The 121,896-nt window shown below is 42.3% G+C and overlaps 1 protein-coding gene across 2 annotated transcripts; it reads left to right on the forward strand.

The window, feature by feature from the left end:
- Positions 1–25,474: 25,474 nt before the first annotated feature.
- Positions 25,475–121,330, forward strand: TLL2 (tolloid like 2). Of its 2 annotated transcripts, XM_072129458.1 has the most exons (21): positions 25,475–25,793; positions 59,800–59,910; positions 79,936–80,010; positions 82,890–83,036; positions 83,819–83,936; positions 85,968–86,146; positions 88,400–88,505; positions 95,748–95,869; positions 96,705–96,820; positions 97,340–97,442; positions 103,373–103,489; positions 104,811–104,956; positions 106,629–106,824; positions 107,439–107,564; positions 108,092–108,252; positions 108,957–109,137; positions 109,238–109,363; positions 111,085–111,212; positions 111,550–111,763; positions 117,084–117,334; positions 118,176–121,330. In XM_072129458.1, the coding sequence occupies exons 1-21, from the start codon at positions 25,625–25,627 to the stop codon at positions 118,308–118,310; spliced, it is 3,027 nt and encodes a 1,008-aa protein (XP_071985559.1). In that variant the 5' UTR covers positions 25,475–25,624; the 3' UTR covers positions 118,311–121,330. The 2 variants fall into 2 exon arrangements, with proteins under 2 accessions (XP_071985559.1, XP_071985560.1); XM_072129459.1 differs by lacking the exons at positions 25,475–25,793; positions 59,800–59,910; positions 79,936–80,010 and adding an exon at positions 82,595–82,725 and having other exon boundaries at positions 85,985–86,146.
- Positions 121,331–121,896: the final 566 nt, after the last annotated feature.

Here is a 121,896-nt window from a genome sequence, read left to right on the forward strand (position 1 = left end):
TCGGCATAGGGTTTTATTAGGAGGTTCAGAATTTTGGGTGCAATTTTTCTCATTTTTATGAAAATCGCCAAAACCCTTATTGAGAGCCACCTCCTCAGCTTTAACTAACTTTGAGAGGCCTAAACAGCAGTAAAACCCCATAAATCATGCCATTTTAGAAACAACACGCCTCAATGTGTAAAAAATCAACTTTAAGAAGTGTGTTAACCCTTTAAACAAAATGGAGGTGTAATTTACAAGCTTAGACAATATATTAATTTTGGCCAAAAATTAAACCGTTACAAGGTATTAAATGACAAAAAACTTGATACCCAATTTCTCCCGAGTATAAGGATGCCCCATATGTGGTGGTGACTGCTGTATGGGCGCACTGCCGGGCATAGAAGGAAAGCTGCACCATTCAGAGCAGATCTGCAATGTCACATTTTACAGGCTATAAAATGTTTATTTTTTGTAATTTGGACATATGGGAGATTATTTTTTGTGGATGAGATCCACTTTTCAGGTACATCATTTACGGGGGGGCTCAATAGCCAATAATCAGATTTTATTAACTCTTTCTTGGTGGTGGTTAAAAAAAATCATTAATTCTTGTTTATGGTTTTTAGCATTTTTTTGCACTGGACATTCACTGTACCATAAAAATAATGTGTTATCTTTATTCTATGGGTCATCACGATTACGGCCATACCTCATTTATATGGCTTTTTTTATGGTTAACTTGTTTTGCAGAGAAATTTGCTTGTTTTTGTATTGCCATGTAACAATGGGCAGAACATTTTTATATTTTTTGTTTACAGAGCTGTTTTAGAGCTTATTTTTTGCTGGACAAGCTGTACTTTTTCTTGGTATCATGTCGGGGTAAATGTTACTTTTTGATTACTTTATGGGGGTAATTTACTAAGGGCCCGATTTGCGTTTTCCCGACGTGTTACCCGAATATTTCCAATTTTTCCTAAATTGCCCCGGGTTTTTGGCACACGCGATTGGATTGCGGGTGTGTATCTGTATGAATGATGCAGTACTGTGTGTGTAACTGTATGGATGATGCAGAGCTGTGTGTATAACTGTATGGATGATGCAGAGCTGTGTGTATAACTGTATGGATGATGCAGAGCTGTGTGTATAACTTTATGGATGATGCAGAGCTGTGTGTGTAACTGTATGGATGATGCAGAGCTGTGTGTGTAACTGTATGGATGATGCAGAGCTGTGTGTGTAACTGTATGGATGATGCAGAGCTGTGTGTGTAACTGTATGGATGATGCAGAGCTGTGTGTGTAAATGTATAGATGAAGCAGAGCTGTGTGTGTAACTGTATGGATGATGCAGAGCTGTGTGTGTTAATGTATTGATGATGCAGAGCTGTGTGTGTAAATGTATGGATGATGCAGAGCTGTGTGTGTAACTGTATGGATGATGAAGAGCTTTACCCGATCTCGGCACTGCTCTCTGCCTCTGTCTACAGGTACAGGACCTGCGGTGATGTCAAAATCATGTGACTGATCACATGCTTCTTACATCACCACAGGATCTGATACTGGGAGGATGGGAACAGGCTGGGCTGGGACAGGGTTAGAAGGGGAAGTGTGTGTGTGTGTGTGTGTGTGTGTGGGGGGGGGTTCTGTGTGTATAGCTGAGCTGTGTGTGTAACTGTATGAATGAAGAAGAGCTGTGTGTGTAACTGTATGGATGATGCAGAGCTGTGTGTGTAACTGTATGGATGATGCAGAGCTGTTTGTGTAACTGTATGGATGACGCAGAGCTGTTTGTGTAACTGTATGGATGATGCAGAGCTGTTTGTGTAACTGTATGGATGATGCAGAGCTGTTTGTGTAACTGTATGGATGATGCAGAGCTGTTTGTGTGTAACTGTATGGATGATGCAGAGCTGTGTGTGTAAATGTATGGATGATGCAGAGCTGTGTGTGTAAATGTATGGATGAAGCAGAGCTGTGTGTGCTGTGCTTTAGTGCGACCATAAAGGATATTTTAATTGGTGTAAAATATATTTTTCCTTTTTTGGAAGCCTAAATCTGGGGTGCTTTCTATAGTAAGAAGCGTCTTAAAGTCCGAAAAATATGGTGCCTTAGCAGGAGACAGTCTCGTGGTCAGGTCGGGGCACAAGGTCAGGGCAGGCGGCAGAGATGCAACAAACGTCAAGTCCAATCTGGGATCAGCAAAAGGAGGTCCAGGCAGATGGAAACGGGAATAGAGGCACATGGGATACAGGACATGAGAACACAGGAGCAGGAACGCAGGATACACAGGAACACACAGAAATGCAGGAGACAAGAGACAGGGAGTTTTTTCAAAGGTTGTGAGGCACATAGATCAGGTAGGGAACATAGGAAAGGGCTGGGAATTTATAAAGAAGGGCATCTGGCCAATGCCAATTATTGGGGCGCTGGCCCTTTAAATCGGACAGAGTGGGTGTGTGCGCCCTATGAGGCGAGGACATGCACAGGGAGCCGTGGGAGACGCTGCTGGATCCTGGCAAGGTAATTCGTGCGGTGAGCGCAGCAGCCCGCACGGAGGTACACAGGTGCGCCTGCGACCAAAGACAAGGGTTGCAGGGGCACCCGTGACACACTCAGCCTTCACCTTTTGAGAGAAGCTTTTGTATCTGGCAGAGGGATATTCTTGAGCTAGAGGACGTCACCTTATGGGGAAATGGGGCGCACGATCTATGTGAATGCACTTTCGGGAACTCCGAGGGAGCAGGTAAGTAAATAAATAGTAAGTAAATATATACAGGCAGTCCCCGCGCAGTCCACTTCCTGGTTTCGTAGCGCTGCTTGACATGCTGCACGTCCTCATTGGGCAGGCGGGTCCACCTCATGGTTTCGTAGCGCTGCTTGACGTGCTGCGCGTCCTCATTGGGCGGGCGGGTGATGACGGGGTTCCTTGAGCGGAGCTAAAGACTGGCGCCGCCATGGAGGTGACGGGGAGCACAATGGAGGTGACGGGGATCCGCTGCCGATGTATACAGTAAGTAATTGCCGGCAGTATCGCGGGGTACAGGTAACTAAGGAACCGTTCGCTGGTGTTCCGACTTACATACAAATTCAACTTAAGTACAACCCTCCAGTCCCTATCTTGTACATAACCCGGGGACTGCCTGTATTGTGATTATTCTTTCTATTTAATTGCTTCATTGAAGATGTAATTATCCTAGGATGTTCTTAATATATTACTGCCCGATGCTTGTGGTTGTACTGTGTAGATACATTTTAAGAAGGTAGGAGGCCATGGATGACAAAATAGTTCACCTGATTAACTATTTACTATATACAGGACATACTAAGAGAACAGACCAAACACATGTTCTGCATGTGGTGTTTGCAGCATTTACTATAGCCATTAAAGAATAGCTATTGAAAACATTCTTAGAAACCCTGAACTATTGGAACGTGCACATACACATTTCTCTCCGCTGAAGTCAATAGGGACATAACACCACAAAATGACTCACTTAGAACATCCGATGGTTTAAAAATAATCCGGAATGTTTTAAAATTGGCTTGAAAATCCCAATTTAATTCTTGCCAAACTAATTCTGATTTACAAAACGATTTTCTCAGAAAACATGTTGATGAGGATCTTTAACAATGATAACAATTGAAACATAATTGTAATGACCTAAGATCCTTGCAAGAAATGTGTTGCATTATTAATGCTATGTATCTGTCTCTATTACATAATAATCCCACTGGAATTCAAAATTATTGGAAAGCATTTGACAGATTTGTATATGAAGCCTTAGACAATCAATTTTCATGACTGCACGAACAGGTTGCATTGGGACCGGACGTCATCCTGCGGTCTTCTGGCGATAATTCTACATTTGGAGAAGAGTATAGTATTAGTTTCATAAGTAGTAGTACAGGCGGTCCCCTACTTAAGAACACTCGACTTACATACGACCCCTAGTTACAAACGGACCTCTGCATATTGGTAATTTATTGTACTTTAGACCTAGGCTATAATGATCAGTTGTAACAGTTATCAAATGTATCTGTAATGAAGCTTTAGTGTTAATATTGATTCTTATGACAACCCAACATTTTTAAAATGCAATTGTCACAGAGACCAAAAAAGTTCTGGCTGGGATTACAATGATAAAATATACAGTTCCGACTTACATACAAACTCAACTTAAGAACAAACCTACAGACCCTATCTTGTATGTAACCCGGGGACTGCCTGTAGTTATTACTATTATTTGTTTCAGCCATGTAACCAAAAAAATTAGTTAAAGGAAACCTACCACTTGTAGTGGCAGGTTTCTGATGGAAATACCAGGCACCAGCTCAGGGTGAGCTGGTGCCGGAGCTTATTTTCGTTAGTGTTTTAAACCGCGGTATCGCGGTTTAAAACACTTTTTAAACTTTATAGCCGGCGCAGGGAGGTACCACTCGGCGCTTACCGTGCGCGCGGCTACATAGGAAGTGAATGAGAGCCGCGCGCATGGTAAGCGCCGAGCGCGTACCTGCCTGCGCCGGCTATAAAGTTTAAAAAGTGTTTTAAACCGCGATACCGCGGTTTAAAACACTAACGAAAATAAGCTCCGGCACCAGCTCAGCCTGAGCTGGTGCCCGGTATTTCCATCTGAAACCTGCCACTACAAGTGGTAGGTTTCCTTTTAAACCAAGAGGATAATTCAATACAGAATCAAAAGGATGGTCAAAAGACTAGCAACGGTGAGAAGATGAATGAATGCTAGCAAGCTCCAAAGAAGACTTATAGCAAGCATTGGGAAGTGGGCCGACCATCATAAGGCATCAGTCCATTCCAGCTAGCATAACCATCTGCAGACCAAAGCAAACATGTAACCATGCAGTGTTAGACTAGGATACATAGGAGCCACCAGTAAAATTTGTTTATCAGGATTTTACTTTAGAAGAGAAAGTTACTGATCTGGAACTGTGGGATCTGAAAGAAATGGTATTGCCACGTGGGTTACTTTAAAGGGGTTTGTCCGAAAGTTAGGAAAAAACAAAAGGTGGCGGGAGGGGGTTGCTTAAAAAAATAAAGATATACTTACCTTATATATATATTTGTATAGAAGTCAAAACTGTATATTTTATAATTGTAGATCCAGACAAGAATTCTTTTTGCCCCAGTGACAATTGGAGTTTCAAAATGATTTGCTGTAATGGGACCAGGGATTAATAAAGCTTCATTACAGACACCTTACAGCTGATCAATGCAGTCTGGGACTATAGTAAAGCATCCAGAAAGCTTTACCCCAGATAACAGTGGGCAGATGGGTCTGTCCTTAAGTCGGGTGCCCTTAAGTAGGGGACCACATGTATATATGAATTTTGATTTATTATGGACATCCCCTGTCATTTGTTTGTATGAAAATGTTTGTGTCAGCACCTGTCCAGCAACCGTGCAACCACAACCAGGCTTGGCTGTCAGACTAGGTAGGTGGTGGCGAACTCACACTGCAACTTCCCTGCGGGCTAGGGCCCTGCCTAAAGCAGATAAACCGCCCTCGTAAGGGCGAACCCACTATCAGAAACATAACTGACGGTACCTGAGCGACCCTACAAGATGACAGGAAAGACTTACCTCGTCTGGCAGCTGCTGGGTGGTGGAGCGGACAGGTAACCGGAATACAGGTATAGACCAGTGTTCACACTTGTACAGAATCGTATAGCAATTGAATGGTCAGTAGGCAAAGCAAAAGTCAATACACAGAATATCAAGAAGCGCAAGAGCACTAGAGAACACTGGAGACTGAATAACCAGCGCCCGATGAAGGGCTGGGCAGAAAAGCAGAAATGGACACTACCTCCAGCACTGACTGGCTCAGCCGTCCATCACTCAAAATGCAGCTGCAGATAAAACAAATTCAAAGACACATCCAGCTTTCCCAAGATCAGAAATGGAGTTGTCAATCACAGGCAGCTCTGGGTGTGGCTTTCTGGCAAGAATCCTGAAACCACATCCCATTAGAACAATTTGCAAGTTCTGACAGTAACCCCCTTTTATGAGGGGCCACTGGACTCTCAACTAAAGATGCTCTATCTGTTCCCATGCAAATAAGATCTCGAGCCTTTAGCAGACTTTTGCGGGCTTGTGCCCAAACAGAACATAGGCTGGACACAACGGCATCTGCATGCGGGTTACTGGATGAATCCATAGACACACAAGAGAAATGGGGAACAAAGCCATAACTGCAGAGAAATGGGGACTTGGCAGTAGATGGGGAGTCCTGGTGATTGTACACAAACTCAGCGATAACTATCTGTGTACCCCAATCTTCCTGGCAGTCAGAAACAAAATTCCTGAGGTACTGCTCAACCCATAAACTGTCTTGACCAGATTGTCCAGCAGTCTCAGGATGACAGGATGGTGTTCCAGACTCAGGTACCCCATGCAGTTTAAGAACATTGTCAATAAACAGAGTGGCAAATTCCTTGGCATTAGGCAATTTCTCTAGCGAAAAGAAATTACACATTTTAGATACGAGGTCAACAACCACCTAAATTTCATTCCCTGAGAAGGAGGCAAATTCGTGACAGAACTTATAGATGCATGTGTCAATGGCTTAGACTGAATGGATCGAGGAGCAGGGGATTCCATTGGGCATTCTCTGGAAACCTTGGTCTTAGTACAATTACTACACATTGCAACATATTCCTCCACCATTCAGGCCACCAATAAGATTCAGAAACCAAATTTTTAGTAGCAGTGACTCCAGAATGTTCAGCAAGTGCAGTACCATGACATTCCTCCATAACCTTTACCCGGTATTGGGCAGGTACAAATAGCTTATCTGCAGGGGTGTTATCAGGAGCCAGATGTTGATTATCACAGATGACAGTAAATAAATCTGGCTCACTAGCAGACACATCAACATTAGAAGGTAAAACAGACACAGGTTCAGGGTTTTGTATACCACATAACTCAAGGTCAATGGACTTGTAGTGTTCGGAACCAGAGTCAACAACGGCCTTGTCAGACATCTTATCCTTAGTTAAGGAACCAACAACAGTTGACCTCATCTGAGGTTTCTGAAATACCTGGGCACTAGAGATGAGCGAGCACTAAAATGCTCGGGTGCTCGTTATTCGAGACAAACTTTTCCCGATGCTCGAGTGCTCGTCTCGAATAACGAGCCCCATTGAAGTCAATGGGAGACTCGAGCATTTTTCTAGGGGACCAAGGCTCTGCACAGGGAAGCTTGGCCAAACACCTGGGAACCTCAGAAAAGGATGGAAACACCACGGAAATGGACAAGGAAACAGCAGGGGCAGCATGCATGGATGCCTCTGAGGCTGCTTAATCATACCATTATGCCAAAATTATGGGCAACAGCATGACCATGACAGAGTGACAGAATGAAGCTAGATAGCATCTAAAACATCAAATAATTGACCCTGACACTATAGGGGACAGCATGCAGAGGCAGCGGCAGGCTAGAGAGTGTCATGGCGACATACCCTAAATGGACTCAGGCGTCAAGGTGAGCAAGAAGCGCTGAAATGATTTCCTATGCAAACAAAAGGTTGACGGTATATTTAGTCGATAACACAGCATGGTGGCGACATAGTGACCAAGTTCCATAACGTATCTGGTGAAACACCCGAAAAATGAGCCTGACACAGCTCTTTTGATCAGGGGACGACATGTGGAGGCAGCCATGGAGACAACTTCTATGATTAAGAGCGACAGTATGGGGCATCCATATTGCGCTGCTATGATTGCAACTTCAGGTCTCCAGCATGGCGGCGACAGATGGGCCGAGTTCCACTATGTATCTGGTGAAACACCTGAAAATTCTGCCTGACACAGCTCGTTTGATAAGGGGATGATGTGCTGCATATCCTCTCGTGCTCCAGCGTCTGGGGTATAGAGAGTTGAAAGTTGTGCATGGAGACATTGGTGGACGCTGTGGAGGATCGTGGAGGCAAAATGGACAGGAAACCGCAAGGGCAGCATGCATGGATGCCTCTGAGGCTGCCTAATCTTGGGATGGAGCTGGCGGTCCGCTGCCAGGCGAGCTTTTGCCTGTCCAAGCCCTTGTCTATCGGCTCCTCCCCACCCAAAATGGGCCTGGGGGCCAGAAGCGTTTACTTTGAAAAAGTTATAATTTTTAAAGCAGGCCGGGTCGTTTGAATATTTCACCTAGGAATAATGGAATAGCATAGTGGTTCTATTTTTAATAGTTTTTTTGGAAATGGTTCCATGATTAAGAGCGACAGTATGGGGCATCCATATTGCGCTGTTATGATTGCAACTTCAGGTCTCCAGCATGGCGGCGACAGATGGGCCGAGTTCCACTATGTATCTGGTGAAACACCTGAAAATTCTGCCTGACACAGCTCATTTGATAAGGGAACGATGTATGGAGGCAGTGAAGTAGTAGTAGATTAAAGGTGCTGCAGTTAAAACTATGTTAGTTGGATCTTGGGATGGAGCTGGCGCTCCGCTGCCAGGCGAGCTTTCGCCAATCCAAGCCCCTGTCTCTCGGCTACTCCCCAAACAGCACTTCTAAGAACCTTTTGTATAAGATCAAGTGTAGTAGTGTTCTTATAAGTTTGGGTTATGGCGGGTGAGGGGAATGTAAACAGAAATAATATCCGTAAATGATAAAAGTTTGCCAGTATATTTTGTGGATAACACAGCAGGGTGGCGACAAAGTTAACAAGTTTGATGTGGAAGCCCTGAAAACAACCCAAAATTCTGCCTGACACAGCTCGTTTGCTAAGGGGACGATGTATGGAGGCAGCTATATGGACAACTTTTGGAAGCAGCTATGGCGATTACGTGTGGAGGTAGCAATGGAGACAAGCAATGGTAGCAAGTGGAGGCAGCTAAAAAGACGATGTGTGGAGGCTGCTATGGAGACAATTTAATTTGGATAGTGCCTGTATGTGGCAGTCCAACAAAGTTTTCAAACCAGAGGAGCAGGAAGGTGGTCCGCCAGAAAAATTAAATAGATTGAGTGCCTGTATGTGGCACTCCCAAAAATTGTTTAAAACAGAGGACCGGGTAGGTGGCCCTCCAGAAAAATTAAATACATAAGAGTACTATAGCTAGATCCAGTTGGCACTGGCAAAAAATAGCCAGTTTCCTCTGCTTTAGTGTACAAAGAGGAGGAGAAGGAGGAAAATGAGGAGGAGGAGTGCATAAATTATTCAGGTTAAGCTTCCTTCACCTGGTGGAGATTGGAAATCCTGAGAAATTCAGGCTTTATTCATCTTGATAAGCGTCAGCCTGTCAGCGCTGTCAGTCGACAGGCGTGTACCCTTATCGGTGATGATGCCACCAGCTGCACTGAAAACCTGCACGGACAACACGCTAGTGGTAGGGCAGGCAAGAACCTCCAAGGCGTACAGCACCAGTTCGTGCCACATGTCCAGCTTTGAAACCCAGTAGTTGTAGGGAGTTGTGTGATCATTTAGGACGATGGTATGGTCAGCTACGTACTCCCTCACCATCTTTCTGTAAAGATCAGCCCTACTCTGCCGAGACTGGGGACAGGTGACAGTGTCTTGCAGGGGTGACATAAAACTGGCAAATGCCTTGTAAAGCGTACCCCTGCCAGTGCTGGACAAGCTGCCTGCTCGCCTACTCTCCCACGCTACTTGTCCCGCAGAAGTACGCCCTCTGCCGCTAGCGCTGTCAGACGGGAAATACTGTTTCAGCTTGTGCACCAGGGCCTGCTGGTATTCATGCATTCTCACACTCCTTTCCTCTCTAGGGATGAGAGTGGAAAGATTTTGCTTGTACCGCGGGTCCAGGAGAGTGAGTACCCAGTAATCGGTGCTGGAATAAATTCTTTGAACGCGAGGGTCACGGGATAGGCAGCCTAGCATGAAATCTGCCATATGCGCCAGAGTCCCAACTCGCAAGAATTCACTCCCCTCACTGGCCTGACTGTCCATTTCCTCCAACTCCTCTTCTTCTGCCCATACACGCTGAACAGTGAAGGACTGAACAATGCTCCCCTCTTCTGTCTCGCCAACATTCTCCACCTCTTCCTCCTCATCCTCCTCCACCTCTGAGAAACAGACCTGAGGGTGCTTTGGCTATCAACAAGGGAATCTTCTTCCCCCGTCTCTTGTGACGAGAGCAAAGCTTCCGACTTCACGGTGACCAGAGAGTTTTTCAACAGGCAAAGCAGCGGGATGTTGAGGCTGATGATGGTGGCATCGCCACTGACCATCTGTGTTGACTCCTCAAAGTTACTCAGCACCTGACAGATATCAGACATCCATGTCCACTCCTCATTGTAGACTTGAGGAAACTGACTGACCTGACTACCAGTTCTGGTTGAAGTTGACATCTGGCAGTCTACAATCGCTCTGCGCTGCTGGCAAACTCTGGATAACATGGTTAATGTTTAATTCCACCTTGTGGGCACGTCACGCAACAGTCGGTGAGCAGATCAGTCTGCGCCGTGATGCCCTGTAATAGCTCTTGGGCGATGTGTGCCTTTTATCGCCTAGGCTCAGCAGTTTGAGCACCGCCTGCTGTCGCTTAGCGATGGCACTGCTGCTGTGCCTAGAGCTACCGACTGATGGTAATTCGGAGGAGGAGGTGGAGGAGGGGTGGGAGGAGGAGGAGGCATAGTAGGCCTGAGAGACCTGGACCGAGGTAGGCCCCGCAATCCTCGGCGTCGGCAGTATATGACCAGCCCCAGGGTCAGACTCGGTCCCAGCCTCCACCAAGTTAACCCAATGTGCTGTCAGCGATATATAGTGGCCCTGCCCGGCAGCACTCGTCCACGTGTCCGTGGTCAGGTGGACCTTGTCAGAAACGGCGTTGGTCAGGGCACGGATGATGTTGTCTGACACGTGCTTGTGCAGGGCTGGGACGGCACATCGGGAAAAGTAGTGGCGGCTGGGGACCGAATACCGAGGGGCGGCCGCCACCATGAGGTTTCGAAAGGCCTCGGTCTCTACCAGCCTATAGGGCAGCATCTCCAGGCTAAGCAGTTTGGAGATGTGGACATTGAGGGCTTGGGCGTGTGGGCGGGTTGCACTATACTTCCTTTTGCGCTCCAGCGTCTGGGGTATGGAGAGCTGAACACTGGTGGATGCTGTGGAGGATCGTGGAGGCAAAGATGGGGTTTTCGCACGGGAGGTGTTTGGGCCGGGGTCCTGGGCAGGGGGCTGACTAGAAGATGACACAGGGGAAGGAGGAGTGGTGTGCTCGGCCGGAGGTGAACGGGCTTGGTGCCATTGAGTGGGGTGTTTAGCATTCATATGCCTGCGCATACTGGTGGTAGTTAAGCTAGTAGTGGTGGAACCCCTGCTGATCCTGGTTTGGCACAGGTTGCACACCACAGTCCGTCGGTCATCCGGTGTTTCTTTAAAGAACCAGACTTCTGAAAATCTAGCCCTCGCCATGGGAGCTTGACTACGTGAAACATTTGGCGCTGATGCACCAGCTCTGGCCCTGCCTCTCCGTCTGGCCCCACCACTGCCTCTTCCAACCTGTTCTGGTATAGGACTCGCCTCCGTCTCAGAAGCACTATGTTCACCCGTCCGATCAACCCAGGTTGGGTCTGTCACCTCATCATCCTCCGATCCCTCAGTCTGCTCCCCCCTCGGACTTCCTGCCCTGACAACAACTTCACCACTGTCTGACAACCGTGTCTCCTCATCGTCTGACACCTCTTTACACACTTCTTGCACTACGTCAATAAGGTCATCATCACCCACAGACTGCGACCGGTGGAAAACCTGGGCATCGGAAAATAGCTCAGCAGCAACCGGACAAGTGGTTTGTGACTCTGGGAAGGGTCCAGAAAACAGTTCCTCAGAGTATGCCGGTTCAAATGCCAAATTTTCCTGGGAGGGGGCAGACTGGGGGGAAGGAGGCTGAGGTGGAGGAGCTGGAGGAGTGCTGATTTCGGTGACATGGGTGGACTGCGTGGAAGACTGACTGGTGGACAAATGGCTAGAAGCATTGTCCACAATTCACGACATCACCTCTTCGCATTGTTCTGGCCTCAACAGTGCTCTACCACGAGTCCCAGTAACTTGAGACATGATGAACCTAGGGAGTGTAGCTCTGCGGCGTTCCCCTGCTCCCTCATCAGCAGGTGGTGTCTCACCCCGCCCAGGACCACGGCCTCTGACCCCTGCAGTAGTTGGACGCCCACGTCCACGCCCTCGTCCTCTACCCCTAGCCTTCGGGTTAAACATTTTCAAAATTAAAGTGTAAACTGTAAATTTTTTTTTATTTTTTTTTTAAACAAAACGATGCTATCCTATTGCTATGGCTAGTTTCTAACCTACACTGACAGCACACAACTGGATTTTGTGCTGTGCCTGATGACTTTGAGTTATAAAAGTAAATAAACGTAAAAAAAAATAAATCAGAAGACTGTGCCTAATTCAAATCAAACCCCTAATAAATTGTCACACTTCGGTGTTTGAGGTGGATATGTGTGTCACTAAGAGCTAAACACAACGGTCGCAAGTCTCCCTGCAAATTCCTCACAATATGGTACTAGCTGCACTACTAGTGCCAGCAAGCCCAGCCACAAGCTAACTAAAAAATATATATATAACGTTATTGTAGCCCTAAGAAGGGCTGTTGGGTTCTTGTAGAATCACTCCTGCCTAACACTATTCTAATAGAACACCCTAATGCTTTCCCTGACCAGCAGCAGCTCTCTCCCTAACGGCATCCAGACAGAGAATGATGCGAGCAGCGCGGGCAGGGGCTAGTCTATTCCAGGGTCACCTGATCAGGCCAGCCAACCACTGCTATCGACGTGTAAGGGTACCACGTCATGCTGGGTGAAGTGCAGAGTCTCCTGGCTTGTGATTGGCTCTGTTTCTGGCTGCCAAAAATCACAACGGCGGGAGATTTTCTCGAGCTGGCAAAATACTCGTCCGAGCAACGAGCAGTTTCGAGTACGCTAATGCTCGAACGAGCATCAAGCTTGGACGAGTGTTTTCGCTCATCTCTACTGGGCACCTAAGTGACCTCCTCGATTATCACTTAGATGCTGATGCTTCTTCACCGGACGTGGACAGGACTTGATGAAATGACCGGAGTTCCCACAGTAGAAGCACAGGACATTCCTCTTACTTAGATCTCTGCGTTGCAGAGGTGGCATAACTCCCACTTCTATCTGCATGGGTTCTACAGTATTTTCTAGGGGCTCTTTAGATAGAGCAGGTAGGACAGTGGAAGAAGATAGAGAAGAAGGATCAGGAAAAACAGACTCACGTTCATGCTTACGTTCTCTATGATGTCTGTCTACTCTGACTGCTAGAGTCATGGCCTGTTCTAAGGTTTTAGGCTCAGGATGTCCCACTAACAGATTTTTAATAGCATCAGACTGGCCCAATCTAAATTGATATCTCAAAGTTCTATTGTTCCATCCGCTTGGAATGAACCACCTCCTGAACTCAGAGCAATAATCCTCCACAGTGCGTTTATCCTGACGTAAGGCAGTCAACTGAGCCTCAGCAAAACTGGTTTTATCTGGTTCCTCATATAATGACCTAAAGCAAAAAAAAATAGATCTACTGAGGACACCTCTGGGGCATCAGGGGCTAGAGAAAATGTCCAGACTCTGTACCTGCCTAACAACAGTTTCATGGCCTCCATAGTGTAAGTAAGACTGGTTATTATGTCAGTACCTGTTCTGCAACTCTGCAACCACAACCAGGCTTGGCGCTAGCTGTCAGACTAGGTAGGTGGTGGTGAATTCACCCTGTGATGTCCCTGCGGGCTTAGGCCCTGCCTAAAGCAGATAAACCGCCCTGACAAGGGCGAACCCACTATCAGGAACCTAACTGAGCTACCCTACAAGATGACAGGGAAGACTTACCTCGTCTGGCAGAGGCTGAATGGTGGAGGGGACAGGTAACCGGAATACAGGTATAGACGCGTGTTCACACTGGTACACATAACCTGAAACAAGACTGAGACAGGAAAGTAAGGGTCACAGTAGGAGATAAACGATACTGAGGGACAAACAACGGATACAGACAGACAAGCGGAGTCAAACCGGGTCAAAACCAAGATGGCGGCAAAGGTACAGATTCGTATAGCAATTAGAATGGTCAGTAGGCAAAGCAGAAGTCAATACACAGAATAGCAAGAAATGCAAGAGCACTAGAGAACATAGGAGACTGAATAACCAGCGCCCGATGAAGGGCTGGGCAGAAAAGTAGTAATGGACACTACCTCCAGCACTGACTGGCTCAGCCGTCCATCACTCAAACCGCAGCTGCAGGCAAAACAAGTTCAAAGACACACCCAGCTTTCCCAGGATCAGAAATGGAGCTGTCAATCACAGGCAGCTCTGGGTGGGGTTTTCTGGCAAGAGACCTAAAACCAGATCCCATCAGAACAATTTGCAAGTTCTGACAGTTTGTCTCAATGATTTTGATGGGATTAATTTAAAAGCAAACTTGGACAAGTAGTGGTACATGAGAGGGCACATGACATACTGCAAGTGCAACTCTATCTCTATATTCATGGTACCTTAGTTTATAGCATATAGACAGTGTGAACTAGTTGTACACATTAGATATTCTTATACAGTCTAAATAACATAAATTATGGCCACCTGAATGAGCCCTTAATGGGCTTAGCACAAATTTAGATATCATTCCTATCCTTTGAATTGGTGTTTGATTAATGATAGAATTGGTCTGATTATTGGACATTCAATCACTTCCTCCGAGAATGAACCAACACCAACCAGATAGTAATTTCTTTGCTCTGTATAGCATATAAAATGTTTCTCATTGCAATTGTTCATGAAGGATTCTTCTCTCTGTAATGAATATCTAGTTTTGCATCTAAGCAATGACCCACGCATGTTTGGTTTTGAGGATATTTTAGGCTTCTGCTTTCTGCAGTGATCTGGAGCTAGGATATTTAGGCACATTTAAAATATATATATAATTTTTCTTTTTTTTAGAGGCTGCTGGAGGATTCCATGGGATTTCATCTACCTAGCAGAGTTTCTCTCGCTGTATCATCTATGACACTGACTTTTATCTCTTCCCAATGTCACCAACTGATATTAATCCACACCTATTCCTTGTTCTGTCATCTTTCCCTACCTCACACAGAGCATGAGAAAAAGGTTAAGGGGAATGAAAGAAACAGATAATTGGATGTTTTCCTTACATCTGCTGTTATACCCTTGAATGCAGTAGCCCGATACAAGACAAGTAATGTGTAATACAAAGTTTTGTAAATCTAGAATCTGTCTGTAGGTGATGGGATACAGCTGCTAATTTTGGGATACAGTATTACTTTTCCTAAAAATTACAAAATAAGTGCATAAAGATGCAAACATTTTGAGCCTGTGGGGCACATTTATTTATCCGTCCCGTCCCAATCCCTGAGGTGTGTTGTCCGTCGAGGAGTTGGAGCATGAAAGTCGGCGCCAAAATCCGATTGTGTGCGCCAATATCCCCAGTTAAATGTGGCGCTGAACGAAAATGCGGTCTGCAGACCCTTAGTGAATGTGCCCCTGTGTCTCTTCTGGGTGCCGATCTGAGTTGTTTTTTTTCCAGCCACTGACATTCATGTGCAGTCCATTTTTTTTACCCTGGAAAATGTATTTGCATATTTCCTTCTCAGAATCTTGGCCTTTAAGTCTCCATAAAAAAATGGCAAATTCATCTAAAGGTTTCATGCACACAGCTGCAGGAGGGTTGAACACCCCATATCTCTCCTCTTTCCATAGAAGGACTAGAGAGACTCTGTGTGGTCAACGCACCGTGACCAGATGGCATATAACTCTTTGGCGGCCATGATATAACCAAAAGTTGCGCGGTCATATCAGGGGCCCCCATACGGTCATTTGCATGTGGCCTCAGGAGTTTAGTTTCTTTAGATAGAGCTCGGCTGTCTACTCAAGAGCGTTCCCTACGAAGGCAGGGGAATCTATGTCTCTATTGTGCCAGTCGGAGCACTTTCTTCAGACGTATCCTGTCCATCCTCAGCGTCCGGGAAACACCCCTAGGTGAGAACAAAGGTTCTCCTCGTCTGAATGTTCCAGTCCTACGAAGCTATGGAACAAGCACTATGGTTTAAGCGTCATCCTTCCTGGACTCCAGCTCTGCAGGGAACTTCGCCGATCATGCTGTTTTATGGTACCTTGTCCTGTGTCCACTGTATCTTCTCCATTGTCCTCCAAACCTCTGGTGGGCCTCCCCACTCCATTTATGGACTTTGCTGATGTCTTCTTGGAGAAGCAATTGGAGACTCTGCCACCACGCGGTCCCTATGACTGCCCCCTAGACCTGTTGCCGGGCATGTTTATTCCACGGTGTTGCGTGTATCCACTATCAGTGCTTGAAACCGTGCCTATGTCAGCCTATGTAAAGGAGAACCTGCAGAGGGGGTTCATATGCAAATCCTCTTCTCTTGCCGGTGCAGGGTTCTACTTTGTGGCCCTAAAGGATGAGTCACTTCGTCCATGCATAGACTATCGCAGTCTTAACAAAATTACCATGAAGAACCGCTACCCATTGCCGTTTTTCACAGAACTTTTCGACCGCCTACGTGGAGCCAAGGTCTTTACCAAAATAGACCTACGTGGGGCATATAACCTTATCCGCAAAGACCACCTTCAATACTCGTGATGGACACTTTGAGTATCTCGTCATGCTGTTTGGACGCTCCAACTGTATTTCTAGAGTTTGTCAACAACATTTTCAGAGAATTGCTATATACCTGGTCAAAGATGTATTCGATTTTGTGGGCTCTTGCACTTTTTGTGTCCAAAATAAGCCATCTCGTCTCTGACCTGCTGGTCTTCTTCTGCCGTTGACAATACCAAGCTGCCGTTGGACTCACGTGGATGTGGATTTTACCATGGACCTTTGGTAATACAGTCATCTACTGCATCTACTTCACGCCTCTGCTCTTCCTCCACATATTCTGGCTTCACGGACTTCCTCAGCACATCGTTTCAGACCAAGGTGTTCAGTTTGTTTCCAAGTTCTGGGTATCCCTGTGTAGACAATTTCAACTGAAGCTGGATTTCTCCTTTGTGCACCATCCGCCGTCTAACCGACAAGTGGAAAGAGTTAGGTTGCATTAATTAAGAGCGTGCTAAATAATGTGGCACAAAGTGCACATTATTGAGCTACACTGCACAAAGGCAGATTGCGCCAATTTTTATATATCTGTGCCAATGACCTTTAGGGTTGTCCTTGGCTGTAAGCCATATTTATCAACATTAACATAAATAAACACTTGAAAAAGTTTACTCTGTTTGTAATGACAGACCACAAGAACCTCCTTTATTGTTTTCACAATAAATATATTTTCAACACCTTACTTTGCAATTTTACACAGTTTTATTGTTGTTTTAGCTCCTATAACTCAGTGATGCTCAGTGTAAGATTCCAGAGTGTGAATGGGGACTCTCTAAGCAGACACTTCATGATTCCTCTGTGTTGATGAAAAGAAAAATGTTAAATTGCGGAATGTCCACTAATTATCATCACATGTGTCTACAAACAATTAGTCAGTGGCCTGTATATAGGGCTACAGCTCCTCACTGTGCTGTATATAGGGCTACAGATACTCACTGTGCTGTATGTAGGGCTACAGCTCCTCACTGTGCAGTATATAGGGCTACAGCTCCTCACTGTGCAGTATATAGGGCTACAGCTCCCCACTATGCTGCATTTAGGGCCACAGCTCCTCACTGTGCTGCATAGAGGGATCCAGCTCCTCGCTGTGCTGCATAGAGGGCCCCAGCTCCTCGCTGTGCTGCACAGAGGGCCCCAGCTCCTCGCTGTGCTGCACGGAGGGCCCCAGCTCCTCGCTGTGCTGCACGGAGGGCCCCAGCTCCTCGCTGCGCTGCACGGAGGGCCCCAGCTCCTCGCTGCGCTGCACAGAGGGCCCCAGCTCCTCGCTGCGCTGCACGGAGGGCCCCAGCTCCTCGCTGCGCTGCACGGAGGGCCCCAGCTCCTCGCTGCGCTGCACGGAGGGCCCCAGCTCCTCGCTGCGCTGCACGGAGGGCCCCAGCTCCTCGCTGCGCTGCACGGAGGGCCCCAGCTCCTCGCTGCGCTGCACGGAGGGCCCCAGCTCCTCGCTGCGCTGCACGGAGGGCCCCAGCTCCTCGCTGCGCTGCACAGAGGGCCCCAGCTCCTCGCTGCGCTGCACAGAGGGCCCCAGCTCCTCGCTGCGCTGCACAGAGGGCCCCAGCTCCTCGCTGCGCTGCACAGAGGGCCCCAGCTCCTCGCTGCGCTGCACAGAGGGCCCCAGCTCCTCGCTGCGCTGCACAGAGGGCCCCAGCTCCTCGCTGCGCTGCACAGAGGGCCCCAGCTCCTCGCTGCGCTGCACGGAGGGCCCCAGCTCCTCGCTGCGCTGCACAGAGGGCCCCAGCTCCTCGCTGCGCTGCACAGAGGGCCCCAGCTCCTCGCTGCGCTGCACGGAGGGCCCCAGCTCCTCGCTGCGCTGCACGGAGGGCCCCAGCTCCTCGCTGCGCTGCACGGAGGGCCCCAGCTCCTCGCTGCGCTGCACGGAGGGCCCCAGCTCCTCGCTGCGCTGCACGGAGGGCCCCAGCTCCTCGCTGCGCTGCACGGAGGGCCCCAGCTCCTCGCTGCGCTGCACGGAGGGCCCCAGCTCCTCGCTGTGCTGCACGGAGGGCCCCAGCTCCTCGCTGTGCTGCACGGAGGGCCCCAGCTCCTCGCTGTGCTGCACGGAGGGCCCCAGCTCCTCGCTGTGCTGCACGGAGGGCCCCAGCTCCTCGCTGTGCTGCACGGAGGGCCCCAGCTCCTCGCTGTGCTGCACGGAGGGCCCCAGCTCCTCGCTGTGCTGCACGGAGAGCCCCAGCTCCTCGCTGTGCTGCACGGAGGGCCCCAGCTCCTCGCTTTGCTGCACAGAGGGCCCCAGCTCCTCGCTTTGCTGCATAGAGGGCCCCAGCTCCTCGCTTTGCTGCATAGAGGGCTCCAGCTCCTCGCTGTGCTGCATAGAGGGCTCCAGCTCCTCGCTGTGCTGCATAGAGGGCTCCAGCTCCTCGCTGTGCTGCATAGAGGGCTCCAGCTTCTCACTGAGCTGCCATGTATAGTGACATGGTGTGTACCACACTCAACATGGACCAGTGGAAGCAAAGGAAAGAGTTGTCTCTGGAGCAAAGAAAAGAAATTCTAAACAAGCATGTTAAAGGTAAAGGTTATAAGACCATCCCCAAGCAGCTTGATGTTCCTGTGACTACAGTTACACATATTATTCAGAAATGTAAGATATATGGAACTGTAGTCAACCTCCCTGGACATGGCCACAAAAGAAAAATTGAGGACAAATAAAAGAGGCAAATAATATGAATGGTAACAAAAAAGCCCAGAAAAACTTCTAAAGAGATTAAAGGTGAACTTCAAGCTCAAGTAGCATTAGTGTCAGATGGCACCATCCGTCGTTGTTTAAGCCAAAGTGGACTTGGAATGGGAGATGATCAGTGAGGACACCTTTGCTGAAAACAAAACATAAAAAAGCAAGACTGAAATTTGGAAAACTACATGTTGACAATCCACAACGCTCCTGGGAAAATGTCCTATGAACAGATAAGTCTTAAACTTTTGGCAAGGCACTTTAGCTCTATCCTCACAGACCAAAAAATGAGGCAAATCTTAAAATGAACATGGTCCCTACTGTGAAACATGGTGGAGGCTCTGTTATGTTCTGGGGCTGCTTTGCTGCATCTGGCACAGGGTGTCTTTGCAACATCACCCACCAGGGCCTAGCCTTTTCTTGGGGCCTGGAGGCAGTCTGGGCCTAGAATACTGAAGTAGCTGGCGGTTGCGGCCTAGGGCACGCTGATGTCACAGGGCTTGGTATGGGGGCCGGAGGGCTGACCTACAGCCTGGCAGGTCTCCAGCAGGTGGTGTGTGCAAGAATTATGGAGGGAGAGGCTAATGTACTGGTTCTTCCTGGGGTAAGCCCGTGGTGGTAGACAGCCGTATCCAGGAATCAGACGGAGGCAAGGTTGTGCAAATCAACTCACGGTTCTTTATTGAACAACAGGTAGCAGGCAACGTCTTTTACGTCTAATTTTAGTAAAACTAGTATTCCATTTTTGGACTTGGAATTGATTAAGGGAGATAATAAGATATACACTAAAACGTTTTTCAAGGAAACTGACTGTAAAAACTATACAGATTTTGAGAATTGCCACTTTGGCCCTTGGTTAAAGAATATTCCAAAGGGCCAGTTTAAAAGAATAAAGAGAAGTTGTACTAGAAAAGAGGATTATGATGCACAAGCAGCGATTTTGGAAGGAAGGTTCATAGAAAGAAACTACAATATAGAGGATATTAATAAAGCAAAAGAAGAAATAGAAAATGACACCATTACACCAGTGAATAGAGAAAAAATAATTGGAAATAAAGGTACTAAAATTAAAGATACTAAGAAAGGTGAAGGTGGAGAAGAAAAAAATCCCAATTCCGTTTATTACAAATCACACAAAGGATTCTTATTGGGTGAGGAAGATTATTAAAAAGAATTGGCACATTTTACAGCACGATCCGGTATTAGGGCATAGAATGGCAGAACCAAAGATTGTCCATAGAAGATTAAAGAACATTAAGGACCACATTGTTCACAGTAGTATTAGAACAAATTCACAAAGCATTAGAACTGCACACACGAGTTATTTTAATTGTTCCCGTTGTAAAGCATGCAAAAGCACGAAGAAAATTTGCACTGGGGGTGTCCATAATTTCACATCATCTGATAGTCAACAATTTTTGAATATAGAGCACTTTGCCACATGCGATTCGACGGGTGTTATCAACATGATCGTCTGCCCGTGTGGTTTAAAATATATAGGACAAACTATTAGGAAGTTAAAAACCCGGGTGAATGAGCATGTTAGAAACATTAAAAATTGAAAATTAGATCATTCTCTGTCTGCACATTATGTGAAGTACCATAATAAAAATCCTGTAGGTACTTCCTTCTTTAGTATAGAAAAGGTGTCTCCCCATTGGAGAGGGGAAGATCTTATAAAAAAGATGAGCCAGAGAGAATCCTTCTGGATCTTTCAATTAAAAACGCTGCTTCCACTTGGTCTGAATGCAGACCTAGAAATAAAATGTTTCTTATAGTTGAAAACATTTGAAATAACATTACAGTTGAATCAATATTACAGAAAAGATGGGTGGTAATCCCCCCCCTCTAATTGTTTCCTTGTATATTTTTGTATATTTTTTTTATATTTTTTAATTTTTAATTTTCTATTGTTATTTGTGGATTTTTACCTATGTATACAAATAATCATTTTCATGAAGCCCTCTTATCAATTTATTTCTTGGGAATTTTTATTGTTAGATATAATACCTCTAGTATTTTGGGTTAGTTAGATCAGAAACTGGCAGTCGGGGTTACGTTTTTTGTACTTGCGATTCATTATCTATAAATGAGCCACAACCTGTGCACGTCGACAAGCCCCGGATGAAGGACTTTTGCATTTTTTGAAATTCGGTTTCTGGTACTGGAGTGGTCGTGGAGAATGGTCCGCACGATAAGGCACCAGCAATTATCCTAGTATATGCTGGCTGGGATAATTGAGATGGAGCTGTGTCCAAACTGTGGAAGCTCTGGGTTAGAGTCTCATGACTCAGTTCCTGTGATTGGTTTCTGTGGCAGCACTAAAGGTGTGCTCCACACTCTACCTCTCTTCACTCAGACCATGTGCTAAGAGACCTTGTGCTCCCACTGCACAGGGGTTTTATACTCCCCATGGTCAGGTGGTAGCACCTCTCCAATCACACTCCAGTGTACAATACAGCCACATAATTGGATAACATCTTACACCCATTTAACTATTGCCTTTCCAGGCAGAGGCTACAGCTGCAGATTACCTGAGATCTCTCTGCATTATCCCTTGGGTGAGTTGTGCAGGCTCACCAGATGGAACCTGACAGGTAGAGGGCCCTATTCACAACTACCCCCTTGCCTATATGTTGGCAGGGGTGGTGCATCTTGAATCTGTGCTGGGTACAATAAAATCTTCAGACTATCAAGGGATTCTAGAGAGAAATGTGCTGTGCAGGGTCAGAAACCTTGGTCTCAGTCGCAGGTCATGGGTCCTGCAACAGGATAATGACTCAAAACACACAGCCGAAAACACCCAAGAATGGGTGAGAGGAAAACATTGGACTATTCTGAAGTGGCTTCTATGAGCCCCGACCTAATTCCTATTGAGCGTCCTTGGAAGGAGCTGAAACCTGTAGTCTGGAAAAGACACCCTTTAAACCCCGACTGGACCGGGTAAGTAAATCTGCCCCAATGACACAGTCAGCTCTGCTACCTCACCTATAGAACACACAGTGAGCTCTGCTATGTCCCCTTCCCCTCAGATCACGACCTCCTCTGCAGCTGAACAGAAAGTGCCTGTGTCTGTAGTGCTCTCTGACTCCTGCCCCAGTCCCTGAAGTACAAGAGAAGCTATTCCTAAGAGGAATCTGCCCGACCATAATCAGAATTTTATGGTCATATCCAGGGACAACCAAACCATGACTGACAGGTTGGAATTATATATGTAAAATGCTGTATTTTTAAAAATAACATTGAATTAGAGAATGTGCTATTTCATCTTTGACTTTTGACGAGGCCACTTCAAATTCTCAATCAAGTTTTCCATAAGGCTTTGCTCTGTCAGGTTCTGGTATTATACAGGGCATGAGTGCCGGATCATAAGGGGGTCTTCTGGGTTGAGAGCCCCGGAACCCCCACCACTTTGCCCTTAAAGGGGCCCCCACCAAATGCGACCGAATCGCCAACAGTCTAACTGGCTTCGGGCTCCCTGGGCGGCGGGCCGAATCCGCCGATGTGCCTGACTTTAGTCTATGGCAGAGCGAGAGAACAATAAGTTCCCTGCTCTGCCATAGACGATCGGGTTTAAACAAAGATGATGGAAGGTGAGTACAATTTTATTATTTTACCTAGGACTGTATATAGTTATTATAGGGGGTGTATAAAGTTATTATAGGGGGACAGAATATAGTTATTATAGGGGGACTGTATATAGATATTATAAGGGGTGTATATGGTTATTATAGGAGGACTACAGTTATTATAGGGAGTCTGGGCTGTATGTATTTATTACTGCGGTCTGTATATAGTGATTGCTGGGGGTGCTGTACTCTGTCAGGTGCTGGTATTATACAGGGTGCTGTACTCTGTCAGGTGCTGGTATTATACAGGGTGCTGTACTGTGTCAGGTACTGGTATTATACAGGGTGCTGTACTCTGTCAGGTGCTGGTATTATACAGGGTGCTGTGCTCTGTCAGGTACTGGTATTATACACGGTGCTATACTCTGTCAGGTACTGGTATTATACAGGGTGCTGTGCTCTGTCAGGTACTGGTATTATACAGGGTGCTGTACTCTGTCAGGTGCTGGTATTATACAGGGTGCTGTACTCTGTCATGTGCTTGCATTATACAGGGTGCTGTGCTCTGTCAGGTGCTGGTATTATACAGGGTGCTGTACTCTGTCAGGTGCTTGCATTATACAGGGTGCTGTGCTCTGTCAGGTGCTGGTATTATACAGGGTGCTGTACTCTGTCAGGTACTGGTATTATACAGGGTGCTGTACTGTGTCAGGTACTGGTATTATACAGGGCGCTGTACTGTGTCAGGTACTGGTATTATACAGGGTGCTGTACTCTGTCAGGTGCTGGTATTATACAGGGTGCTGTACTGTGTCAGGTACTGGTATTATACAGGGTGCTGTACTCTGTCAGGTGCTGGTATTATACAGGGTGCTGTACTCTGTCAGGTGCTGGTATTATACAGGGTGCTGTACTCTGTCAGGTGCTGGTATTATACAGGGTGCTGTACTCTGTCAGGTGCTGGTATTATACAGGGTGCTGTACTGTGTCAGGTACTGGTATTATACAGGGTGCTGTACTCTGTCAGGTGCTGGTATTATACAGGGTGCTGTGCTCTGTCAGGTACTGGTATTATACAGGGTGCTGTACTCTGTCAGGTGCTGGTATTATACAGGGTGCTGTACTCTGTCATGTGCTTGCATTATACAGGGTGCTGTGCTCTGTCAGGTGCTGGTATTATACAGGGTGCTGTACTCTGTCAGGTGCTTGCATTATACAGGGTGCTGTGCTCTGTCAGGTGCTGGTATTATACAGGGTGCTGTACTCTGTCAGGTACTGGTATTATACAGGGTGCTGTACTGTGTCAGGTACTGGTATTATACAGGGTGCTGTACTCTGTCAGGTACTGGTATTATACAGGGTGCTGTACTGTGTCAGGTACTGGTATTATACAGGGTGCTGTACTCTGTCAGGTGCTTGTATTATACAGGGTGCTGTACTCTGTCAGGTGCTGGTATTATACAGGGTGCTGTACTGTGTCAGGTACTGATATTATACAGGGTGCTGTACTCTGTCAGGTGCTGGTATTATACAGGGTGCTGTACTCTGTCAGGTGCTGGTATTATACAGGGTGCTGTGCTCTGTCAGGTAGTGGTATTATACAGGGTGCTGTGCTCTGTCAGGTACTGGTATTATACAGGGTGCTGTACTCTGTCAGGTGCTGGTATTATACAGGGCGCTGTACTCTGTCAGGTACTGGTATTATACAGGGTGCTGTACTCTGTCAGGTACTGGTATTATACAGGGTGCTGTACTCTGCCAGGTGCTTGTATTATACAGGGTGCTGTACTCTGTCAGGTGCTGGTATTATACAGGGTGCTGTGCTCTGTCAGGTACTGGTATTATACAGGGCGCTGTGCTCTGTCAGGTACTGGTATTATACAGGGTGCTGTACTCTGTCAGGTGCTGGTATTATACAGGGTGCTGTACTCTGTCAGGTGCTGGTATTATACAGGGTGCTGTGCTCTGTTAGGTGCTGGTATTATACAGGGTGCTGTACTCTGTCAGGTGCTGGTATTATACAGGGTGCTGTGCTCTGTCAGGTGCTGGTATTATACAGGGTGCTGTACTCTGTCAGGTGCTGGCATTATACAGGGCGCTGTACTCTGTCAGGTACTGGTATTATACAGGGTGCTGTGCTCTGTTAGGTGCTGGTATTATACAGGGTGCTGTGCTCTGTCAGGTGCTGGTATTATACAGGGTGCTGTACTGTGTCAGGTACTGGTATTATACAGGGTGCTGTACTCTGTCAGGTACTGGTATTATACAGGGTGCTGTACTGTGTCAGGTACTGGTATTATACAGGGTGCTGTGCTCTGTCAGGTGCTTGTACTGTACAGGGTGCTGTACTATATAGGGTGCTGCTGTGTTGTTACACTGAGTACTGTGCCCTACAATGCTCTCCTCAGAGTGCAGCGCGGTCTGGCAGAGCAGTAGTGGGCAGCTCCTAGCCCCCGCCCTCTTTATAATGAGCAGCGTGCGCCGGGAGCCGCTGATTGGATGAAGCGGCCAATGAGGGACACCCTGGCCGGGATCTAAGTACATAGCGCAGCGGTGAGACCACGCCCCGGCCGCCCCGCCCCCTGCACCCCTTATACTCCGCCTGCAGCGCCGATCCCCCCACATCGATCATCCTGAGCTCTGCGCTGTACCGCTGCTGCACCCCAACATATCAGCCCACCTGCACCCCCAGCCTCACTCCCATCACAAAGAGCAGTCCCGTGTCCTCCCTCCAAACTTGTAGTCGTGTGTCTCCAGCAATGACTGGCCGTGGATCCCATGTGAGGAGGCTGTGCACACTGACATCTCTAGCCCTGACCCTAGTGTGGGGCATCCGCCTGGCCATGGGGCAGGATTATCAATTTGGCTTTGAATACTTGATGGAAGATAACACAGAGGAACCTGACTACAAGGACCCGTGCAAGGCTGGTAGGTACATGCACTTCTCTCCATCAGTACTCCTCCTAAATCCCATTGGACCATTTCTTTATCAAAGCTGCTGAAAACTTTACAGAATTATATTTTTTTGCATTGGATATTGTTTTATAATGTAGTTCCTATTAAAACTTAGAAATGTGGTCCATTCTGTACTGAATACCCCAAATTTACTAAACCAAAAATAGTTATTCTGATATAATATTGTATATAATTAATAATTGATGGTATCCGAATATTCCGCTTCCATTGATATGATCATTGATTTGACCTGCATCATTGATTTGCATTGTGTGCTCAGTGGCTGCTTAGGGTGAAGACACATATGGCGTTTTTGGGCCGTTTTTACTAAGTGCGTTTTCAGATCGTTAAAAACGCATGCGAAATTACGCAATGAAAAACGGACAAAAACGCATGTGTTTTCAAAAAACGCACGCGTTTTTAAAAAACGGATGCGTTTTTTAACGCATGCGTTTTTAACGATCTGAAAACGCACTTAGTAAAAATGGCCCAAAAACGCCATGTGTGTCTTCACCCTTAGAAAGGACAGGAAGTTTTGTCCAACACAAAATTGCTATTGAGATGCAAATGGATCACACACAGGAGTTTGCATCTTTATTAATCTTTGTCCTCGGTTGTCTCGCTGCATCTTGGCAGCACATTATTAAGCAGCTATGTGATTTGTTATTAGTGGGGTCAGATTTCAGATTATAGTGACACATTGACCAATCTATTCACTTTTTGCAGCCAATCCACTGTAAGTATGCGGAATATCTATACAACTAATTGTCATGGTTCTCAATATTATTTTTTCTTTTTTACGTCTTCACTTAGACCTTCCATTATTTGGGCAGATAGATGGAAAACAAAAAAAGATGACTATAAAATATTGAAAACCAGTAACTAACTTATATTTTGCTATTAATGTAACCGTCCAGATACAATTAAATCACAATCCCATTAAAAAAAAAAAAAAAAAATGGAAATTGCAAAATGGAAGCCAAAAAGCAGATGGCACCTGGTACTTGCTTGCTAAAATACTTGCAAAGTATTGATTTAAAGGGAGTTTCCATAGACACATTCACCTTTACATTTGTACTTTACTTGTGACCTGAGATTCAAGTTTCTGCAGATACTTCAATTGCTACCCCCTATCCGGCACCGTGTGTACTGGCTGTAAAACATGGCCATTTACCGTCCGTTTTTTTCTAATGGCTCTACATGGCTACTCTGAATGCAATACTTTTTAATGGATGGATTGTTAATTTGGACAATGCTACTGATCCGTTTAAAAGTAGAGCATGTTAAAGTGAGAACCATGTTTTTTTTTCCCTCATAGATTATAGTTTGAGGATCTGTGAAAACGGATGCCATACAGAGGCAAATTGTCTGTGAGAAACTGAAGAAAACATCAGTTTGTCATGGATGAGAATCGGCTCGTTCATGTCCATCTAGCCTTGGGCTTGGTATTATAGCTTGGTATTGTTAATTAAAATGAATGGGCAGCACGGTGGCTGAGTGAGTAGCACTTCTGCCTTGCAGCGCTGGAGTTCTGGGTTCAAGTCTCACCCTGGTCAACATCTGCAAAGAGTTTGTATGTTCTCTCTGTGTTTGTGTGGGTTTCCTCTGGGTGCTCAGGTTTCCTCCCACACTCCAAAACATACTGTTAAGTTGTTTACATCGTGAGCCCCATAAGGACACGGACCAATTTGTCATGCTTTGTGCAGCACTGCGTAATCTGTGTGCACTATATAATTAAAGAATTATTATTATTATCTGTAAAATTGAATTGAAGGAAAATTGAACCATAGACATGATATAACTGATGTAAAAGTGCCATTGAATGTACAAGTCTCCCTGGTCCTGCCAGTCACCTGTTCTATATACTGTGGACTTGTATCGTTATGGGGGAGTGAATAAATTATAATACATGGTGTTTTGAGGCTCTTCAGTGGCATAGCCGGTGTGCCGCAGACTGATTACCTTAATTTGTATAACTCTAGATTGTCGGAATCGTGGTGTATGCAGTAATAATAAAAGAAGTTCCTCAGGAACTTCTTGGTCGGACTATTCTACCATCAGTAAAACTCATGGTAGATGTCCATTAATGATTCTGACGCTAAATGGGACCCGATCAAATGAATAAGTGATGTCCTGTAAGTCATGTAATATTTGGTCCTTCTGTAATGGGTCTCAGTTTTAGAGGTTGTCCCTGAACAAACCTTGGGGTGGGTTACCCATAAATTATGCAATTTTCTAGGAGGGTGGTAAGATCTGCATTCTATGTTTCCAGCTTGACCCTACTGGATGATGTCTACTGTCACATTTCTGATAATGCCAGGAATCCACATAACAATTATAGCCTGAAGCGGCTCCTCAGTCTTCTCCCTACACTTTAAGGACATCTACCACCAGGTAATGGAGGCTGGAGCCCCTCAGACTCATTTGCATACAAACTTTCATCCTGCTGGTAGATGTCCTTGTTGCTCAATATTGCAGCGCAATCACCTTTAGAAAAACCTATACTCTGCATTTGAAGGACAAGGAATTTTGGTAGCAATAAATCCTGTGTATGGAATATTGGCTCTGCATGGTGGGGATGTAAACCGATATCCATTAGGTCTCCTTTGTGTATTCAAGTTTATAATAGAAGGTAAACACAGCCCAGCTACTAATTGGGGTAAACTACTGACAAATAGCCGTAATCTGTGAATAATTAACCATCTTGTCCTTACGAGAGGTGTCTGCTCATATTTTGTAGGCATAGATCCTAAGCAATGATCTTCTCCTTAGCTGAGAGTGTTGTTATTTTAAACTGCTGGTGTTGGTGGAATTAACCAAATATTGTTTGGGGTTTGATTTGCAAAAACCACTAACTTTCTTCTGGCAGGTGATACTGTAAGTCACTGTGCCTGTAGGTGACCCTTTCTTCTCTTTTCATTTTGAACATGTGTATAAGCAATCAAACCATGTATGTCTGTAACGAGTTAGAGGAGTGGACTTTTTTATGTGCATCAGTAATGTGTCTACATCACCAAAAAATCAAGAGAGTTTAATGTAAAGAAATGTCTTCAACACATCTTCTGGATTTAAAGTTAAGTTAAAGTTGGGCAAATGTATAGAGTTAAGAGTTTTGCTATAATTTGTACTTTCCCTGCTCTGGCTCCCTGTTTCCATTTTGCAGTGATACTTGGTCTTGGTCAAAGGTCTTCATAACACCTTGACAGAAACAATGGTGGTCACAGAACTCGCTTCGAGACAATTATTGGCCTCTTTGGATCATGGAACATTACTTCCCGTTAAAGGACATCTACCACTAGGATCAAGGATTGTAAACCAAGCACTCTGACATACTGGTGTGTGTTCCCTCTAGCAGGAAGCTTTAAGCTTCAGACTCCATTTACATCTATGGAGCCTGGAGCCCCTCAGGCTCCTTTGGATAATTTGTAAAAACAAAAAAACAGGTCATAGGAAGCTAAAAGAATATCTGAACCTTCCAGAGGGGGCACACACCAGTATGTCAGTGTGCTTGGTTTACAACCCTTGATCCTGGTGGTAGATTTCCTTTAAATCACAATTGACATCCCATGGCGCGGGCAGGCCACGGATTAGGTGGAGCAAAACCACAGCAGTTCTGATCTACCACATGAAGCCACCAACAGGGGCGTAACTTTAGGGGGTGCAGAGGTTGCAATCACACCTGGGCCCAAGAGGCTTAGGGGCCCTTATGGTGTCACTTTCCCATATGAGAAGACTGTTACTATAAACCATACATTATAGTCGGGGCCTGGCACAGACTTTGCACTGGGGCCCATCAGCTTCTAGTTGCGCCACTGGCCACCAATATCATAAATGCCACTTAGCAGGAAAGAAGCCCTGTTACAGATTTTGCAGTGGGGTCCCACAAGCATAATGGTATACCACTGGTTCTGAGGGGAGATGCGCCATAGGGAGTGGTATCTTCAAGTGACTTGTGGTCTTAAAATATCGGCAAATAGGGCGCCTTTATTGGAACGGTCATTCCGATAATTTGGTGACCAGTGATCAGAATTTGTTGAATAATTGCAACATTGTGTAACCAGGATAATGGGCTTCTGGCAAATGCACCTTATGATGATGACCTATTCATTCATCCCCATACAGCAGTGATGATCACTGGTCTGTGTACATGCTCTGCCCAGCCAAGTGTGTATCGATGGGAAGAATAGCAGTCGGCCAGATAAGCAATATTTTTTGACATTCTTCTATCAAAACATCTGTAACAAACTATTGCACACATTGCAAGCCAACCTGTAATCAGGAATGTGATTTTTAGCTGGTGACTGGTTCCAGTAGCCTATCCTATGCTGATTTTAATGCCTTTATCAGCATTCTGAATAATTTCATTACTGTATAAAACTTTATTTCACATTACCTGGCTCTTTGACAGCAGTGTGTAGTGAAGTTTGAGGCATGGGAAATGGTTTCAGCAGCCTATGTGCCTGTGTCTCAGTCTTGTCATGCATTCCTCCTCTACTCCACGCCATCTCCCACCCTCCCCTGCCTGCTCAATGCACAAGACCGGAAGTGGGGAGTAGATGAGTCTGAGACAGAGGCACACAAGCTGCTGCAGCTTAACCCCCTCCACACCCTGGTACTTGGCACACACTGCTGGCAGCGAGCCAGATAATATGAAAAAAAGCTTTATAAAGTAGTGGCAGTATTCAGAATGCTGACAAAGTCATGTATAAAATGAGTTCAGCATAGGCTATTGGATCCGGCATCAGCTAAAAATTACAAGCTAAAAGAAGTGTATTTTTAATGTAATTTTATGTTAAATAGTGTTGTGTATGTCTTAATTTTGTACTGAAGGGTTTTGTGTGAGTTCTAGAATGATTCTGCACCTAACTGAGGCTTTCTAGCGCATACAGAGCAAGTAGTTGTAGCATTCACAGCACATGTTGAGTTATCCCGGGAAGTCATGGGAAGACTCCTATTTTATTAACTTGTCCCGGTTAAGCTCCGGAATTATATAGAGGAAGGTAAATTTCCTTCATTTGGCTTTCATTGAAGCCTCTGTCAAAGTACTCCCTGCAGAGAAAACCTTGCTTTATACCCTGAATCAATGAGATTTGTGAGCCTCTGAGGATAATTTGTAATGGAAATCTTTCTGTTCATAGGCTTTTCAGAGGATGGACTGTATGTGGGTCATCTGAGGGGTTCACTGACTAATTCTTCTGTATAATGCATTATTCAGAACGTGATTCACCTCGTATTAAGACTATAGCCATTTATATCAAATGTAATATATATCATTTTGCACAGGACTGCCGCCGTACCCATTAGGCGTTTTACAGTTCCTTTGGCAACTGAACTTCTGTGCTGATGCCACAGCTTCCTCTGTTGGCTTCATCAAATTTTGGCAGGGCTTGCAGCTAAACATATGATGGTGTTTCATTAAGGTCATATTCACACCAAGCAATTTAATGTGGCTAAAAATAGATGTAGATAAATATAAGTTGTTTCCCTTTAAAAACTGCAATTGTAGTAACACCTATAAAATCCACAGTTGCAAGGATACATTTTATATTTTTTAGAATGCTGCACTACCTGAAGATTTGTTGTGCGGTAAATCCGCAACATACCGTAATATAGTGGCAAATACAACTTAAAGGGGTGGGTGTGGGATGAAACCCGGAACTGGAGCAATAAACCTTCATTCTCTAATAAGTTAAATCAAAATTTGTTCTATTTGCTTGTGCTATAAATGTATTTTTTAATCAGAAATTTTCTCTCCAGCCCCCCACTTTCCCCAAGTACTCAATGGGGGTCATTTACTAAGGGCCCGAATCGCGTTTTTCCGTCGCATTACCCGAATATTTCCGATTTGCGCCGATTTTTCCCTGAATTGCCCCGGGATTTTGGCGCACATGATCGGATTGTGGCGCATCGGCGCTGGCATGCACGCGACGGAAACCAAGGGCCGTGGCCATAAGAAAACCCGACGGATTCGGAAAAACCACCGTATTTAAAAATCGGCCCTAATATCGGAAGTTATGAATTATGGGGTCATTATAGAATATAATAATGGAGGGTCAGCATAGGGAAAAATTATGAGGGGCAACATAGGAAATAATTAATGGTGGGGGGCAGCATAGGAAATAATTAATGGTGGGGGGCAGCATAGGAAATAATTAATTATGAGGGGCAGTCTAGTAATTAATGGAGGTTAAGGGCAGCATATTTAATACTTAATTGACCCAATTAATTCGTTAATTGGGCCAATAAATAAAATAGTGCAGTATATTAAATAATTAATTGAGGGGGGCCCAGTGTATTACGGATGCAGTCACATGTACCGCTAGTGTTGTGTTTTCAAGGAATTTCTTATATGTTTTTTTATTTTTAAACTTCAGTCCGGCCCTCCAACGATCTGAGCGGATAGTGAACAGCCCCCTATGTAAAAAGTTTGGGGACCACTGGTGTAGAGTCTAATTAGCATTCTGGCTACCGCAACTCTATAAATTAGGCTCTCTACTGTTAGAAGGGTGGCCCTAGGTTGGAGTAGACAGCCTAGCCCCTCCCAAACGACTGTATAAATCTTAAAATAAGGGCATTGATTATTCAGGAACGGCTGCGTGCCAGAATTGGTGGGAAACATTGCCTAGGATGCAAAGAGTTGGATTTGGTAAAAGGTCCTCTTTAACAGATGTATTGGACCTTAACTGTACCTCCTTACAAATATATACAGGCGGTCCCCTACTTAAGGACACCCGACTTACAGACAACCCATAGTTACAGACGGACCCCTCTGCCCACTGTGACCTTTGGTGAAGCTCTCTGGATGCTTTACTATAGTCCCAGACTGTAATAATCAGCTGTAAGGTGTCTGTAATGAAGCTTTATTGATAATCCTTGGTTCCATTAGAGCAAAAAATTTTGAAACTCCAATTGTCACCGGGGCAAAAAAAAAATTGTCTATCACTACAATTATAAAATATACATTTTCGACTTGCATACAAATTTAACTGCCTATATATTAGTTTCTGTAGCTTTAGATGCACATGTATTTTAATGATTTTATGTGTCCATACTTGCAGCACCCAAAATATTCTATATCCTATATTAATTTAAATTCTTCTAGAACAGTGGTTCTCAACCTGTGGGTCGCGACCCCGGCTTGGGTCGAACGATCAAAACACAGGGGTCGCCTAAAGCCATCGGAGCCACGATTTTAATAGCATTTTTTGGCACGAATACAATATTCTTGTATATGGTTTGGGGTCACCGCAACATGAGGAACTGTATTGCGGGGTCACAGCATTAGAAAGGTTGAGAACCACTGTTCTAGAAAATGCTGCCCCCTTTCTTTTAAGCAAATAGAATTGAATCATTTAGGGCACTTTGGAGCAGGAAGGGGACGGCAGGTTGGAATATCAAATCTTTTGTCCTGGAGATGTCGCTAATGATGGTATTTAATCACCTGTCCGGCTGTGAAAAGACTTGAGAAAGGCAGGCTGTCCTGTACTGTTTACAGACCACTTCTCAAATGCTTGTTACCTTTATGACCCACAATGCAAGAATGATAAATTCACCGTGACGTCATGTGCCGAGTAGAAGGAAGCCACAGAGATTGTGCATTGATGCTGATGGAAGTTGTTAATCAATTACTCTGAAATTGTGCTTTTATGAACTTTGGAGTTTTCCTCTTGTAATCTTCGCTTTGTAATCTTACTGCCTTACAGATTTAAGCGGAGGCAGTGTAGTTTTGTGAAACATATGTTCTTCTTTTAACTACAGTTAAAGGAATTTTAACAAAATAAAAAGTTAAAGGAAATCTTCCATCAAAATCCATAATGATAAATCAGAAGCACTTACTCATGGATCCAGGCACCGTGACTTTGGTAATCTTCTTATATTTGTTATCCATGGCCTCCTTTTCTTCTCATATGTAATAAACATGCTAAAATTATGCTAATGAGTAAGACTCCGGCTTCACAGGTTGTTACACTGCCTCCCATCCCCCCTTGTTCCCTCTCTACTTTACCCCTCCCTATTCCTGATGTAATCAAACGGCAGAAGTGGAAGTTACATCAAACTGCACATGGTTACAGCTGGTGAAGCTGCAGCATGGAGGGGCTCTGGTAACTTCCCTTTTTGGCTCATTAGAATACTATTAAAAGTTGATTTTAGAAGGAAGGAAAACATGGATAAGTATAAGAGACCACAGTTAAGGTGACTGGATTAATCAGTTAGTGTCCCTGTCTCTGAAGCTACGTGGTTCTTAGTTTTGTCCCAATCTGCATTCACATTCTGTAGGCTTCCGAGCTGAAACCTCTCAGGGTTCTCTGCCTCCAGGAGAAGATTATAGTTACATGTCTGTTTTCTGGTCTCTTACAATGTGCTAGTGTCACTTTTTTCTGCACTAAATTAATGCTGTCTTATGTATGTATTCCTGCATGGTCTTACCAGCTTCCTCTTGCTATGGATATGACAGATAACCTACAACAACCTTGAATTAGATCTAGGGGTCTGTTCAAAATGCCTATCTAGGCAAATTATCAACCCAGCTACAAAAAATGGGGAAAGAATAAGAACAGGCCAAGCTGGGGAAAAAATGGCTAGGAGTTGGGAAACCCTGAGCACGTGCTCAGTTAATGGATAAATGGCTTCCAATTTAAAGGAAATCTGTCACCGAGCCGCATTGCTTCTAAACCACCAAATATACCGTATTTAGAAATCAAAGGTGCGCCTTTATAGTCCAGTGAGCCTTATATATGAACCGTACTTACAGACAACAGCTGCCTTGAACTGTGCACAGGTCTGCCACCTGCTGGTCATTCATCCTCATAATCAGGTGCGTTTTATAATCCAGTGCACCTTATATATGAACTTAGACGTTTTAGCAGGCATTTATTGATGGTGCGCCTTATAATCCGGTGCACGTTATAGTCAGAAAACATAAGGTACAGTATTTTTCGATCCATGGCTTTTTAAACCACAGGGTATGGTCTGTGGAACAATTCACTGAAGAGATCTTGCATAGCAATGCAGCAAGTCCTGCTACAATTCTTAACTCCAGAGCTTCTTCCTTGATGTAAAAGTGGATGTCACATAGTTGACATGAGGCTAAAAAATACTTTTACCCCTCCATGGAATTAAAGTTTTTGCACACACACAGATTAAAACTGGAAACTCTGTGCTTATAAGTATTAAAGGACACCTGTCATCAGGTCTGTGTCACTAGTTCTGTCACCTCTACCTGTTGGAGCAGCTCACAAGGATCCATCCCAGCCTTTATCTAGTAATTTTACACATTAATCATTGTAAAATCATAATTTCTTTATTATGTAAATGAGGCTGGTCACATGTCAGAGGCAGTGATGTCACTCCTGTTACCCCTCCCCTCTCCTCCCCCTGCTCATGTCTGTGTGTAATGTATAGTAAAGCATTGCTAATGTGTGTGCTGCATCTGCTGACATGCTGCATCCTCCTAATACACAGAGACGGACATCAGCTACACAAGTACCTGACATGTTCTGCTATAACATGGCTGCCTGGAGCTGCTGTATCTGTCCTACACACACCCAGGCTGCAGGGGGCGTGGCCTCCAGCAAGCACATAGAGCAGCCATCACATCATTATACAGCCACTTATCATTATACAGGCTGTCAGTCATGCACTGGGGGTGTGGCTGTGCCTCCCACTCATGAATAAGGTGGACAGCTTGAATATGCTAATGACTCATTGGACATTTCACAGGTCATTTGCATACAGCTTTAGGACCTCATTGCTTAGGTTTACAGGCATGTAGAGGGACAATGAAGGGATAGAGGCAATGCTTTCTAATGGCCGTTTATGAAAATATACTTAGTTTAGGGGGTTATTTTGAATGACGGGTTCTCTTTAAGGTTCATAAATGTTCTTGCAAAAAGGGCTAGTGACACAGGGCTGTGGCTTAAAATACTTCAGATGCATAGAATTTATCATCCAGACTCAGCCATTGTGAATATCCAGCAAACTTTTTGACTATCTGGTCTTACTTTTGCTCCATCCAAATTTTTTTGTTTAGTAAAACTTTACTTTTGTGTTTAACTGGGATAACAATAGCATGGTGTGTAAATATTTGGCTCTCATAGGGTCACAAACTCATTGAGCAAATGCTATTAAAGTAAAGAGGCTCCAATCCTACAACTAGCCAAGGGGCTATATAATGGTCACATACACTGTAGTACTATGGCTAAGAGTGCGATGTTCTGAATGAAATATTCTCATTGAATACTTTGTTCGGACAACAAAAGCACAGAAGATCATCAATGAAAATCAAATTTATTAACCAATGGAGGCCTGGATTTGGAGTCACCCACAAAATTAAAGTGGAAAAAGACACTTCAGGCTGATCCAACTTTGATGTAATGTCCATAAAATAAGACAAAATGAGGCTCCGTATTGTTTGTGGCCTCCACGTGCCTGTATGAAGTCCCTACAATGCTCAGCATGCTACTGATGATGTTGTGAATGGTCTCCTGAGGGATCTTCTGTGGGTTGTAGAGTCCATCTCCTGCTACCATGAGTATGAAAGCACCACCAACATTCAAAATTGATCAAAACATCAGCCAGAAATCATAAATACTGAGAAGTGGTCTGTGGTCCCCACCTGCAGAACCCCTCCTTTGAGTGTGTCTTGATAATTGCCTGTAAAATTGATTGTCAATCAGTGTTGCCTTCTAAGTGGATAGTTTGATTTCACAGACGTGTGTTTGTCTAATAATTTCTTCTAACATCACATTTAAGTTCTGTTTCCATGGCCATTTTCTATGCAATGCTACAGCAGTGAGTTGCCAACTGGGGAACTCTGTCTTTTATTGATTGTTTCATGTTTATGGAGCTTGGAAAAAATCCTTCTTTCCACCCCTGGCATTTTGTTGATTGTAAATTGGCCTCTGGTAAAGGGATTACCTGCTGGTACATCTATGAGTGGATATTTTAAGTGTACCCAACCTTTCAAGAAACTTTACAGAAATCAGTAGGCCAGTGTGCACAAATGAGTACTACTGTATTTCTAGTTTGATTTCTTCTTTGTGGTGGTGTTCGAACACTTATCTGCTTCAACATGCTACTCCCCCTCCCATCCTTTTAAAACTGCTATGTTTTTAACACTTAAGTAAGTTTCTGTTTGCTTGTTAGCAAGATGGAATTTAAAGGAAACCTACCCTGAGAAATCTATCAAAAGTAGATCTAATGGTAGATTCCTCCTGGCTGCCTCTGCTCTAATCTGTAATTTTAATAATCCTGGAACCTAATCTAACTTAATAGTTAAAATAAAGTAAAAAAACTTTATTTTAGTAAAATGTAAATTGACTGCAGAGGCTACTGGGGCGTGTACTAGCCTGGTCGAGCACTGGGAGCTAAGGCTACTCCACACCCCAGCCTCTGCAGTTAATTTACATATTACTAAAATGTTTTTAACAAGTGGGGTTGTCACAGGTGCACCCGTGTGCCTCAGTGTGTCTCTGGAGCCCGGCTGCAGCCTTGCACACTTTCCCTTGCTCCAGCGGCGGTTCCCGTGCTTTGTAAGATTTAAAGGGCCAGCGCACCAATGATTGGCGCTGGCCGGACGCCTGTCCTGACAGACAGCCTCTTCCTGTGTCCTTTTCCGGATCTTTGTGCCTCATGCCCCAGAGAAAGCTTTCCAGTTGTTCCTGTGTTTTATAGTGATTTCCCGTTGTGACTTTGATTCCTGTTTCTGACTTCAATTCTCTGCCACCTGTTCTGACCTTCTGCTTTCTCCCTGACTCTGATCCTGTGCCGCCTGTCCTGACCTTCTGCCTGACCACGACTCCGCCTCTGTCTGACGATTTTGTACCTTACCTTGGCCACCACTGCGAGCAAAGTCGAGCCTGTGGTGCGACCTGGTGGTACCACGCCTCAGCAAGACCAACCCACTTTGCGGCGGGCTCTGGTAAAAACTGGTGCCACTTAGACTCCACTCTCAGGCTTATGTCACCGCTTGCGGTGGTCCAGTGGGTCCACTACCACTGACCATGATGGAGGTTAGGTTCCAGGATTATTAAATTACAGATTGGGGCAGAGACAGCAGGAGGAATCTACCATCAGATCTACTTCCGATAGTAGATTCTTCATTGCAAAGTTTCTGGTGTTCACTATTTCATACAAAGTTTCTTAAAAGGTTAGACCATTTAAGAATGAAGGGCTTAGACTCCAGAATAGTAGTAGTCTTAAAGCGGTATTCTCATCTGGGCGCTCACATTCAGTTTCATTAATCTGCCATATGTAAACATTTCTTCAATTGGATGTTATTAAAAAAAATGTACCTGTGTGAAGATAATTTATCATAAATGTAGTCATGTAGTCCCTTAGAAACGAGAAAGCTTCCTCGGATACGACCACCTCACACTCTGGCAGCGGTGGCCAGACATGCGCTAATGAGCTCTGCCTGGCCACCTGGATTCAGCGATCATTACCACAGGGCGGCTGTAGGACATGCAATAACTCCCAGACATTTAATATTCAGAAACCTTTTGTTTCTTTGTGCAATCTCTCCAGCAGACGTGGCCGTAACCAAGGACTCAGTCTTGTTTCTAAGGGATCATATGACTACATTTATGATAAATTATCTTCACACAGGAACATTTTTTTTAATAACATCTAATTGAAGAAATGTTTATATATGGCAGATTAATGAAACTGAAAGTGAATGCCCAGATGAGAATACCCCTTTAAGCAGGGCCGATTCTAGCATATTTGCTGCCTGAGGCGAATATTAAAATGCTGCCCCCCCCCCCCCCCCGCTCCCTGTTAAGTAAATGCTGAAAACTTTACTAACAATTAACAACCCTACAGACAGCTCCCTGACACTGTGTGACTGACTACAGGTTCTGGGAGTTATTAGTGACATCTAGTACCTTATAGATGACAATCTCTTCCATCAGGGGGACTTTATTCCGGGTTCTCCAATCCATGACGTATCACTGCTGAGTTCATGGCCAGATATCTTCAGCTCCGTGCAGCATCAGATTTTCATCTCGCCTCATGGCAGATGCGGCCCTGCCTTTAAGGATTCAAGTCCAAGTCAAACTTTAGGTTACAAAAAGACACTGGGTAAAATAACATATAACCCTTCAAAACTGCTTTTGTAATGTATGGAAAACCCACAGATAATAGAGGTGACACCGAGAACTTCAAAGATCAAATAATTCTCTTGATTGTCACAGGGACTAAAAGAAATACCATATATACTCGAGTATAAGCCGACCCGAGTATAAGCTGAGACCCCTATCTGTATCAGTTCTATATTTATATTTCCATTTTATGTGAACTGATGTCCATAGATTTACTGGAGGGAGCAAATTTGTTTTATCTTCTCTTGTTACATCATGACAACATATATTACCAAAAATACATATGTATATACTTCAAATATCACCTTTCTTCTGATAACATTAATTACATTGTAAACTCTAAACATTTTGGACATTATTCTTACTTCTGTGTGTGAAACTCATGTCAATCACAATGTTATCTCTGTATCTTAACTTTCAGATTAATGACAATGTCACTACAGGCGGTCCCCTACTTAAGGACACCCGACTTACAGACAACCCATAGTTACAGACGGACCCCTCTGCCCACTGTGACCTCTGGTGAAGCTCTCTGGATGCTTTACTATAGTCTCAGACTGCAATGATCAGCTGTAAGATGTCTGTAATGAAGCTTTATTGATAATTCTTGGTCCAATTACACCAAAAATTTTGAAACTCCAATTGTCACTGGGGCAAAAGAAAAAAAATTGTCTAGAACTTCCATTATAAAATATACAGTTTCGACTTACATACAAATTCAACTTAAGAACAAACCTCCAGACCCTATCTTGTATGTAACCCGGGGACTGCCTGTACATGTTTTACCAGCCTGTAAATTGCTAAATTTTTGTCGTTAATCTCCACAGCAGGAGGAGTAGTTGCTGACTCCGACTCTAGGCGATATTTGCTTGTGTTGGGTGCTTAAAATTCTATCCAGTGTAGGACTCGGATTACAATATATAGATTTAGTTTATACCCCTTTTGTACAGAACCAGCAGCTGTGAACAATCTAGTAGCAGCTGCTAACATTCTACTGGCTCACTTATAAAGCCTGGAGACCAGGAAACCCTGATTTTCAACCGTGCTGAGTACATTCCAGGGGTTTCAGCAGTTAACTCTCGAAATCACTGTGGAAAAATTGTTATAGCCTCCCAGGGATAGAGGGACATTTTTTAAAAAAAATTTTTTTGCTGCACTTACTGCTATTTTGGCAGCAATTCAATAGAAAAATGCTCTAAAAATAATATATAAAAAAGCATAAGTAAATCAATTAAAAAGCAAAGACTGTTATCAACCTGCTAATAATGGTTCTTTTCTGCTTCACCACCTTGCCCACATGATATTTTATACTTTATATAAAGTCAAGGATTCTTAAATAATATTTGTTAGTGGCAGCATTGGGAAAATCAAATTGTTAATGGTAATTGTAACATAAATAAAATGTAACAAAGAGATTGTGGATTTTTGCTGATATACGGTAAGCGTTATATGCCTTCATGTTTTGTAAATGCATATTTGGACCCAATAAAAAGTTTCTAAAAAAAAAAAAAAAAATTAGATTGTGGATGTGTTACAAAACGCTCAAAAAATATTAAAATGTATTTTATGAATGAATCATGAACAGACAAGACATACCAGTGTTAAAATTAATTACAATAGTACTAGAAAAAAGCACAACAATTTGGTCGATAATAAATCTTAAACGCTGAAGGCGTGACCCAGAATATGTAATACGTAAGCCAGATTTCTGACATGTTCCTACAAAGGAGATCTAGGACATATCCCTATGTATGCTCATGCAGTAGTATACACCTTCTGCCTATCGCTGCATTTTTCCATCCATTTTTCCATATATATGCTTAGCCAGGGCCATAATAGTTTATGGAGTGGAGGAGCGGATGCAACTTTATTGCATCTATCCACTGCCTGAGTTTTAAGCTCTGGGGGGTCCCCAGTTATGTTTCTGTCCATATAAGGACAATTACATCACTATGAAGAAACCCAGATGACTCCTCCTCCAGCTTTGGCGCAGTAGCACATGTCCCACTGCATGAGCATACATGGGGATACTTCCTAGTCCTCCTTTGTAGGGACATGTCAGGAATCCGGCTACTGTATCCTTACAATAGAGGGCTAAAACAAAGCTTTAGTCCTTAGAAAATTACCAACAAAGGACTTGTGGATAAACACAATGTAGCTGAAAATGATTGGATTGTGCCACAGCTTTCATTGGTGATTTCAGTATCACAAGATTGCAATTTTCAATTTTTCAGCGTCGGACTGGGATGCCTAGGGCCCACCAGTGACATTTTATCTTGGAGCTCACCTCTGTACAGCTACTTGTAGCTATCAATATAATGTTAGTACTGATTATTCTGTAGCCATTTGAATTAATCTTTATTAGTTGTGTTTAAATTTAACATATATAGGAAGGAATTTATCAAGACTTGCATCAAGTCACAATTTCTGATGCAAGGCAACTTTCTTGCCCCTTATGCCACTTCCACCTGATACACTTGCTCTTGGCACAGACAAGCGTGCTATTAAATGACAACTGGGGCTATAGGTCTCAACTTCTTAATATATCTGGTGGGACCATGGGAACAGCAAGCGGAACATTATGCCCGAAGATATTTCTATTGACCAGGAAAATGTATATATTTCTTTTATTTTAATTGCAATAATTTTGCACCACAGTATACACTTTATGCATTGGTTTATGTATATTGTGACCAGTACTCAAAGCGTTGTTTTTGCTTCTTATTGAAAACCTTTAATCACAGCTTTTACTGTGTGTAGTACCTTAAAGTTCTTTTGGGCTCACTGTAGTCCTGTACTCTATGTAATGCTGGTTGGAATCTAAGGGTTACGGCACACTGAGCCAAGTCAAGATACAGGCTGAGGTTGTTACCAAAAACAAAGTACATGTAGCAAAATTGGAGTGGGCACTAATTGGGAGGGAACACAAGAGATCCTGGCTCAATCCCATTGAATCTGGGTACTCTATGTGCAGGGACAGTGGCATCAATACCCGTTAAAGATGGTAACTTGGTGGCGCTGTGTATCAACTGTAGAAAAGACTATTGTAAACCCCAAAAACATGTAATTTCAGGTGGCTTCTGCTGTAAATAAATCTTTTTCTGATTCAATTCTGTGTTGTGGACAAAGCACTTTGGAGGTATTGAAACAGAATGTATCATACCTTACACATGTGTCCTTCCGCTCAACTCTTAGGCTACATTCACACTAACGTATGGAGGAAGTATATACGGCCGACGTATATACGGCCGATATACGTCCTCCATAGAAGTCAATGGGCGCACGGCACCCTACGGGAGCGGTACGGTGCCGCGCACGTGCGTCACCGTACCGCTCCGTACCCGGGAAAAAGATAGGACCTGTCCTATCTTTACCCGTAGTACGGCGTCGTGCGCCATTAATTCCTATGGAGAGGGGTGGGGGTGAGCTGCGCTCACCTCCTCTCCCCGTACACTGCCGTTGCCCACTACGGTACGGGCGGGCAACGGCAGTGTGAATGTAGCCTTAGTCTTTTAGGGATGATTGAAGTTGCTGAGGACAGTGCTGACTTTGATCTTCCTCCTATGGACCCCGCCTTATGTGCCTTATGGTTAAATGAAAGCTACCATGAGGAATCTGTCAGAAGAAGATCTGAAGGTAGATTCCTCCAGTCTGCTTCTACCCTAATCTGTAATGTAATAATCCTGGAACCTAACCTAACTTGTTAAAAAAGCTTTATTTTAGTAATGTGTAAATTACCTGCAGAGGCTACTGGGGCGTGTACTATCCTGGTCGGGCACTGGGAGCTAATGCTACTCCACGCCCCAGTAGCCTCTGCAGTTAATTTACATGTTACTAAAAAAACATTTTTTTAAATCAGGTTAGGTTCCAATATTATTACATTACAGATTAGCGTAGAAACAGACTGGAGGGATCTACCATCAGGTCTCCTTCTGATAGTAGATTCCTCAAGGTAGGTTTCCTTTAAGAAGCAGGCAGAGGTTTCCCAATGCAATAACAGTTGGTCGCGTGGGGTTACTGTAGATAAGTCGGCTTTTCTTAAAAATACTGTTTAATGAGCTGTGTTGCAAAATGTATATTTGTCAGCATTTAAAATATTTGTGGTTGTGATCCCTCTGAATGTTCACACTTGTCCGCTCATCCTCCTAATCACCTGTCTTGGCTGAAGAAATCGCTTGGTGCAGGGAATTATTTCATCATATGGCCTTGGATTTACTATTGCACAAACCTGGCCTCTTTTCATTCTGTTTCTATAACACCCATGTGTATGTGATTTTTCTCTTCTTTTCAGAGCACTGAGCTTTTCTTGACAAACTGCGTGATATGGATTTGCATAGGACTTTGGAAAGGGCTGGCCCTGGGGGTGAATGAGCTTGGCAATGAACTCAATGGATTAGTGTGGAGACAGAAAAATAAAAGAATCCCGAGGATGGTTGCTGAAGTAATCAAAACAAAGCGGCGTAAAGAGGAAAATTAGTAAAACTAGAACATGTTCTAGTCTTGTGTAGAGCTGATATGTATTCTAATTCTTAATATCCAGCGACCCTTCTAAACTGTTCTTGTTCAGTTGTGTTATCAGGATCAAAGAAAAGTCTGGAATCGTAACACTTTTTTTTTCTTTTAAAGTGTTCAAATTTTGGCTCTGAAAAAATGATTGGGAAAATTTGTAAAAGTGACCAATGTTAAACCAAAAAAAAAACAAAAAAAAAATATATATATATATACAGGCAGTCCCCGGGTTACGTACAAGATAGGGACTGTAGGTTTGTTCTTAAGTTGAATTTGTATGTAAGTCAGAACTGTATATTTTATCATTGTAATCCCAGCCAGAACTTTTTTGGTCTCTTTGACAATTGGAGTTTAAAAATGTTGGGTTGTCATAAGAATCAATATTAACACTAAAGCTTCATTACAGACACCTGTGATAACTGTTACAGTTGTTTATTGTAGCCTAGGACTAAAGTACAATAAATTACCCATATCCAGAGGTCCGTTTGTAACTAGGGGTCGTATGTAAGTCGAGTGTTCTTAAGTAGGGGACCGCCTAGCTGCATGTAAAGGGTTAAAAGTCCTCTACATATAACCAAAAATTATCTTTGAAAGAGAAGAGTCATCTTTTCCTCTGGGTTGCCAGTGAACCCCACCTCCTTCTTTTTGATTGACAGCTCAGTGGGGCACATGTATCAAACTTTTGGCTTGCCTTTTTCTTAAGACTTTTCCTAGTGCACGTGCAACTATTTTTTTGTGCCCAAGACAGTTTAAAGTTTGCCATTGTCTTGTTTCCTGCAGTGTGCCTTGAGTTATCACCTGTATCCAGATGTGGAGGTTGCGACTTTTTCAAAAAGTTGCATATTTTGCTGCGAATCTAAAGTTGCCCCTAACCAGGCGTAGAATTTAACTTAGAACTGGTTGCAACTTTTTAAGACTTTTTTGGTACTTTTTGTTTTCAAAAGTCACAAATTCAATAAAGACCAAACGCCAAATTTTTTTCAATAAGGAAAAAAGATGGACAAAGCTAGACTTATTTTTCATGTGCCTTAATGTCTATTCAAATCTCAGCCTGAGCAGTCTGGAAGCCCTCTCCCTGTCCTGACCAGAATGCTCTCCCTCTCACCGCATGGTGTATTTAGCAGTGAGCACTGAGTGGGAAACTGCAGATCTTGTCACCATTTAATGCACCCTGCGTTGGGCGGAGCCAAGAGTGTTGGGTGGAGTTAACCTACATAAAGACAGAAAAAGTTTGGGGAATGATGTTACTGGTCGGAGGAGGCAGAATTAAGCCGGGACTCCTAGACTGATCTTCTCCACAAAGGCACAGTGGGGAAGGGGGGGGGGGAATAGTAAATTTTTATTTGTGCCTGTTCTTGATGAAAGGTTCCCTTCAATACTAAAATGTGTTTGAAAGTCTTTAACTTCCTTGATCATACATCTCTGCTTGGGTTTAAAGTTGAAGAACACATCTTTTGAAAATGTATAATTTATAGATACATTTATATTCATCACAAATGGAACTATTCGAAAAGCTTCTTTAGAGAACCTAGATACATGAACAATAATTGGCAAGGTCCTGGTAGGTATTTTTGAAGGTGTTCATATGATTGCATTACAGTCTCGCCACCAGCGTGAACTATTATCAAAAGGTTGGATTAATCTGCCTGCCTCAGAATTCAACCATTATAGTTCTTTACTGAACTTTTATCTATGGACAAAGGACCAGCAGCTTCTTAGACCCTTAAAGGCTAAGAATATCTTTTGGCTTCCCTTGAGTTAAAATTGCTTTGAAGAAGAACTCTCGTACCACACAGACTCTCGGCAGGGGAACTCACAATCTCCAGTAAGTTACTGCTGATGATTAAATAAGCTCCGGTCACGCAGTTGTAGGAGATGATGGCTTGGCATCCTTAGTCTATACTTTATAGCATTATATACATTTTCTCCAGGGACCGGTAGGTGGGGAGATGAGGTCTGGTGTCTAGACAAAAAATGTATGTTTGCACAACCCCCTATAACTGCTTGTACACCTAACTTAAATTGTTCCACTTCCTGAAGAAGCGCACCCCCCATTGATATTGTCCCCTTTCTGGTTTGAAGCCTTCACTTCTTCCATTGTCCCTTTTCCTGTAGCATGCCCCCTTTCAATGTCCCCTTTCCTGTAGCTGTCCCTCACCCTGGTTCCAATGTCTTCTTTCCTGTAGTGTCCCCTTTCTTCTAGCATGCCCTCTTCCTTTTGCGGTTGATCTCTGTAAAAAAAAAAAAAAAAATCCAATACTCACCTTCCACGTTTACCCTGCAGCTGTCTGCTCTTTCTTCTATTCCGCATTAATGCACGACTCTATTGTTAGCAGATATGTTCGGCCGTGGCTCTGGACCAGGTGCTCAGTGACCCACTCCGTGGCTGTGGCCCAGTGGTTGGGAAACACTGGTATAGCAAAATCTAACAGTCAAGATGATGTCCAATTAGAACAGACAGAATAATATAGTACACATCTCTTGTGTCCAGTGCAGTCAGATACGGTGTGTAGGGATGGAAATAATTGTTGCTGGAGTCCTTCTATAGATGCAGTTTTCACCTCATGGCTATGAAAAAATGGACTCTCAATCCAAGTCTTCACCTCTGCTACATCATGGAGAGCTATCTTCACTGAGCTACGTTTTAGCCTCTGTAGCAGGATCCTTGTTCTTACAGCTCTTCCTTGATCCTACAGCTTTCACTCAGAGCAGAGGGGATGTGCTATGAACATCTGCTGAAACCTGTTCCTACTTTTTACTCATAGGGCTTGTAGTAATTCAGGCAGATGGAAGGGTTGTTTTAGGATGCTGCTGCCCACACCAACTCAGTACAGTACTAGCACAAGTTCACCCCTGTAGTGATCGCTCCCTCCATAGTCAATCAAGAATCTCTACTCCCTCAAGCGGACACTTCTGCTGATGAATGTGATTCCCTGTAGATGATCACTTTTCTTTCAACATTTCTACATCTCCTGGGTTGTCATCCACCTCTTGTGTTCTTGTGTGAGCTGAGATAGTAGACAGGGATATCTACTTTATCCCATTTCTTTGATTCAGCAGAATAGGCGGCTAGGTGAAAGGGTTGTACAAGCTCTGCAGCAGCCAAATGGTAGGCAATTTTTATGACCTCCATTAAGAGCTTAATCTATTTCGATGAAAAGGTATCTATATCATTTAACTGCTTAATGGCCACCTGTCACCAGCTTTTACTGCACCATACGACCAGATATAAATCCAATTTTTGCCTTTTTCTTTAACTGCATATATCTGTGGTTCTGTAGCTTAACCCCTTTGCTCCCCAAGGCCCAGGCCCTATGAGTGGTTCTAACTTTGGAATGCTTTAACATATCCAGGAGATATGCAATTTTATTTTGGCCACTCACTGTACCTTAAGAATAATGGGGCAAATTTACTTACCTGGTCCTGTCGCGATCCCCGATCCGGACGGTCCAACGAAGATGAAGGCCGGCGCGATTCACGTAGTTTCCTGCATCTGTCGCTTCCCCCCTGAAGTCCGCTTGAGTTCACCTTCTTCTTCCTGATGCATGCAAGTGCATTGTCTTGCGACACATTTTGATTTTTAAATCCCACGCGTAGTCCGAATCCGTTGGGTTGTCCGACGGCCATGTCCCCGATTTGCGCCGCATGAAAGTCAGAATCCGATCGCGTGTACCAAAAAACCCTGTTAAATGCGCCAAAAATTTCCGATTTCGGAAATGGGGTCCGCTGGCCCTTAGTAAATGAGCCCCAATATGTTATCTTTGTCACTACGATAACTGGTGTTAACTAATTTATGCAGTGGTGTTTTTTTTTTTTGTTTTTTTTTATCTAGAACTTTTTTTTTCTCTGAGGGGATTTGATGATCATTTTTCATATTTTATAGATTATTTTTGTTTTCATTGCGTTCTGTGTGATAACAAAACATGTAGGTGGTTTTTTGTTTGTTTTTCATAATTTTTTTTCTATGGGAGGTTGGTGTTTTTATGGGCTTTTTATTTCTTTTACATTATAACAAATTGTTAAAAAATTTTTTCTTTTTCTGTTTTTCATACCTGAACTTGAACAAGCATTTTTCTGATTACCGTACTTACTCAAGCTTCCTAATGCATTGCAACAAATATTTTATGGTGGCACATGGAAGAAAATATTTGTCCTGCGGCAAATAAGCAGTCCTCTATCTCTGTAAAGGGGGGGCGGGAGAAGTTTTGGGTTTTGGATTGCACAAAAATGCAAATGGCTCAGGAGTTACATTTATTCACTTATTTATTCCAGTTTCATGTTGTTTATCTATTATTTCTATATTAAGTAGTTACTCGTAGGCTACCTTTTATAGTATCTATAAATGTGCGTACAGATTTAAAAAGTTTTGACTTGGTGCAAGCCGTACAATACTGTATTTATGCCGTAACACAATGCAATGATCAATAAAGTTTGTTGTTGAACCATAAAAAGTTTTGACTTGGTTAGGTTTTGGTTAGTTTTGAAATAAACAAAACTAACTTGGTCACCATCCTGAAGGCCCACCCAGCAGTACAACCTGTTCCCCGGTGCTTCCAATTTGATTCTCCATTCATTCTGTACATTTCGTTTAAACTTCGTGTGACCGCTGATGTCAGAAATTGGCTCGGGGGGGAGCCCTCTAGAATGATGGGATTTAATTGTACAAATAATATCCACAAGGTTAAAAAAAAAAATCTGCAGCATTTTCAGCATGTCAGTTTGTTGCAGATTCTAGCTGGGGAGCCTTTTACAATGCAGAGTTGGGCATTTAATGCACGTAATAAAACCACAACCAACACCTACAGATTTCGGGATTTCTGAAGCCTTGGCATTAACACTGTAAATTTTGCTGCTATTTTGCTGCATGTACAGGTAGCCTAAAAGATCTCCTGGTGCTGGAATTGTCCTCTACACAATGTAACATTAGCTGTATATATGTTACAAATCACAAAGCTTTTATTTTCTTAACCTTTTCCTTACTGGGCCCTTTTCCATTTTGGCATTTACTTTTACTTTAATACCTATTTCCCCAAACCATATCATCTTTACAAAAAAAAGAAAATTCAAGTGTTGCCATATTTGACGCCAATAACTTTTTTTCAAACTTCAGCATCCGTGCCTGTATAAGGTGTCATTTTCTGGACCTTTGATCAATATTTAACAAAATTTTTATGCATTTGGCCGCTATTTTTTTTCGTCACAAAGTTCACTGTTTGGAATAATTGTTCTTATAGTTTGATAGAGTGGACATCCTGGCAACGATGCCTAACATGTCTAGGATTTTACTTTTTATATGTGTTCTAGGGAAAGGGAGGTTTTTATATTTTAAAAAAAAAATTTGTTTGGATATTTTTTTTTCTAAACTTTTTAGGTTATTCAATTTTTTTATCATTATTTCAGGCCCACTCCATCAGACTGTACTATAGATTGTCGTATGATAGCTATGGGAAACCTTTAACATGATTCCAGCTGTCATGGAAACCGATCGATGCCTTCTGATGACGGAGGCAGTTCTGATCGGCCAGGGTGGGGGCCCCGGGAAGTGAAGTCTGCTATGGAGCCCTTAGACTCCTAGTTACAATATTCTACAGGCAGTCCCCGCGTTACGTACAAGATAGGTTCTTTAGGTTTGTTCTTAAGTTGAATTTGTATGTTAGTCGGAACTGTATATTATATAATTGTAGCCCCAGCCAAATTTTTTTTGGTCTCTGTGACAATTGGATTTTAAAAATGTTGTGTTGTCATCAGAACCAGAATTAATAAAAAAGCTTAATTACAGACACCTGTGATAACTGTTATAGCTGTTTATTGTAACCCAGGACTAAAGTACAGTAAATTACCGACATCCAGAGGTCCGTTTGTAACTAGGGATCGTCTGTAAGTCAGGTGTTCTTAAGTAGGGGACAGCCTGTAAACTATAGTTCATAAGTATCCGTGAAAAACAGATGCCAGACTGATGCAAAGCAGCCGTGAAAAATGGTGAAAAACCTCATGCCTCCCACCAGTTCCTTAGAACTAAATGGCCTAGTGTAAAATCCCTATCTTAATACATTATCGTATACACAGACTGCCGAAATATTTGTCATGTCATTAGTTTACTGCAGATCGTGCGGTGGAATACGATCTTTGCTATGAAAGATTTGGCTCCGCCCCATGCCGCACCAGACACCCACCATTGCTGTGCTGCATTGCCGCATGGTCAATCCCCTGTGTAATTCAGCAGCAGAACAATGAAAATGTCTGCAGAGTTATGATCCGTATCATGGGGAGGAAATCAATCTTTGGACTTCAAAGGCTCTGCCCTCATACCACAAGAATAACACGGCATAAAACACATTTTGGATGGCTTCTTATGCCCATGGATCTGTCCGCCATGATGCTACGTGTGCAGACGGACAAGAAGGACAGTTTCTCTTTTCCGTGTCTTAATATAAATGGTATATAATTCTAGTACTGTAAGAGGCGTTATTTTCCATACACTTTCTTGCCACAAATACATTTTGGCTTTAATAGCCACCTGTACAGTGTATATACTGTAATTTCTCCTGGCAGAATATCAGGCCTTACAGTTTTGTTTTTGATATGAACTGAAATGGGTCCAAAATGGATGTGTGTGAAAAATCACACTTAATAAATGTGCACTTTGTACGTGTCCTGATTGTACTGGCATCATACTGAATATGCACAGATTCTGTAACATGGCAGTGTTCTTCGCCCCTGGTTATAAATAGCTTGATGAACTGACTGGGAAGTTTACAGGACTGTCAAGTAATTTGTCATATGTACCCAGTACTGTGAAAGTACAAGTGTTGGCATTTTTTACTCTTTGAGAATCCTGAGAATATTCTGCTGTGGAGATGTTTCGCACTATTTAGTTTGGGAATATATACTCAGGGATTGTATATATTTATGTTTTAAATTCTTAGGCATCATGGCAATTTTTGGCCAACCATTACCTTGTATCTCGGAAAACCTACCTCGAAAGTTAGGATGAAATTTAAACCCAACCATCAAAATAAGCCTTGAGCTACATTCACATTACCATATGGTGGACGTATGTATATCCCCCCCCCCCCATAGACGGCAACGGCTGCACGGAACAATACGGTACGAGGTTCATTTCAATGGAGAGGGGAAGGGTCACTCCTACTCCTCTCCATAGTGCTGTCCTTTTCTATTCTGTTAGATTCTGCATAAGATATTATTGCATCCGTTGCTATTAAAGGAAACTTGCCACCACGGATCTACCTATTAAGGTAGATCCGGTGGTAGGTGCCTCTAATGTATGTGAGGATAGCCCTTTTAAGGGCTAATCCTTTAGTCTTCTTTATCTTTTTTAATCTTTAATTGTGGTGATATGCTAATTTACCAAAGAGGCTACTGGGGCGTGTAGTAGCTGGAACTGAGGCTACACAGCGTGGCTACTCCACGCCCCAGTAGCCTCCTTGATCCTCCTACCCAGATATCTTCAGTTTGCAGCTACAAGGAGCTGCTCACCCTTGTCCGCCAAGCAGGCGTTCTGCGCATGTGATCTCTGGTCCTAAGTCGGAGCTACTGCACATACCCTGAAGATATCTGGGTAGGAGGATCAAGAAGGCTACTGGGGTGTGGAGTAGCCGCGCCGTGTAGCCTCACCTCCGGCTACTCCACGCCCCAGTAGCCTCTTTGGTAAATTAGCATATTACTTCAATTAAAGATTAAAAAAGATAAAGGAGACTAAAAGATTAGCCCTTAAAAGTGCTATCCTCACATACATTAGAGGCACCTACCACCGGATCTACCTTAATAGGTAGATCCGTGGTGGTAGGTTTCCTTTAATAATGTAAATGAGAAATATGTAAATGTATGTGGAAATCTGGACTAAAAATGGATATGCAGGAATGCATTCTGGTATCACAAAACTGAAGTATGGAAGTAACACATTACTGGGTTTCTCTCCAGCTGACATTTTTATGAACGAGTTGGGCCCCTGCATTGCTGTATGCCAAAAAAGTAGTGTTTAATGATGATTAAAATACGATAAATGCGACAGCCATAATAGGATCAAACATATTTGTCCATCCATCGCTATCCTCAATTTTTGATTTCCAATTCCAGGTTGCGATTAAAATGTTGAATAGAAGGATTTGTAATGTTTTTTTCTCTTAAGGACTTATGTCCCAATGTAACAAAGACGCAAGGAATGTGTTATAAAAGATAAAATTAGATGATATTGCACATCTGTCGCTGTAATGGCGAAAACAAGAACCCGATCTTGCCAAAGGACATTTGTTTCGCGACCTAGTTTGGCCTGTAATAGCCACAGATGTAACCTTGAAATTATGGAATGGTATACTTGTAACAAAGTTCTGTCAAGTATAGCGGCCCCAATGCGAGCTGAAATTATCCTCTAATCTGTGAGCGCTAATGGCCGTAAGATTGGCCATGATAAATTCCCATTGAAACGTGCAAAGTGTGCCAATAAGAAATCATTCCAGATATAACGCAGCTGTGTCTTATGTAAGCAGCAATGGAGGAACAAACAGGAAGCCGTCATGTCGGGCAATAGAAAGCATTCCGGAAATTTCTACTCATTATTACAGCGAAAATAAAACTATAAGTAAACTTTCACATTACGCTTTCTTTTATTTATGCAAAGTATTTACAAGTGAAACCTCTTTAATTCCTTGCTCTTACTTTGGGTGGCATGACTGGTAGGCAGGTAAGGTGGATACCTTGAGGGTCATTGTGCTATTTCAGTCTTTAAAATGTATTGCCGTTTCTGACATACATCCTGCTAAACTGTAGTGCCCTATAGGGTAGGGTTGCACTATAAATTAAAAGATGTCAACATGTGTTATTATTGCTTGTGTTTTAGTTGCACAAGATATCGAAAGATGAATACTTTTTTACAAGTTTGTAGTTTGACATGTGGAATATGTAATTTATGACTGTTTGGAATCCATCTATAGGATGCAAATGCCAAACTACTGGGGAATCCTTAGGCACGGCAGGAATCGGGACCCAAGTACAAGCCATCAAAAATAGCCACAGGGAAAACCCTATCTACTGACTTGGGCATCCTGGTGTGCATTACGGGCCACAAACATGGGAAATGAGCAGCAATGTCCTAGATCAGTGGTGGCGAACCTATGACATGGGTGCCAGAGGTGGCGCTTGGAGCCCTTTCTGTGGGCACCCAGGCCATCACCAGAGAGGACTCCAGATATCTTCCTCAGTCCCAGACAGCCCAGGACTTGGATTATAATTGTAGCTAATGCTCCGGCCCTGACAATTCTTCCTGTTTATGGCACCTTGGAGGGAAACTACAATGATCATCCAAATTTCTTCTATTTTCTGCTTTATTGGTGTCCTCAGGATGTCCTCGGGGTGCTGATATGAATGAAAACTGTGACAGAGCAGGGAGTATAAATCACAAATTAAATTTCTATGTTGGCACTTTGCGATTAATAAGCGGGTCTTGATTGTAGTTTGGGCACTCGGTCTCTAAAAGGTTCGCCATTACTACCTTAGATCATTGCAGCAATAGGACATGCTCTATAATTTGTGTAACTCCTGCTCATGGTGCATGCACTGTACACAATAGCATTCAATGTGGGCTGTGAATTACCTACCGTTTTTAGCAGTCTCTATTTAACCTCAGTTTATATTACTTTGTCAGGGGATGGTATTTGGCATGCTGACTGTGTGCATGGGGGGCAATAACTTTACCAATGAGCCAAATATTTATGTGAAGACCTTATCTAATTAAGAGTTTCAATAGTATTATTCATCTTTACAAGCACAATGTACCATTATGTAAAATATCTAACTAAATAGTAACTATAATATCTAAACTTTATAATCTCTAGAGCAGAGAAGGACACAACCTTTTGTGGGCTCCTTTCGGCCAGGACACTTACAAGTTACTGTAATATTTAAACAGAATATTTGTCTGTGCAAGAGATGGATGATAACAGTATTTCTGGTAATAACATTGTCATTTATGGTAGTAAAAGAGTAACTCTTAGTTGGCATAAGGTGGCAGTAGATTGACAATTCATTCCTTCTCTTAGTTACTTAGTAGTTCATGATATTAACAGAGATCTCTATAGATTGATAATTCCTTAAAGTGTGGTTACTTGACAAGTAGTTTTAGCACAGCTGGATAAAACTATTCCAATGATCCCTATATCATGCTTCTGGCTTCTTCCTAACGTGAGGTATAGGGCAATTGCTTCTTTTAGCTTGGTGTAGAGTTAGGCAAAAGGTTTTTATACTTTACAGTTGTTCTTTAAAGGGGTTATCTAAAACAACATGGCTGCTTACTTCCAAAAACGGTGCCATGCCTGTAGTCTGTGTTGGTATTGCAGCTCAGCTGTATGAAAAGGAATGTGCCTTAACTGCAATACCACACACAACCATTGGTCAGAAGAGGAGCTCCTAAAACAAGGGTTAGAAACCTGCAGCCAATAAAGCTTACACTCCCAAAGGGTAAAAGTAAAGCGTTGCACAAAAAACCCCCCAAAACAATCCCCAAAGGATTCATTATTTCACAAATTAACAAGTGTGGTGCTTTGCCGAACTCATCATATAGACAATATAGACCTATAGGAACCTGACTTGTTTTGCCTTGAATAGCACTTTATTAGCTTTTAATACATAATGCAGTTTTACATCTGGTAGCTATCTTTCAGCAGAACTATCTGGTAATTAAGTGGAAGTTAAGTAATGTTTTCAGTTAAACACTTTTATATCATGCGTCTTACAAGTCTGTTACAATTCATTGTGATTTGTTACATGTTGGATAACTGTTGCCTATGTAATTCAGCATGAAGGATTCCTCAATCACTGTTATCCATATGCAGCAAGCCGGATATAATGTCGTACTGTTGAAAATTGAACATTTTGCATGGAGATTACAGTGGATGGCAGCGTGACAGCTTTGTGTTTTCCATGAAATCGGTGTGAATGTGAAAAATACCACTCTAATTTTAAACGTACGGCAGTTCTGGACTTGCATTTACTTTTTTCCCATTCTTCTTTAAACTGGCTGGCAAGGGCAAGAATCCGAATATCTTGTATATATACCGTTTTTACCGAAACAAAATTCAAATAAATTTACTTTTTGTCACAAGAATTTAACCAAAAAGAATTTAACCAAAAAAACCCACAATGCCTGCAGGTTAAGGGTCACGAGTACTCCCCATATTGCTGGAAGTGAGGCACTGTACCTCAATAGCCGCTGTTTTTGATATGCAAATTAGCATACTTGACTCGAATATTTAAGATATGACTCTTGCTTTCTCCCAGGCTGCCAGTGAACAACACCCCTTTATTTTGACTGACAGCTCTGTCTCTTCATATGTTGTGCACGGCACTGCCTTGCCTTCCTGTTCCTGATTGACAGGTCTCACTGCGAGGACATGCTGCTGTATAGAACTAGTATTTGGGCTCTGTCAGCCAGTATTCAACTACAGACATATAAAACTTTGTTTACTTATAGGAAAGTGTTTTTTTCATGTCACCAGGTTAAGGTCCTTTACCCCTTTACATTTGCATAATATACTCCATGTATGTGTCTGATCACATGAAGTCACATGGAGAATGGGGAAGAGTAGAAGTTGATGGAGGCATTCTGTGATTTCATGTGACTTGAAATGCTGAACAGTAAGGTAGCATAAGGCATGGGGAGGTGTAGATGGGAGGGGCAAGCTGAGCAGGACACCCCATTCCCCTTCTGTTGCCAGGTAATATGACAGAATGTTGACTTTATGGGGCTGTGAGGGAAACAATCTTTTAGCTACAATAAGGGTGTTAGTCACATGCTGTATTTGTGAAAATCTGGTGACTGGTTCCCTTTAAATTACATACAAACTGAATTTATTGTTGCAGTTATGTCATGTACATCAAGCTATTGGGCAAAACATTAATAAATCCTTCCCCAATCATTTATATTCAAAGCAAACCTACATTTTCTAAAAAATAGATTTCTGTTTGTGTCCCTCTCTTTGTAAATTAGCCTTTGTTTAAGCTTAGGTGGAAACCTAGCTGCCACGAATTACGGACCCCTTCCCACCTCAGCAAAGAGGTATAAGGTGGACAAAGAAGCACTTTTCTTTAAAATATATTATAAAGTTTCTTGTATTTGTACTACAGATTTATGCAATTTGTCAAAATATTAGGGACCATGTAAAGGTAGTATGAAGCTCCTACGACCGCATACAAGTAACATTGTCTATAGCACTTTCTAAACTTTATAGGCATATTTTTACATTCCCAAATGATTAAAGGAAACCTACCATTTGATTTCATACATTATGAAGCAAACACACCTTGAGAATGCTGTAGCTACACTGATGCAGGATCATATCTTGTTTAATCCCGGAGTTGAGTGGTTTTGCTGATAAAACAATTATAACATTCAGGACCTTGGTAAAGCTGGGACAGCATGGCTGCAATTACAGGAGCTTGAAATTACAAAGGGAGGTTAGTCAAGCACTGATAAACCTGAGCTGGATCACTCGTACACAGCAGCAGTCACGTGCTAAACAAGCACTGAAGGAGCCTCAGAAGCGAGAAAGCTTCATTATCATAATGTTATATCTGTTTTATCATCAAAACCACTCAGCACAGGGAATAACCAAGATATGATCCTGCATCAGTGTAGCTACAGCAGTCTCAAGGTGTTTTTGCTTCATAATGCATCAAATCAATTGGTAGCTTTACTTTAAGCTAAATTAAATGATAAAATCTTGTTTATATTTGGAATAAAAACATTATAATGATAAACAAAAGAAAGCTTAAAGGGGTATTCCAGGAATAAGCATAATTCAAATGGGTCACTAAAATATAAGCTATTCTGTAATTAATTATTTAAAATTTAGCTCCACTTAGCAATGTTGAGGACTTAATGAAGAGTTAATGAAGAGTTAAAATGCTACTGGCCCTTTCATCAGTCCTTTGACTCTGTCCCGGTGGAGAAGACACAGGACAGAAGATGGCCGCTGGTCACAAGTCCACATCACATGTCCTGCACCTGCCGCGGCAGATCATGTGATCGTCACTATATTTTGCTTTAGTGGGTTGGTTGCAGTGCATCCAGTATAGCTGGTGTTGTGGTGAGATGTCATCTCAGTGAGTGAGGGCCCTGATCGTAAGAGCTTAAAGTCTGAGGATGAAGGGTGACACAAGAGGTATAAGAGCTTATATAATGGTCCAGCTATTCTTTATATATAAGTGAGCCGTATAGAATAATTTAATAAATAAAAATTCTGCTGCCTGAACCAGCCAGCAGCCGCCATCTTATATACAAAGTCCAAGGTGAAAAGACTGCAGAGAAGCCTGAAGCTTGGTATATATCTTTTGTTTGCCGGATAACAGACGAGAGGAGTACACATGATGGGTTAGTAAAGGGAGAGTTAAAACTTCATGCAGTTAGCGAATGCGATAGGCTTGCATAAAGAGATGGGTTTTAAGAGCACGTTTGAAACTTTAAAGGTTTGGTATTTGTCTGATAGTCCGGGGAAGGTTATTCCATAGAATTGGTGCAGCTTGGGAGAAGTACTGGAGACATCTGTGAGAGGTTTAAATTAAGGTAGTGATTAATCTAACATCACTGGCAGATCGAAGAGCACGGGTTAGGTAATAGACTGATATGAGAGAATAGAGATTGGGAGGTGTAGAGCTTTGTGGATGAGGGTGATTATTTTAAACTGTATGCTAAAGGAGACGGGCAACCAGTGCAGTGATTTACACAAACTGGTGGCATCCGTGCAGCGTTTGGTCTGAAAGATGAGCCTGGCTGCTAAGTTAAGAATAAGTAACATGTCTCTTATTGCTATCAATTTAAAGGTTGAACTCCACTAATCCGTTGCGACAGATTCACAGCATTAGCAACAGTGATTGGTAAATATTGTTTTTATAATTCAGAAATGTCGCTTTATAGAATTTGGATTTCATCTTAATTCAACATGAGCGTCATGAAAATATTATGTTTTACTTTATGTGGAATCATTCAAACAGTTGACTTTGGCAGCAGAAATATGAAGTTGAGGCGAAGGTTTACTTATTCCACTCACATGTATAATTTTGAATGAACAAATTGAATTTTAGTTTTATGTGAAAGTTTTTCCAGACACTACAGCTGGAGTAAGCCCAGATAGAATCAGCTGAAAAAACACTGCTCCAGTAAATTCCATTCCAAATAAAATTTAGCATTGAGGGTTTTCAAAAAGATTGTTTGTCTCAATGTAAATAAACCAATGTAAATGTAACCAAATTGGTCAGTTTTGAAATGTCCATAAAAACTAGACATCTAACTTGTTTCCTGAAGTGTACAGCACATTGTTGTTCCAGGAAAGACTTGTGCCTTACATTCAATTCTTAATTTTGATTGTTATCATTGTATATTTTTCTCACAGGGACCAAAATATGTGTTACATTCACATATGTGTTACATTCTGGAGTTACATTCACTAAATATACCTGTTCTGACTTGCATACAAATTCATACATTGCATACAAACCTATAGGGGGGCAGCACTTGTGCCGCAGCATATGAAAGAGTCTCGGCGTGACCGAGGCGTCAGGGCAATTCATCTTCAGGCTCTGCTGGGTGTAGAGTGGCACCACAGCCTTCAAACTTTCTTGCCCAACTTGGCGTGAAGGTGGTGTGAGGGGGAAAATAATGGCAATTACCGTATATAATCGAGTATGAGCTGACCCGAGTATAAGCCAAGACTTCTAATTTTTACATAAAATACTGGAAAAACCTATTGACTCGAGTAGAAGCCAAGGGTTTGAAATGCATTGGTCACAGCCTCCCCAGTATATAGCCAGCAAACCGCCTGTAGTGTATAGCCTGCCAGCCGCCTGTAGTGTATAGCCTGCCAGCCGCCTGTAGTGTATAGCCTGCCAGCCGCCTGTAGTGTATAGCCTGCCAGCCGCCTGTAGTGTATAGCCTGCCAGCCGCCTGTAGTGTATAGCCTGCCAGCCGCCTGTAGTGTATAGCCTGCCAGCCGCCTGCAGTGTATAGCCTGCCAGCCGCCTGCAGTGTATAGCCTGCCAGCCGCCTGCAGTGTATAGCCTGCCAGCCCGCCTGTAGTGTATAGCCTGCCAGCCCTCCTGAGGTATATAGCCTGCCATCCCCTGCCCCCAATATAATGCCTGTAAGAAAAAAACAAACCGTGTACTCACCTTCCGATGCCCCTGGCAGGTCCCCTTCTATACAGCGATGCTCCGACATCGGCTTCGTGTCCACGCGCAGTCCGCCGCAGGCACCATGACGGCAGCCACTCGCTGGCATCATAGTGTGTGCCAATGGGACACGGAGCCAATCCGGAGCATCGCTGTAAAGAAGAGGACCTGACTCGAGTATAAGCCGAGGTAAGGTTTTTCAGCACATTTTTTTTTTTTTGTGCTACAAACCTCGGCTTATACTCGAGTATATATACGGTAATTCAGGGCTTGTATGCCAAAAATAATCCCGTACAAATCCTGATAAACGACCCCATAGAACCTATCTTTACAGTGAATGTTTAATTTAATGGTCCTGTAACTAGAGAGCAATATATAATGCAAAATAAACCTCTTTGTTTTGTGGAATAAGGAAAAACAAAAAAAACTGAAACGGTGCAGTCTACAATGCATAGGAACTTTGATCCTCTAATGACTTCAAAAAAATATTTATTAAAATTACATATCCATTAAAATCTTTTTGGTCGATGAATTTAGGGTCTATAACCCTTTTTCAAAATAATAATGTCCTTATGCCAGCTAAATATCTACAAGTAACTAATTTCTTTAATGAGGTGAGTATTGGCCTGTTTTATGATAGCCTCATTTTGGCATCATAGATATCTTTTTGAGGCCAGGGTATTTAAATGTGTATGCTTTGCTTATTTGTCAATCTGTTTGTCTTGTAAAATGCTTATAGACCTGAAACACATTGACCTAACAGATTTTAATGGATATGTAAATTTAAGAAATAATTTATTTCGGAGATTAGAGGATCTAAGTTCCTATGCATTGTGAATTGCGCCATTCCATCTTTTTTCTCTTTTCCTATTCCATGAAGTTTGCCGTGTTCTCTTTATTAAAGCAACGTGTATAATCAAACATTTAGCTTCTCTCATCCTGTTTTTATTATTTGTCTATTGCGTCTTAATTGGACCATATTGTGTATGTGTGTGCAATTCTGTTTTCGTGCATATTTTTTTATTAGATATTCCCTGGATTCAGTTTCTTTAATTTACATGTATTATGTCAAAGATAATCGTAGAGGAATTCAACATGTGTTTTAGTGTGATATTTTAGCTTTATTGCGTTAGTGGAATGTTCTCCAACATGTAACTAAGATAATTATCATTATTTTGTCATGGTCTTCACAGCTGCTTTCTGGGGTGATATTGCTTTGGATGAAGAGGACTTGAAATGGTTTCAAGTTAACAAATCTATTGATTCTGGAGAACCAGGAAATAACCATACGGATCGTACTGCAGGTTAGTGATCATAAAAACCTGTTTATTTTCAGTTTTGTTAATTTTAATGCTTTCCAATAACAATGTTCATCTGTTTAATGCAACAAAAATGCAGGTTTAGGTTTCTGCCTGAACGCGAACAATTTTGCAAGTAGCTTATTTTAGTAATTCATTAATAAAAGAATTTTTTAGAATTGTCAATAAGAGGAGGCATGGAGGGGAAGTTGCTTCTCTTTTGATGTTACCTGTAAGGTCAATGTATCCTCTGCTGCGGTCTGTCCTTATATATTAGAAGAGGGACACCATAACATTTAGGACTAATATATACCTTTTCAACCAAGCTATATAGTGTTGCTGTATATCAGTGATGGCTAACCTATGGCACTGGTGCCAGAGGTGGCACTCAGAGCCCTTTCTGTGGGCACTCAGGCCATCACCAGAGATGACTCCATGTATCTTCCTGCAGTCCCAGACAGCCCAGGACTTGCTGTGCACAGAGCTATTTTAAAGTGACAGCTGTACCTGGGACTGTTTTCTGCTGTATTGGTGTCCTAAGAGTGCTGGTATCAATGAAAGCTGTGACAGAGAAGGGAGTATAAATCACAAATTAAATTTCTGTGTTGGCACTTTGCGATAAATAAGTGGGTCTTTGTTGTAGTTTGGGCACTTGGTCACTAAAAGGTTTGCCAACACTGCTGTATATGGTAGATTAGTAATTGGTCTATGAAAGGGGAAAATGGTAAAGTAATGAAAAATGTTCCAAACGTTGCTTAGCCGGATCCCTATGGACTGTTGGAAAATCACACAGGTCAATGATTAAACCTATTTGTCTTTATTTCTTCATTAAAATCTTTTTTTGCCTTAAGTGTGGATAAAGTTTCGAACTGACCTCTGCTCTTGGTCATAACATGAGAAACAAAAAAGTTGAAGAAATGGGTTCATAGAGCAGGGAAGATGTATAGAAGACACAAAAATCACCCAGAATCACAAATATAGAACTCGCAGTAAGAAAAAAATATAAGTGTGTGTTTCTGCTGCCTAATGTGTATATGGGATTGTCATCAATTCCGTATACTACATTGCTACTGCATTATGTTGCCAATTTTTCAATTCGGCAGGTAATGTGGAACATATACAGTCACCTTAATGACAACCTTGATGCAACCCAGTGGGAAGCTATAAATCAGTTAAGCTGGAACTTTTATATTATTACCAAAATGGCGGAAAGTCATTCTAGATACAGTAGTAGATCTGAATGTCTTTAGATGTTTGATGTGTCAGTGAAATGTATCATAACAGTTATCAGGTTATTAATGAAGGAGGAGGGGAATAATGGAATTTTCCTGTCCCTTAGTTTGCAAGATTCACAAATTGGGATTTCCTCACCATAGCGCCCCAATATATCAGGCATTGACTTCCATAGTTCTACAACCTTTGGTGGTTTGTATTTTGAGTAAAATGCTACTAAGAACATATGATATGTTTGTTTGGCAAGGCAGTTATTTGTAGGTAACGTGAGGTATGTGCTGCTTTATATGCACCTGAATTTCAGATACCCTTGCAATAATGGTTTTACCCTAGACTCATATTCTGATCTGAGGAACTATGAATATATATGATGATGTCACAAAACACCATAGTCATAATTATTTCACATAAAAGTGAACCTGTCCTGGTTGATATGCAACACAAAACCACCCACAAACCCTTATGGGCTGGTGGTTAGGTGTTCCAACTCTTCCTAGATGAGTGAAAACATAAAAAATAAAAAAAACAACCACAATTTGCATGGCCAGAAGCCCTTAACCCCTGCGCAATGCTTCAAGTAAAGGTGTGTGGTAACCCTGGCTTCATACCTTGAGTACATGCACAATGAAACTGGGATGTCATGTCTGCTTCGTTGAAGCATTGTGAGAGGATGCGCTAGTGCAGAGATCCAGATGTTTGTCCACTAAAGCACACCGGACTCAAATCTTATAAAATGTTAGGTTTCGTACATGTCCAAGAGATTTTACAAGGGGGATATCTAAAACTGTTCTTACTATTGAGCAGCTGCACTCCAAATGTCTAGGTTCCCACCACTGTTTGTGGTGTCGGTCCCTTAATTCCATTTTTTACAGCAAAAAATGACCGAAGTAAAACTTGCTTAAAGTAAAACTGTAAAGTTTAAAAACGTTTGCCTAACTTTGCAGTAAGCAAAAATAAGCTATTCTATAATTTACTATTATTTATCAACTAGAAGGGGTTTTACCTTAATCTCCATTTGCTATGCTTTCAGCTTGCCATTAGAAACCATATAGAACAGCTAGAGACAACAGGAGGCTTGTTGAGAGGTGCTATAGGACCTGTAGTGATGTCACAGGCATGTGACTCATCACATGCTTAGGGTCGGCCAATGACAAACTGCTGTCCTGCATCATTTGAAAGGACTTGGTGTGATTCATAATATGTTTTAGGTCAGTCAATTACAAACATGCTGTACTGTTTTGGCTTCATTGCCCTGAGGTGATGTCACAACCCGGAAGTGCCCGCCCACATCAGGAATAGCTGGATCTGAATCTAATGCTGGATATAACAGCTATATCTCAGGCTAGGAAGAAGCCAGCCGCATGAGACCGGTATAGTTGGAATTATTATCAAAGGCTCTCTCCAGCTGTGCGGAAACTATTTTTTGTCAGTAAATTTTCAGTTACGTTTTAAATGTAAGTCAATGAGAGCGAATGTTACGTGGAAGGTCTTCCATATAGCTTAAAGGGGTATTCCAGGAATCGGCATAATTCATATACAAATGGGTCATTAAATTAAGGTAATATATAATTAGTTGTTATTTAAAATTTTGCTCCCGTTAGGAGAAAATGCTGCTGACATACCCTGCAATGAAGAATTAAAAAGCTATTGGCCCTTTAATCAGTCCGTTAACTTCCTCCGCGCAGAAAAGACACAGGACAGAAGATGGCCGCTGATCACATGTTCGCATCACATGTCCTGCACCTGCCTAGGCAGATAATGTGATCACCACTAAGTTTGGCTGTAGTCGGTTGGTTGCAGTTCATCCAGTGTGACTAGTGTTTTGGTGATGTGCAGCGATGGCAGTTACACATCATTACTATGGTAAAAGAGCAGGAAAGTCTGTTACATCATCAGTGGGGGCAGAACATAAGAGGGAGGAGGAGTTACTGAGAACTAAAAGATCTTGGGACTTGTAGTTTGTAGTGGCGGCCATTTTGGTGATAACTCTGCCTACTTAAGAGAGGACATAAAATTTTGTGAATCATAAAATCAAACTATTTAAGCTCCATTTCCACCACGTTCCATGACGGCCCCCACCTGGAGGATGCTCCTATATCCTGTAGGGACAGGAAGTTGCAAGAGATTAAAAGCTCCTCCCTAGCACCCAACACCAGTGTCTTCCTGTCCCTACGGGATATAGGATGCAAGAGAGTCTCCTTATGGAGACACAAGAGATTTTTTAAAATCTTTACCTTTTATTTTTTACTTTTTTACCTTTTTACTTTTTATCTTTTGCTAATAGTTCCGCCTCCACAACCGAGTGGAGGGGAACAAGAAAACACCTCCTCCCCACCCCCCAAGAAAACACCTCCTCCCCACAAGAAAACACCTCCTCCCCACCCCCCGCGCCATCCAGCGGTCCCGGGAGACTAATGCTGGGCCGGATACGGGGGGGCAAGCAGCAGAATGGTGATACCTGCCAGCTGGAGCCTTTTCTTCTGTTCGGGGACCGGCGTTCGAGTCCGGGCGTCGGTCCTCGGCAGGTGGAGGGTTCTGGCAGAAAGGCAGGATATCATTATGGTGGCGCACGCGCGGCTCAGGTGCGCGGTTCCAGAGTAGCCGCGTACCGGAAGTCTGGTCACGTCATCAGGGATGACGCGACTTCCGGTAGTCACGTCACCAGGGCGCCGGGCACGTCATCAGGGGCGGCCCCGAAGGCCCGGCTCCGGAGGACTCTGACACAGTCCAGGAGCCCGATCACTTCCGGTCAAACCGGAAGGGGGAGGAGGGAAGAGCCTCTCCAGGCACGCCAGATCACACATATAGCGTCCCTGGTGAACCCTATCTCGGGTGGCTCTGGTGCTTCCAGCAACATGGCTGATGACGCATCCAACATGTTCCAGGTCCTGGTACCCGTAAGTACAAGCCCTGGGCTGACCGCTTCTCTCTCTCACTCATACATTTCATACCTGTCTATTGACTGTTATCATGTATGCTTCTCTTAGGGAAAAGAGCAAAAAGAACCTAAGGAGAAAGAACAGAGAGAGAGAGAGAGATAAACCCCTTAAAAAACCCTCTAAAAGATGTGCCCTATGTAATTCTAAATTGTCTGAGGATTATAGAAAGAGTCTATGTCCAGACTGTGTAGCTAAAATTCTAAAGGAGGAAAGGAAGAAAATGAAATTAGATCCGCAATAAAAGAGGAGGTATCCTCCTCTATTGCTGCTCACTTACCCGAACCACCTAGGAAAAAACCTAGATATATTCAGTCGTCCTCTTCTGATCAGGATTCAGATTTTCCTTCCGGTTCTATGAATGAAAGACTGGAAGAAGTCTTAGAGGAGGTACATTCGAAGGATCAGGGGCACACAAAATACTTATTTGCGTCCGAAGACCTAGACAACCTATTAAAAGCCCTGAGAAACACATTAGAAATAGAAGATGTGTCAGAACCTACTTCAGTTCAGAATGACCTCTTTGGGGGACTAAAATATAGAAAGAAAAATTTTTCCAGTAGTTGACACGTTAAAAGATTTAGTGTTAGCAGAATGGAAGGAACCAGAAAAAAGGATTTCGGTCCTTAGAGAATTCCGAAACAGATTACAATTTGAGGATAAGTTGACATCCAGGTCGCTAAGGTAGTTAAAAAAACGTATCTCCCATTTGAAGATAGTGCCCTATTAAAAGACCCCCTTGATCGTAAATCTGATGCCTTGCTAAAGAGGGCTTGGGAGACGTCTTCATTGAATATTAAGACCAACATTGCCTCCACTTCTGTCGCCAGGACTTTATATTTCTGGCTATCAGAATTAGAATCCCATCTTGTAAATAAGACCTCAAGAGAATCCATTATAGAGTCTTTACCCCTCCCTCAAATCTGCCACAGCATTTCTAGCGGATGCTTCGGCGGAGGCTCTAAGGTTTTCGGCCAAAGAGGCGGCCTTAACCAATTCTGTCTGGAGATCTCTGGTTAAAACAGTGGGGTGGTGATATAAAATCTAAGTCTATGCTTTGTGGTATACCCTTCCTGGGCGAATTTTTGTTTGGCAGCGAATTAGACTCCATTCTAGAAAAAGCTGCAGACAGAAAGAAGGGGTTTCCGGTAAATAGACTTCCCCCTAAAAAACCCTCCTTTCCCTTTCGTACTTCCAGAGAAGAGAAAACTCCCTTTAGGGGCAAAGGGAAAACAGGGAGATGGAGCTACGCAAAAGGAGGGGATGGTCGCGGGGTTTTCTCTAACCCGACCACAAACAGAGAAAACAATGACTTGCAGGTGGGGGGGAGACTTTCCTATTTCAGGTCCGAATGGGAAAAAATCTGCCCAAACCCTTGAGTACTCCAGACCATCCAGTCAGGTTACAGGGTAGAATTTCTCCATATTCCCCCACAACATTTTCAAAACCCACCAAAACTTTCAGAAAAACAAACTCTCCATCTCTGGACCAACATCCAGCAGTTACGTCAGATGGATGTGATTGTTCCAGTCCAGGAGGCAGAAATAGGGGAAGGATTTTATTCCCCTCTATTTTTAGTAAAAAAAACCCAATGGGTCTTACTGACTAATTATAAACCTGAAGAAATTAAACAGGTTTATCAAATACAAGCACTTCAAAATGGAATCAATAAAGTCAGCAACCCCCCTAATAGGTCTAAATGACATTTTATGTACAATAGATCTAAAAGACGTGTACTATCATGTCCCTATCTGTCAGGATCACCAAAAATATCTCAGATTTACAGTTCGTTCCCCGGGGGGAAAAATACTTCATTATCAATTCAAGGCCTTACCATTTGGGATCTCTTCGGCCCCTCGTATTTTCACCAAAATTATGGTAGAGGTAGTGGCCCACCTAAGGTTGAGGGGCATAGTTATAGTACCTTACCTAGACGACCTACTTCTAGTTGCCAAAACCGAATTAGAACTAAAAACTCACCTTCAGGTAGTCATAGGCCTCCTCCATGACTTAGGCTGGGTCATAAACGAGAAAAAATCAGAATTAAAACCAGAGAAAGTAAAAAAGTTTCTAGGGGTGAAACTAGATTCAGTGAAACAGAGTTCTTTCCTACCGAAAGAAAAGATCCAAAAAAAAAAAATGAAAATGTGAGTCTCTTCCAGAGAAAGGATTCGTGTAGCATTCCAGTGGCTCTGGGTCTTCTGACGTCCTGTATCCAGTGCGTGGCATGGGCTCAAAACCACACAAGGACTATGCAGGCTTGGACAATCCGGGTCTGGGACAAAAACCCTCTACATCTAGACCACAAGGTAAAAATTCCCCTTTTAGTCAAACATTCTTTATCATGGTGGAAGAATCCCATAAACTTAGAGAAAGGAGTTTGGTGGAATCCAACCCCGGTCTTGACAATACGAACAGATGCAAGCCTGAAAGGTTGGGGGGCTGTGTTAGCAGGCCACTATCTTCAAGGTCAGTGGGACAGCCAGACTCGCTCTAGGTCCTCAAACTTCCGAGAGTTAAAGGCAGTCCTAGAAACCTTCAAACAGATCCACTTACACATAAGAAATCAACATGTAAGAATCCTTTCTGATAACACTACTACAGTAGCTTATCTGCGCAGACAAGGGGGCACAAAGTCAAAAACTTTGACAGTTTTATCACATCAGATTTTTAGGTGGGCGGAAACATATCTTCTATCCCTCTCAGCTATCCATCTCAAGGATACAGAAAATATAGAAGCAGACTTCTTAAGCCGGGTTACATTAGATCCACATGAATGGTCGCTAAACCCGGAAACCTTCAGGGAAATCTGTTATATCTGGGGGACTCCAACCTTAAACCTTTTTTGCGACCCACTTAAATAATAAGTCCTCTAAATACTTCTCCTTAGACCCTAGGGGCTCTCCTACAGGGCTAGATGCCTTCAGTCATTCATGGGGGTCAGGGTTAGTTTATGCCTTTCCTCCCATACCCCTGATTCCCAGAGTCTTACAGAGATTGAGAACAGAGCGGGCATTAATGGTTCTTATTGCTCCATACTGGCCAAAAAGAAGTTGGTTCCCGGTCATTCAGGAACTAGCTATAGATAATCCTGTTCATCTACCTTATCGTCAGGATCTTCTTCTACAGGGTCCACTGTACCATCAAGACGTACGACATCTAAAACTTACGGCCTGGATCCTGATAGGGCATACCTAATGACCAAAGGCCTTTCTACCGAAGTGATCAGCACTATTCAAGCAAGCAGGAAACCAGTGACTAATGCTATTTATGCCAAAATCTGGAAGAAATTCTGTACTTGGTGCGGGGACTACCCCCCTTCTCCAGAAAATCCAAACTTAGGTCAAATCTTAGATTTCTTACAAGCAGGGTTTTCTCCTGGCCTTAAACCAAGTACCCTTAGAGTCCAAATTTCAGCCTTAAGTATATATTTTGATTTCCCCATAGCAGATCACAGATGGATTAAAAGATTCATTAAAGGGCTGTTCTCGTATTAAACCTCATATACATAACCCAGTCCCTTCTTGGGATCTCTCGCTGGTCCTAAATATCCTCACAGAGCCTCCCTTTGAGCCTCTTGACTCTGTAAATATGAAAATCCTCATGTTTAAAACGGTCTTCCTAATTGCTATTGCCACAGCTCGCAGATTAGGCGAAATTCATGCCCTCTCGCGCAGGGAACCCTTTCTAAGAATCTTAGACGACAAGATAGTTCTCAAACTAGATCCCCTCTTCCTCCCCAAAGTTGTGTCTGATTTCCACTGTAGACAGGAAATTATTCTTCCCTCTTTTTGTTCAAATCCTAAATCTGAACGTGAAAAAAAGTGGCAGACTTTAGATGTTAGGAGATGTGTTCTCTTTTATTTAGAAGCCACAAAAGAGTGGTGTAAAGATTCAAATTTATTAATCAACTTTGGGGGAAAGAATAGAGGGTTGAAAGCCTCAAAAGCGACCTTAGCCAGATGGATAAAATCCACCATCTCTCTCTGCTACAAAACCGCAAACACCTCCCTTCCGGGGGACATTAAAGCCCATTCCACTAGGGCCATGGCAACATCGTGGGCCGAGAAAAGGGGTGCATCTCTGGATCAGATATGCCGGGCAGCAACGTGGTCAAGTTCCTCGACCTTTGCAAAGCACTACCGCTTGGATATTGCCTCCCAGGAAGACCTGGCGTTCGGCAGGATAATCCTGCAGGCGGTGGTCCCTCCCAAATAATGGGGCAATCTGGTAAGGCTCCAGTTGGGGGCCGTCATGGAACGTGGTGGAAATATGGAATTAGACTTACCGGTAATTCGGTTTCCACTAGTGACCATGACGGCCCCCCATTATTTCCCTCCCTTCCTTCCTTCTTGGAGATGGTTCTATGTAAATTTTTTTTTTTTTTGCACTTGCATCCTTCCGGGTGGTACTTTGGTAGACACTGGTGTTGGGTGCTAGGGAGGAGCTTTTAATCTCTTGCAACTTCCTGTCCCTACAGGATATAGGAGCATCCTCCAGGTGGGGGCCGTCATGGTCACTAGTGGACTAGTGTGACTATTTGTCATTTATTTATAGCATTATGGGTTTTTGTATCAGACGTTCATATTCTCGGAATACCCCTTTAAATAAAAATAGTCATTTTATGTGGTGTGCATACTTCAAACAAGATGAAGAGGATGCAATACGTAAATGAAGGACTGCTATTTAAATTTGTTGTTCTGTGGGTGTTGAAAGAATGTGTTTTGATGGACAGAATCCAGCAATAGTAGGCATTCTGTTAGCCAGGAATGTGAACAGCTGCCAATATTAGCAAACATGCACTTACACAATGCACAGTTTTCAGGATGTTTTTATTCTGAATACCAATTTGTTAGCAAGTTTTTCCAAAGGAAAAAGCAGTGGAAGCACTGCCTACGTTTTCTGGTAGCAGGTGCTGAGCCACATGACTGTTCTTGGATATTGATGAGCAATGGGTGGTTAGTGTGCTTAGCTTAAAGGTGAATGTACCCCGAATCAAATACAATATTATAATAAATACTTTTGGCAAATGTAAATAGTTAAAATCCTCCATTATCCGGTAAGTAGCTCTGGGATTGGAAGAATATTCTTGTTATTGATATAAGTACTATAATACTCTATTCTCTTTGAAATGTAATACTGTGAATGACAGCCTCAAGGGATTTTCTAAGGTTGTAAAGTAACTGCTCTCTTCTGAAAACTGAACGGAACTATTACTCAAGCCCATTGGGCTCCAAATCTCATTCTTTAACCATTTATGTAATTGCTAAGTATAGATCACATCAAGGAACATATGGTATCTGAGACCCAAAATGTCTGGAGGCACAGAGCAGCTTGGGCAGCTTCATCTCTGCAAACCATTCAGCTATAGGCATACATTTTCTCATTCAGTGCGCCACCTATTCCGTTTAGCAATGATAAAAATAAATTGGGGTTGTGTTTTCAGGATTGTTGCAGTTTCAAAAGCTATAGCTGGTGCTGTTTTCTGCCGCATTGGGCCTTTTCAAGACCATAGAATATATAGACTAGCCAAGTGTTAGGGGCTGTTCTAGAAAATTATTGTAATCTAACTTTCTGCTCATTGATGATGATATTTTCTCATTGGGAGCTTTGTAGTCCAGATGAAGAAGTAATTTTTTTTTCGGTTTCAGATTCCTGAGTGCACACAGCAGATTAAAGATTAGTGTAAACACAGATTAAACTCCTTCTAAATTGGACTCTCCAAGGGGTATGGACTCTCGTGATAGGGATGTAATATTACCACTGTACAAGGCATTGGTTCGGCATCACTTGGAAAATGTCATCCAGTTCTGGCCACCGGTCCATAAAAAAGATGCCCTGGAGCTGGAGAGGGTTCAACGTAGAGCCACAAAACTGATAAGGGTATGGAGGGTCTTAGTTATGAGGAAAAATTAAAATAACTAGATTTATTTGGTCTGGAAAAGAGACGACTACAAGGGGACATGATTAATTTATATGAATGGTCCATACAAAAAATATAGTGGTAAGTTGTTTCAGATTAAATTAACTCAAAAGACGAGGGGGCACTGTCTACATCTGGAGAAATCAATGTTTAATCACTGGAGGCGACAGGTTTTTTTTTTACTATGAGAACTGTGAATCTGTGGAATAGCCTGCCTCAGGCGCTGGTCACAGTAGGGACAGCAGAGAGCTTCAAGAAGGGTCTAGATGCCTTTTTACACCTAAATAACATTGATGGTTCTGGTATATAGAATTGTTTCCCCTAAATCCCTTCCTCATGCAATCCCTTCCTTGGTTGAACTTGTTGGACAAGTGTCTTTTTTTCAACCATATAAACTATGAAAGTTTCATCCTTGGGATAGATGATGAATTTCAGATCACCATGGGTCTAACACCCTACCAATCGGCTGCTTGAAGTGATCGCTGTGCCACTTCCGCTTTACAGGCCAGTGATGCCTACTCTTCGCTACCTAGTTGATGCTCAGAGTAGGCTTGGCACCCTACTAGGTAGGAAATAAAGAGACCTTAACACTCATTCGAACAATATGGTCTTGTTACTCTTCGGATCCAGATTAGATAGAAAGATAGATAAAACTTTATTAGTCCCCAAAGGGAAATTATTAGTTATTTCAGCAACATAATATATTAAACTCTATAAAACAAGACTGTACACACCAAATACACATTACATTCTATACAAAAAGTCTTCCCTAATCTCAAACCCACTTAAATCCCAAAAGTCAACAAGGCTCAGCAAGCTCCTTATTGTACAAAGAAATTGAGAATGGAATAAAAGAGAAGTGAGAATTATCCATGTTGCCTAGTTCTCAAATATATATAAGTTGGCAAACTGGCACAAGTGGATCTCCATTCTGAGCAGAGGACCTCCCCTAGAACTTCCAAATTCCCTTACAAGAGGGATGGACTTCTAACTATTAAATTAAAGTAGATCTGTTAATATTTACTCATATTTTATCATCGGTTTTGAGTTGATATTTGGTGAAATAATTCCAAAGTCTTCTATAACATATTGTATAAAGTGAGCTCCGCGCGCCATGGTTTATGTATGCAAATCTAATGGCTTATACTTCACCAAGTATCTCATGCTTTACTCAGTATCTTTACTGGTTGTACAACCGGAGCCAAACTTTTAGAAGTTTTAGGTCTTTACTTTAAATTGTTCCTGACAAAGCATTAACTACATCACCATACGATGAATGCCTTTTTGTTCCAAAGTAGTTATTCAATGTTCTTAAGTAGCGGATGGCTATAAGCAGGCAGGGCTCATATTGGGGCAGGAATGTTGTCCTAATTAGAGTTTTCCTCTTTCCCTTTCAGAACTGTATAGTTCTTATTTGAGCTGTTTCTGACCTTGAGATTAAACACATCACTGGTATTTTTCTGGCTATTATAATCCTTCAATGTGGTTCTTTCTACGCAACTTGTTTGTGAAGTGCTAAAGTGTGACGTGCCCTTCGAACTGTCAAGTTTCTGCACTTTGGCCTTAGTGGGAAGTATACAAAATCTTCCTGTTTAGAGTTTTGTATTCTGAAGAGTTTTTTTTTTTTTCCTTTTTATACCCCCTCCAGATCTTAATGTTTTGTGATCCTAACGGCTTTGTTTGTTTCCCCACTGGGGGTCTCTGCACCTTTGTATCCTTTTATGTCGGCAATGAAGGAAAGCTCTTGTGATTTAGCCAGAAAGAGAGATAGAGGTTTCAATTCTGAGCACATCTCGCTATTGTTGGTGGAACAACCTTCATCAAATCTGTAAGGGAATGTTCTATAAAGAATGACTAATGGAAAATTTTGATATGTTGTGTCAAAGTGTGTGCACACTTTCTTTTCTTTTTCAATCCATTTTCTTTTCGATGTATCACAAGATTCAAGTTTTATTAAAAACAGTCAACAATATTGGATAGTACATTATGAAATATATGTAGTGTTCAATATTGTAAAGCTCACTTTACAATATTGTAAAGCTAAGTATTGAAACTGAAATTTGTTTTAACATATGTAGCATCTAGACCCTGTTCACTTTAAAGAGGACCTGTCAGGGTAATTTCTGACACTTCGATGGAGATTTGGTTGCAACTAGAACAGTTCTGCTTTCAGACACTTCTTATAAATTTACCCCTGTGTTGCAAATTGCCCTTTCGTCTTTCCCTCTGCGTGAGCTAAAATAAACAAACAAACTCTTGGTCCAGAGTTCCCAGTGAATGCGCAGTCACACGATGAAGCCAGTGTACTACACCCTGGCTTCCCTGCTTATGTGCCATGGGTGTACTGCTCTGGCTTCACCGCATTACTGCACTGGCATGTGGAACTCCAGAGATTGCTCAAATACACCTCTTCCGACCCATCTCTCGATAAGCACAAAGGTTTTTATTTTTTTTATAGTGACCACTAAAAACCTCCAAATCACCCAAGTCCTATAAGTATTTGGTCATACATTGAGTTAGTTGGGGAAACGTGACAAATTTAGGGTAAAACCTGTCTGAGAATCCAGTAATGCCAGATACAGACCATCCACAGAGATCATTCGGACACGATGGGGGGGAATTTAACAATGTGTCTCAGGTTACACCAGTCTCTAGCTGGAAAACACTTGTCTTTTGCTGCGCCAGATTTATCCCTGTGATGATGAATTCTGGTGCAGTATAAGACCTATTTTTAGTTTGTCTAAACTGTGCGCCAGAATTTTGGGCGCATGGACGATTTCCAGCAAGCCACTTCCCTTTCTCTCAAGGCCGTGACGCCCTTTCTCTCGAGGTCATGCCCCTTTAGTCGAAAAAGGGTCAAAAAAAGTCTAAAAGCCTTGATAAATGTGGTGAAAGGCATTTGTGCAATTGCGTTTATAAATCCCCGCCCCCCCCCAAATGTAGTACTCCATTATTGATACATTTGGCACATTGCATACTAAAGCAAACTTGTACCAGATTTGTGGTTCTGGCCCTCCCATAGAAGTCTATGGCAAATACGAAACGTATGGATGCCACTCGGATGTCACAAGGGCTGAGACAAGGTGGTGACATCATTTGCCAACCTTCCATTGTTATTGTGGACCCACAAAAACAAATGGAGTATGGATGACACATGGACCATTTTTGTGGTTAGACGGCTAGTAAATGAATTACACACCAATGACATACGGACAGCAATAAAAGACAGATTCATGGTTGCAGTCTGAGAACAGCAGATATTCATGTGCAGGTACCCTGAGATATAATAATTTATAATAATGTTGTATTCTTTTGATTTGAATTTTTTTGCATTTTTGAAATGGCACAGATTAGGTATAAGCACATATATTGCTTTAGAAGTTCTTCTTCCATTTGGGAATAAAACTTTTCAGAAACTTTATCTTGACACACTTGGGTACTGTGATTTTGATCAAATTGCAAAATGATATAAAGTTTATAAGGCACATTTACTAAGGTTCCACAGACCGCATTTCTGTTGGGTTTCCAGACTATTTCCATTTTGTGCCGCATTTAACAGAAGATTTTGGTGCACACGATCGGATTTTGATTCGGACTAAGCGCGGGATTTAAAATTCTAATTGTGTTGCAAGACATGCACATACATGCACCACGAAAAAGACGATGAACTCCGGCGGACCTAAGCGGGGAAGCGACACATGATATCGGGATCAGGATATCGGGCGCATGATCTTACTAGGTAAGTAAATGTGCCCCCTACACTCACCGGCCACTTTATTAGGTACACCTGTCCAACTGCTCGTCAACACTTAATTTCTAATCAGCCAATCACATGGCGGCAACTCAGTGCATTTAGGCATGTAGACAATCTCCTGCAGTTCAAACCGAGCATAAGTATGGGGAAGAAAGGTGATTTGATGCCTTTGAACGTGGCATGGTTGTTGGTGCCAGAAGGGCTGGTCTGAGTATTTTAGAAACTGCTGATCTACTGGGATTTTCGTGCACAAACATCTCTAGGGTTTACAGAGAATGGTCCGAAAAAGAAAAAACATCCAGTGAGCGGCAGTTCTGTGGGCGGAAATGCCTTGTTGATGCCAGAGGTCAGAGGAGAATGAGCAGACTGGTTCAAGCTGATAGAAAGGCAACAGTGACTCAAATCGCCACCCGTTACAACCAAGGTAGGCAGAAGAGCATCTCTAAACGCACAGTGCGTCCAACTTTGAGGCAGATGGGCTACAGCAGCAGAAGACCACACCGAGTGCCACTCCTTTCAGCTAAGAACAGGAAACTGAGGCTACAATTTGCACAAGCTCATTGAAATTGGACAGTAGAAGATTGGAAAAATGTTGCCTGGTCTGATGAGTCTCGATTTCTGCTGCGACATTCGGATGGTAGGGTCAGAATTTGGCGTCCACAACATGAAAGCATGGATCCATCCTGCCTTGTATCAGGCTTTTGGTGGTGGTGTCATGGTGTGGGGAATATTTTCTTGGCATTCTTTGGGCCCCTTGGTACCAATTGAGCATCGTTGCAACGCCACAGCCTACCTGAGTATTGTTGCTGACCATGTCCATCCCTTTATGACCACAATGTACCCAACATCTGATGGCTACTTTCAGCAGGATAATGCGCCATGTCATAAAGCTGGAATCATCTCAGACTGGTTTCTTGAACATGACAATGAGTTCTCTGTACTCAAATGGCCTCCACAGTCACCAGATCTCAATCCAATAGAGCATCTTTGGGATGTGGTGGAACGGGAGATTTGCATCATGGATGTGCAGCCGACAAATCTGCGGCAACTGTGTGATGCCATCATGTCAATATGGACCAAAATCTCTGAGGAATGCTTCCAGCACCTTGTTGAATCTATGCCACGAAGAATTGAGGCAGTTCTGAAGGCAAAAGGGGGTCCAACCCGTTACTAGCATGGTGTACCTAATAAAGTGGCCGGTGAGCGTATGTGTTCTACCAAGTTTCCTTCCATCGCTCTAGATGGACCTTCTATGATTTTGGCTAGCTGGTATACCAAATGAAAACAGTGGCTTCTTTTTTTTTTGCCATCATAGTGCTTTGCTATAGCATGACAACCATGTGTACGAATATTAGTTGGTGGTTTATCTGCTAGGACATTTTAGGATTACCCCTCCAACAAATCTGCCATTAATTTTCCCAGAAGCTAGATAGATAAAGTTTGATAGGATTCTAAGCATTAGGCAAACAATTCTAACAAAAAATTGTTGAAAAAACTTATTTTTGAAGGGACATAATGTAAAAAAGTCACAGAAAACCTCTTTATTTTTTATTGAAAAATGTGTTTAAACCTTCTTACTTCCTAATGTTGGAATCCATAATTTTGTTGTGTCGATCTACATAGAAACAGTGAACCGAAGTTAGCCCAAAGAGTAAATCTTGACCTTTTTCAAGCAACCTTCTAAGAAACTTGAAGACTTTAAAAATGATTCAGCTGATTTAAAACATTTCTTGTTTAGATAAAGCAAATTAAAATCTGATGAAAAGTCCCATTACTTTAACCATTCTGACAGCAGTATCTTTTAATCACAACCACTGGAGCAGAACATGCCCTCATATAGAATTTAATTGGGTTGGTTTACTAGAGTGCACCGTAAAAAAAAAAACCCCTAAAAATCCATGTCCTCACCAGCTTTACAAGTTTGTATAACCTGTCTTTATTTGCTATTAATACAGTGAGGTTCATGGCTACATTGCTCCACTAGATCACATTGTTATGCCATGCAGAAATATACAAGAAGATTAGTAAATGAATGTGTCAAAAATAGGTTTTTATTTTTAGTTGGTGTTTTTTTCCCCTTTTATAGAAGGCCAAGAAGAAACAAAAAACCTCCGACTGGCCAAATTATAATTTTTCATAAATTGCGATTGCATCAGTTTTATTTTTTTAGATTTATGGTCTGTGCTGAAAATTGTGCCAGACTATGAAGCTTTCTGAATTGCTAGCTGGATGAAGAGGACTAGTGGTGCCTTAAGTCCCATTCATGCTAGACGAGGCACATAAAACAAAAAAATAAAATCACAAGAGATACAAGAAATATGCCCATGATTCTTTATTATTGAGTAACAGTCTGTAAAGGAGCACTGTACACTGTAATGCAGTGTAATGACCTGGGTGCAAACCCTGAACTAAGATCAAAGGTTCATCAAAATGTAAACCAAGGAAAATGGGACTGGAGCCTTTCCCAAGTCTTGAGAGGCTTCCAGTGTAAGTGTAAAGACATCTGCAGTGACACTCCCCCCTAGAGTCTCAAAACTTGACTCCTCTTGGGCAAAATATGACTCATTTTCACATGACTTTGGAGAAGGTATTTTATATGTAAATTGATGAGGCTTCACATAAAAAGAGGGGTTGTTAAATGTACACGTCATGTCCTTCCTGAGGGGGCTAGTAGTTTAATGGGGTAAATTCTTGTGAACGGTTCCCTTTAAAGGGGGTTGTTCTAAGGTGGAAAAACATGGCTGCTCTCTCCCAAAAACAGTGCCACACCTGACCATGGTTTGTCCAGGTACTGCCACTCCGCTTTATAGAAATGAATGGTTTTTTTTAGAGAAAGCAGTGATGTTTTTCATCCTCCAGCAACCCCTAGTTTGATATAAGTCAAATTAATTTCTATCTGCTAATATACGATTGGTGACTGTGATGTATGCTGCTCCTTTTTAAAGTTGGGTTAGTTGCTGAGTTCTTAGGATATTTCCCAAAATCTGTATATAATCAGGGCCGGCACTAGAACTGGGCATACCTGGGAAACTGCCAGGGCCCAGAGTTGCTGCGGGGGGGAACCCACATAAGGCTGTATACAAGGAATTCATAAGGATTAGGGGGCCTTATATAAAATAACCATGATGGGGGTGGTTTGGTATGATAAACTAGGGAAAATTATAAGGAACAGGGGACTGACTGTTTTATTTAGTTTCTGAATGTTTTTAATTCACTGCAAAGGGGCCCACTGAGGCTCTGTCGCCCAGGGGCCTACTGAAACCTGGAGCTGACCCTGTGTATAATACACATTTCAAGCCATACAGTTCAATCCTAAGAAGCTACACTTTGTAGATTGAATAATAAAAGATACAAAGCAATATTCGGCTAATATATTATATATAATATACTATTCACAATTCAGAAAATAAGAAAAACCTTTCCTGCTGTAGCTTTCTCTGTTAGCTTGTTTTTCTCGACTCTTGCTGTTGGATCCTTATAAAAAGACACTTTGAAGTGCACTGGCAACCATCCGTGGAATCAGAAGCTCGTAGCCGTGTTATCGCAGATCTGTGCCATCAGTATTTTGGTTGAGGGAAATTTTTTTTAGAAAAGATGTAAAATACACAGAAAAAAAAATGACTCTTCAGAAATAAGTTTTCTAAAAGTTCCAATGTGAATGATAAAATCCCAAACATTTTGTCATTGTGAAGTATCTGTTCCTCGCTGTTTGCCAGCCAAAGAGTTTAATCTGGTCCCTGGGAAAGAATGTAACTGCAGGCCTGAAAAGATCTTTTCTGCTTGTTAAGACAATGGCACAAAGGTCAGGCTTGCAATGTGCACTACGGGGTAATTTGCAATTCAATATCTCAGTTCATTTTATGTCACAATTTGATACATGCAAAACATTTTTAATTGACTGTGTAATTCATCGTACAACATGTTCAATCTGCTTGATTTATAACATGAAAATTAGATTAAATTTCTCCGCACATAAAATTGGGTCCATGTATTTTGTATCATGGTGCTGTTTTTGTCGTTTTACCAATGCAAGTTGCAAATCTTCAGTACATGAGAAATGTTCAACTGTCTCCCATATGCAGAAGGGATTATATACACAGTGATGTCACAGAATAGGGATAATACATAGTGATGTCATAGTTCAGGGATGGTAAAATCTGTGATGCCACCGTGCAGGGATCATGCGCACTGCGATGCCACCGGGCAGGGATGATGCGCACTGCGATGCCACCGGGCAGGGATGATGCGCACTGCGATGCCACCGGGCAGGGATGATGCGCACTGTGATGCCACCGGGCAGGGATAATGGGCACTGCGATGCCACCGGGCAGGGATAATGGGCACTGCGATGCCACCGGGCAGGGATAATGGGCACTGCGATGCCACCGGGCAGGGATAATGGGCACTGCGATGCCACCGGGCAGGGATAATGGGCACTGCGATGCCACTGGGCAGGGATAATGGGCACTGCGATGCCACCGGGCAGGGATGACGGGCACTGCGATGCCACCGGGCAGGGATGATGGGCACTGGGATGCCACCGGGCAGGGATGATGGGCACTGCAATGCCACCGGGCAGGGATGATGGGCACTGAGATGCCACCGGGCAGGGATCATGCTCACTGCAATGCCACCTGGCAAAGTTTTTAAAAACTACAGTTCCTTTATAAAAGAAGGGCGTGGGGTGAGCTCTTCATCCCTCCCCTCTCCATAAGGAACCATGCAGCCACAACATGCATATGGCAAAGGATAGAGCATGCTCTATCTTTTTTCTGTCTGCGGCACTGTATGGTGCTCACCCTACTGTGGCCGTGCAAAATGCTCTTCGATGGCGCCGTATGCTAAATGCCGTTTGTACGGCTAGCATACGGCTGTCATAAATGTTTGTGTAAAATGGGCCAGAGTCAAGCTTAGTAAGATTTTGTATACTAGTTTTATCTCGGTCTATGCTTTGTCTGATCGATTATGGGCACCCTGGGTTGGTGGGCCCCATAGTGGCTGCTATGCCAGACCAATGTCACCTAGATGGCAGAGGAACAATTCCAATACAAAAACAAAAGAACTTTAATACTTGAATACTGGACTTGATTAAGGCTAAAGCTGTTTTGAGTAATTGGCATGTTTAATGTATGAAGAGCCCTCATTAATATCTTTCTGCTTTTAGAGCAGTACAGGACAGCAGAGCTGGCTATAAACCTTAAAGGACCCCCAATCCAGACAATTGTGTCAGCATTTGTATTTTTAATGTGTGCTTCTTGATAGTCCCCCACATTGACAAATTTATTGGGGAGTTATGATTTTCTTATCTTCCCCTCTACGTCCTAATTCTAAGCTGTAAATAGTTATTTTATATTATAAAAGAATTCAAAGAAATTATGTAAATGTATAACTTTTGCAACGATTAGCTGAAACGCTTATGAAATTATTGGGATGTGATAAGTTGAACTGAAAGAGCAGGGCTATTGGAATAACATTTATTCTTATATAAGAGTGCTGTAAATTGTCTTTCCTTCACAAAAGTACACAAAAGTACCACACCATGTGCGATCTGCAAACAAGAAACTTAGAAAAACTCTTAACCTTGTAACACCCCAAATGCAGTTGAGGGGAAAAAATTCTGCACCAAAATCCACTTGTAAACCCTCTTCAAAACTGCTTTACCTGAACTTCTGTTAGTGACATTGGCTTGTTTCCTGACTACTCTTTTGCATCTCAGACTTTGCACTGTGAACTTTGGAAACCGACTTTGTATTGTTTTCTCTGTTCTTTACCTTTTTAGCTTTACTACCACCCCTTTTCCCCTCCTGTCCTGACAGTTGGTTTCGGTTAACTTTGATGGTCATACTCTAAATAATTAGACTTTTCTAATTCACCAGGTTTGGCTAAAGAATTTTTATATTTTGATTTTTTTTTTAACATTGACCCCATTTGTTCCCTGGGCAAATATGTAAAAGCTGCGAAATAATGAGGAATAAGTTTAATAGTAAAAATGTTAGCATCCAACTATTAACTCTATAAATATTCTCTTGCCAAGAACTTGGAAAGGCAACATATGTGGGTCAGAAGTTTCATTTTAAATATTTAGTAATGTGAAATATATGTAAAATAAAAATGTTAATAATGAAACATAATCTCCACTGTTTTTATATGTTTTACTAGAATTTACTTATAATTTTGTGTTCCAGATGACCTGCTCGTCAATTTTACTTCAAGTCTGAATGCCACATCATCAAATCTAACATCCCAAACAGTTATAAAGGGTAATGTGGTACCCTGCCCAGACCTTTGGGTATCTTTTAACTTATTTTTTTTATAAAAAATGTTTGCTTAATGGCATAACTCCATTTATTTTGTGTTCACATTAAAGGCAGTCTAATATATCTTACTGTATTTTTTTTCTCACTTCCTTTATTTTTTTTCAAAAATCTTACAAGATATAAAAATCATGCTTTTCACACAAGAAAAATGTTTTAATGATCGAGACAAATTTTCTGAAACCATAACTTTTTTTCTTTAAATAGAAAACCCAATACATTATATGAATCCCTTTACACCATAAAATTAGAGTACCGTATTTTTCAGACTATAAGGCGCACAAAAAAATAAGGTGCGCCTTATAGTCCAGTGAGCCGTATATGAGACGGACTTACAGACAACAATTGCATTGAACTGTGCACAGGTCTGCCACCTGCTGGTCATTCATCCTTATAATCAGGTGCGCCTTATAATCTAGTGCGCCTTATATATGAACCTAGATGATTTAGAAGACATTTATTGATGGTGCGCCTTATAATCCGGTGCGCCTTATAGTCCGAAAAATATGGTATATGCCACAAAGCCTGCAACCCTATACAACAATAAACACCTACAAGTAGGCCATGCTATGAATAACCAAAAGTCAATAAACTATTGTTTAATCAAGAGTCTCCATTTTATTAATGCACATATAAAACAGTACAGTCACTAAGACTTAAAAATCTCCATTAAAAACATCTTATAGTGGTGGTCAAAAAGTTGTACAAGTCCTGGTCCATATCCAATATATCATAAATATAAGTTCATTAACGGACACAGTATAATAACCATATATCAAATGTGTGCAACCATTTATTAATAACAGTATCAAATACAAGAGATTAATAACCTCACCCCATTATAAGTGCATGCGCAAAGAGGTAACTGTCACAACAATACCAAGCAGGCTGCATGTTAGAAAAGGACCAGGTCGACCACCACCACAGAACCCTGATGCGCTTTTCACCGTGGCCTACTGGTAGGTATTTACAATACAGTATATAATTTGCTACAATGCATATAAATTGCTGTCTGCTAAAAGTATTGTGTTTTAAGTAGTTTTTTTTGTCCAAAGCTTAAATTAGATCAGAAATGTTTAAAGGGGTATTCCAGGAATATGAACGTCTGACACAAAAACCCATAATGCAATAAATAAATGAATATAACAAAACCCAATGTCATTAGTCACAAAATGGAGCTTAAATAATATAAATTTATGTTTCCTAAAATGTTATGGGCTTTCTAAAGTAGGCGGAGTTATCACAAAGATGGCGGTCAATGGAAACTACAAGTCCCATGAACCTTTTGTTCTCAGTAACTCTGAGTCCTCCCTCTATTCTCTGCTCCCAGTGATGATCTAACAGACTTTCTTGCTGTGTGTAACTGCCATCACTGCACATTACCTCACTGAGAAGACGTCTCACCACAACACTGGCCACACTGGAAGCACTGCAACCAACCAACTACAGCCAAACTTAGTGACGATCACATGATCTGCCCAGGCAGGTGCAGGACATGTGAGGTGGACATGTGACCAGCGGCCATCTTCTGTCCTGTATCTGCTCCGCGCGGAAAAAATCAACAGACTGATTAAAGGACCAGTAGCATTTTAACTCTTCATAACATTGTATGTCCACAGCATTATTCTGATAAGGGGAGCAAAATTTTAAATAACAACTAATTACATATTAGCTTATATTTTAAGGACCCATATATGAATTGCTCTTATTCCTGGAATATCCCTTTAAATGCAGCTTTAATGGAGACATATGTAATGTTGCAATTACTGTAGACTTTGCAGAAAACCAAGTAAGGATAATAAAACCAAATCTCCATATAATGTATCATTCATCCCATATAGCGATGATTTATTAATTACTGTAATCGACCTTAAAGGGGTTGTCCACTTTCAGCAAATTATATATATATATATATTGTTTTTGTAATGAAAAGTTATACAATTTGTCACATGGTGCAGAGTATTTTAAACCCAGTTATGAGTTCACTTGGAAGCAATCTTCCTTTTTATGTAACTCTGCTTGCTGGCTACATTTTACACACAGCCCAGGAGAGTTTCCATTCTGATTTTCTCTTCATTTATATCCATTTTTTGGTGTTAAATCTGAATTTCACATGACTTATACCGATACCATTATGATGGGTATTCCAACAAATGAAAATGTAGTTATCTTTAAACTTCTAGAATGAGGGGGTCTTAGGTCCTAAAGAAAAAGGTAATTTTGCTCAGTGACCATACCGATTGTGGCATTTTCATGGTCTATTTTTTTTGGTTTTCAAAGAGCTTTATTTGAAAATAGAAATACATTGTACATTTGTTGACAGCAATATTTTCAACTTTGCAATATATATCTTGTATTATGTAACGTAGTAATTCGGAACATGTGTCTATACATAGCTTCGTGCAAGTAGTATGAAGTGAATATGCTTGAAGGTAGGGCTGTTATTTCACTTTATGTATTGGAAGCATGCATAAGACAGTAACATTGTCTCTATTTTATTTTCTATTATTCACTTCCTGCTCTCTCTTGACTCACAGGAAATGTCTGCTGCTCAACCAATCACTGGGCTCCATGGTCACCATCTTGGACTAGTAATTGTCATAGTTGGCATTTCTAGGCATTCACTTTGTGTCTAGAGAAAGTAGAGACTATATAATGCAGGTGTAAAACTATTTTACTATGATATATTATTTTTTATTTTTTTTTTATTTTTTTTTTGTTGTATTTTTTAGCTTTGCATATACATTAGTTTTTATGTAGATAGGGCATCGTCTCAACCATTACATGCTAGAATACTTAAACTTTGTTCCAACTTTCTCCACAAGGTAGCTTGGATGTTGTGACTTCAAATCTGACCACTGCTGAAAATGCTGAACCACACAGGGAACGAGTCCGGAGAGCTGCAACTGCAAGGACAGAAAGAATATGGCCCGGTGGAATCATACCTTTTATAATACAAGGCAACTTTACTGGTTCGTTGATTTATTGGACAACTTGAAAACTGTGGTCGAATACTATGGTTGACTTCAAAGAGTTGTGGAAGATTTGAGTTTGGCCTTTTAAGGTTAGGCTACATTCATACGACCGTATGATTTCTCCAGTCCTGTATTTACGGGCCGTATGAGCCCGTATATACTTGACGTTTTTCATCCGTATGCAGCACGTATTTAACCCGTATTTTATACATGCCCATAGACTTCTAGGACATACGGAACTGAAATACGGGAGAAAATAGGACATGCTCTATATTTTTATACGGCCAGTATACGGTACGTACACTCCAGTGTCAAAAACGGCAATATAAATGGTTGGACGTATTGTCCATTGCAATGAATGTGGCCGTATGTAACCCGTAAAAAAACGGTACGTATACGGCCGTTTTTATACATCCGTGTGAATGTAGCCTTATTTGCACAAAAACTTTGCAGCATTTTACATTATAACAACAATCTGTGTTTTTAAACAGTGCGTATTATAGCATATTATTATTATTATTAATAATAATAATAATAATAATAATAATAATATTACTTTTGACCTGATAAAACTTTGTGCAAAGTCAAAATTCCCTAATGATAAATCTTCCATTATGTTTGTTCATGAAAGTAGGTTCTCGCATGTGTATTAATTTGTCATGTACACATGCACATAGACTAATATCCCAGTAAAGTCGAGCATATCAAGAGTAACTTTTTCATGGTGGTACCTTTTCATTTAAAATGATTGTGTTTGTTTCAATGTTTGCATTTTACAGGCCAGCAGAGAGCAATATTTAAACAAGCAATGAGACATTGGGAACGATTTACCTGTGTTACATTTATAGAAAGAACTGATGAGGAAAGTTATATTGTTTTTACATACAGAACATGTGGGTAAGTATAAGGTCTTTCAGGCACAGACTATGTAAAACTGTTTAACCTCTACCTGCAGCGGGGAAATTTTCGGGCTTTGTAGTTTTTCAGGCATATCCAAATTTGACACGGGTGAATGTTACCTACTTCTATTACATGTCTCCAGACATCTGTTACTAACTCTATGGAAAAAAAAGTATTATGAATTGGCTATATATTAGGGATATAATATACAATAATACCTTACATTACTGATATTGCCATTCTTCTATTATGTCTGGTCTCCAAAAATGCAATGACGTAAAAAGTTATGTTGGACAATTGACATCTCAAGTTATGGTGGTACAGGCAGTCCCCAGGTTACATACAAGATAGGGTCTGTAGGTTTGTTCTTAAGTTGAATTTGTATGTAAGTCGGAACTGTATATTTTAAAATTGCAATTCCAGCCAGAACTTTTTTGGTCTCTGTGACAATTGGATTTTAAAAATGTTGGGTTGTCATAAGAATCAGGATTCTTAGGGGACCGCCTGTATTGGTATTATTTCATTGGGAGCAACCAGTCCACTTCCTGCAGTCAGGTAACCCCGCCTCCTGCAGTCAGGTAACCCCGCCTCCTGCAGTCAGGTAACCCCACCTCCTGCAGTCAGGTAACCCCACATCCTGCAGTTTGCTATGACCTTTCCATGCATCTCCTAATTGCAACGTCATTCTCCAGCTATCTGGAGATTTCGCGCAACTCTGAGCATATCATGCAAAGCATGTGCAGTATGCCTGTGAAGCCAGCACAGTACCAAGGCTCTGAATTCACAGGCGCACTGCCAATGCACAAGATCTCCAGGTAACCATTGATCTGCAGAGGAGGCAGGGCGCCAGATGCATGGAGCATGTCCTATTTTGACTAGGGTTAAGTAAAATCGTCCCTGAAAAGGAAAAGAACAGCAGACCACTGCTTTTTGTATTTTAGTTAGTGTTTGAATTATTGTGAGCAGAAAAATAAAAAAATAAATGGAAATATTTTCACTTCTTCTGTATGTCCCACCACTCCTGATATGAGAAAAGAAAATGATGAAATAACTTATCTTAGATGGTCAGAAGGCTGCAAAATATGTGCATGGACAGCTCCACATAAAGCAACACTTGTCTATTTTATCCATCATGTTTTTATTTCGATTTGTACATAATTAAAGGGGCTTTCCCATTTAAGAAAATGTTATGTTTTTATGTACAATTCTCCGATATACTTTCTGTATCAATTCCTCATGGTTTTCTAGATCTCTGCTTGCTGTCCTTCTATAGAAGCTTCTATGTTTACTTCCAGTGGACAGAAATCTGACTATGGTCACACAGGTGCACAACTCGTTAGTAGCACAAAGGGTTATCAGCACTGCGTTATATAACGAGCAGTGCACCTGTGTGACCATGGTCAGATTTCCATCCACTGAAAATAAACATATAAGGACACGTTTACTAAGGGAGCACGGACCGCATTTCCGTCGGTTTTCCCAACTATTTCCGTTTTGCGCCACATTTAACAGGGGTTTTTGGCGCACACACGATCGGATTTTGGCGCAATCATGCCAACTTTCATGCGACACAAATCGGGGGGGCGTGGCCGTCGGACAACCCGACTGATTCGGACTGAACGCGGGATTTAAAATTCAAATTGTGTCACAAGACATGCACTTACATACACCGGGAAGAAGAAGGTGTCCTCCGGCGGACAAGGGACACATGCAGGATATCGGGCGCACAATCTTGTTGAATCGTGGCGGACTTCATCCCTGTCGGGGGCATTGCGCAGGGACCGGGTAAGTAATTTCGATAGAATGACAGCAAGCAGACCTCTAGGAATTGATATGGAAAGTATATTAGAAAATTGTATAACTTTTTATAATACAAACGATAACATTAATTTGCTGAAATGGGAACATCCCTTTAACTACACAATACATCACAATAAACTAGTGTTGGTTATAGAGGACAAGGCATACAATGTTACGAAGGCAAAAAATGTAGAAAATTATTTTTAATTGTTTTTAAAATCTTTTAAGCTGCTGTTCATATGTAGGTCGTCGGGGAGGAGGTCCTCAAGCTATATCCATAGGAAAGAACTGTGATAAGTTTGGCATTGTGGTCCATGAACTAGGACATGTGATTGGATTTTGGCATGAACATACCCGACCAGACAGAGATGAACATGTGACAATTGTAAGGGAAAACATACAGCAAGGTAAGAGGTCAAATATTTCAAACATAATTGTATATTTACTTATCCTCTTGGTAGCTTCTCCAAGTAGTTGGCTGTACAAACTTACAAAATTGGATCTGCAAGAGTTTGAGGGCTTGTGGATAGGGGATAACCTCTAAACTTGGGACAACCTCTTTAACCCCTTCCCAACATTTGACGTAATAATACTGCATGGCAAGAGGTGCGTTCCCGCAATTTGCAGTATTATTAGGTCATGCTTCTGGTACCGGCTCCTGAACGGAGCCGGTACCAGAAGCATGGGGTGCCAGCTGTATCGGAAACTCCAATCGCGGGCATTAACCCCTTTCCCTTACCGGGGGGGTCTGATTTTCCGCTGTCATCCCCGGGGTCTGCCAGTGCCCCGGGGATACGCTGTTTCTTCCAGGAGCCGGGTCCTGGCAGCACCCGGCTGTGACACACTGAGCATACACTGTATTATGTGATAAAGAGCTTGAACAAGCGATCAGAAGATTGCTTGTTCAAGCCAACCTGTTAAAGTAAAAAAAAAATGTTAAAAACACTTGATATATACATTTATTAATAAAAAGAATTAATGAAATAAAGTTAAAGTCCCCTAAACACAAACATTCCCTATACATATCTAATAAAGTAATAAAACACAAAATCACCAGAAAAACCCTACATATTTTAACATTACTGGACCCGCTCGGTGAACGCCGTAAAAACAAAACACGAACAACTCGCCAAAAATGTCCATTTTTCATAAAATCTCTTCACAAAAATGTTCTAAAAAGTGATCAAAAAAAGTTATGTACGCCAAAATGGTATCACTGAAAAGAACAACTCAACACACAAAAAATAAGCCCTAAACCAGCTCTGTCAACTGAAAAATATTAGCGTTATATCTCCGTAAAGATGGCGATGCAAAAACAAATGAGATTTCCTCTATATTAGTTTTTTCCAGTAAAATTGTAAAAATAAATGAAAAACTACCGTATATACTCGAGTATAAGCCGAGACCCCTAATTTAAAATCAAAAACTGGGAAAACCTATTGACTCGAGTATAAGCTGAGGGTGGGAAATGCATTGGTCACAGACCCCCCCAGTATGTATACAGCCTGTCCCCAGTAGTATACAGCCTGCCCCCAGTAGAATACAGCACTGCCCCCAGTACTATACAGCTTGCCCCCAGTAGTATACAGCACTGCCCCCAGTAGTATACAGCACTGCCCCCAGTAATATACAGACAGCCCAGCATTAAAAGAAAATAATAAACTTATATACTCACCCTCAGGTGGCCTCGACCTGCAGCGCTGCTCCCTCGATGTCCGCGCGGGTCCTCTTCTGGCTTCGGCGCCCGTCTTCTTTAATTCCTTTTACTTATGCTTTTCGAATTTGTTATCTTCCTCATGACAGTAAACTTGATCCTACGGCATAAGGCTGCATTCACATGAACATGTGATTTCTCCAGTCCTGTATTTCTATGCTGTATGAGTCCGTATATACGTGATAATTTTCAACCGTATGTGCACGTACGTCACCGTATCTGTACCGTATCCATATAAAAATGGCAAATGAAGGATGGCTATTAGCTGGCTGACAGAATGCACCTCCCACTGGTTCTGGATACTGCACACATATAGGGTACCAACTGTATGAAGCACGTATGCAACCGGTATTTTAGACGTTCCGAAGCCATAGACTTTTTTGGGGCATACGGAGCAGATATACATGAGAAAATAAGACATGCTCCATATTTTTTTGCGGCTTGCTTACGGTATGCTATGATGGGTAATATCGGATGGCCGCATTGACCATTGAAATGAATGGGCCATATGCTTCCCGTACAAACGTCCATGTATACTGCCGTTTTTATACGTTCGAGTGAATGCAGCCTAAGGGTTCATCCCCATAAACCTAATGTGGACCGAAAACTGGCTGCACCAATTGTGGCCGAATATCAGTCCCCATTGACGCCTTTGGCGCCCGTTCTCGGTGTGCACTGAACACACATTGTCTGACCGTGCACAGAAAAATATAGGACATGTCTTATATTTCGCCGTGTTTCGACGCAGGCCCTGCGCTTCTCTATGGAGCAGTGCTCATCTCTCCACCGCTCCAACGCTCTGATGTGTCTGTCTGCATGTACCCTAAGGCTACTCTGCATCTTTTATTATTTATGAAACTATTTATTCAGTAAATAGCAATGGGCTTATTTTATCAGACCACATTCTCACCCAAAATGAAAAGTACATTTTTAATTTTTTTTGTAGGCCAAGAATACAACTTCCTTAAGATGGAGCCGGGAGAAGTGAATTCTTTGGGAGAGACCTATGACTTTGATAGTATCATGCATTATGCCCGGAACACATTCTCAAGGTTGGAATCTAAGGTTATGTCTCTTAAGTTCTTCATAGAATTTGTTATTATTCTGTTTTCCCGTAAAAGTGTCACTTTCCTTGTAACTAGAGGAATCTCCTGTATCCACAAGACTTTGGTTTTATTTTTTTGGGCTAGAGAATATATTTGTAGGTCACTGAGTCTTCGGTATCTTATCTTGTTTATTCATTTTGGGCCTATAAAAAAGTGCTTTTATTAAATACAGGGAATTCTCCTCAAAATAAGGTTACATCTTATCCCAGTTGATGTATACAAGACAACTGGTCCACAACTTCCTTCTTTTGCCTTGTTAAAATCTAGAGGAAATGCTTACTAGGCTTTGGAAACAGCTGTGTAATTTGGGGAGTGTAAACTAACGTAGATTTGCCTCATACTGGGGTCAATTGTTAAATGGCCACAAATATAGAAGCGGAAACTGTAAACTGATCCCAAGGGGCAGCTGTAGGCAGGCTGAACGTAATTCAGAAAATGAATGCAAAAGCACAAATCTGCCTGGTTAAAAGCCATATTTTCTGTGTCTATCAATTGCAACAACCCAACTTAAGTTGACATAAGGCTGCTATCTGGTAACTGATTTTTATGAAGAATTCCACCCAAAGCTGCATAATAAATTCTTAATCTAAGATGATCGTATGACCTTTAAAAAGGAATTGGTTCATTACCGTTGTTGGCATTGAGTTCTACTGTTTCACACAAGTTCATATTGTAAACAAAAGTCTTCTTGGTACAATGTTGAACGTGATATGTGACCACCTGGTAGTGTACTTAAGAAATATTTACAAGCTGTATGGCACAAGGAAAAAAAAATAACACAACACATAATTCATCCTACTAATTTTCCTGGAGTAATGGCGTGTAAACTACAGTCATACAAAAGACTCTTGTTGTGTACATAAACGAACAACGCAGTTGTTTCCTCGCAATCCTTTCAATCGGATATATTTCATGCTTGTTGCTGGGCCACAATCTTTTCTGAACTATTTTGCCGGTATTTTCCACTTAAGTTTAATATTATTCATACTTTGGATTCCATAGAAATATACAGGCAGTCCCCGGGTCACGTACAAGATTCCATAGGTTTGTTCTTAAGTTGAATTTGTATGCAAGTCAAAACTGTATACTTTATAATTGTAGTTCCAGACAATTTTTTTTTTTGCCCCAGTGACAATTGGAGTTTTTAATTTTTTTTTTTTTTTGCTGTAATGAGGCCAATGATTATCAATAAAGCTTCATTACTGACATCTTACAGCTGATCATTGCAGTCTGGGACTATAGTAAAGCATACAGAGACTTTCACCAAAGGTCACAGCGGGCGGAGGGGTCTGTCTTTAACTAGGGGTCGTCCGTAAGTCGGGTGTCCTTAAGTAGGGGACTTCTTAATATAAATATAGGTAAACTATGATTTATTTCACCTACTTCTAGCGTGTGGCCTGTGCAGGTCTTTATTTCATATTAGGATGTCAGTCACCCATGCACAATCGATGAACATCAAACCAGTCTGTTTCGGTAAAACTAGCCAACTATATAATTTTGCATCACGTTATCTACAATTTTCCCTGGTACCAAAGCTTCGGGCGAGGAGAAGGATTGGGCACAGGGAAATCCATGCTGAGCTTTGGGATAGCTGAAATAGTTGTGTGTACAGGTACTTTAGATACATATCGGTCTTAATTGACAAAGTCTCTGTAAGGAGAGCTCTTACTTCCCAATCCTAGTCAAAATCGTTGCACACAACCAAACCAGTTCCCTACACTTTACTGACGAGATGCAACAACATTGAAACAGTTCTTTCTACAGATATTCTGTATTGGCTTTAATCCTGCATCATGTCATTAGGGTTCCTGAAAGATATTCTTGATGGTAAGGGGCCTGCCTTAAAAGGTTAGAGGCAATGTTCTTTATCCCATCCTGGAAAACCTATTTGCCGTACATAAGTACCTTTAAGTGACAAACTCAGTGATCTCTGAAAATAACCTTCCCTCGCTGTCTTTTTGTGGCCTGTATTCATATAATTTTGATTTAAAAGGAATGATAGACACCATTAAACATTTTTTAAATAAATTTTTTTCCGTATTGCAAATCTGGACATACTGTATACAGATAAATTCTACATTTCAACCTTTGACTTGATGGATCATTGAACCATTGGACTACATGGGCTTTATATAGAGATTGAAGTCTGGTTATTTTCACTGGTTCCTGCAGTCCTGTTGAACTGGAAGAGATAGGCTACATTCCCACTGCCGTGAGCCCGCCGCACTGTAGTACGGCGGGCACACGGCAGTGCGGGGAGAGGAGGAGGAGGTGAGCGCATCTCACCCCCGCCCCTCTCCCTAGGAAGTAATGGCGCACGGCACCGTAATACGGGAAAGATGGGACATGTCCTATCTTTCCCCGAGCTACGGAGCGGTATGGTGCCGCACGTCTGCTGCACCGTACCGCTCCCGTACAGGGCCGTGAGCCCATAGAAGTGTATGGGGGACGTATGTCGGCCGTATATATGTCCCCCATACTGTAGTGTGAATGTAGCCATACAGGTAGAAAAAGATGTGAAAAATGATGTATGATGAGAAACAAGAAATTAATGCAAAGAAGGCATAAAGTGGGGGGAAAAAATACTAAGCCATCCACCAATTGTGCAAGTTCTCCCACTTAGAAAGATGAGAGGCCTGTAATTAACATTTTATAGGTAGAAAACATGAGGGAAAAAAATCCAGAAAATCACATTGTCTGTAGAATTTATTTTGAAATTATGGTGGAAACCCACAAACAAGCAAGATTTGTCTCTCACAGAGCTGTAACTTCTTCTTTAAGAGATTCATCTGTCCTTCACTCATTACCTGTAGTGGCTCCTGATTGAACTTGTTATCAGCATAAAGGACTACTGTCCTCAACCTCAAATAGTCACACTACAAACTCCACTAAGGTGAAGACCAAAGAGCTATTGAAGGACACCAGAAACAAAATTGTAGACCTGCTTCAGACTGGGAAGCCTGAATATGTAATAGGCAGCAGCTTGGTGTGACGAAATCAACTGTGGGAGCAATGATTATAAAATGGAAGACATGCAAGACCACTGATAATCTCCCTGGATCAGGGGTTTTACACAAGATCTCACTCCCATAGGGTCAAAATGTTCACAAAAACAGCAAAAATCCCAGAACTGCACAGGAGGACCTAGTGAATGACCTGTCGAAAGCTTAGACCAACATAATCAAGCCTACCATCAGTAAAAAACTACTCCACAAGGGACTCAGATCCTGTAGTGCTAGATGTGTCCACCTGCTTAAACCAGTGCATATCCGGGCCCTTATGAAGTTTGCTAAGGAGCATTTGAATGTTCCAGAAGAGTTTTGGGAGCATGATTAGATGAAACCAAAGTAGAACTGACAACTTGTCAAGTTTGGAGGAGAGTGAATGCTGAGTTGCCTCCAAAGAACACCATATCTATTGTGAAGCAGGAGAGTGGCAACTTCATACTTTGGGGTTGTTTTCTCTGCAAAAGGACCATGTACATGAAAGAATAAATGGGGCCATGTATCGTAAGATTTTGAGTGAAAATCTCCTTCATCAGCGAGGGCATTGAAGGTGAAACATGGCTTGGTCTTTCAGCATGACTTTGAACCCAAGCACACTGCCAGGCCAACAAAAGAGTGGCTTCGTAAGAAGCATTTCAAGGTCCAGGAGTGGCTTAGCCAGTCTCCAGATCTCAACCCCATAGATAACCTATGGAGGGAGTTGAAAGTCTGTGGCAGCCCAGTGGCAGACCCAAAACATCACTGCTCCAGAGGAGATCTGCATGGAGGAATGGGCCAACATACCAGCTATAGTGTGTGCCTACCTTGTGAAGTCTTACAGAAAATGTTTAACCTCTGTCATTGCCAAAAAAGGTGATATAAAGTATTTAGATGCATGTTTGTTATTGACCAAATACTTATTTTCCACCATAATTTGCAAATAAATTCTTTTCATTTTTAAGTGGGAGAACTTGCACAATTGGTGGTTGACTAAATACATTTTTCCCCCAGTGTATGTAATTGGACACTGATGCAACAAACCCTACATAATCAGGTGCGTTATGGTCAAATAAGACTGCAATAATAAGTTAGTCAAGTGTGTTACGGTTTCATATGTATCAGTCAAATTGGGCGTATTAGTAGTAAGCTCCAGGACGTAGTGTGATTGTCAGTATTGTATTGTAGTGTCATCCCTGTGCCAAGTGACCGGTTAGGAAGAAGTCCACACACAGGTGGATAGTGTGTTGGGTCTATAAGGATGCTAACACCAGAGGATCGTGGCCACTGCCATTTACTATTACATTATTACTAGACCATAGACCAGCAAAATTCATGGGAGATTGCAATATTCAAGGGCTGGTTTTTACTCTTGATCACTTTCTTCATATGTTAGTGGAATTTATGATACTAGAATAATCTGATCGATCATAGAGGTCACAGAGTCATAGGGGGATATTTATCAGGACCTCTGTGCACCGCCAGTGGCGCAGAGGCCCTGAAATAATCGCAAATACTAGCTTATTGCTAGCTTTTGCGATTATTTTCCCCAATCCGCCACCTTCACGCCAGTGGGGCATGAAGGGGCGCGGCCGTCCGAGCGGGGGGCGCGGCCGTACGGGAGTGGGTCAGCGCGGGGCGTTACTGTCCCCGCGCCTGCGCACTCGCTGCTGCCGGCGACTTTTCATACGTGAAAAGTCGCAGGTCGCGTTTTTTCTACGCCAGGCCCTGCCTGCCGTAGGATAAACGCTGCGCAGCTGGCAGCCCCATACATGAAGAGGCAGAAGCCTCTTCATTTATCGGGCTGCGAATTTGCAGCGGCGGGGCTATCATACGCTGGCGCACGAGCACCAGCGTATGATAAATATCCCCCATAGTCTGTATCCTTGCCCCCTCCCTATTCCCTCATATGCTTTTATTCATCTATTCTTTAGAGCTTTGAGTGTTGAATACTATTTTAATAAATACTAAGTATAGTTGGATGAGATGGGAGCTGACCACATACAGTCACTTGCAGTTTTTCTTTTCCTACCCCATCACAATTTCAGAAGATTGTTTGACACCAATTTGAGGAACTTTCTAAACCTTTTTTTTTTTATTTCTGGCTTGCAATATAAAGACATTCTTGTCATTTCTTTCACGAAATCAGAGTTAATTTTATGATTTGATTAAGATTTAGCTTTTTTGGTAAAAGGCCTGAAACTAATGCGCTTCACCCCGTTAACACAGGCCAACAAATGAAATATTGTAAACCTACAATTTCAACCAATCAAAGTTAACTATGTTGATGGCAATGTGGTACTTAATAACTTGTGTAAACCACTTATAACAGTTTCACAGAACTTCCATGTTAATCCTCTTACAGTGGAGTTATATGGTCCCCTAAATACTGAGAGCAGAGGAACTCTTATGATAATGGAAATAACTTCCATATCTAACTACCGTATCACTTGAGTGTAAGCCAAGTTTTTCAGCACAAAAAATGTGCTGAAAAACCTCACCTTGGCTTATACTCAGTCAAGAAAAAAAAAACGCATACTCTCCTTCCGACGCTCCCCCAGCAGGTCCTCCTCTATACAGTGATTCTCCGGCATAATCTCTGTGTCTCTGTGCCATCCGTCGCAGGGATCGTGACGTCAGCTGCTGGCAGGCTATATACTACAGGGGACATGCAGGCTATATACTACAGGGGGCTGGCAGGCTATATACTACAGGGGGCTGGCAGGCTATATACTACAGGGGGCTGGCAGGCTATATACTACAGGGGGCTGGCAGGCTATATACTACAGGGGGCTGGCAGGCTATATACTACAGGGGGCTGGCAGGCTATATACTATAGGGGGCTGGCAGGCTATATACTATAGGGGGCTGGCAGGCTATATACTATAGGGGGCTGGCAGGCTATATACTACAGGGGGCTGGAAGGCTATATACTGCGGGGAGCTGTGACCAATGCATTTCCCACCCAAGTCTTATACTCGAGTCAATAGGTTTTCCACTTTTTTTGTGTTAGTTGGGGGTCTCGGCTTATACTCCGGTATATACGGTAGTTCGGACAGACTGAAAACAGAGTATTAGGGAAAAAGTGTTGATTTTATTTTTTAAAGTTTGGGAGAAAACAATAAGATACAGTTCTAGAATCCTAATGGGAAGTAACTGCAGTGTCTCAGCTGGATACCTTATAAAGTTTGAATTATAGAGAGTCTTTTCGGGTTTGGGTCCTTTAATGGTCTGGTAGTCTGTCTTTCTAAACTAATCTTTGTTCAAATAAATCCATTTACCAGGAACTCCCGCTTTTGGAAACCTTGTTCTTGTATATTACAAAGAGTTTACCTTGCGTTGCAAGCTGCATTCTGTCTAGATCTTTAGGAATTGGCAATTCATCACCCATCAACTGAAGAGCTTCTTCTAAGAATTAAAGATATTAATCTTCCTTTAGCTTAGAAAGAGCCATCCGAGATAAAAGAATAATCACCAGGAATGACAAGTATGTCAGAGTTGACCATGAATGAGCCATTGTACAGGGTTATACACTGTGGAGGAAATAAAAAGCTAAGGAAGTATGACAACATTTTTATGGCCTTTTTGTAGGTAGAATTTGTGGTAAATATAAGAAATTCCCACTGACTTGTTGTGTTGGGTACACATTTAAAGTATGAGTTAGTTTATCTTGCACAGACCCTTGTACCAAAAATAATATACCAATATCGGTTTGTAAAATTGCGCAACTTTAAAGGTGGTCTTCATGTATGGATTTGCTCTTTTATGTGTCTAGACTACTTATAACAGATAAGCACTGTGTGCAGTCTGAAATTTTGTCTTTTCTTCCATCTGAGGTTTTTTTTTTTCCTGCTGACCCACTATCTGTAGTTGGACTCGCACATGAAAGCAAGATCAGACTACCGTTTGGGTTTTATTTGCAGTCTCCAACCAGCAATTTGTTGTAATGATATACTAACTTTAGAGAAAGCAATAAACAAAATAAGACAACTTCTTCTTATAATCTAGTATGATTTCTTCTGCCTTGCAGTGGGTTAAGAATGGCAAAACAGGTTATTGTTTCCTATTAAGACATAGCGGTATATCTGTAGAAAGAATTGTAGAGGGGATTTGGTTGTCGGTTTTAAGAATTGATAAAAAAAAATTGTAAGCAATGTAAATAGTGCTAAGAACATATTCTGTAATCTGCTTTTAATTCTCTCAATAGGGGTCTATATTATGACACAATACGACCTCGACAACCTCTCAGCCATATTCAGACAATTGGACAACGTATGCGGCTCAGTCGGGGAGATATTGCGCAGGCTAAGAAACTCTATAAATGTCCAGGTACTATCCTGAATTTTTTACTTTTACCTTAAATTGTATTTATTTCTTTTGTTGTCACTAAATATTGGGGCACATTTACTTACCCGGTCCTGTCATGATCCCCGCTGTGCGTTGTCCAACGATCATGGACTCCTGTGCGATTCACTAAGATCGTGCCCCCGATTTCCTGTTTGTGTCGTTTCCCCAATCAGGTTCGCCGGAGTTCACCATCTTCTTCCCGGTGTATGTCAGTTCGTTGTCTTGCGACACACAATTTAAATGTTAAATCCTACGCTCAGTCTGAATCCGTCGGATCGTTCGACGGCTTGCACCGATTTGTGTCACATGAAAGCCGGCGCAATTGCGCCAGAATCCGATCGCGTGTGCCACAATACCCTTTTAATTGCGACACAAATCGGTAATCATCGGAATATCCCTTAGTAAATGAGCCCCAATCTCCCTATCTAATATATATAAATATTACTTATGCTGACACGATCCCCGATTCGGACGGTCCGACGAAGATTAAGTCCGGCGCCACTCACGTAGCTCTTGCGCCCGATTTCCTGCATCTGTCGTTTCCCAGCTGAGATCCACCGGAGTTCACCTTCCCGGTGCTTGTCCGACGGGCCGCCCCAGATTTGTGTCACGTGAAAGCCGCCGCCGATGCGCCAAAATCCAATCGTGTGCGCCAAAAACCCTTTCTAAATGCGGTGCATGCGGAAATCGCTGGGTATTCCGATGATGGTGCGGACCCTTAGTAAATGAGCCCCTATATATCCATAAACATACACTGAAATTAAAAGTTGCCATCCTGTCTTTGATGTAAAGCACAATTCATACTATTTTTTTTAAGCTTGTGGAGAAACGTTAATGGAGTCAAGTGGAAATTTCTCTGCTCCTGGTTATCCAAGTGGTTACCCATCTTATACACATTGCATATGGCGAATTTCTGTAACGCCTGGAGAAAAGGTACCGAAATGTATATCGGGGAAGTATGTTGTGTATATGGGATGTATGTTTGTGTGCCCCAGTTCCACTTCTGTTCAGAAAGATGGGGAGCACTGCTGGTTTATAATATTCTATATAACTTTACTTGTTAAAGCGTAAATGTTGTGACAACCACCAGTCCTGCCAGCATCTATGACCTTATTTTAGACCAAACCCCCAAAAAACGGCCACATTCTTCCTGGATATTGGGAGGAGGATGAGTCCCCTTTCCATCCTTCCACTTATAGTAGTAGAGGATTGAGTCTGAAGAACAGCAGCTAGTTCTATCGACTGTCCCTTGCCCCTTGCTTCACTGCAATGTCCAATGTTCCTACGTGTACAGAACAAATGTTATGAAATTTAAAATATAAAATCTTTCTTTTATGGATTGTCCATAAATTTATGGATTGTTGACAAAGTCACAAAATAGTTTGTAAGCTTTAAAAGAATTTTCTTTATGTATTTTAGTTTTGATTTTTTTTTTGTTCTATGTGGTTTTAGATAGTCCTAAATTTCACAGAAATGGATCTCTTTAAAAGTCGACTATGCTGGTATGACTATATTGAAATACGAGATGGCTATTGGAGAAAGGCACCATTATTAGGTATGTTCCCTGTATAGTCGTACACATTGATGAAATGCAGAATACACAGGTAATAGACACAGACAATGGCCCACATTTACTAAGGGTTGTGCGCCAGTTTTCTGTCAGACTTTGCACATCCTTTTCATTGCAAACTGCTTGCACATGTATTTAAGAAGTGCTTGAGACAGTTTGGGGCAGATTTACTTACCCGGACCAGTCGCGATCCAGCGGCGGGTTCTCCGGCGCTCAGGAGCGTTGCTAGGGTGGAAAAACATCCAGGGCACGGGCCCCAATGCATGTGTATCAGACTTTTAGTAATGCCCCCCCTGTACATTACCCCCTCATATGTGCTTGTGCCAATAACAACCTGCCAGTGTATACAGCTACAGAAACACAGGAGAAATCCCTACTTTTTCCCTCCAGTGACTGCAGGTGATACGTCCTCCATCTTCTCCATTAGACATCACCACATCTTATGTTCCCCATTGTCCCTACATCTTGGACAGTGTTATCCTGCTGCTGCCCCCAACAATCTCCCCCAAATACTGTAAGGCTTGCATTTAAACACCAGGAGCTTGTTACCCATCACACTGGTCTCACTAGAAACGCAAATGAGATCAAACTGAGGCCTATTCTAGTGCCACGTGTGAACACGCCCCAAGAAATGTCCCCCACACAGCCCCCCAGTAATGTACCCCACACAGATACCCCCAGTAACGTGCTACACACAGCCACAAAGCAATGACCCCCATACATCTACCACCCCCAAAATGTTCCCCACACAGCTACCCTCAGTAGGTAATGTGACCCCACACAGCTACCCTCAGTAGCTAATGTGCCCCCACACAGCCCCCCCAGTAGCTAATGTCCCCCACACAGCCCCCCCAGTAGCTAATGTGCCCCCACACAGCCCCCCCAGTAGCTAATGTCCCCCACACAGTCCCCCCCCCCCCCCCCAGTAAGTAATGTCTCCCACACAGGACCCACAGTAGCTAATGTCCCCCACACAGCCCCCCCCCCCAGTAAGTAATGTCTCCCACACAGCCCCCACAGTAAGTAATGTCCCCCACACAGCCTCCCCCAGTAGCTAATGTCCCCCACACAGCCCCCCCCCCAGTAAGTAATGTCTCCCACACAGGACCCACAGTAGCTAATGTGCCCCCACACAGCCCCCCCTGTAGGTAATGTCCCCCACACAGCCCCCCCCAGTAGCTAATGTCCCCCACACAGCCACCCCAGTAGCTAATGTCCCCCACACAGCCCCCCCCAGTAGCTAATGTCCCCCACACAGCCCCCCCCAGTAGCTAATGTCCCCCACACAGCCCCCCCCAGTAGCTAATGTCCCCCACACAGCCCCCCCCAGTAGCTAATGTCCCCCACACAGCCCCCCCTGTAGGTAATGTCCCCCACACAGCCGCCCCCAGTAGCTAATGTCTCCCATACAGCCCCCCCCCAGTAGCTAATGTCTCCCACACAGCCCCCCCCAGTAGCTAATGTCCCCCACACAGCCCCCCCCCCCAGTAGCTAATGTCCCCCACACAGCCCCCCCCCCCAGTAAGTAATGTCTCCCACACAGGACCCACAGTAGCTAATGTCCCCCACACAGCCCCCCTGTAGGTAATGTCCCCCACACAGCCCCCCTGTAGGTAATGTCCCCCACACAGCCCCCCTGTAGGTAATGTCCCCCACACAGCCGCCCCTGTAGGTAATGTCCCCCACACAGCCCCCCCTGTAGGTAATGTCCCCCACACTGTCCCCCACACAGCCCCCCCCCAGTAGCTAATGTCCCCCACACAGACCCCCCTGTAGGTAATGTCCCCCACACAGACCCCCCTGTAGGTAATGTCCCCCACACAGCCCCACTTACCTCAATGATGCAGGTCTATGTGTTCACTGTGTGTTTCCCCAGCAGGTCATGTGACCATCCATGACATCATCACAGGTCCTTCAGAGTATTACTCCTCCAGAGGCTACAGCCCCTGCTGGGGAAAGCAGTGACTGCACTCCTTCTCATCACCATCTGTGGAGATCGTGATGAGAGCGAGGAGGATGCGCAGGGGAGATCCGGGGCTCCAGCCAAAAGATCCGGGGCACGAGCCCCGGATCTTTTGACCTAGCGACGCCCCTGCCGGCGCTGATTCTGGTCCGGCCGGGATTCACTAAGGTAGTGTGCCCAATGTCCACCAGATGTTGCTGCTGCGCTGAAGTCTGCTGGAGTTCACGAAAGTTCATCCGTCCTATCGTGGGTGCAGGTAAGCGCGTGTGAAGCGACACTTTTTTAAAAAAAATACGGCAGTTTTTCTGAATCCGTTGGGTTTTCCGACGGCCACGCCCCCGATTTCCGTCGCATGCATGCCTGTGCCGTTGCGCCACAATCCGATCGCGTGCGCCAAAACCCTGGGGCAATTCAGGGGAAAACTGCGCAAATCGGTAATATTCGGGAAACCAGACGGAAAAAAGCGTTTGGGACCCTTAGTAAATCACCCCCTTTGTGGCGCTGCTGCACTAAACATCATGCAACATAAATTAAGGGGTGGGTCCAGAACTCATTCCAACCAACTTAAGTCGGACATAAGTGTGTCGCAAGCCCTATGTTAAATGTGCACCACAAAAAAATTGGGGAACTCTCTCGGGGCAGTGCAGGGAGCGCCAGATTCATGATTTATGGCGCTCATTCTTCATGAATCTGGCGCACCAAGCATTTTACACAGGCAACCCCACTTTTAGTGCAGTTTGCACTACTCTAAGTAAATGTGACCCAATGGGGCAGATTTACTTACCCGGATCATTTGCGATCCAGTGGCGCGTTCTCTGCGGTGGATTCGGGTCTTCCGGTGATTCACTAAGGCAGTTCCTCCGACGTCCACCAGGTGTCGCTGCTGCGCTGAAGTCCGACCCTTTTTTTTTTTAAATGAGGCGGTGCGCCAGAATCCGATCGCGTACGCCAAAATCAGGAAAAGCAATTCAGGAAAAATCGTCGCAAATCGGAACTATCCGGGTAACACGTCGGGAAAACGTGAATCGAGCCCTTAGTAAATGACCCCCAATGTTTCAAAAGGAATCTAAATCCAGGATAAATAAACCAGGGATGCTTACTCTTAGATCCAGGCACTTGCTAATGAGCCCGAGGGACTCTGTTGGGTGTTTCCAGAGCCCCTCAGTTATATCTTTTCACTCCTTGTTACAATGAGCAGAGCAGGTTCTCCCCTCCCCTTGCACTTCCTGCTGCTGCTAGATTACACAGACAGAGGGAGGAGAGGGAGACATGTTCCTGGTTTATCATGATGGATTTTAATGGCAGATTTTCTTTAACCTATATTTTAAGCCTGCTTCCTCTTCACTTCCTGCTCACTGCACAAGAGCTGAGTGAGCAGGGAGGAGGTTGAGCCAGTTTAACAGTCTGTAAAGCCACATCAAAGAGGGGCCCTGGAAACGCCAACCAGAGCCCCTAAGGCTCCTTAACATCATTTTAAAAGTAATTTAAACCCCTTAACGACTTGGCCTTTTTTAGTTTTTTCACTTCCATTTTTCACTCACCACCTTCAAAAATCTATAACTTTTTTATTTTTCCACATAAAGAGCTGTGTGATGACTTATTTTCTGCGTAACAAATTGCACTTCATAGTGACGGTGTTTAATATTCCATGGCGTGTACTGGGAAGGGGGGAAAAAATTCCAAATGCAGTGAAAATGGTGAAAAAACACATTTGCGATGTTTTCTTGTGGGCTTGGATTTTACAGCTTTCACTGTGCGCCCCAAATGACATGTCTAGTTTATTCTTTGGGTCGGTACGATCACGTGGATATCAAATTTGTATAGGTTTTATAATGTTTTCATACATTTAAAAAAAATTAAAACCTCCTGTACAAATTTTTTTTGGGGATTTTGCCATTTTCTGGCGCCAATAACTTTTTCATACTTTGGTGTACGGAGCTGTGGGTGGTGTAATTTTTTGTGAATTTTGATGGTGTTTTCATTGCTATAATTTTTGGGACTGTGCAATCTTTTGATCACTTTTTGTTAATTTTTTAATATTTTTCAAAATGGCAAAAAAATGCCATTTTCGACTTTGGACGCTATTTTCTGTTACGGGGTTAAATGCAGTGAAAAAACGTTATTATATTTTGATAGAACGGACATTTTTGGACGCGGCGATACCTAATGTGTTTATGATTTTTACTGTTTATTTATATTTATATCCGTTCTAGGGAAAGGGGGGTGAATTGAATTTTTAGGTTTTTTTATTATAATTTTTTTTTTTTAACTTTTTTTTATTTTTACTTTTACTATTTTTCAGACTCCCTAGGGTACTCTAACCCTAGGTTGTCTGATCGATCCTACCATATACTGCCATATTGCAGTATGGCAGTATATGGGGATTTTACTCCCCATTCATTACAATGTGCAATTAGCACATTGTCATGAATGGGTTAAAACGAAGTAGCCTCGGGGTATTCGGTAGGCTACCATGGCGACGGATCGCCGCTCCCTGTGACGTCATCGGGGAGCGACGATCCGCGGTGAGGTGGCGGCGCCCAAGCGCCGCCGTCTTTTTGAAGCCGCCGGCAGCAGGTGTTACCGGTAAGCCTTTGCTGCAATATGCAGCAAAGACGTACCGGCTATGAAGAGGGTTCGGCCCGCGAGCCCTCTCCATGCACCGGGGTTAAAAGTCCCTTCCTTGGTTGAACTTGATGGACAAGTGTCTTTTTTCAACCGTATAAACTATGATACTATGATATTTATCATCCATTTCCATTTTTACTTCTAAAATCAAAGAAGATTACAACAGTCACAGTTCTTGGATCTATGAGTAAGAGCCTCAGGTTTATCATGCTTGATTTAGAATTGAAAGGTGAATTGAAGTCAATTCCATGGTACATTCTAAAAGCATACTCTTGCTGCCCTCTAGAGGACGGGAGTATCAGTAAGAGCTTATTGGAAAGGGCTGTTGTGGTAAAATTTTGATATCTGACCTCTTAACAATTTGGCTCAACAGAAATTGAGAATAAAAAATCATCTTGAAGAAATATTCTCATAGTAAACGAAGGTTTCTTTTTAAACGGCAAGTAGAGATCTTCAACGCACAAGAAATTTATGTGCTGTATATACGCGACCTATAAGTAGAGTTTTTGAACACCAGTTTACTCGCCCTCCGGCGTTGACCCCCGGCATCTTCTTCTTCTCGCAGCACCTCTTAGAGCTCCTGGCCGGCAGATGCACATCTATGCGATCTGTCACCACAGAAACCATGACAGGGCAGTGTCACCACCTGATGACATCATAGTTTGTATGCTGTCACATCGCGTAAACGTGCATCTGCCGGCCCAGCCAGGAACCCGAAGAGGGAGAAGAGGACGCCGGAGTCAGCAACGGAAGATGCGTACTCACTTTATTTTTTTTAAAGGAGGCACGATGCTATGGGCATTAATTTAGTGGGGCACTCTGCTATGGGCATTAATTTAGTGGGGCACTCTGCTATGGGCATTATATTAGTGGGACACTCTGCTATGGCCATTATATTTATGGGGGCAGTCTGCTGGAGATTATATTTATGGGGGCTCGGCGGTCTCCGTCAGTTCCATAGAGATTAATGGAGCTCAACGGTCATGCGCATACATCTGCTCCATTAATCTGACGGAGGACTGAGACCCCACTGATCAGCAAGTTAGGCCCTATCCTGTGGATAGGTCTTTACTTTAGTTCGTGGGAAAACCCCTTTAACAGCCAAACAAGCCACGGGTTAAGGAACACTGTTCAAGAAAATAAAAAGAGTTGGCTAAAATATAATTATTCCACTACATTTTATTGCAATGAATTGGGAAAGCTCACATTGATACTTCATCGAAAATATTGGATAGATATCGATGTATATACATAATTAAAATTCTATAACTATAACAATTATGTAGTATTCTCTCTCTATTCATTACTCTTTTCTTTCCCTTAGGTAGATTATGTGGGGATCGTATACCAGAACCAATAGAATCCTCTGATAGCAGGCTATGGATTGAATTTAGAAGTAGCAGTAATATCCTTGGGAAAGGATTCCATGCAGTTTATGAAGGTTTGTCACTGTTCAATGCGTTTTTCTACAATGCAGAAAAACCCAACTTTTCATTTTTTTTTTTTTATAGCCATACATTTTAGGGTAACGACCACTGCTGTTTATGAAACCCTTCCCACTAATTGTTCCCAAAATCCTAAAATTAAACAATGTTAAAGGCTATGCCCAAATGGCGCCTTGCAATCGGAGGCAGCATTGGAGTTGCAACACCCCTGCAAATACATAGGCAGGCTGGTAGTTGTGTAGAGCCTGGACATTATGTAATTGCAGCTATAGATTCTGCCTGGAAAGGCAATAGTTAAATGGGTGTAAGATGTTATCCAATTATGTGGCTGTATTGTAAACTGGAGTGTGATTGGAGAGGTGCTACCACCTGACCAGGGGGAGCATAAAACCCCTGTGCAGGGGGAACACATGGTCCATGGATCGCATTTCCGTCGGGTTTTCCGACGTTTTCAGGGATCGCGCCGCACGAGTTCATATTTTGGCGCAACTTTCATGCGACACAAATCGGGGGGTGGGCCGTCGGATGATCCAATTGATTCGGACTGAGCGCGGGATTTAACTTTAAAATTGTGTCGCAAGACATGCACTTACATACACTGGGAGGAAGTTGGTGTAGACGGCTACTCCACGCCCCAGTAGCCTCTTTGTTCCTTCTACCAAAAATCTTTGGTAGCTGCGTGCCCTCGTCCGAGAATCCTGCCGTTTGCACATGTGCAGAACAGCAGGCTCGGGGCTGCGCGGTCACTGCTCCAAAGCCACTGCGCAGACTGCTGGATTCCCGGACGAGGGCGCATCGCTAAAAGGAGCTGCGTGACGAAAATTTTTGGTAGGAGGAACAAAGCGGCTACTAGGGCGTGGAGTAGCCGTGTACATGCCCCAGTAGCCGCTTTAGAAAATTTACATATTTGCCTAATAAAAGTTTGCAAAAGATTGTGGGGACGTGAAGATTAGCCCTTAAAAGGGCTATCCTCACGTCCTATAGATCCACCTACCACCCGATCTACCTTTATAGGTAGATATGTGGTGGTAGCTTCCCTTTTAAAGGGATTGTACAAATCTCAGCCATATGCTGTGTAGGACATAAAGATGTTATAAAAATTGAACAAATAGTAAAATAAAAATAGTAGCCCAAGTATTAACCATAATTGTATAAATCGTTTGGCATCTGCAGGAGCCTCTCCTTGTATATTTAAAAGTCCTCTTTTTCTCCTGGTGTACTAGTAGCAACCATAATAAAACTAACTTTGATCATTATTTATTAGACAACAGCAGACCTTATCTTTTGACTGTAACCCGCTTCATCTATATCTTTCAGCTAAATGTGGAGGACATATAAAAAAGGATATTGGTCAGATTCAGTCTCCTAATTACCCCGATGATTATCGACCAGACAGACAATGTGAATGGGTAATTACAGTCTCTGAAGGATTTGTGGTTGGCCTTACTTTCCAGACTTTTGAGGTAAGATCTTTCTTAAAGAGTTTTTTTACACTATTAAAAAAAAATTATAAATATTCCACCTTCAGATTTATGGCCATGTCAGAATGCAGTTTCATTTAAAGGAAACATATTGACTGTATTTTTTGTTTGCCAAGGCCATATTCACACATCGTTTTCTTGATATACCCCAGTATATCTGATTAATCGGTATACCTCATATACTGTGGGAAACAAAGGATGGAAAGAAGTAGCAAGCTACATCTCTCTATCCCTCTCCGTACTGCTGAGTGATGTTTGCGCTTAGTGGACGACATTAGATGCTATGTGTGACGGATGCAAAGTATTGCATCCATCCCTGGCCTCTGCTGAGCTTAATCTCAATGAAGTTCCCAGTAATGTAACTGTCCATATTAGTCTTGATTTCTATGGGCGACTTTTCTGAGCACACATTTTGTGTTTAATTCAATGTTTATTGGGAAGATAAAAATAAAGGAGAACAAAGTAATGAAGATGTAAACACAACAATTCAGTCACGTAGGACCGGATATGCAATTCTATACGTACGACTGAACAGCAATCTGTTATGAAGTAGTTATGAGCAAGAGGAATTACTTTTAAATTGTCAGACATTAATGGTTATAAATCACTACCTAAGGGTGAGAATAATAATAAAAATAATTAAAAAAAAAATAATAAAGCTTGAAAAGAGAATGGAGAAGAGGGGGAACGATGGAAAGGAGGGGGGGGGAAGAGTATAAGAGCACAGGTACTACTTGCGCCTCTAGTCTTCTCAGTTGAGTACCAGGGGATGTGAGACCGTTATACATTTTTCAATCAAGTATCCAAAGCTCTGGAATTCCTGAAATGTCACCCATGGAGACTGGGAGGTAGTGATCTTGTCCGGGTCTTCCGAGTCACCCACCACCAGCTTCTCCATTCTCTGGATGAAGCGGAGTGCCTGAACCTGCTCAACCAAAGTAGGGGGCTGGGGGCTCTGAGCACGCATTTTTAACTGTTCGATGGTCACTTTGGAAGCGGAGGAGCGGAGCAGTGATCATCTATCCATTTTTAGTGGCGTTCCCTTTATCATCACAGACAGGATCACAATTAATGTAAGGAATACTGAAAAGTGATCTTAGTCATCACAGGTCCTGTGCAAATTGATACATGCTGTTCGACAGATGTATCTCTTATAATACAAGGCAGTCCCCAGGTTACGTACAAGATAGGGACCGGAGGCTTGCACTTAAGTTGAATTTGTAAAAGTCGGAACTGGTATATTTTGTAAATGTACAGTAACTCCAAACAATTTTTTTTGTTTTGTATGACATTGGATACTGTGAAGAACCCTGTCAAGTTGGTTTTGATGCCCTTTTTCAGATTTTATTTCACTTTCCCCCCACTGACTGGTAACTAAGGAAGCGTGAGACCGCACAAGCAAACGCCTCCTTAGTTACCTGAAACCTCCGATACTGCCGGCGTTTACTTACCGCATACATAATCTGTATGCGATCCCCGGCATCTTCGTGTCCGCGCTCCAGTCTTTCACTCTTGAAACCAGAAGTGCAATGCACATGCGCGTGGTGCCGAGTGCCCCGTTCGTATCTACGGGTTGTCCTTAACTCGGGGATTGCCTGTATGCTCATCCAGTGTCCACAGTTGTTGATCTCTATCATTTTTTTTTCTCCAATAGTTTGAAGCTCATGACAATTGTTTATATGATCACCTGCAAATACGTGATGGTCCATCTGAAGACAGTCCACTTATTGGGCAGTTCTGCGGCTATGAGAAGCCTGAAGACATTAAATCTACCTCAAATACTCTTTGGATAAAATTCTTCTCGGATTCGTCAGTGAATAAAGCAGGATTTTCTGCAAACTTTTTTAAAGGTAATGGTTTTCGACCTAATTTCTAATGAGACTTGGCCAACTCTTGTCTCTGTTTTAATAGGGATTGTAAACTCGGTGTCTTTTTGCTTGGGTTCTACCAGTTCCCTGGTTCATGGAAAATGTGTGTGTGTGTGTGTGTGTGTGTGTGTGTTTCTGTGGTGCTTAGTCAATAATCTACATTTTGATATGATTGTTTGGTTTGAAGGGATTGGGATTTTTCTGCTTCTGGTAGACAACTGAGTGGGAGCATCACTTTAGATGCCCCCATCTTGGGCTCCATAGCACCATGCTTCTATTTGCTGTCATTTTAAAGATAAGAATCTCAGGGTTGTAGGTGTGTGTGCTATAGAACATTATATGATAAGTTAAAGACCTAGTTGGATCTTTATCTGGAGATCAGATTCCTAAATCTCTGGTTGTATAGCACACAGTACCACAATTCAGGGCACGTCACTCATCATCACTTTGTTCGAGATAAATAATTCTGTTGAAAATTGTAGTAGGCTGTCTTAAAATTTTCTAAACTGGGAAACTACTTTTAAGAAGTATAACCAAGCCTTTCCATGTTGTGTTGGTGTATTTTCTCAACCAGCTTTGCACTTCTGTTTTTTAAGAGATTGATGAATGTGCCAGACCAGATAATGGAGGATGTGCCCAGCGCTGTGTCAACACATTAGGAAGTTACAAATGTGTCTGTGACCCAGGATATGAACTAAACCAAGATAAGAAAAGCTGTGAAGGTAGGTCAATCACAAGGGCCATAACAAACTTTAAAGGACATCTACCACCAGGATGAAAGAATTGTAAACCAAGCACACTGACATACTGATGTGTGCCCCCTCTTGCAGGATCTGCTCTTCTTTTAGCTTTTTAAGCCTTTTTTTTTTTTATAAAAATAAATTTAAATAATATGCAAATGAGCTTGAGAGGCTCCAGGCTCCATTGACATCTGTTGAGCCTGGAGCCACTCAGGCTCATTTGCATGATTTTTAAAACCCTTTTTTGTAAAAACAGAGGCTTAAGAAACTAAAAGAAGAGCAGATCCTACCAGAAGGGGGAAGCACTAGTATGTCAGTGTGCTTGGTTTACTATCCTTGACCTAGTGGTAGATTTCCTTTAAAGACACTTTATTGTGTGCACCTAACAGACCATATAAAGAACACTCAAATAGCAGGAACTTTTTATTTTTATGTATACTTTTGTGCAAACAGAATTTGTGATTAATGTTGCTATAATATGATATACCATGATTTTGTCTCTCCTACAGTTGCATGCGGAGGTGTTATCTCAAAGCTGGATGGCACCATAACTAGTCCTGGCTGGCCTAATGAATATCCCACCAATAAAAACTGTGTGTGGCAGGTGGTGGCTCCGGCACAGTACAGAATATCTCTGCAGTTTGAATTCTTTGAACTTGAAGGAAATGATGTAAGTTCAGCAGACACAAGTACAGAAGAGAACACAGGCATTAAACCCACTGTAGCAGCGCGGCACGGTGGCTGAGTGAGTAGCACTTCTGCCTTGCAGTCCTGGGGTCCTGGGTTTGAATCCCACCCAGGTCAACATCTGCAAAGAGTTTGTATGTTCTCTCCGTGTTTGCGTGGGTTTCCTCCTGGTCCTCCGATTTCCTCCCACACTCCAAAACATACTGTTAGGTTGTTTAGATTGTGAGCCCCATGGGGACAGGGACCAATTTGACATACTTTGTGCAGCGCTGCATAATCTGTGTGCGCTATATAAAGCATTATTTTTATTATTATGAGTACTACACTTGGGCTAAAAATGTAAAGTAAAAGTTTCTGATTCTCGGGCTGAAGATTATTTTTGCATTATTCAGGCATGGGTGGTGGGGGGTGGGCTCCTGCTAAAACCAGTTGTCTTACAGCCTGACACAGTACAGTGTAGCAACAACATAGCTGTGCCCTTGGGACACGGACACAAATTTATTTACAGGGTTTTTTTTTAGATTAAATTAATGATGGAAAATGGGACAGAGGGACCGGAGGAGATTATGAGCATGTGCTGGGTTATTTTGGGGAAATTTCTAGGTTTTATTATTGTGCAGTTGTCATTCATCTGTGTCTTTTTTTGCAGTATACAGTGATAGTTATATTGACATTGTTGTTTTTTAGGTTTGTAAGTATGATTATGTTGAAGTTCGCAGTATACTTAAGACAGATACAAAATTACATGGAAAATTGTGTGGATCAGAGAAACCTGAAGTGATAACTTCACAGGGCAATACTATCCGACTGGAATTTAAATCTGACAACACAGTGTCAAAACGCGGATTTAAAGTGAACTTCTTCTCTGGTACTTAATTCTGTATTATACAGGTTGTGATTATTAAGTAGATTCTCGCTGAGAATTTTGGGAAGTTGCTAATATAAGCTCTAAATTCTTTCTCTTACAGATAAGGATGAATGCTCTAAGGAGAACGGGGGCTGTCAGCATGAGTGTGTCAATACTTTAGGCAGCTATGTATGTCAGTGCAAAAATGGCTACACACTCCATGAAAATGGACATGACTGTAAAGAGGGTAAGATCGTCTTTGGAATAATTCTTAGTTGACCTTGATGGATAAATGCAGTTTTTCAAGCGTAATATGAAATGGGCCACACTCACTTTTATATTAAGATTGTTTTTGGAAGACTGAAATCAATGCAAACTCTGCAGTTTCTATACAATATACAGTACCCAATGATCCAGAAAGTACCGAATGGAACACATTTTTCCAGATTATTACATTACAGTTTAAGAATCCCTTTTTACAACAGGCTAGGGAGTATAGCCACCACTCTGGCTTTGCTCATACATATCTGTTGTAATGAAATTTTGCATGCTGAAAATAGTCCTAAAATATTGATGATCGATGTAGAAAACTCTCCCAATTTTTATAAAAAATTGCATAGAAAGCTGTACCGCTAAAGTGATATTAATGCAGGGTACACATGATCTTAATGATTTACATGACTGCAATTTTATGGCTCTGTTGAAAATAACTTTACTACAGAGTATGCAGTGCATTTGCAAAGATGTAATTTAACAGTCCATGACATAGTATGGGCGGGACAGTGGCTGAGTGGGTAGCACTTCTGCCTTGCAGCGCTGGGGTTCTGGGTTCGAATCTCATCCAGGTCAACATCTTCAAAGAGTTTGTATGTTCTCTCCGTGTTTGTGTGGGTTTCCTCCCACACTCCAAAACATACTGTTAGGTTGTTTAGATTGTGAGCCCCATGTGAACAGGGAACAATTTGACATGCTTTGTGTAGCGCTGCGTAATCTGTAGGCGCTATATAAATAAAGAATTATTATTATAGTAACAATAATATTAACATACAATAGTCATTCTTTACAAATTTCTCAAAATATTTTAGGGCAAAATGTAAACCTGAGGCACTGATGTTTAACTCGTTCCCATGAAAAAGTGGTACATATCTTGCATTAGGGCCCAGCAGTTTCCAGTTATGCCTTTTGCTATAATGTATTGTGTATAGGATTCGTCTCCTAAGCGAGGGAAAGGCACCTTCTTGGTCATTAGTTGCTAGACCTTTTACACTTGTGCTGTGGCTTTGGTTGTATGTAACAGTAAACCACAGTGAAGCATGGAATCTGTTGGGATACGGGTTATTGAAATTTAACAAAATCACTTTTTTTTCTTGTTTAAATGATGCTGAATTATACCTCTCAATGACCCGATACTGGCTACTATACACAGTGAGCTGGTTACATTGGCATTGGTTACATGGGAAACTATTGGATACCCGCTCCATAGAGCATAATCTGTGGGGAAGAAAATTGTCTGATGGGAAACAAACGACACAGGTTAAAATGAACAAGTTTTTTCTCGAAAAACATACATTTTCTTGTGTTCAATATTGTTATGCCACACTTTACATGTAAACACAATGGGGGGAATTTATTAAGACTGGTGTTCAACACGGCACTCTTATAATTCCCCCATCATCTTGCATCTTGTAGATCTTGGCGCCAACTCTACTAGGTCGGACATGTTTAGACCAGGTATGACCTGGCAGAGAATATACTTAATGCGACAGGTCTGGCCGTTGACACCCCAGCCTACCCACCACCTCGACAAGTGGTGCGCTGGCCAGAAAATCCCCGAAACTTGGGGATGGAGAGATTTAAGTGCCTTCTCTGCCTTCTCAGTATAATAAAGCTCCAGTATATTGTGTTATTGTATTACTGTATTTCATATACATAATATAACTTTATAACTTTTCTCCAATTTACATCCAGCCGGCTGTGAACACAGATTTGTAAGTGCAGAGGGGACAGTCTCCAGCCCCAACTATCCTGATAAGTACCCCAGTCGAAAAGAGTGCACCTGGGAGATCTCTACCACCTCTGGCCACAGAGTCAAACTTGTAAGTCTGATGAAAAGAAAACACAATTCGATTTTTTTAGATTTACAATCTTAAAGTTTGTCTTTCTGAAGATTTTTGCAGTTATTTGGTCAGTGACAGCAGATATTGTTACAGAGATAAGACTGTCTGTCTGTGACTTACTTGTGTGTAGATGTTGCTATTGCTGCACTTTACCTAAAAACTTTACAGTCCCTTTTGTAGCGTTATCAATGATGTATTCCTGCTTATGGTTCTGTTTACATAACGGTCTGTATTATAATATGCTGTAGTAACATTACAGGCTTTAGCTCAATCCATCAATTGACTTTACTTCTAGACCATTTTTTTATGTTTCTAGGTATTTAATGACTTTGAAATAGAATTGCACCAGGAGTGTGCCTATGACCACCTCGAGCTTTACGATGGACCAAGCAGCAAGTCCTCGATACTGGGGCGTTTTTGTGGTAGCAGTAAACCGGAACCTATTATTGCTACTACAAACCATATGTTTATGCGCTTTTATTCTGATGCTTCAGTGCAGAGAAAAGGATTTCAAGCAAAGTACAGCACAGGTACGTGGTTATACATCATTTGTGTTGTGTACATTGAATAGCTTGAAAGGACTGCAATTGCTTACTGAACAATTACTATATATACTCGAGTATAAGCCAAGGTACCTAATTTTAACACAAAAAACTGGGAAAACCTATTGACTCAAGTATAAGCCAAAGGTTGTGTGCATTGGTCACAGCCTCCCAGTGTATAGCCAGCCAGCCCCCGTGTAGTGTATAGCCAGCCAGCCACCGTGTAGTGTATAGCTGCCAGCCCCCGTGTAGTGTATAGCCAGCCAGCCCTCAGTTTGCGCAGCCCAAAAAAATAAACGAAGTACTCACCTTTCTGACGCTTTGGACATGTCGTCTTCTTGCTTCAGCTCCAGGTCAGTGTTGGGTCCGTGCAGTTTGCTCGACCAGCTCACACTATGATGTCAGTGGCGGCTGACATCATAGCTGCGCGGCCGCTGCACGTAGACCTGCCGCTGCTGACTGAAGAAGAGAAGACCTGTGGTGGGCGCCAGAAAGGTGAGTTTTGACTTTATTTTTTTTTCTTGACTCAAGTATAAGCCGAGTTTGAGGTTTCAGCACATTTTTTGTGCTGAAAAACTTGCTTATACTCAAGTTTATACGGTACCATAAAAAACCCCATCAAAGCTAGCTTTTACTAGAAAATTGTTAAAACGAAGAAAATTTGGACCATGACTTAGCAATACAAAACACTTGTGTGCTTGCAGAAACACACTACAGTTAAACAGTCCTACTCTAGACAATCAATGATCCTTGAAGGAGTTTAAATTGTCCTAAATTGTTAGAACACGTTTTGCCCTTAAACGCAAGGGTTCCAAAGGGCAAATATATTTCTATCAAATCAATTTAACAATTTTCTAGTTAGTTTTGTGTTTATTTTGTTTGTTTTTTTTCCTTCTGTGTGTATATGATTTCTTTTTATAGAGATCCTCAACTTATTGCCCCCAGCTGACGAGGTTTAGAATCTTTGCTGTGAAACGAATACCATTCAAGTAAAAGATTCGGTGCACAACATGGGCACAAATGTCCCTAGTATTGTGCCCACACAGCTCCCAGTGATGTCCTCTCACATTGCATAGTTTAAAAAAAACCTTGTATTCACCCCGATCTTCCCTTTCTCTTCTTGCCATGCACTGCTGGGTCACATCTCCTGCTGAAGGAGACACTGTGTGATGGCGTCAGTGTCTGTTGCTATCTGTAGTGGAGAACAGAGCTGACTGCCCCAGTCTTCACTACAGAATTTATGATTATCTACACGCTGAGGATGCAAATGTTGATGAGAGTGGGGAGAGTATCCCGGACAGCGGGACGGGTGTCCTGCTGATCTGGGGGACAGACCAAATGATCCGCAACACAAGCGCTGTATCGTTTAATCTAGCGACGCGCTTTGTATGAGTCGACCACACAGATAGCAATGTCATCGACTACTATGTCATGGACTACACACTCCAATGAAACATGGGCCAAAAAACAACAGATCACAAATAGATACCGCAGCCCATCGTGTCCAAGTATCCAGGTAATGCAACGTACATCTCAGAGACTGGATAACTGTTGCCCCAAATGTAGATTTATACCTCCTGTTGCCGTTCAGTAAGCCAACTAACATACATTTATAATTTCTTAAAGAAAATGTTTGTTTTAGAGAACATTTAGTTATAAAAAGTCAAGTAACATTGCTATTTGGTTTCATTTGATAGGAGAAATTACCTATCAACTATGATGAACGCAGTATGAAGCGTCAGAATGCACCCCGAGATGAAACCGAGCTTGTACTCTTTAGGGCAGGGAGATGTCATGGTAACACAAATCCCACTTGTAAAATAAACATAATAATTCCACAATAAATAAAGACACCATTAGCCATGTTGGATTAAAAATTGGCCGCAATGCTTTATTATTGGGTTACCAAAAACAAATAATTAAATTAATTAAATTAAAGTTTAATTAATTAAAGTTTATTAAATAAATAAACAGAATAATTCAAAACTACAGATTAACAATATAACAATATTATATTACTTAGTCTCCCAGCATGAGCTGGGAGATAAAACCCCCACTAATAAGCACTGTGACGGTCAGAAGAAATAATACAATAGGGCGGGCTGGGTGGGGCGTTGTAACCGGATTCTTCTTCAGACTGGCCGGTGGGGAAGTTACTGCCAATCAGCTGGCTGCCTCCAATATTTTGCCTGGTTACAAGGCTGCCATAGATCCAACTGTTTACCAATCACAGCTGACCTTCACCTTCAGCGAATCAGCAGGCAGTATCTGTGAAACAAACATCTGACAGAAAAGTGCACAAAACTACCTCATAGAAAAAGCGGGAAACGCAGAACATAAAATTACCTCAGAATAACATTAACTCTTTCAATGCCAACATACAATCCTCCTTGTCAATGAACCCTTGAGAGTGATCTTAGGGGATTGTGTTACCATGTTCCCCCTTCAATAAAATTACACAGGTTAGTGCACTTTACACTATCTGTTCAGGGGAGCATCTATGGTACACAGAAATTCAAATGTGCCCCAAACTCTAACCAGTGAGGATCGTGGTGCCGACGTTTGCTATTGCGTGCGACACCTACCCGATCCACTCGGCCAGATCTGCAGTGACCACACTATGAGCAGCAACACTACGCAGCGACCTTTAGTGCAACAACGAGGTGTGAATTTTAGTGCCTACTCAAAACATGATGTGTAACACTTTATTTAGTCAGTAAACCATGTATGATGTCAGCATTGAAGTTAGTGCTATTTAGTGTAGCTGTTATATAAGTGTCTCTTCTGAACAGGAAGTTTCAATCACTTGTGATTCCCTAAATAAAATGTCCCATTTGCCCCAAATAATTAAATAACAATTCTAAATGTATGGAGGCAGTGTGTACCTATTACTTTGACTGGGGACCTCTATGTGCACAACCTGCTACCTGTTTGTACTTTTCATGTTTGTATGTCTTACTTGTCCTTTTAATTGAAATGAATTTTTAGGCTGCCTCTTCTCCTCTTTCCCTTTACCCTTACATATACCATTAAAGAAAATCTACCATGAAAATCAAGCATGGCAAACCAGGGACACTTACTCATAGATCCAGGTACTGTGACTGTGGTAATCTTCTTATGGATAACAAATAAACGTACCACAGTCACGGTGCCTGGATCTATGAGTAAAAGTCCCTGGTTTTTCATGCTGGATTTGGATTGTAGATTTCCTTTAAACCATCCCCTTACAACTAGCAATGGTATTTGTGAATACCTCTGTCTATAGCAGGGAAACAAGCTGTCCAACCCCGTCCATTATTGTAAATTTGAATGTGACCCCACAGAGGCCTACAATAATCAACTCATTGAAATGACCAACAAGTTTTCAACTGATATCCAGCAAAAGGTCAAACATCTCACCCCAGAGGACCCCAGGCCAGGCTGTTTCTATCTGCTCCCCACGGTCCACAAAGATGGCAATCCAGGAAGACCTATTATTTCTGGCATAGACACTTTGACAGAAAACATCTCCAATTGGGTTAAAAATCTCCTAAAACCCCTGGTCAGAAATATTCCCAGCTACATCCAGGACACTACTGATCTTTTAAATAAATTCAAGGCTGTAGGCCCACTGCCTAATGGTACAATTGTGGCCACACATGGATGTGGAATCTTTGCACAAGAACATTTCCTATAAAGACGGATTAGCAGCATGCCGGGCACACATGGAGAAACACAACCAACAGAACTGATTGATACAATTTGTGCTCACCCACAACTATGTCTCATTTGGAGAGGATCTGTACCTACAGTGTATGGGAACATCAATGGGTTCAAGTTGTGCACCGCAGTATGCCAATCTTTTTATGGCTGAACTGGAAGTGCTTACTTATCCACATGCACCACAAAACCCATGATCTACCTCCGTTATATTGATGATATTCTAATCAATTGGACTGCAGGTAAGGAGGCTTCAATTCCATGAAGGCTACAACAGCTTTCTGCCTACCGCCAATATAAAAATTACGCTAGTCAGACAAGGAAATACACTTTCTGGAAACCCCAATACAAATTCAGCCACTTAACCACAACAATATTCCATAAACCAACAGACAGAACAGCCTACCTGAGAAAGAACAGCTTCCACCCCAAACATTCCAGACAATCCATTATATACAGCCAGGGCATAAGCTACAACCGTGTCTGCTCAGACAAGACCTGGAAAAACACCTCCTGGAGCTCAGGGCTACAGACCAAAAGTGACTGACAACCAAATAAGCAAAGCAGCAGCCATCAACAGAGCCAGATTACTCACATATAAGGAGACCCAACAGGAGGCCAGTGTACCCCTTGTAGTCACTTACAGCCCACAAGTGGAGATCCTACATCATATTGACAAGGAACTCCAACCGATTCTGCATAAAGATACAAGACTAAAAGAAATATTCCAAGTCCCTCCTCTCCTGTCCTTCTGGCAACCACCAAAGCTGAAAAAAATTGGAGTGCCCTGAGACCTCCATCAGAAAATGGTACCTCACCCTGCCTGAAAAGCGGGTGTAAAACATGTCAGCACATTCGCATAGGTGACCATGTACCTGTACATCATTCACAGCAGGTACATAAGATCAAGGGACGTTTTCCTGCAGGTCCTCTAATGTGGTTTACCTTATTATGTGTCAACAGTGTCCAACCACAGGCCTTTATGTTGGGGAAATATCTAGAGACTCCATCAGCACATGGACTCGCACCGATCTGATATTAAAAATGAAAGAAAAGATCTCCCAGTAGCTACACATTTCTCCAGAGAGGACCACACTATGGATGATTTGCGGATTACTATTTTAATGGGACATTTCTAGACACAGAGGGAAAGGAAAGAATGGGAGTATAAATTAATACAGAGATTCAACACCTTACAAAGTGGTCTAAATTTAAAAGCCAGCCTCATGACCCCGGACCTCTGACCTGGAGGCCACAAGCCAAGATAAGAGCCAGAGCTCTCTTGTCATGCCTCACAGGTTTTTAGTCTGTTTATTACCGTCCTGTCGTAAATAAGATGTCTCCATAGATAAATCTGTTTTCTGCAGCAAAGCTCTTATTCAAGTGTGTAATAGCTAAGTTAAAGTAACACATCTCTGCCACTACAAGGAGAATGATGCTCCTCCTCTAGCTACTTTGTCTATGTTGAATCTGCCCACTGATTTTTCCCCATGGATAAATATGATGGAAAACCCCTTTCAAAGCCTCAACAGAAATCATTGTCATTGTAGAAGTAGTGATAATATTTTGTATTTATTTTCTGTATGTTTTGTTTTGTCTTCATTAATAGAATGTGGAGGACGACTGAAGGCGGAGATTCAGACAAAAGAACTCTATTCACATGCCCAGTACGGTGATAATATCTACCCAGTACAAGCAAACTGTGATTGGGTCATTGTAGCTGAAGACGGCTATGGAGTAGAATTGATCTTTGAAACATTTGAAATGGAAGAAGAATCAGACTGTGGTTATGACTACATGGAGATCTATGATGGCTATGATAGTACTGCCCCACGGCTAGCTAGATACTGCGGCTCTGGGGTAATATTGATATTTCTAATAGAATTTTCTTAATGTAAATATAATAAATATTTTCACAAAATTAATGATTTTATTTTAAAGGGGTTTTCCCATGAAACTAGTTAAACCCTATCCACATGATAAGGCCTAACTTGTTGATCGGTGGGGTGCTCAGTGATGAAACTCCCACAGGTCACGAAAACTGGGTCCGATGTACCCACGTCGAACCCTTCAGATCTTCCCGAGATGAGCAGAGCAAATGGTGACCGGGGTCTACATGAGGTCAGGTCCTAACTCGTCTCGTAGGAAAACTCCTTCAGAAATGGAAGGGAATCTACCATCAAAATCAAGCATCAAAATTCAGGGCCCTTACTCATAGATCCAGGCACAGTAACTGTGGTAATCTTCTTATATTTGTTATCCATGGCCTCCTTCCTTCTACAATCAACTTTTAAATTATGCTTCTGAGCTAGAATGGCTCCTGGGGGTGGTATTAGAGGCTCTTCATGTTGTAGCTTTATCGGCTGTTACACTGTTCAGGGAATAGGGGGGGACAGTGTAACAGCCTGTGAAGCTACAGCACAGGAGAGCTCTGGCAACACCCCACTTCTGGCTTATTAGTATCATTATAAAAGTTTATTATAGGAGGAAGGAGGCCATGGATATAAGAACATTACCACAGTCCCGGTGCCTGGATCTATGAGTAAAGCTGCACTCACACGACCGTGATAGTAGATTTCCAGGTCTTGTGTTCCTTTTCCTATAATCACATTGCTTGTTATAGTCATAGTATTGTCATACTGTTTTTTATTATTTCATTTATTTATTTTTACATTGTATTTCATTATTTTTTTTTCCAAAGCCCCCCGAGGAAATCTATTCCGCCGGAGACTCCCTTATGATTCGCTTTCACACGGACGATACAATCAATAAGAAAGGATTCCACGCTCGATACACCAGTACCAAATTTCAGGATGCACTTCATATGAGAAAATGACCACGGTGGCGCCTAGCATTCACTGCATCGATGTTCTGGAACAATGAGAGATGGAGCTGAATGCTCCGCAGGTCTCTGTGTTAGTAGCTGAATGCAGTCTGTAAGATATTTGAATAAGTTCCGCATTTTACTCGCATGCTTTTGTACTGTGCCAATGTACCAAGGACCAAATATCTACATAGAACAGAGTGGTTTACATTCCTTATGAGTCTAATCCTTTTAAAGGGCTTATTTGTGATGTTCTTGAGCCTCTACGCCAATTCTGTACCTGTCAACTGGAGCCCAGCTGGCTGATGAGGAGGATTATGTAGCCACATTTATTGGCTATGGAACATTAGTTTTTTATTCAGTGTCTGTCTGACTGGCTATAAACCATGTTACACCCAGTAGCCACGGCTTGTAGTGTTGACCCCCATAACTATACCTTCTAATGAAAGGGTTTCACCAGTTCCTGTAACTGGACAAAACTTGGACAAAACTAATTTCAACACCTAGTTACATTTGCCACAAGGTGTAAATAAGAAAGTTTAATAGGTTCAGGTTTATTTTCTGTAAAACAATTCCAGAAATATTCATATTGCTTATTGTACTACTTGATCTGAAGATAACATAACATCTGAAAAGGCGTTTTTTTTTTTTTTCCAAATTTAAAGGGATTTTTCAGCTAGAAGTATTTATTTGCTGTAATAACGTGATTCTAACTACTTGCACCCCCGGCCACTTGCCAGCATGTGACATCCCAGTTCCTGAAAATATTCTAATACACCTTTGAGGACACCCATAAAAACATTTTACAGTTTCACTGATACAGTATGTATTGGGAGAAAAATATTATTTAGACACTGAAGTATAGAAATCTCTTACCATCTATGTCCAAAAGTGAAAAAAGTTTAAACAAGCTGACAATGGGATAAAAACATAAAATTCACATCACCAATCCCGGACGCTCCCATACTGAAGTCCCCCGTGTCCACACTGCTTCCTTCATTACACATAGAAAATACCTCCATAGCCGATCACCAGCCACAGAGCTGATTGTCTCACCCAAGGAGGCCCAGAAAATGTATTTGTGCATCGGAGGGGTAGCAAGGTAAGATAACTGGGGCAGATTAAGACTGGCATGGCTCCTGGGCAGTATGCGGGGCCCTACAAGTAATTTTTTCATGGTTTAACATTTGCTACCTTCATACAGCTCCAGAACCAAGATTTTTCTGTCTAAGCCTTTTCAGTTTAAGAACCTTGAAGCCCATCAAAGTCCTTGAAGGGCTCCTGTATAATTTTGTGTTGAGAGCCAGGATTTCAGGTCTGGAGGTTCACTCTTTATAATCTCTACAGGGCAGTATCAAACTTGGTGGTTCGACCATTGACCCCTAGAAGGCTTGGACCATAATAATAATAATAATAATAATAATAATAATAATAATAATTCCTTTATTTATATAGTGCACACAGATTATGTAGCGCTGCACAGAGCTTGCCAAATCAGTCCCAGTCCCCAATGAGGCTCACAATCTAATCAACCTACCAGTGTGTTTTGGAGTGCGGGAGGAAACCGGAGGAAGCCCACACAAACACGGAGAGAACATACAAACTCTTTGCAGATGCTGACCCTGGGTGGCCGCCATGGGTGGCCGCCGAAGCCACCTATATCATAATCTGCTAATGGAGATGGATACTGTTCTGTTTACTCTTCTCCATCTATCTGCATTACAGAATTGTGGGGATATCACTTACTACACCTGGAGGACACTAAATCCTGTTGCCACAAGTGATCAGAGAAACTAGCTCCAAGTACTTGTGGGGTTTCCCAGACTGAACGTAGAATCATTGATCTTAACTCTGCATGAGTCTAGCTTCAGTCTGGGGGGTGAATTTCACGGATCAAAGTTACTCGTGGGTAACAGGCTTTAGTCTCTTAGGTTGGGGTCAGTGGTGTAACTAGAAGCTGATGGGCCCCAGTGCAAAGTCTGTGCCAGGCCCCTGACTATAATGTATGGTTTATAGTAATAGTCTTCTCATATGGGAAAGTGAGACCTTATGGGCCCCTAGGCCTTTTGGGCCCGGGTGCCACCGCACCCTCTGCAGCCCCTCAAGTTACGCCCCTGGTTGAGGTGAACACTAGTTACTTTTTCAATGTACAAGTCACACAGTCACACATTGGAGTTCAGGCCTTTCTCACTGAAGACCAAATTTAATAAGCATCAGGGATCTAATAAAACTCTTCACTATCAAATTGCGTTTTATGAGGGAAAACCATGGGTTTGGTCCCCACTGTATCTGTAAATACATTTCACCATGTCATGTCACTTTATCACTGGATCGATCCAAAACCGATGTAACTCCTGTTTCCTGTTTGTCGGGCCTTCACTCTTTTTCACAGCACCAAACCAATCCAGTGTGGCTACTTGACCATAAATGACCACTTATGTTACAATGTGATTGTATTATTTTCCATATTTTGCCGCAGAATTTGTAGCACCTCAAGTACATAACTGGCAATTGTGTGTATATGGATGTGTGTACGCTGCCCCCTACTGGTGAGACATCAGAAAGGTTTTTGAATCTCTCACAGTGAAAAGTACTGTATAGCTGACCTTTTATTATTTTTCTTCATATTTTTGTAATGTACATGCTTTATAGTATTGTTTTTTACTTAAATTATGTAGTTATTGTCTCCTACATATGTAAATATGATATTGTAAATTATCTGATAATAGCCTGTGCAATACCTGTGCAAGACTAATAAGCTTCTCATCCCTGTATCTTTACATTTTTTTGTTTTTATGACCATCTTGTGTTCTACTACAAGGTATTGAATCTTTTACTTAACATATATATTTTAGACTGCAAAATTATCATTGGGGAAATAAGATCTTTTATTTTTATGGTATTAAATCTTTTCTATGTTGCTAGATCTGGTTTCCACTTTATTTGTCCCGAAGGGAATTGTAATGCCATATTATTACTATGTAACTGTCCGTTCTTGCTATGTCATTAACACGGTGATAATAAAATGATCTCAGTGCCAGACTGATTTAATGATATTGAACAAGAAACTCTCTGGTTTGCAGAATGAAAGAGGCCGGAGGAAAATGGAGAGGTCCGCAGATGAGGGCCGCTTCATGTTAGAAGTGGTACTGTGTCACGGACCAACCACAATGCGGGGTAGGAAGATGTTTGGATGCGGTGAAGGAAAGCTGTCACTAGAAAATGACTTATTTTAATCCAAAAGTGTCTTTATTTTAATTTTTTATTATTATTGTTTGCCCCCCTCCCCAGTTGAGAATGACCGTCTAAGTCCATATGGAAACAGTATAGGCGTCAATATAACGGCATGGTATGATGAAAGTTAAATTCTTCCTAGTGTAACAGGAGGTAACTGGTGATCCAGGGGACATTCCAAAAACTACCGTATTTTTCGGACTATAAGGCGCACCGGATTATAAGGCACACCATCAATAAATGCCTGCTAAAGGTTCATATATAAGGCGCACTGGATTATAAGGCGCACCTGATTATAAGGATGAATGACCAGCAGGTGGCAGACCTGAGCACAGTTCAAGGCAGCTGCTGTCTGTAAGTACGG

Source organism: Engystomops pustulosus, chromosome 11 (genome assembly GCF_040894005.1).
Source record: "Engystomops pustulosus chromosome 11, aEngPut4.maternal, whole genome shotgun sequence".
Lineage (NCBI taxonomy): Eukaryota > Metazoa > Chordata > Amphibia > Anura > Leptodactylidae > Engystomops > Engystomops pustulosus.

What these genes read in the sequence shown, in the direction of transcription:
- TLL2 (XM_072129458.1), top strand. Translation starts at nt 25,625, where the DNA reads ATGACTGGCCGTGGATCCCATGTGAGGAGGCTGTGCACACTGACATCT. An exon ending in CCATACGGATCGTACTGCAG is followed by an intron (nt 59,911 to 79,935) that starts GTTAGTGATCAT and finishes TTTGTGTTCCAG; the next exon opens with ATGACCTGCTCGTCAATTTT. An exon ending in CTAGATACTGCGGCTCTGGG is followed by an intron (nt 117,335 to 118,175) that starts GTAATATTGATA and finishes TTTTTTCCAAAG; the next exon opens with CCCCCCGAGGAAATCTATTC.